Source organism: Toxorhynchites rutilus, chromosome 3 (assembly GCF_029784135.1).
Source record: "Toxorhynchites rutilus septentrionalis strain SRP chromosome 3, ASM2978413v1, whole genome shotgun sequence".
Lineage (NCBI taxonomy): Eukaryota > Metazoa > Arthropoda > Insecta > Diptera > Culicidae > Toxorhynchites > Toxorhynchites rutilus.
The window spans coordinates 176,552,278-176,696,456 of NC_073746.1; the positions used below are offsets into that span (position 1 = coordinate 176,552,278).

Genomic DNA, 144,179 nt, shown 5'->3' on the forward strand with positions numbered 1-144,179 from the left:
ACCGATTGGTGATTTTAATAGCCTGTTTTGAAAGCAATTTTAAGACTATTGAAACAAGTTTTTGGATGAAAAAAGTAACAAGTATATGACGCGTAGACATTTTATCTTTCGAATGAAGTGTTTATCATACCATTTCGTTCAGTTGTTTAAGAGCTATTAATGCTCAAAATCTCGGTCTCCGGCGTAACACTTTCGTTTTCGAAACTTTGATTTTACACCACGGTATAGAAATAAAAGACGTAGTCCTACGTCAAAACCAAACGACGATATCCAAGTTGGATTACCACTGGTGGGGTCCAAACTTAGATCGAAACGCAGCGAAAGCAAAGTGAACTAGATTGCTCAACAGTTTGATGCCGAGTGAAAGTTTGCCTCAGCGAGATCCACTGTTTATACTCTAGGCAAGTATTCCCCTTCATTCTTCTACTTTTCCTTTGTTCACGGAGACTTAAAATCCTATGATTTCCCCTCCGTTAGTCGTCGATAAGTTGGTCGTTATTGACAGCTCTGTTCGGGAAAGCACACAAATGGACAGAACAAATGTATGGGAAAATGGAAACACTTAAAGTTTTCATGAATTTTAACCATTTACAAACCAGGGGATTCTAATGTATACCATAATAAATATATCTTATGGAATATTCGATTCATTTAGTGTGTAAATCGTCAAAATCCGTGTATGTGAATGCTTCAATAGGAATTGCATGGAAGAATAATTGAGGCAACGTGACGTGACGGAACGTGAACGTGACGTGGATGTTGTATGTGAATCGCGCTTTATCCTTAGAGCTGCAATTTTCACTTCATTAATTGTGACACGCACCCATTCGCAAATTCACTTCGAATATTTGTTTCAGATGAATACGATGAATACGATGGAATTCATCAGATGATTCATATAAAATCGACGAATGAACATTGACAAATTCGGTGTAACTTTTGAAAAGGGCCTATCGTTTCTCTTCATTAACTTTCTCTTTCTCACGGACTTTCAGACAGATTTACACCAATTTGCCTTTTACACTCTTGATCTCCGAACACATCAAGAAATGCTTTTACCGTTGAGTTATCGGAGTTATCAACGAAATAAAATGTCGATGAATGAATCGATCAATGCAGATAGGTCCCTTTCAAAAGTTACGCGAAAAATCTCGTAACAATCAGCTGTCAGATACGTTTTGTTGCTGGACACGGGTGTTGCTGTTATATTATTATTTACATTCACTTTCCATCGAGTTGTGCATGAGTCAGTTGCTTGCGAAACTGTGGAATAGGTGAAATACAGTCCGTGAAACTATAATTTCGAATAGTTTTGCTGCATATCTCCGATACATCTACGTTTATTGCTCCTGAAAACAGCATTAAATTGTTTAATTTTATTTCTGTTAAAATACGTTAGTGGAATAGTAGCCAGTGGGAAATCTAGCAGCGAAGAAGCAATGTCGAAAGAATCAGCTTCAACATCAGTGCCATCATCTTCAAAAGGTCAACAGCCTGGAAAAGATGATAGAGCGCCTAGTGAAGGAACCGATGTTTGTTCCTGCGCCGGAACTAGCAGCGGCGATGATGATGATGTTGAGTACTGTGAGAACTCTCCATGGGTATTTATACCCGAGCCAGTGTTTGCAAAAATATTCTTTGGATTGGAACCAAAAGATATTTTGAATGCTGGTCAGACGTGCAAACGCTGGAATAAACTATCTCGAGATGACTACATTTGGCGGAAATATTTCCAACGGGAATTTAATGTGGATGTAAATATTAGCCTGAAGCCAGGTGGGTACTGTTTTGTTGCTTTTTCTGAATAATCGCTGCTCATTCGCTTATGCCATTATTACGTCTTACCATGCATGAATAACTTCATCGGCGTCAACTTGTTAATACATTGGATTAGTAGTGTAAACAAAACACCTCACCGAATTTGCAACGGCATACGAACATTGGGCTGCGCAGAAAAAAAAACGAAAGAGAAATGTTACTAATTTAATAATTCTAATATCTGTTAATCATATGTCATTTCAGGTGCGGAATCCTGGAGATGCGAGTATAAACGGCTCACTGATAATGTTCCGATGGTAATGACTGATGTATTGACGAATCATTCACATCAGGTGTTGCATGTTAGCTTCTCGCACAATGGGAAAATGTTTGCAACGTGTTCCAAAGATGGATTTGTCATTGTAAGTACTGATATGGCAAAGGTTGGATCATATATGTTTTGACGTAGGACTACGTCTAACCGTTAGATATGGGGAGTAAAATGAAAAACTAGACACTGAACAAGTAGGAAAAATGAAAGGTTCTGAACGCTTACATCTCGAGCATTACTTAATAGATTGCAAAGGTGTTAGCATCAATTGATAGGAAATATTTCTACGCAACTATCACAATTAATAACATTTCATTTTACTTGAGATAAACAATTGAATAATTATGAAATGTCGAGCATTGTCCAAACGCATTGAGTGCCTCGTTTTGATTGGTCCGATTTGTGCTTCGCAAATGCCTCCAACCAAAACGAGCAAACATAGTAATAGCGGAATATAATTTGGGTACAAATGAAGAATCATATTGTAAACACCCCCCCCCCCCCTACTTGTCATTCTACCGCAAATGGAATGATATAAATTTGACTGTTGCTTTCCGAAAACATCATTCGTGGAGCAGAAAGGATGTGCTAATCGTTTGAGTCGGCAGGAGCGTAGCGATGGCAACGGGTTTTAATTGTGTGGAGCTCATACTCTAAGGCGGCTCGCACACCGGAGCAATAAACAAATAATAAACAGCATTACGTTATATACATATTTTATTGTATTTCGCATACCAAAGCAATAAAAACGCCTGACGTTTGATGAACGAAGCTTTCCAAATTAAGGGCTATATGTTGCATATCTTTCGGCATCGTGAGAACGATACGAAATCTATTGGCGCTTTTCAGGGCCACCAAGTCATTTACTAAAGAGTTAAAATTTATTTACAAAATACGATGGCTTCTAAAATGATATCCGAATAAAAAAGCAAAATATATAAACTGATTTTTGTTTGCGAGAGCTTGTGTTTATTTAGACCTATGTGTATACGTTTTCGGCAACCCATTTATTCTTTTGTTTTAAGGTTTCGCTAGTATTTCAGGATTAGCCGAGAGGCATTGAAAAATATTTTGGATACCACCGTGTTTCAACCAACTTTCAGAAGCACTGATATTCCTGCAGCTTAAAAATTAGCGGTCGCTTTGAACCTTCTGACCAGTGGGTCGTACCAAATTAATATAGGTGGCAACTTTTCACTTGGTATGGCTCAACAAACGGTTTCATCAGCGTTCAATGAAATGATGCCACTTTTAGAAAAAAAATTATGCGAAAAATGGATCGAATTGGATACAATATCGACAAATTCAAGATTCAAGATAGTGATGGTACTCATGTACCCATTCTAAGGCCTACAGAAAATGAACACATGTATTTTTTTCCACTACGAAACTTCCCGAACCGGTGTCCCTCGCTTATTAGCTGCTTTCTTTAAATTGTCCCATAATTTGTGAGAAGTCCTCTTCGCATCAGGGATATTCCGCAAATTTCGAGCGAGATCCGAATGTTCCTTCATGAACTCCGTCAAACGTTCCTCTTGAGAATGTTTATTGTGCTTCTTTGTGGAATCAAAAACAAATAACAAATAAAAACAAAATAACAAATTATTAATTATGCAATATACCAAAATACTGTTTTTTTTTCTGTATTATAGTGACTTTCAACGCTTCTGGCTGGTTCGTCACTTTTACCTTCCATTTTGGAAGAATGTCGGGAGTGAGAATTGAACTCGTGATCTTGAGCGTGAGAAGTTTGGATGTTACCTCCACGCCAGATCGGCTCCACACCAAAATATTGTATTTATACTCACATACTGGTTCAAATAGACGTCAAAACCAAAGGAAATACAATTGAAATTTTATTTGGTGTAAGGTTTAGTATTAAAATCAACGTTTAACTAGCACATTCTCATACGAGCATCAATCATTTCCTGTTGAGACATTTGTTCTCGTTTCGAGTTAAAAAACTCTCGAACACAATGTTATGTAATGACAAACTATGCTCGAAACTATACTACAGCCTTATTCGTTTTACTCGTTTCGAACTCGCTTCGAGATCCATGATGACAGAAGTGGTCGAAACGAATAAAAATCACTCGTTTCGAAATGCGAAATGCCACCCCAGAATGAAGCTAAGGATAGCTCGACCGGAATACTCGTAAGTTCTTCTCAACAGATAATTATAACGAGATTTTTCTGCGTTGTTGCAGATCTCATTGCAGAATTCCAAGTTGAATGTAGGGCCTGAAGTATCGACTGGAATTAGGCTTAGGTTTGCTCAGCTGTCTGGTCTTGAAAATGATCGCATTAACAGGTTGTGTCGGGTATCTAGTAAAGCGGGAATTTCTTTGTAAATTCAAGGCTAATGCTGATTGGGTTCAATTCCTGATCGGCCAAGAATTTTTCCGGGTTGAAAATTTTCTTGACATGGCTTGAGATAAGTAGTGGACCTGAAGTATTGGCTAGAATTAGGCTTGGGTTTGCTCAGCCTTCCGTAAACTGCAGGAACCTTATTCCGTTTATGTTGCTGAATTGGCTGCAATCGACTTCGCATTGAGTATGATCTCCAAAAAGCCTACAGACCATTGCTTGAGGCACTCCAGTCGATGAAAACAAGTAGGGTCCCATCTTATTTCGTCACGAAAGTGAGGCAGCAGATGAGTGCACTGATCGAAAGCTAACCTTTGTATGGGTCTCCTCTCGTTGCTCAATTTGTGACATTGAGAAGGCGGACACTCTCGCATAGGTGGGTACCCAGGAAGGCGAATTGTTTGATATACAGATTCAATATGACGAATTTTTCCAATTATTGCCTCAGAGTTCTCTCTTGAGTAGTCGAATACCAAACCGATTGGGACACTGAAGGTTTGGTCGGAGGTTGCATTCTATTGTACAAAATGTTTCTCCGAGAGCGTGGTTCAAAGGTTTGGACGTAAGTCGTGACTTCATTCGTTTAACGAGAAGACTTATGTCCAACCACTACTCGCTAGATGTGCATCTCTACAGAATAAACCTTGTTCAAAGCAATGTCTAACGGTGTTATAACAGTTACGATGACATCTATCACGCAGTTTGCATCCAGATTGCATCTTTTGAATACACTTGAGGCCCAAGGAAGACAATCCTACATTCCTATCTGAGACATGTTTGGATTTCGCGGCTCGCGAGAAATTAATGCCTCTGTGTTCTTATTTTGTCATTTGTTTGTTTGTTTGTCGTATCCCCTCATCTCATCGTCGCCCACCTCCGACAGCCAGTAGAAAACCAGATGCTATCCCTAGTCATTAGCACAATGCTATAATGCGTGTGGACAGTGGGCGAGAACAGGTATCTGGTCGAAATCACTACAGACGAGGAACTTAGGCGTAAAATACCAACGCGATGCCAGCTGAGCGAAACACCGATGAACCGATGAGGCGTATGGTGGCACGCAAACGGCGCGATACGGCTTTCGACGGATGCAACCACTGAAATGGTAAAGAAGGCCAAGATTAAAGATAAATGGTCAGTGTGCTCGCTGAAAATCAAGCGGGTGATCAAGCGGATGGAGAGATGCTTCAAGTGAATGGGCTTTGGACATCAGGGAAGAGCCCGCATAGGCCCCGACAAATCTGATCTGGGCATGAAATACGGCGAGGAAGGGCACGAGAGACTGCACGAAGCAACCTAGATGGCTGCTCTGCAAATCAGAGGACGGTAGCGACCATGCGATAGGAGGCTTCAAGTGTCCCTCGTACAAGAAGGTGTTAGCAAACTTGCAGTAACGGAGGTAACCCAGATCAATCTGAAACATTACAACACAGCTCAACAACTGTTGTGACAGTCAACAACAGAATCAAGATGCGATATTGCAATCGTAGCTGAACCGTATCGAATACCTCGCAATAACGGAAATTGGGTGACGGACAGATCAGAAATGGCTATAACACAGGTGATGGTCAGATATCCTATCCAGGAAGTGGTTGAAGGCTCATATGAAGGTTTCGTTATTGAAGAAATTAATGGACTCTTCATCTGCAGTTGCTGTGCACCCCGAGCAGTTTCACCAAATGCTAGACGCAATGACCGCGGAATTAATCGGTAGGAAACCGATCGTTATTGGAGGTGACTTCAACGCGTGAGCGGTGGAGTGGGGAAGTAGATGTACCAAAGTAAGAGGGTACAGTCTACTGGAAGCTCTCGCAAAGCTGAAAGTGACGCTATTCAATGAAGGTACCATTAGCACCTTCCGGAAAGATGGCCGCGAAATCGAAATCATCGACGTCACCTTCTGCAATCTGCCGTGGGTGGCGAACACGGAGTGGAAAGTGTGCGGATCGTATACACATAGCGATCACCAGGCGATCCGGTATAGAATCGGTCAACGAAACCATGTGACAGTACGAAAGACAACAAGCGGTAAGCAGAATTGTAAGACGAATGTTTTCGAAAAGGACCTTTTCGTTGAAGTACTTTATCTAGATAGCGGAACTTCGGATTGGAACGCGGAAAACATGACTGATTTTCTGGTGATAGCATGCGATACTACCATGCCGACGAAAATATACATTAAGAATGAACGACGTCCAGCTTACTGGTGGAACGAAACACTCCGCAGTCTTCGCGCTAGTTGTCTTCGAACCAGACGAAGGGTTCAGCGAGAAAGTAATAGTGCTGACAGAGAGTAGCGTAGTACTGTGTACCGAGCAGCTAGAGCCGCTTTGAAACGGGAAATTAGACAGAGCAAATCGAACTGCTTTGGGGGCGAAGCTTATCATGTCGTGACGGCGAAGATCAGAGGTCCAGTGCCGCTGGCCGAATCGTATCCCAAGTATCTGAAGGTTTTAGTGGATGTGAGTACCACACGACGTCTGGATTAATCCGTCTTGGTAGAGCGTTCCTAAACTCTTTAAAGAAAAAAAATCGAGGTGTTGTATCCGAGAAAAAAGTTCCGGCGACCCTGAAAAGGTTTAATAGCCTGCGTGATTTTTTTAGAATAATTTCGAGAAGTAACAATTCTTTCTTGTCTTTGCGAGAACAATACACTAATTGATCATATGTCGCAATTTGTTTCTTTATATCAATGCAAGCATTGCACTGAGTATTTAACGAGAGGCATCTTCCGTGCATCGCCATTCAACAAGTATCAAACACGCGTCTAACAGATGCACACAGTTGCAGCGATAAAAAAGCTAGGTTTTCGCTATCCCCATTCGTTGTTTCTATTTTGGCGGCTGCATAAGTTGTCCGTTATTGACAGCTCTATTCGGGAAAGCACACAAATGGACAGAACAAATGTATGGGGAATTGGGAATGCTTCCAATTTTCATCAATTTAATCAATTTAAACCATATACAGACTATGGGATTGTAATGTAGAACACATCTTAGAAAATTTCCGATTCGATTGGTATGCGAATCGTTAAAATCCGTTCACAGCAAAAATAGTTATTAACGTTAACTTTATTCCATAAAAACGTAACCTGTTTTCTGATTCGCACCCTTAATGTAAGACGAAGTCTTACGTCAAAACAGTGCGTGTGGCAGCCTTCGGTTGAGACTAGATGTTAAAATTTTGTATAAACAAATTTTGAATCAGCGGCTCCGCGAAAATTATGCGATTGAATTGTTGTCCTACAAATAAATGAATTGGAAAAAAAACAGCAATGAAAATGTTAATCACAGAACTTAGAGATCCCTGATCAAATAGAATAAATATAGAATTAAATGATTTTAGAATTACGATGAAATGAATAACAACTATCTCACATATATACTCTCTGCCTTACAGGTTTGGAATTCTGCATATCCATCGACGATTCGAGATTCATATGACATGCGTAAATTAAGCTGGAAGTACACCCAATTTTCACAGTTCAATCAAAGTGATACGTTACTGTTGGTGTCTGGTGTCCACTTCGGATCTCCACACAGTACCTCCGGAGAGATTGCCGTATTCACGGTTCAAAGTATATATTGGCTAGCGTCGTGGTTTTCTTCCTAGCTAATTGTCTATTTTCTTTCTCTTCTCAGATGGATTTCGTTTGAAATGTCGCGTTACTAACCGACCTTATGACATCTTCGGTACATGGTTTAGCGATCAACATTTGCTGTCTGGCGATCTGAACTGGTTGGCGCATTTGGTTAGTACATCGATACTCTGGTTGAACAAGGCAAATCAGGAGGTTGATTCGGAACATACACCTATTCGTAACCAGATGTACAAGTTCTACAATAGAAATGCCAGCTCAATAAGGGCTATAATGGTGGCGAATTGTCCCTGGTTGAATGATGATATTGCGAGCAAGAATGAAGAAACCGGGACGGAAGGACCCAGTGGTTCCAGAGGCGCTGGCGATCGAAGCAGTAATGATGATGAGGAAGAAGATAAAAGAATAGGGAATCCGCTCTCGCATTATCAAATGAATCAAGATCAAGCGATGGAGGATGTCTATCGTGCTGGTAGAGGTTGGTATTGTTCTAATTGAATCGATGTAGTGTTATCCGCTTGCATAGTTTTTATTCCAGAAATCGATCTTGATTTTCCATATGTCCCTTTGGAGAATCACGACTATGCCAGTCCCATCCACTATTTGGATGAGTTTCGGCGAGAGTATGAAGATAGTTTCTACGAATCCTCTGACGACTGTTTGGATGATGACGACGATCAGGAAGACGACGATATGTCGGAAGTGGATGATTTGGATAACCTTTGTCCAAAATATTTGATATTCTCAACAGGGTCCAAAACGTACACACCTCACCAAATCGGGTTCAAACGAATAGGCAGTGTAAATTTTCCACGCCGATTGGATCCCGGACCTTCGTTGAAGGAGCGTATTGCCCTGCGGGAACGACAACGCGAGCTGGAGGTAATTATGCGAGAGATGTCACAAGAAGAAATCCGCCTCCAATATATATTACAGAACGAAACTCCTCCGGTAGAACCCAACTGGGCCAACTATGAGTCGGTGGCCGACCGTTTCGATGTAGTTGACAAGCTCATCGATCTACATGGGCATATAATTGGGATGGGTTTGAGTCCAGATCACCGGTATCTGTACGTTAACAGCCGGCCTTGGCCCAAGAATTACGTGATACGGAATCCACTGGAGCCACCTCCAATAGCACAAGAGATTGATATTCACGTGATCGATCTTATGACGCTGAAGAAGGTGGGCACAATGCTCAGAGCGCATAAAGCATATACACCCAATACAGAGTGCTTCTTCATCTTTCTGGACGTTTGCGATAGCTATGTTGCAAGGTAAGAATTTCATGTTTTGTGACGTAGTCTTACTTATAACATTTTGTAGCAGCAAAATCTCTTATAACATGACATCATTTACTAGGTTATTCCTGGTTTATTCCATAGACTGATCCCAACATGTTTTGCTAATTCTTTCGTTTGCAATAATTTCGTAGAACTAATCCATTGTTTGTTTTATTCTTTTTTAAGAGTGGTTTTCAGCCTCCTAGGCTGGTTCATTTCTGTAGCGGTAGTTAAAATTGTCGCGAAAAAAAATTTCAACATCAAATAATTTAACATTTAACATGAAGTACAGTAGAACCCCGATTATCCGTGGTATAGTCGGGCAAGCTCACCACGGATAACGAAGATCACAAATAACGTAATAAAGGACTAAAAATGAGGTGCAAACACGAAAAACGAAGATTCAGCATGAAAACTATGTTTTCTCAACACAGAAAGTATCCATTTTTATGGTCGTGTACACCAGTGGCCAAGTAATATAAAAGCCATGACAAAAAAAGAGCATGAGCCTATCACTCACTGACAAATTCCGGGGAGGCCTATGATTTTATAATAGAACTCGTTATCGCGAATAATCGATACTCCACTGTATTGTCACATACAATTGGCTCTTTTTTTTTTTTTCGGGGGTCTCAATGCTGTTTCTCGTACGAAGTGGTTCTTTTTAACCGCATCCCTGTCGGCATCTGAAGAGATATCCAGGTGGAGTCTTGAGGAGTTGAATACATCTTTTCTTCCGCAATAGACTCCATACGGTTGAGAATCTATACAGTTGTGGCTGGCGTGGTGGAAATACACAGCTATTCCATGCCAAACCGATATAGTGGTTCTCAGATTTCCATGAAAAGTGGTAGTTTTGTTCTTTACCGCAAAATATTAGACTCGTATTTTTTTTTTCGTTAGGGTGGCCATTTTTTATTTCAGGTTGGTCCGAAAAATCATTTTTTCCACTTTTTCCCAAAAATATTTTTTTTTCAAAAATTCAAAACTTTTGAACCACTGAACCGATTTAGATGATCAAATTCATATATACATACCAAATTGAAGCCAATGAGCTAGCCTTTTATTAAAAAATATTGAACTTACAAAAAAAAAACGAATTTTAATCGTTTAACTCAACTTAACTTCGAAAAATCAAATCTCAAAAATGAAAGAATAGCATCTCTGATATTGAAATATGTTATGTGAAAAACCCTTAGCTTTCAAGAAAAAATATAGCGCCCTCTATAAAGCCTATAAAGCCATGAAAACAATAAAAAATGATTACGATCAATAATTACGAAAATAAAGTCCATCTTTTTTACAAGTTCAATATTTTTTTAAAAAAGGCTAGCTCATTGGTTGATTTTACGGAGCACCATAACATGGAAATGGGTAGCCTAATAAAAAAAATAAAAATATGGGTCTAATGAAGTGTTTGCCGATTGATCCTTTCACTGAATAATTCGCTTTCATTCGTTTGTTCTAATTTGATCTTCCAGAAATCATTTCCCCCATCTTATGTTTTTACGTGTTACAAATCATGACACAAAAGACAACTCTGCATCGGTTTGCACTTCAAGATACACAATCAAGCAAACCAAAATCGTCATGAACGGTTTCGGTGCAGAAAGTTTATATTCTTCTTCGCCTCTAACTCATTACATGTCGAACCTCTCCATGCATCATGAAACAGCAGAATCATAAGGACTACGCAAAGTGAATGATTCATATTTACAATTACAGCAACAAATCCTGATCCAAAGTCTCAGCGATTGTAAACTATGTGAATATTGAGCTTTGTAGATGCTCAGGAAAGGTAGTTAGATTATATTTTTAAATTTTTCAACGCTGCTATCCCTTAATATATATATATATATATATATATATATATATATATATATATATATATATATATAATATATATATATATATATATATATATATATATATATATATATAAATATATATATATATATATATATATATATATATATATATATATATAGACCGCAAAATTTTACTAGCAACACTGCTTCATTGAGAAACAAAAACTCTCTCGTTTCCATTCGCCGCTCTCCGTAAATGGTGACCGAATGATGACGTAATTACCTTGAATCATTTGTCGCTCTGTACTTGTCTGTGCAGCGGTTTTCGCTATGACAGAACGGAACGATATATGTTACGACTGTGTCACCTTGACGCAACATCATTGCTCCAACTACACAGTCGTCGTACCTCTCTCCAATATTTTGGAAGAGGAACGATGGAAATGGAAAAGGACGATATGTCAAATAGTGGTAAACAAAAGGCATCAAAGTGAATTGCGTAAAGCTGGAAAGGGAAATTTGAAAAGAACCTTAAAAGAGAATTGGATTAGCTGAAATAAAAATATATATTGTGAATTCTGTAAAAAATACTAAACGTAAGTTAATGTGAAATTCAAAGATTTGTACTTACCTTGTTATTAATTGTTGCTTGTAGGAATTTTTTAACCGTTTAACATATTTGAAATAAAAGAGGTTAAAAAATTGGAAAAGGATTTATTGAATGTGAAGTGAATTCACCACATTAAAAAATTCGTTTATCCTGACTGGAAGACCGCCGGGAGTCTAACGCCATGCCACGACGCTACGAGCAACAACAGGAGGAGATCGCTGTCTTCGAAACGACCATGGACCGTCATTGCAAGGCCTGCACAAACTTGGACAACAGTCGTATGGTTCAGTGCGACAAATGCGACAACTGGTACCATTTCGCATGCGTGGGCGTCACCGAGAACGTCGTGAATCAGGATTTTTTCTGCTTCTCGTGTGAGGTAGCTACCGGATCCCCTTCGGGAGGAATCAAGAAGCAAAGTAAGACGTATCGAACTCCGCCAAATGCTCCGCCAGTAAGTACACTTGCAAATGTTTATGGATACATTCCGACATCGTCGCAAGCAACTCAATTAGTTGAGAACTTCGAGGCGGTAGTGCAAGATGACTTTGTGTCCGCCGTCATCACGACAACGGCTCAGCCACTTGCGCCCGTTGCGCAATCAATGCAGCATGTGTTAAATATACAAGTTCCACCCCCTATGTACGCCCCCACAGTTCCTCACGTTCCGTACGTTCCATTGACTACCACCGTTCCATCAACTACGATAGTGCCGTCTGGTACATTTGAACAATTTAATCAGATTTCAATGCCCAATCTGTCACTGCCTTTCGCCATGCCGCCGTCCACTTTGACACAGTCCTCTTATGTGATCTTTCCGCCGAGTTCGTGTGTATCAAGCTATTATCCAGGAGTGTTCACACAAGCTCAATGTTTTACAGTACCCTCCAGTGGTTCTCAGCCTATTTCTTCCCTGCAACATAGCACACCGCTTTCGTCACGGAATATGCCGGTCGCCAGCCAACCTGCGAGGACGACCAAAAGGATCGGATTCGCACCGCTAGGACAACAAGCTCCTGACAACAAGAAGCAAGGTCGGGACGAAGTCGCCAGTCAGCGTTCCGGAACAAATATTCGAGTATCCAGGAAGGAGAAAAGGTTGCAGTTGGAATTGCAGATTCTTGAAGATGAAAGGAGACTGGAGGAAGAGGAACAAGCAAAGAAACGGGAGTATCTCCGGAAGAAACACGAGTTGCTACGAGAAATGGCCGAAGACTCGAAGACGGACTAGGACGGCGAAGGCTCGAAGAAGATGATCAAGCACTGAACAACAAAGTGAATCAGTGGATGCGAGGAGTTCCAACATCTGAACCAGACCAAATTCCACAGAGAGGAGCTCAGCAACGTCAGGACTTACCACTTCAAATCACCGTTCAACAGAATCAGTTGCCGTCTCAACCCGTGGTGCGGCAGGAACAGCTACAACCGCACCCCCAGCAAAATCACTTGTTACCGCAACCCGTTGTGCAATCGAATCAGCTGCCGTGTCAAATAATTCCCGAATTAAGACAGATGAGAATAGATGTCAGTACCCAGCTTCCATCGCGGATCGAGAACCATGGAGGTCATAGCAGTGGATTTAATCCAGCACAACGATCTACCCCGAGACAAATGGCCGTGGAAGATGATGGACTCAACTTATCGCGTAGCCAAGTGGCCGCTCGCCAAGCAGTATCACGGGAACTTCCGTTGTTCAGTGGTACTCCCGAGGAGTGGCCATTATTTTATTCAAGCTTCATTACCACGACGAACATGTGTGGCTATACACCAGAAGAGAATCTGGTGCGCCTTCAGAAATGTTTGAAAGGGAAAGCATTCGAAGCAGTCAAGTGCAGATTGATGCATCCATCGAACGTGCCAGGAATTATCTCAACCTTGAAGCTGCTATATGGCAATCCCGAAGTCATCGTGCATAATTTGATTGCGATGATCAAGACCACTCCTCCTCCGAAGTCAGAAAGACTGGACACGCTTATTGAGTTTTCTGTGGCTGTCCAGAACCTGTGTGCAACGATCGAAGCCTGCCAGTTGGACGAATACTCCTACAACGTTGTGCTTCTACGTGAACTTGTTGACAAGCTACCTTCATCATTCAAAGTTGACTGGGCGAAATATCGACGAACTCTTTCGTGTGTAAATCTCACCACCTTCTCGGTATGGTTGAGCGATCTTGCTGAGACGGTTTGCCCGATTGCTGCGCTACCGAGATTTGATTCGAAAGCAGCCGTTGGCAAAAAGGATCAAGCATATTTGAACGCACACACGGAAGAGGAGGACACCGAGCGGAGCGAGACTAATCAATCCGTCAAGTCATCATCGTCTAATCCACGATCGCAAACCTGCCTTGTGTGTAAATTCTGTTGCCCCAGCGTCGATAAGTGTGCACGGTTCGCCGAACTTAGCTATAACTCCCGATGGGCAACAGTAAAGGAGCTTGGATTGTGCAGAAAATGCCTGAAGAAGCACAAAGCGTCGTGCAAATCTCATCAAGTTTGTGGAAAGAATGGATGTCAGTTCAAGCATCATCAGCTTCTCCACAACAACCATCGAGATAACTCTACGAATGCAAATGCTTCACGTCAGGAACCTTCACCGATAGCTACTGTGCAGAGTACCGCAGATAGAGAGTGCAACACACATCTGAAGTCCACGAATAAGACGCTATTCCGTGTCGTTCCCGTTATTCTATACGGTCCTGAAAGAACTGTGAAAACCTATGCATTCTTAGACGATGGATCGTCTCTTACGTTGATGGATTCCGATCTCGCGACAGAGCTAAGACTCAGTGGAAAGGCGGTACCTCTTTGTTTTCGTTGGACGAGCAACAAAAGCCGATTTGAGAACGATTCACTACAGCTGGACATTGAAATTTCTGGTATAGAGAAGAACCATAAAAAATACCGCCTGCAAGAGGTACATACAGTCTCCAATCTCGACCTGTTCCACCAGTCCGTAAACGTAAATGAGCTAGCGTACCAGTATCTCTATCTGCGTGGTATTCCGGTTGAATCATACCACGCATTCTAATTGGAATCGACAATGCTAACCTGACACTTCCGCTGAAAGGAAGGGAAGGAAAATTGTGCCAACCAATCGCCACAAAAACGCGACTGGGGTGGATTATACACGGTGGTACGGAGTCAAGCGAAGAGCTCGTAGGGTATCATAGTCTTCAAAGGTGTTCCTGCGATGGGACGAACGATGCGACACTCCAGAATGCGGTAATCGATTTTTTTTCCATCGAAATCTTAGGAATTGCCAAACCCAAACCCTCACTAGTATCAACCGAAGATCAACGGGCTGAAAACATCCTCAAAACAATAACACAGGACGAAAGTGGACACTACGTAACCAGATTGCTCTGGAAGTATGATGACTTCCGCCTTCCAAACAGCAAACCAATGGCACTGCAACGGCTGCGTTGCTTAGAATCCAGACTAAAGAAGGATCCTGAGGTAGCAGTAGTGGTCCGTAAGCAAATTGGTGAATATCTGGAGAAAGGATACATCCGCAAACTATCGAAGAAGGAGTTATCGGAGAAGAAGAAACGAGTATGGTACCTTCCGATCTTTCCTGTCCTCAACCCGAACAAACCGGGAAAAGTGCGCATCGTTTGGGACGCTGCAGCAAAAACCAACGGTGTATCCCTGAATTCGATGCTGCTAATTGGGCCGGATCAGATGACGTCCCTCGTATCCGTACTAATACAGTTTCGGGAGAACAAAGTGGCTATCTGCGGTGATCTGAGGGAGATGTTTCATCAAGTGAGAATTTCGATGGATGATCAAGACTGCCAGCGATTTCTATGGCGGTATAACTCGACGGACCTGGAACCGAGTACCTACGTCATGCAAGTGATGACGTTTGGTGCCTGTTGTTCACCAAGCTGTGCCCAGTACATAAAAAATATGAACGCGGAGAAACATGCAGGACAGTATCCCGCCGCAGCTAAAGCAATCATAAAGAATCACTATGTGGACGATATGTTAGCTAGTACGGAGACGGAAGACGAAGCGATTCAGCTGGCTCGAGATGTTCGGCACGTCCACGCGCAAGCCGGGTTCGAGATGCGTAATTGGATATCGAACTCTCCTGCTGTTCTTACTGCTTTGCATAACGAATCAATCGATGATCAAAGTCTGAATCTTGGGTCGGAACTAGCCACTGAGAAGATCCTTGGTATGTGGTGGTGCACTGCAATGGACATACTCACATTCAAGCTATCGCCGAAGCACGATAATGTCTTATTGTCAGGAAAACGACGACCAACTAAGAGAGAGGTGCTACGAACATTGATGGCCATCTTCGACCCTCTGGGATTTCTTTCACATTTGTTAATCTTCCTCAAAGTCCTGCTTCAGGAGATTTGGCGCTCGGGAATCAGTTGGGATCAGGAAATCCCAGAAAACATCAATGAGAAATGGGAGAGGTGGCTGAAGGACCTTCCATCGGTACGTGATGTCCGCATACCAAGATGCTACCGGTTACTCACGTCGATAGGTTTAAAAACTGATGTGCAGATACATACGTTCGTCGATGCCAGCGAGGACGGCTATGCAGCTGTTGTATATCTACGTTTTCAGCGAGGTTGCGTTGTGGAGTGTGCAATTGTAGTGGCAAAGTCCCGGGTCGCCCCATTGAAGTTCGTATCGATCCCTAGGCTCGAATTGCAAGCCGCAGTCGTCGGAGCACGATTAGCAAACACCGTGACTAGCAGTCTATCCTTCAAAGTAAACAAGAAGTTCTTCTGGACCGACTCTCGCGACGTACTGTGCTGGATACGATCGGACCATCGGCGCTACTCACAGTTCGTGGCCTTTCGGGTCAGTGACATCTTGGAGACCAGCGAGATCCCAGACTGGAAATGGGTCGGCACCAAGGATAATGTCGCGGATGAAGCTACCAAGTGGCAACGTTTGCCAGATCTGAGAAGCGAAAGTCGGTGGTTCAAGGGACCGGAGTTTCTATGGCAGAAGGACGACAATTGGCCGGTCGAGCCTTTCACAACAGGTTCAACCAAGCAGGAGATACGTGCTCACTTACTTCACCATGATACTGTTGTGGAATCGTTGATCAACGTGGAACATTTCAGTAATTGGAAACGACTGGTCCGCACGATAGCATTCGTATTTCGGTTCTTAAGGAACAGTCGAAGCAAGCGCTCGATGATCCAGCGTGAATGCGGTTCGTTGTCCAGCACAGAATTGCAGCAAGCTTCGAACTTTCTCTTCAAAGAAGCACAGAAAAAATCATTTCCTGAGGAAGTCAGCATTCTTTCGAGTAGCAACGGCACAATAAAGGCACTACCCATGCAGAGTACGATCTACCCGATGAACCCGTTTCTGGATGAGCAGCAGGTGATGCGGATGCGTGGCAGAATCAGCAGGAGCGAGCATACTACGATGGATACACAAAATCCAATCATCCTTCCGAGACAGCATCACATAACAAAACTAATTGAACAATTGAACTAATTGAATCATGAACGCTATCATCACCGTAACAACGAGACCGTGGTTAACGAGCTACGGCAAGTGTTCAGGATCCCGAAACTACGTGTGGTGTTCCGGAACGTAAAGGCAAGCTGCCAACTGTGCAAGAACCAGAGAGCAGTTCCCCAGGCGCCTTTAATGGGCGATCTTCCAGCAGCTAGATTGGCGGCGTACAGTAGACCATTTACTTTCGTGGGGATTGACTATTTCGGTCCGCTTATGGTGACGGTAGGGCGAAGATCGGAAAAACGGTGGGGCGTACTAGTGACATGCTTGACGACCCGGGCGGTATATATAGATGTAGCGCATTCACTTAATGCAGATTCATGCATCATGGTGATCCGGAACTTCATGGTGCGACGAGGCGTCCCGAAGCAGATATTCAGTGATCGCGGCACAAATTTCGTGGCCGCCAGCAAGGAACTCGAGGCGACATTGGCGGAGTTGGACCAGGAAAAGATCATTCAGGAGATCGTCAGCCCTAACACTGAATGGAGCTTTCTCGCTCCAGCGTCCCCCCACATGGGAGGATCCTGGGAAAGGCTGATCCAAACAACGAAACGGAACCTGCAGCAGATCCAACCACGCTGCCTACTCAGCGACGAAGTTCTTCGGAGTCTGTTGATTGAGATTGAGAGCATCATCAACTCACGTCCGTTGACGCATGTACCGGCTGACGATCCAGAGGCGCCTGTTCTTACTCCAAACCATTTTCTCTTGGGCTCGTCTAGTGGTCTCAAACCGGCGACATTACTGGATGACAGCGCAGTGGCGTTGAAACGGTCATGGCGTACTTCACAAGTGGAGGCGAACGTTTTTTGGCGGCGATTATCTCGCGATTATCTGCCGGATCTTACCATGCGCACAAAATGGTTAAGCGACGTCAAGGCAATAGAGGTGGGTGACATCGTGGTTATAGTCGACCCTGGACTTCCGAGAAACTGCTGGCCCAAAGGGCGTGTCATCTCCGTGAACAAAGGTAAAGACGGAAGGGTAAGATCTGCAGCAGTACAAACAGCAACAGGAGGGGTGTACGAGCGCCCAGTGGTTAAATTGGCGGTACTTGACGTTCGGCGCGTTAGAGAAGTAAACCAGGAGACAGGTCTACCCGGGGGGAGTGTTACGACTGTGTCACCTTGACGCAACATCATTGCTCCAACTACACAGTCGTCGCACCTCTCTCCAATATTTTGGAAGAGGAACCATGGAAATGGAAAAGGACGATATGTCAAATAGTGGTAAACAAAAGGCATCAAAGTGAATTGCGTAAAGCTGGAAAGGGAAATTTGAAAAGAACCTTAAAAGAGAATTGGATTAGCTGAAATAAAAATATATATTGTGAATTCTGTAAAAAATACTAAACGTAAGTTAATGTGAAATTCAAAGATTTGTACTTACCTTGTTATTAATTGTTGCTTGTAGGAATTTTTAACCGTCTGTACATATTTGAAATAAAAGAGGTTAAAAAATTGGAAAAGGATTTATTGAATGTGAAGTGAATTCACCACAATATACGAGGTATGGCTATTAAATACAGGGGTTAGACATCAATTGAATATAGGCTACCCAAAATCAAAATCAATATGGCGTCATTTGTTTACCAACATATCATTTGCGAGGATTGAAATCGTTGAAATCACGGAGATAGTAAAAATAAAGAAAAATGCGCTGCTTTATTTCTAACTGCATGAGCGATTTTCATATTTCGGTTGCACATGGAGGTGTTCACATTTAACATGGAGCTTAAAGTTAGCAACTATTCGACTATATAACCGGACCGAGCTGCAAACAACAGTAATTGACAGAACCAAAATGTCAGTGAACCGCAGCAATATTGGGTACACTGGCAATATGAGCGATTTGACGTTTTAGTCATACCCCTGATTAAATAACGAGACTGGTTACGAAAAAGGGTTATATTTTGAAAATTACGGTTTCCCCCCACCCCTCTAGGGCGCCTTCCAGTCGCGCAGTGTCGTTATTTAATAGCCATACCTCGAATGCGGTTATGGATGAAGTAATGAAGTACTACATCATTGGCTTACCAGGGATGCCAGATGATTTTTCAAATATCCATCCAATAGTTAGAAACAGTAATCAGATCTGAATTTGACAGATGATTGACCCGAAATCGACTTTTCTATTGGCAGTTTTCGTCTCAGGTTTTCAGTTGTATTTGTCATTACACAATTTTATCGCGAAATACACGCTGACCGTGTATAAAAATAATTTGTGCTGAATTTCTTCGAACTGAAGGTACTATCCGAAAAAGCAGAAAGGCAAGGGGATTCGGGCCAGGAATTGGATGCAAAGAAAAGGAGCAACAAATACAATATTGAAGGAACTCTACGATGATGATCCTCTAGAGTACCGAGCAGTGTTGAGAAAAACACCTGAATAAGTGGAAACACTGTTTCATTGGTCCAAAATACAACGTCAAGATACACTCATGAGGGATGCTATACCTGCAATAGTGAAATTAAAAAACTACTTTCTTCTGGATATCCTTCAGATTGTTGGAGATATTTTTTAGACTTCCAAAGCATCCATAGCTAAGATAATTCCGGAAGTATGTGATGCTATAAATCGCAGTCTAATTTTTTTTTTATTTTAATTATTTCGCCTTGCCAGCACCAATTGTGGAATGAAAATGATATTAGATTTACAGGTGGAATAAATACGCGTCAAAATAAAGTAATGAATGAAAAGGTACTTTTTTAAATCGGATATGCATTCTGTTTCTTAGAACAATACTTTTTTTTTGCATGTTGTGAGTGAATTTTGAATGAAAATTGTGTCCGATAATGATTCTATATTAGAGATTCTCAAGAAAACTATCTCAAACTGACAGCGTGCAAAACAAAATAACAACGATTTGTTATTCAAATTGTTTTTCCAATAATTTTCAAGCCTATAAATATCTTCGCATATTTTCAAATATCTTAAAAATAGAGACATTTCTTTACATTTGGCATCCCTGATTCGAACGCTAAAAAAAACGCTCGCTTCGTATAATCATTTGGTGCAACAAATGTGAGTACTGTCATTCGGTCAAGTATTTGAAACATCCATTCATGTTAAGTTATATATTCGTGAAAGGTTACTTGCATGACACATTGTGTATCATTCAATATTGATAGATATCCAAACACTGGTCTAATGTTTTGCGATAAAGTACAAATTTACCATTCTCAACGTAAATCTGAGAACCACTATTTCGGTTTGACATGGAATGGCTGTACACGTGTTTGTTGTAGGTGCATGCAGGAAAAAATGAAAGATTTCGAATGCTTATAACTCGAACATTCCTTACCGGATCGGAAAGATGTTTGCATCAATTGATAGGGAATTTTTCTACGCGTCTATCGCAATTAATAAAATGTTATTTTTCATCAGATAAACAATTGCATAACTGTAAAATGTTAAGCGTTATCTAAACGCCCTAACTGCCTCGTTTTGATTGGCCCGATATACGGTTTCCCCAACACAGCCAAAACCAAACAGCCTTGGGGAAATCGGCATTGCAAATACATGAAAGTAGGGGGACTTTTGTTCTCGTCGACAAACGTTCCCTAACACAGACTTCAAAGCCATGCAGCGTTGGAGAAACCGGCATTGCAAACAGATGAAAGTAGGGGGAGCTTTTGTTCCCACCGAAATGTTTTCCCTAACAGAGATTTCAAAACCAAGGTGCCTGGAGGAAATCGGCGTTGAAAATTCATGCAAGTCGGGGGTATTTTTGTTCCGGTTGAAATGTGTTTCCCCACCACAGACTTCAAATCTAAGTTTTTGGGGAAAATCGGCTTTGAAAATAAATGCAAACTGCGAAAACTTTTGTACTCGCTTGCCTTTGTGCAGACTGGAATATGTTTCCTTATCACGACCTTCTGAACTTAGGAACTAGGGAAAATCGTGCAGACACTAGAGGCGAATGAACTTTCAAGTTTCAAGCAAATTCGCGAATCGAGAAGTACGTACACTTGAGAGATGCAAACTTCAGAGGGAAATGTAAAATAAAATAATCGTTTGATAATTCTTCCGTTCACATATTTTGTCCTTGGCATCACGCCAAACATAAAAGAGGACTGTCATTAAATTTAATTGTAACGAAGAACATAATCTATCACAATGGATGCATTAACCTCACATGACATTTGTTCAATCTTTTTACACACAAAGCAAATATATTGAATTCAATTGAATTCGGAAACTGTTTCAATCAATCAAGAATTTAATCAATACAAACAAATGATTGCTCAGCTAAGGTAGTCTCACGTCAACCTTGCGGTTATATCATAGATATAATCCACTAATTTTTTTATTAGCGCGAAATATTTCATAGAACGAACATGAACTTTGTGAAACAGTTAGGCAAGCTATTTTCCGAACAAGAGCTTTTGTGTGACGCATATTGCTCAACTTACTAGCACATATTTCGCGATGTTCATTGAGCGACTTTCCCAATAGATTTGACTCGAAAAAATAACAGGAAAGTATTATCAGCATGTTCGAACCTAGATTCGAGACACAGAGGCTCGAGCTCACGTTCGAATTCTTCCTTGTATTTTCCATGGATTAGCCAATTGATGGATTTTCTTCGTTTTCGATCAATTTTATAACCATATTGCACTTCTCCGCAGAGCATTCAGGTATCCGGAAATCATATCTGAAGGTTGGTTGATCTTTCTGGTCAGTCTTCAGAAAACAAACACAGCGCTGCGCTTGAGTTGAATTTTCATCAGCGCGCGCTCAAAGGAAACTTGTATTCTCTCTTGGTGCGAAGAGCACAAAATTCATACGCACGACAGCGCAAAATGTACCCGGCACAGAACTCAGATACTAAACATTTCTTCTCACTTGTGTGATGCGCGTCTCATTCTATACACACATCCACACATACACATCAAATTCTAGCGCCCGCTTTGTCTTCGTTCGTTCTAAGTAAAGCATAAAAACCACAGCGCGCCTCCATTTGAACCGTATACGCTTGTGTGAAGAAAAATATCTCAACAGAGAGAGTAATCCAGATTCAAGCGCGCAGCACGACGCGTAAGCACGGCGCAAATTTCAGCGTAAAACTCAGCTTAAAACTGGGCTCGCCCCCACGCCGCTGACATCCAAACATTTTATCTGTGTTTCGGAGCATGCTCATTCGCCAGAGCGCATGTGTGCGCAAGGAGTGGAAGCTCAACTTGGTACAAAAATTTTGTTGCGCATCATCATTTGAAGTGTCTCTGTGAAACTTTTTGAATAATCAATCTGCTTCTATTGATATGTATCATAGCCATAACAGAAATTTCAAATTTTCTCCGTGTATATGGCTTTGACGCTAAAGGTAAATATTTCTATGTAAAGACACATGTTCGCATGTTATTAATACAGAGTGGCGCGTAATTTTTGTAACTATGTCGCTAAAATAATTATTTTTACAAAGCTCAATCTTGTCGATCCATATAAATCCTATGCAGTGATCTCTTTTGCCTGCCCAACAGATCACTAATACAAATGCACGCTGCAAGCGCCCTATTGGAACAACGCGACTTCCTTCGGGGTATTGACGTAGGACTACGTCTAACCGGAAGATATAGGATGTGAAATGGAAATCTAGGCACTGAACAAGTAGGAAAAAATGCAAGATTTGGAACGCTTATAACTCGAGCATTTCTCAATAGATCGCAAAGGTTTTTGCATCAATTGATAGGAAATATATCTACGCATCTATCATAACGAATAACATTTCATTTTTCTTGAGATAAATAATTGAATAATTGTGAAATATCAAGCATTGTCAAAATGCACTATGTGCCCATTTTTGATTGGTCCATTTTGTGCTCCTCAAATCGTACCGACCAAAACGGGCAACCAGAGCAGCAGCGAAATAGAATGAAGCACGATTGGAACAGAAAAAGAAAAAAATGAACGAAACATTGGTCGCAGTCTCACACATGCGTAATTTTCGAGCCAACCAGTCAGCTTAAAAATCCCCGCTCCGCTGCCGTAACGATAATTCTTTGTGTGGACACCGACTGGACAACATCGTTGCTGGACGGGCTGGACGGCGAGGGATCGAGTGCCTTTCTCAAGGCAAGAGGGCGGAGGTGGAAGCGCTGGAGTAGAGTAGAGTAGAGTTTTCAAAGGGCCTTTCTCAAGGCTAGAGACGAATGAACTGCAAAAGTTTAAAGTCTCTATAATACAATACCTTCCTTCCTTCCTTCCGTAACGATCATTCGCATTCAAACCGTACACCACATCGGTTTGGTGGCAAATCCAGAACAAGGCGAGGGCATTCGAAATGGTTTTTTTCAAAACCACGAGTACTAAGTTTTCTAAATTGGAACCATTCCATAAAACAAGGCGCTTTTCAGGGCCATTAAACCTTCCAAAAAAGAGTTTACGAAATACAGTTCAATGCTTTCTAAAACATTATCCAAAATAATAATAAAACACAAATTGATTTTTTCATAATTTGTTTGCCAGGATATGATGAGTATGTGAATTTGGCAGTTGTTCTGAGCTTATTGATAGTTGGGGACTTTCCTGATTATTCAATTTTCAGCAATTCTTAAATTGTTTCCAGATTGGAAGTACAGTAATTTACAATTAGTTCGACATTTAGCTAATTGGACGGACATGTAATGCGACTTATTTAGTTGGGCATTTTTGTAAACATAGAGATCCAAATTATGACCCCACATTGAAAGTCGACACTGTACCACTGTCATCGCAAATGTTCAATTACAGCTTAATATCGCCTCCAATCCGACACTGAGTGGCGCTTCGACACGTCGCATTGAATGTAATTTACTGTACAACATGTCACAAAGCTGGATGGGATGAAATTTTCCATCTGAAAGCTGTGGCGAGCGGCAAACGCAATCGCTAAACAGAAAGGTTTAGCCGAACAAGATGGGGATATCGAGTGATAACAAAACAATAAACTCTTTAGATTGAAGATAATTTTGTGATCCTGAAAAGGACACTTTTTATCCTGCATGTGAATCCAACGAGCGAACAAATCGTAATGAATGTAATTTTTTGCCATCGCTCCCATTTAACGCTCATTCGTTCGTCTCGTTGGACTCGCCCCTCTGGCTGAGTCTGCCGATTTGTCTCTATCCTGTGAGTGTGTACCGCTAGAGTATAAAACACGCGGACCCCAAAAAAATATCTTATTTTCTTTCAAACCGTAAACCCGTGTGGTTGTACGGCATCGGCATCGTGGACGTAACAAAGGAGGACAAGTTAAGGGAAAGGCAAAGTCTCACTCGAGCCGTGCAGGTCTCCAGTTCCCTGTTGGTCGCATTCACTGATTGCTCCGCAAGGGTAACTAGGCCGAACGGATTGGTGCCGGAGCACCAATATACCTAACAGCGATTATAGAGTTTCGGCCGTCGGAGTGCTCGAGTTGGCTTGCAAAGCTGCTCACGACAATCAGAAAACCCGCATCAAGAACAGAGCAGCTTCGGTTCGGCGCTCATCAAGGCAACAATTAGTTTCAGTGAGTGGCAAAGTGCTTCTCCGGCACGTCGCATTAAATGTAATTTACTGAACAACATGTTCAAGCTGGATGGGAAGAAATTTTCCAACTGTGAAAGCTGTTGCGAGTGGCAAACGCAATAGCTAAACAGGAAGGTTTAACCGAACAAGATGGGAATATCGAGTGATAACAAAAACACAACACCAAAGGTTCTTTTCAGAACCACCAACATGTTCATAAAGAGTAAACAGTAAACTGATCCATTTTTCAGGTAGATAGGTAGGTATTCACGTAGGAGAAGAAAATAAAACAATATATTTAATATATATATTCAACAAAAGCTGTCCCCTTTGTATAGTCCTACGTCACTCCGGTTATGTCCCCGACATTACCCACCCGTCTTTTTTTTTACCATCGACGCTTTACATTGCGATTAATAATGTCTCTTCATATTGAGCTCCATCAGCAATAGCAATAGCTTCGTTGCGAATCAAACGAACTAGTTTTCTGATAAATATGTACCTAAAAAGGAACATTCTGGAACACTTCTCTTTGAATACACGATCTTTGTTGATCACCGAACGTTTCTACTGGCGATGTGGATTCTGCTACACTTATCAGAAAAAGAAAATATTCATGGACCGACGGGCCGCAATGGTCATAACGGTCAGCTAGATGTGTACCACTGGTATAGAGTATACAGGGCTCAAACCTTCTGCACTTATCCAAGATTGACGAAACGTAGAACTTTCATTATCAAATTCATCTATAGATTCTTCCATGCACCAGAGTCGGCGGACCCTGCATATTGAACCGAAGAATTATTTGCAGGAACAACGTAGAGCGTCTTTTTCAAAATCATATTTTCCTTTCTCTTTTCTTCGTAACAGCGGCGCTGAAGATATGCACGCGTACTTGTGGGATCGATACTACGGAGTTTGCTTGGCTAAATATCAGCATGGAGATGTTGTCAACAGTGTAGCCTTCAATCCGCGAGACAACGAAATGCTCGTGACTACGAGCGATGATTATGAAATAAAGGTAGGTCGTATGGTAACTCATTTCCTTATTATTTCTTCCGCTGAACCGAACATTCGAATTCCGTTAGATCTGGAGATCGCTATCTCAAGCGAAAAAACTTGGCATACAACCCGTTGGCAAAGCGGTTGAATTCAGAAAAGTAAAAGCAAAATCAGCGGTTCCATAGAACGGAGCGGATTGCGCGGGTCGCGTTTTATCTCGTGTTAATGGATTTTCTTGTTAATATTGATAACATTGCAAATTTTCGATCGAAATCTAGTCGATAAAGCGTCATTGACAAGTGATATATTGAAGTCAATTGTGAATTGTTTGGTATTGAGGGATCCAAGATTACTGGTTATCGAAGAAGATCCCTGTCATACGCCGAAAAAGTGAATACTTAACCGATTCTGAATAGAGAATATTTCCGTTTTAATATTAGATTGTACATAAATATATATTGTTAGTGTTGATTCACCGCAAATGAAGTAGATTTGGATTGTTGTATTTCAACAAGTGCATCAAAATCGCGAAAGGCAAATTTTATTTACTGTAGATCACAAATGTATAAAACTGTATTTGAAAAGTTCAGAGTTTCTATTCTATTTTATTATTGTTTTAAATAAAAATCCGGGAAAAGTTCGGAGTTTTGTATTTTTATCCGAACAGATATTCTTCGCAATAAAAATTAAGCAAGATTATCAATTAACATATCACATCCTAGTATTATTGGGTTGGGACGCTTTGATGGTCTTTATCTTTTCTGCCTCTCTGTCACCATATAAATCCAATGTTCGGCCATACCACCACACCAGCACATCGAAGAAGACTCCGATAGCGGTCAAAGCTGTAAATGAGTATCACGATATGATCTTTCAAAATAAATTTAGTAAAACATGGAATTTACCTAGAGCGGTCAGATTGATTGAATATCGGAAAAGTCGTTGGTCGTAAAGTTGACAATTCCCACGTTTGCCACACTCTTCCGTCCACACCAAGCAGGTGCTGTCGATGATTCGTCCGTAAATAATTGGTCCCGGAATGAGCGCGAATAAACTGATCATCATCAATATCAATCCTTGCGTGAATGATTTGTCTTCCTTAGCAACGCATCTGAAAAAAGAATAAGCATTAAAGCACTCACATATTCAAGAAAACTCAAATTAGAGTATCATCCCGATTATATCGAAAAAATGCAATACTTTCTTTTGTGAATAACTTTTTTAATGCATCGGTAAAAATTGATTAAATTTAGAGTAAAACTAGTTTAGAGTGTGATGTTCACATGTGCATAATTTCGTCCCAGTCTGTTATGTGGGATTTTTTTTTTTCGTCAAAGCAACAAATTAGTCTTTTTTGCAGAATTTATTGGAGTTTTCAAAATTGACTTTCGATTTGTGGTGCGATCATTATTTATTGAATTACTAGCTGACCCGACGAACTTCGTCCCGTCCAAAATAGATTTTTTGATTTGAATACTTTCAAACATCCACGTTTTCTTACTAAGTGAACGTTAGTGAGTCCAATCACTGAACTCTTCATTGATTGACTACCCTTTGACCCTTTACAATTTCCCTTTACTATAAATTGTCTAGTACTTCTACAAAAATTCGTCCTTATAATATAAAATTATTTTCAGACACAATTCTCGTTCAAGATTCTTCAAGCATTTGGAAATAACATGTTTCTCCGTTGCATGGAATACATGTTTGATACAGAGAATATTACAAAATAAAGACAGAAAAAATCGGATCATTCCTTCCTCGGGTTTAGGGCACTCCAACACATTTGGCCTTCCATTTTTGTTTATATAGATAGAAGATATAGGAATGCGTTATTCCGTCTAAAAATCCTTTTCCACTTTCGAACAAAAATCAATTTCATAGCGCCAACATCAAATGGACTAACAACGCTTACCTAATTGTAGAACATATGGGAATTCAATTTTCCGAATTTTTCGATTTTTCTCTCCACTATATTGATCTACGGGAAGAGACGAATACAACGGAATATAGATGACTCAAATTGAACCATTCCTTCCTCGGGTTTTGCGCTTACCAACACATTTGGCCTTCCATTTTTATTTATAAATATAAGATATGCTGCCCATGTTTGCATAGGAGACGTAATCACCATAACCATTAGTGCTTGGAATACGCAATTTTGTTGTTTTTTTGCCTACAAGCGTAACCATGCAAATTTCCAATGAATTAATCTGAAGGATATTAATGACAAAAAGAGGGCCTAGAAGATTTTGCGGATTAAAACATATTTTTTCCATTTGGAAAACGCTTACATTAAGCGGACAATCAATCGCTTCAATGAACATTTGTTCGCATAGCTAGACGTAATCACCAGGTTGCTCTATAGCGTTAGTATTTACATTTCCGATAATAGTCAAAACGTTTCCGTCAGTAGTTTCAGTTGTTATCGGATAGAATCAAAAAGGTTTGGAAGAAATTTAGTTAAATATCTGGAAAAGGTGTTCTGGATTTGTTGCGACTCTAGAATAGTACTTTTTTCCTGAATACTCTGGAATTTGATAATAACAGCAAGTTCGTGTTTGAAAATTCAAATGCAGAAATTTATGTAATTATAACATTAAAAAGACCATTACTTCTCTTTGTTCATCGCAGTGCAGAGTACAAAAAATAGTAATTATATGAGCAGTGTTTCAATGGTTTCTTATATTCATCTATTAGGAAACACTAAGTAATAAGACACTATCGTGACAGGCATGTTTGGACTATACAAAGAATGTGATTCAAATGTAGATTTAGCTTATAACACATTATACTTATAATTGTTGATTTCCGAGTGATATATGAAAGCTGTATGAAACTACGTTTATTATGCGGACAAACAGTGATTTTTCGGAAACTTTTTTTCAAAACTGCTCAAATGTTTACGAGCAAAAAATGTTTGTTTGCATGTTGAGCTAATAAATTACATTATGTACATTTTGTCGTTTACGTCTCCTATACAAACATAGGCAGTATGGAAATGTGTTTTTTCGCCTGAAAATCCTTTTCCGCTTACGAACAAAGATCAATTTTGATAGCGCAAATATCGAGTGGACTAACAACGCTTATTATGATGTAATTTTTGAACATTTTGGGAATTCAAATTTATTGACATAGTGGCAAAAAAAGTGTGTTAGTCCACAAAATCTTTGAAAAAAACAGAAAGAAATTGATTTTTTTATTTCTTTTCGATATTATTATTCACTTCATCTACACTACATCGTTGGCAGAAAAAATACCATCTTCAGCAGAAAAAATATTTTTTCTTGTACTGAAAGGTGAAATGAACAAATAAAAGCATCTTTCGCAAGCGTTTTAAAATGTTTGTATGTATGACAGCAGACCTCTTTTTCTCTTAGATTGAACGTCAGCTTGGAATTGTACTAAAAAGTTCAAACGACACGAAGCAGGGGTCGAACCAAGACCGGATGGAAAGCAAAGCTATTTTACACGACTACGCTATCCACATGGCCACTGGTTCTGTTGTACAGATAAATGAGAATATTACGCCACATTATAAAATGAAGTTGGATCTCAAAATGCATGGAAAATGTTTTCTAAGAGTAAAAAGGAATGACTAAAGTGAATCTGTATCGTTTTCGGACGTGGGCAGTGTATGTGGCAAAATGCTTATTTGCAATGTATCTCTTGTTTCGCTCTCTCACATTGCTATGGCATACAAATGCTATCCTAGTATGGGAGGGTAGCACTTTTTTTTTGTTATTTTCAAGCTCATTTAATGTTATAAATCAAAATGTCAAAACATTTGCTCAAATTAGTTTTGGGTGTGCACTAGGGTGCCAATGAATGTATGGAAAATAATCGACCTCAAAATTTCAAAAAGTTACCCCATACAAAATGTTCACCACATTGATTAAGCAATATCCGAATTACGAAAACACTTGTAATACTAACCTCGAGCCAACCGCGAGTAATCGGTTACATATTACTAACAAAGTTGTAAGGCAAATATTGTCGAAATATTGAACTCCCGGTCTCGTCAGGTTGACGCCATATGAGCCTTAATAAAAATATATATTTTGGATAAAAAAAAAAATGTTCACCACCTCGAAAAAACACTATGTAAAATTTAAACTCAATCGGACTCAAGAGAAGGTGGTGCAAAGCAGTCAAAGTTTAAGTTTTTTGGAAATCGAAAAATCAAGATGTGACATTGTCACAATTTCATTGTGACATTTCATCGTGAAGTTGACATCGTTCATGTACAGCAGAAACAAAAAAGGCCCTAGATGACTACCCTGTGGAACACCAGACCAAACCGGAAACGGTGCTGAAACATGATCTCCAATTTCGACGGACATGCTACGACCAGTTAAATACGATTGGATTCATTTGGTTACTTATTCCAAGTTTGTCAAATTTAGCTACTGCTATTCGATGATTCGTCTTATCAAACGCTAGGTGTAGATAGCGTCTACTTGTACTATGAGCAGCTTTGCATTAACACATGAAGACCGATCAGCTCAAACAACTTGGAGATGGCACTCAATGCAGCTATACCTCGATAAGTCGAAACGGTCCCCTTGCAGCCTTTCTTACATACTGGAAAAACATACGACTGTTTCTACAATCTCGAAAAAACACCGGAAGATAAGGACAGATTTACGAGTGTAGCTAGAGGTGACACAATTGTGTACACAAAACCTTTCAAGACGAGTGATGGAATGCCGTCCGGACCACATCCTGTAGAGGTTTTCATGTTCTTAGCAATTACCATATCGTAGGTGATGACAAAATCCAGCTCAAAAGCAAGAAGTCGGGGTACATGTCAGGTAGAGGCAGTAACATCCTGCGAATCGAGGTGTTCATTAACAAATACATTACTAATTGAGGGCGGAACAGGTCAGCGATGTCGGTGGTCGTATCAGCTTCCAATAAACCGTTAGTCAACGTGGATGGTAAACCGGATTCGTTTCGTTGGTCTTTGACATAACGCCAAAGACTTTTTGGATTTACCTTAAGACGACTCTGCAGACGGTCTTGATAAGCACTGTAGAGACGATTATTAAGCTGTTTATACTCAGCATTCGTTTACAAATATTTCGCTTTTGTTGAATCCGTACGGTGCTTGCTAAACAGTCTGAGAGCATACTGCTTCGCTCTTTTAAGTTTCTTCAGGGCACCATTTGACCAGGCCGGCTTAGGATCCTCACGTCTCGTTTTCACTGGAACAAACTGATCGATTGCATATAGTAGAATACTGGTCATGGTCGATGCAGTGGGGTTGGCATCACAATCTTGAAAAACGTCTTTCCATTTAATTTGCACGAGGAAATTGTTCATCGCGTTAAAATCAGCTGGACTGAAATCATACGAAACACTTTCAGAAACATCGTGAAATTGTCGAAAAGGTTCCAATTTAAGATTCACTAGTATATCATCCTCATATACTAGTGAATCTTAAATTGCACTATTTTAACAAGTGGTGATGGTCCTTGCAAAACTGTACAGTGCTCACATTGTTCCTCGCTGACGAAGCACAGATCAAGTATGCGATCGTTTTCATTTCTAATTCCTATCATCTGCTTCAGTCCAGCGGTGCAATAGGAATCGAGCAGCTCTTGTGACGTCAGGCAGATCGAGATGATGGGCCTGATCACGAACGTCACTTCACGGTGAAAACGAAGTGAATTGTATACAACCTTTTTACGGCCGTCACCGTGTGTGTAGATTCCAGAAGAGTTCATCCGTCGTGACAACTTTGATGAACTCGGTGTTATTATACCACGATACTGTCATGTCACGGAGAAAAACAGGTATATTTGTCACTTGTGTTTTAGATGGTGAAAGCTAGTCACGCGGAATGGAGTAAGTTTAATTTCGTATTTATTTAGCTTTTTTGCTAACATTTATAATATTGTCTTGTCTCGTTTAAGAAACAAAAGATAAACAAACAGCAATTTACCTGCCTGGTGGTCTTTTTAGAGCGAAATTCTGACGTATCCAGAGGACATAAATTTGTTTATTTGGATTCGGCAAGTGCACTATGGGATGTAATTAAGGATCAAAAATGTAGCTCCTGTAGGCCCATTGAAACATGGCGAAGAAATTTTTTGTTTCTATTTTTAGGATTAGGCTAAGAGAGAGTTGCAATACCATAAAATGGCAATGGAGGCACTGTCCCAAATACGATCATTATGATTGATTATGTTTAATATTGATTTGTTGATATTTTGAATATAAAATAATAGCTGTGAAGTTTTTCCAACACTGCAGAGTTAGTTTTTGTAATTCAAACATTCACAATTGGCGGACCAGACCAGAATCAGGACGATAGTTATTACTTTTTACGTTATAGATATTTTCAACGGAATTGTTTTGAAGACATACTTTGAATGAAAGAATATTAAAAAAGTGCTGACCAGTTTCTGTTTAAATAATTAAACCAAACTTCATGTCCCGTATATCAAATTACACGAGAACGGGAGGATAAGAGGATGAAACTTCAGAATCCCATATGGGAGTAGCTCAGATTATACTGATCGTGAGGTGGATAAATTCGAATTTGTTCTGAGATATAGAAGATATTATTATTCATCAAAATTGTAGAAACGGTTCATAAAAAATGATTCTAAACATGTCTCACTATTCAAGACAGAGCTATGTACAAGAGTATGCGAGATTTCGATTATTAAACATAATAGTCAAGTTTTATCTCTATCGTAAAATTGCATTCCTATATGTTCAACAACTACATTATTCCCGAGCAACCAAGTATTCCTCCTCATCTTTGAGCCAGCATTTGATTCAGCAAACTAATCATCGAGGTATAATCGCAAACTTGTCATTCTAAAACATACGATTAATTAAATGGAATATTATCTCATACACTGTATTAATTTTACCTACATAACGTTCATACGTCTAAAATTATGCAATCGACATAACGTTCAAACACCCGACATTATGCAACCAACATGCCTCTTATAAAAGGGAATGAAAACTTTCACTTCACAGAGTTCATTTTTACACGCAACTGTCCGTGACAATGATGATAGACACAAAATGATTATGTGAAGTGTAAGTGACGTGAAAGCCTACGTGGCAGTGATGTTCGTGATCAGGCTCGATAATGCTGTCTCTCGGTCCTAGATGTGAAACCACCCAATTGAGAGAATCAAGATGTTGGTTGATCAAAGATTCGTCGTTTACTCTATCAGGAGGCATGTTAACTACGCACAGGTAAAGTGTAGCGTCCAAAGTTATTATAGCGATCCACAGATGCTCTACAGTCGAGTAACTCGGAGGATTGAGCGTACGGGATTTGATGCTTGAGCGAACAGCCAACAATACACCAGCTCCCGTGCGTTTGTTACTGTTCAATGGCGAACGATCCTGTCTGTAGTCGGAGTATGAGTTATCGAACAGTTGACTTAATGCAGTGTTTTCATTGAGCCAGGTTTTGGAAAAGGCGTAAATATCGTACGAGCCATCACTTAGAGCCAATTGGTACTCGGCGAGAGAGCTGTTGATACCACCTACGTTATGGTAGTAAATAAGGATATCCGAAGAATTTTGAGTGTCAATTTTCTGTTGTTGCACTTTCCTGTGGGGTGAACACACATCAGGACAAGGATTGCCGTTACTAATGGAGTACTTGCCGTGGGAGGCAGATCGAAGGACCCCTTCGTCAACACTATACTCAGGGCCGGGACGACTTGAAGGACAAGAGCGAAGATACTGTGGTTTGAAGGTAGTTGGCACGACTGAGCAGGGGGCTTCCTTACTGCTTTGTGTCGAGCGTCCAGGGTCGGATAACAGTGACCTTTCGGAATGATGAGGCGACGATACGTAGAAATTTAGTTGCTATGTAGAGTAATCAACCATCTTGTTACGTCTATCTCGCTGGATGATGTAAACCGGGCATTCGCTACTCCAGGCAGAATGCTCGACGTTGATATTTAGCTATCGTTCTACTCGTATTTATTGGCAGTTAGCACATTTTTCTATACGAGATTTACACTCTTTCACTGGATGGTTTCCACTGCAGATAGGGCAAGTCACAGTCTCTGCCTTGCAGTCAGCCATTGCCCCTAGTTGCTTATCAACGTTTTTTTTCAAGTAGCTTGATTGATGATCCATCCTCCATAGACATTATAACAGATCCATCTTTGCCACTTTTCACACGCCCAACGTTTAGATTTTTAATATCCATATTCTTCCTCAATTCGGCTCTAGCATCTTCTATTATTACTTAACTTCTTTCGGTTTAATAACGATAACTGCGTTTGGTTTGTTCCTCGGTTTCTTTTCACGTTCTATTTCAGTTACTTTTGGATTTTTTTTCAACACATTCGCGAAACTCGTTTTTGGGGTCTCGATCATATTTTCATTATCCACTACGGCTTCAATTCGCCTTTTCTTTGCAGCAGATCGTGTAACTACTCGACTGGTTACTTCATCGTTAATGTCAACAGCATTATTAGATATTTTCTTTACTCGCACTAATTCGTTTCTCACAATTTGTTTCACCTTGTCTTCGAATTTATTCGCAAATTCAATCACGCACAAACATTCATTCAATTTTTTGGCGATATCACCCAACACTTTCTCAATGTGCCTATCGTCGTAATATTCAGCGCTAAACACGCGTCGCATACAAACATCGCATTATGAAGCTTTTTTAAGGTGAAGGTGGAATCTAGCCATTGTAGTAACATAGGTAAACCTACGAGTAAAAATGGGGTAATAGTGCTGGTGAGAGAAGAGCAAAGCACACGTAAATAAATCAATTCACTTATCAGACTGTGTGGCGCTTCATTAACACGGGTCTTTGAATACATTTAAAAAAAAATAACAATTCAATACTAAAGTAAAATGTATGAACGATATGTTCCGATGAACAATTGCAAATATAAATATATATAGATGGTGCATTTGCATATGAAGTAAAATTCTGATTATAAGAAAATTATGATTGGGGCTCTTTTGGTATTAACAAGTTTTTCCGCATAGTAACTCGATGTTGATAATTCCCTAATATTTTCCTTCGTTGATCGTATTGTTTTCACATATTCACGTTGGAGAGCCTTAACCCTTCTCTTCGTTGGCCGAGGCATTTTGATTGAATGTAATACTTTTCCGTTTACTGTTTTTGAAAGCATAGGCAGCCGTGGCAGTGTTCCGAGCTCCTCAATACAATTTTCTTACCCAATTTCAAAGTTGCTAAAACATACATTATAGACCCATGAAACGTAAACATAATAATTGTATTGATACCAACACAATTTATTCTATTGATTTTCATGACATGAAACGCTATGACTCAGGAATAACATTTTATTGAGTGTATTTTATAGCTGTTTCGATGATGTTGTCTGGCATCAGTGTCGAAAAAATAACGATGCTTTCACCAATAAAACAAAACCATTGCCGAAGATTGAAAAACAAAAATTTAACTTTCAGAGCACTTGCTCGAGTTTTCCGACGTTTTTCACTATACGGTGCGACATCAGATGAAAATTTAACATCTTGTGAGTAATCGATTAGAATTTGGTTGATATTACTTGATGGGAAGTGTGCGAAAACGATCATTCACACTGTTTCGCAACATTATTGATTTTCGGGCGAGGGGTGAGGGAGGGAGATGAAAGAAATGAGCGCCATTGTGGCAGCCATTTGTGGCTAGCTTCCACCTTCACCTTAATACTTCTATATCCTCTGTTGTAGCACCGGGTAAGCAACTGACGTGAATAGAAAGCTTACACTTCCCAAAACACTCAACACACGCATCTTTTTCAGCTATAGCGCACGGCTGTGTGTAATATAATGCAAACGTTAATTCTCATACTTTGTTCAATAAATTAACAAAGAATTGAACTTTTTACATTATTTCTTATGTTTTGAAAAACGTGATACGAGGTACAGTGGAACCCCGATTATCCGCGGTGCGGATTATGCGCGACGGCGAGTTCCATAGTATATTCATAGGACTTCCCGGAATTTGTCAATGAGTGATGATAGGCTCATGAACTTTTGTTTTGATGATGGTTTTCACATTATACGACCTTCTAGATGGATAGTTTAATAATTTCTGTATTTATAAAACATATTTTTCACGCTGAAATATCTTTTTTTCGTGTTTGGAACTCATTTTTAGTCTTTTATTGCGTTATCCGCGATTTTCGTTATTCGCGGTGAGCTAGCCAGACTATTCCGCGGATAATCGGGGTTCTACTGTATGTTCAAAAAGTATCGCGAATTTTGAATTTCCGCGGGTTACATATATACGTATTTCGATTATTTAGTAGCGTTATGTTGGTACTCATGTCACTCATGCCGACAAGTTCAGTCATTTTGAATATTCAGTTAATTGTTAACAGCTGCTTTGCTTGCACGTGTTTTGGCTCAGCTCCGATTTTTACCTATTCAAAAAAATGGATCAAAGAAACTTTTTTCAAATTTTGTGTGAAAAACGAAATTAAGTGCGCGGATGTATTCCAAATGTTGACTGTGCCATGCGGAGAAGCTACCTTGGACCGAATCAACGTTTATCGGTGGTACAAAATGTTCTCAAAAGGCCGAGAAGATGTGAACGGCGAAGAGCGTGCCGGACGCCCGAGCACTTCAACAAAAAAAATTGATGAAATGAAGAAAATGGTATTAGCCAATCGTCGAATCACCGTTAGAGAAGTTTCTGAGGTCCTAGACATATTGATTGGCTCGTACTATTCGATTTTTATCAATAATTTGGGTATGAGACGGGTCGCCGCTAAATTCGAAATTCAATCATTTCAATGGAAGCTGTCGCACGAACCAAGACCGAAAAAAGCGCGCCAAGTTCGGTCGAATGTGAAAGTTTTGCTTACAGTTGTCTTCGATTGCAGGGGCGTGGTGCATCATGAGTTCTTGCCACAGGGTAGAACGGTCAATAAGGAATAATACCTGCAAGTTATGCGCAATTAGCGATCCGCCAGAAACGCCCGGATTAGTGGAAGGAAAAAATTGGCTTTTGCACCACGGTAACGCCCCTGCTTGCACATTGTTACTTGTGCGCGATTTTTTGGCTAAAAAGAACACACTGTACTCCCCAGATCCGACCCCCTGTGACTTTTTCTTGTTCCCGAAACTGAAGAGGCCCATGAAAGGACGACGCTACGCTACGATTGACGAGATAAAGATAAGAATAAGGGGCTGAGCAAGATAAAAAAAATGTTTTTTTGAAGTGCTTGGGGATTTCTTTGAAGGGGACAAAATAGATGAATGAATATATAAATAATTAAAAAAAAATTCGCGATACTTTTTGAACACACCTCGTATAAGCGAAACATTTTTAGTGATTCGAGAGTGATATAAACGCACAGTGATATAATCGAGTCGTCACTGTATCAACTCACCGGTAATTAACTAGTAAATTTCCTATGCGTCCGGACGCTCCGAAGAAATTGATAACACTTGATATGATGGAGAATAGGTAAAATCCTACTGCGCATCCCTTCAAACATGCGCCTGGCAATAACCTTGTGCTGAACGGACTCTCCGTAGTGGGCGGTACTGAGAAGAAGTCTCTTCTGTCAACTTCTCGGCGGTTTCTCTGTCGTTCGGTTCGATTTAGATCGGGTTCCTCACTTGTGGTATCATTCACGTTTCCATCTGAATTTGATTGATTTTCTTGGGAATGTGTAGTAGATGTGAGCTCTGATGTGTTGCTATTCTCCGTGTCACTCGCTACGGTCGAAATAATATCACTAGTCTGGCTGATACTCGTCCACGTTGTGGGTTGTTCTGTGATAGATAAAGTGGATGTTTTTCGAGGGGTAGTGCTGTAATCCGGAGTAATATCCCAAGGTTTCGTAATCGGCGAGTAATTTTCATTCTGACACGTACATTGATCATAATATTTGTCTTTGGCATTCCACGAATCACATCCGGCATGACAGGCGGAAAAGAAGGTAATGCCAGTTTCTTCGTGGCACACGGGACTGTACGGGACTCCATCACAATGACAACGACTATTGCATTTGGTTGTCAGGTTTAGACGACCCTGTACCAGTGGCATATTGCCATCAGGGCAGGTTTGGAATAAATAAGAAAATTGACCTAGCATATAGCCTATTCCAACGATAACGTTCCAAAACAGAAGCACTTTGGGTGATGGTTTTTTCTTTGTGATAATAATGCCTGAAATTAGGAAACCAGATACCATTCCGAACAGGGTAATGGGTCCGGTGATGACTGTGGCGTTGGCACTCGTCTTGTGAAACTGTACCTCGATATACTTGCTCAGAAACGTGATGTAGCCACTTGAGCCCAGAATATAGAAGATACCCGAGATTATATTGCACATCAGGAGTTTGTTCTTCAGGAGCCTCATCAATGCTGTAGGAAAATCTAAAATCAAAATTAATCATGTATTTTGACCTATTTTAAAGATAAATGTGAGTCTAGTTTGCTGTTAGCCAAACCTTTAAGTTTAGGGAACTCCACCAGCGATTCCGTTGTATTTTCTCCATTCGACGTTATTGCATTGTTGTTGTGTGATATTTTACTTAGGGGATTTTTCTCTTTCCCGAAAGCTTCTGCATCATTCAATAGTACAACCGGCATATTCGAAGAAGGTCTGAAAGATGCAATACAGATTATATTGTCGATGAGATCATGTAGCATTACACTGTACCTTTTGTTTTCAACTTTATTGGAGGGTAGTTCTTTCGGGAAAAGCCCGATAAGAGCTGCAAATATCAGCATGGCAATTCCTAGAATGATCCAGCCCAGCCACCAAGCACCCAACCACCGTGGGTCCGAACTGTCGATGACTGGTGTTTTTGTTGGGTCGATGTAAATTTTTAATGCAAAGTAGCCTGTAACGGGAGGATTGCTAGTCCAAAAGCATTAAGTTAACTGGTGATATTACCAAGTGCGAAACCAATCACAGGGCCAAGTGTTCGCAATGAGGAAGCATAAGCCAGCAGAAGTGGGGTATTTGTTTTCTTCGTGTTATCGTCCAGGTATGTCTGTCCGAGTGAGTAGTAGAGTGTATTTCCAATGCCCAGCACAAACTGGGACAAAAATATTAATATCAGTGGAACTATTGAGATTAGATCGTGACATTTTTTCGCGTTAAAGCTGCTCAGACAGAGACGATTCGTACTTTTCACAATCTCTGTCAGGTTATGGCTCATTAGAGCTGCTTCCCTTTCTTGATCGTTGATGAACTCCTTCGTGAGCTGCAGAGCGGATTCTCCTGCTCCATATATGAAATGGGGCGTCGCTAGGATGAAGCACGACAGTGCACAGAACACAACGCCCCACGCTATCCATCGAGGACGATTTCTGTGACCTCCGACGTATGATAAGATGAGTGACAGGAGGATTTGTGATATTTCGTTGCCGCTGAGAATGATACCTATAGGGAAGAGTAGAAAATGGATATGATACTCTATAAACTTATGTTTTCTCATACTATATTCGACAAATCATTTGCAACAATCATGCACAATCATGAAAATTATCTTAATATGGTTAATTTTGTGATAAACGTATAATTCGTGTTAAAAAATAAAATTTATTATGAAAAGCATTATTCGTACACAAACTTCATAAAATTCTTCGTGCATTGTTTGGCCTTCAATATTCCGTAGTGAATCATTTGTTTTCGTTTAGAGCTCAGTATCTTTGAGGCATATGCTGAATCAGGCTGTCAATAAATTTTCGGTACCCATGGATTCCGCATTTGCTCAAATATTTTTCCTCATTGCAAACATTGTCCCGATCTATTCGGCGATTCATTATACCTTACAACTTTACGACCGGGTGTTGATGCAGATATCGAAGTGTTCAGTTGTCCGCATGATAATTATCTTCAAACTATTGCTTGATCATTTCAGCGGTGTGATTGGAGTCGTTATCTCGTCAACCCTTTGCAGTCGTATTAAATTTGAGCATGGGTGTCTGACCAGTAGACTTATTTTTCTTTGAAAAAGCGGTGATACATGCGAGATTATGAAAAATAAACATTTTTATTTTTTTGTGAACTATATACAGACCCCGTTCGATTTTAGCAACACGCCCCAATATTTTGTGTTGCCAAAAACGAACGGTTTTTTTGTTTTTTTAGAACTTTTTAGTGGTTAAAATATTTAGGGATCAATAAAAAATAACATGACGCGAGTATTTTAGTTTTTGCTCTCCTCGAGTACACTATGGTAAACACTGAAGAGTCTACTGCTCCGGGGCTAAAAATGGTAAAATATAGGATAACCTTTATGCCATGCGCAAATGCTACGGGTACTCACAAATTGCCGATGTTTACAATTGGAAAAACTAAGAACCTATAGGGCTTTCAAATTTCTGTTGAATATGCCGTTTCGAAAAATGCATGGACGACTTGCGACATATTACACGAGTTTTTCGTACCAAATATTCGAAATATTTCAAATATTTCCAGTAGAGTGGGAATCGAACCAAAGGCCGTTCTCCTTCTTGACAATTGTACGGCCCATCATGTCCAACATAAGCTGATTTCGGATGACGGCTTGATAGAGGTAAAGTTTCTACCGCCAAACGTGAACCTTTTACTACAGCCCATGGACCAACAGGTCATTCAAATTATCAAAACAAGATACCGAGAAAAATTACATCTTGAAAATGCGAATAAGTCTGACTTTAAGCAGCGAATTAAGAAAATCAATCTTAAAGACGTTTCTTTTTTGCTGCATGAAGCATGGATGGATGTCTCCGAAACAGAGATTAAACGATCTTGGAAAAATATAGACTGGATAGTTGGAACCTAAGACAAGACGTGACAACTGGCTTCTTAGTCTTCTTTCTGCATTTTCGTCAACCATGTGCTAGATAACAGGGAGCCGAGCCACGCGAGATGTGAAGGTTGCCAAATGTTATAAAATTTCAGAAGATTATTTTCCCATAAGAGAAACATGTGTTCTTCGTATCATGTATTATTTGAGCTGTACAATTTTTCATATTAATTATAAAATCGGGTGTCATATTTAAAACAGTTAGTATTTTCCTGTTATTTTGGTATCCAAAACAAATTTAAATGCAGAGAAAGCAAAAAGAAATAGAAAACGTAGATTTGATAACAGGAGTATGATGAACTGAATGAAAATTAACTTCTCCGTATCGAATTAATGTTCAATGTGAATGGAAAACTTTGTTTTCTCCATATGGTAAAATAATCTCTTACAAAAATTGTATCTGAAGATAATTTTATATTATAATAAATTTTAATGAATATATCGGAAAATGTATAGAGAATGGGTTGAGTTATGGTAAGAAAGACGTGCTTCAAGTAAATAAACAACGCCAAGTAAAAATTTTCATTCAGATTTTGACAAATTCAAAACTGCCTTCGGACCGGCTAATCTGATGTGGTGAGAGTAGTAAGCTTTGTTAAAAACTAATTTTGTTTCCAGGTGTCAACATTGTATAGTTGTCATCGCGGATACACTTCATTTCGTTTTCACCGTGAAGTGTATACGGAAATAAGGCCTTATAATTCAACTCTGACATCGTTCAAAAACTAACAGTACTGTACAATGTTTCTGAACACTGAACACTGAACACAGGACGTAACAGAAACGAAAATATACAAAGAATCCATAATAGAAATGTTTGCTAAATTGAAATATGAATGCAACTATTAGTCAATTTTGAATATATTTGGCAACACTGTGAAAATGTTGGAAATCCCATTTTAGTATATTTATCTTTGTCAACAGTTTTCCTCATCAACCAATCAGGAGTCGAGTTGCAAGTGGTCCGAGTTTGACAGAAAAGGGGGCCGGAATCGGCCCCCTATTGTCATGTCTCGTCTCAGGTTGGAACTAGTGCTGAAAATGTTCACGTTCACGAAATTCAAATTCGGTGAATTTCTGCCTTCCTTGTATTGATAACCTACTGCTCAAGCGAGAGTCGATAAACATGAAACAACACTATCAATGAACCCCAGTGGGATGAACATCAACATCAGCTTGCCATGAAGTTCATTTTTCATTTGCATCTTCCTTTTCGTCATGGTATTCGAAAGGTCGAAAATGAAGATTATTGCGTGTTAGTGAAAATCAAAGAATAAAATTCAACGTCACCAATTGAGAGTGAAATCGATTAAACGATCTTGGAAAAATATAGGCTGGATAGTTGGAACCAGTGCTGAAAATATTCACGCTCACGAAATTCAAATTCGGTGAATTTCTGCCTTCCTTGTATTGATAACCTACTGCGCAAGCGAGAGTCGATAAACATGAAACAACACTATCAATGAACCCAATTGGATGTCAATTCATCAAACAAAATTCTTGGTTTTGGCAACTTCGGCAATGGAATGTATAGAATAACTTTCGCTACGTTTTATGAATCTACTCACGATTGCCCGGAAATGGCATACACCACCATTTATATGTGCAATGGGTGACACGTTTTCAATAAAAATTCACTGCAAGCGATGAAGATCAACTTAACGATCGTGATAATCACCTGAAATTATTGACAGTAATGAAAGTGCCTGAATGCAGGCTTTTCGAAATTCGTTCATGTTTCGATCAATATACCAGACAAAGTTCACGCGTCTCGACTCTTGTGTTATACTCATCATGACAGATATGGTGTTGAGTTTCAACAGAAGAGAATTCATTCTATGCTGGGAAAAATCTAATTCCTTCATTCGTGAATAAATTTTGATAATTTGTGGCACTGGTTGGAACTGCTACACAAAGATGACGTTCCTCTGCGTTTATTGTTCAATTCCCAGATGGACATCGACACAGTTGAAACAACGGAATACCCCGAGGAAGAGTTTTGCGTTGATGAATACTCAGACTGGTACTGAATAAGGACGACAAAAGCCGTCGCAAGAGGAAGAAGGAGATGACGTACATTTCTTTGATAAACAAGGAGACGAAGATTCGATTTTGGTGGACATCGTACTTCCAGGTCCAGCATTGACCCGAACCCATTAAGTCGCTTGAAATGATGAAATAAGAGAGAGAAAATTAATTTTTCAATAAATATTTCTTAGAGACAAAGTCATTGAAAACTTCAAATGGCTGCTTCTGAAGTTTTTACCATGCCATCTAGCATTTTTTGAGGCACACATCTCAACAAATTCAAACGTCTTATCCCTGAAATTGCTACTCATAACTTGGTGTAGTGTAACATGCATGAATTGACAATTAACAACGTTTGTATTTGTTGAGACGTGTACCTCAATAAATGCGGGGTGGCAGGATGAAAACCGCAGTGGCAGCACTTTGTGGTTGCCATTGCCCCCACCTTAAAGAAGTAACATTCCAATGATACCAAGGGGGAAAACAACGGATTACCAAGGGCAATGCAGATGAGGCCCGAAAAGTCGCATGCACCCATTATGCTCATCAATTGACTACTTGTTGGATTCCAAGTTGTTAGAGGTTCAATAATAGAATAGCCACCCGGGAGTATTCGGAACGCAACCGGAACAGGTTCGCAGCTGGCCTTTGACGACCTAGATATGACCACCAATGGACTAGTTTTTAATACCCGAGTAATTAGAGGTGTCACGTGATGGGCATAGTACGGTTCTAAGTACTGCTTAGATCATGCCCATTATATTACCGGAGCATGTTCATATTCCGCCATATTCCGGAACCAGTTGAACGATTTCAGCCATCTATATTGGCAACATAAACGATCATATTATATTTCTTTTGTTGAGCTTGAATTGGTTGAACGAATTACGAGAAAACTGAAAAACAGGATTTAAGAAAAACCGTTCGTTTTTGGCACATGTACCAAAATCGAACCGTGCCAAAAACGAAACGTATCAAAATCGAAGGGGGTCTGTATATGTATTAACTCAACTATGTATTGTAATGTGATGTTTTTATATAAAAAATATTTTGTCGCTTGAGACACTTATGCGATTATTCAAATAACATGAGACATTTATGCAAACAGTAGTTCTGATACTTATGAACAATTTTTTTTAATCACACCAAAGTGTTACAATGGCTAAATTCTGTTGTTAATGACTTTTCTCCCACTTTCCTATGCATTCAACGCACTGTGCGTTGTCTTGTGTGGGTGACTACTTTGTTTGATACTGAGTACCGTTATTTATTACTCACAGGAGCACCGTACTGATTCGTGAACAGGATTACTCGACATCAAGCTTCGTTTAGGAAAAGCATAAACTGATACTTGGTTGAGTAAAATATAAAAACAACCAAATTTCTTGCTGTGGTGGCTGAGAGCAGACAAGCGACCACAAAGAATTGAAATTAAATTTTGTTCACTCATTTCATTCCATATTTGTTTCATATTTTTCATTTCATTCAGAATAACCAAATTACCATTGTCCAGATTGTTACTACAATATACATCACAACCGTAATGTTGACGTAGGACTACCGTTGGTTTAGTGATCATTGGTTTGAAGTTGCATCTGAATCAATTCTCAAATATTTGGGAGGGGGAGGGGTGTGTTTTCGAAAACGAGAGCGGTACGTTAGAGGCACAGGGTTTTGAGCCTTCAGAGCAAGATTGTCGTTCGCTTTATGCACACAAAAAGTAGAGCAAAATTTATTCGCTTTCTCATGTTCATCTTATACATAATTCATAGCTTGTGACTAATTCTTGGATACCTTCCCCCCTTTGTGTGTGATAAAATTTGTATATTATTTCCAATACAGGCAAACCTGTTTTTGTGCGGTCCCTTTTTGTGTGATTCATCGTTTATGCGACTCTTTTTGTGCGATTTTAGTACGACATCGGGTCTTGAATCACACAAACTAATCGCACAAATAATAATATCGCACCTGAACAGTCACACAAATGAGAAATCGCACAGAAAGCAACCGCTAAAACAAAAACAAAACAGGTTTGCCTGTAGACAAAATATCTGTCGTTTCCAATCGGTCTATATAAATGTTGCACTCGCTCTTCCTTCCTCATAACACCCTTTTCTTGTTTGAGAATTTGTTGTGTAAACATCGTTTGTCGGCGAGTGTTGAGTGGGAATGAATTGTTTTCTCAAGATACATTGTATCCCTATTAAGTTTCCAGAAGACGTGATATTACGCTTATCGCAATTGATCGAAGAAATTACAAGAAGAATGTATTTGATCGCAGTATTTTATTAACTCTTTCACTTCAATGTTAGGCGAACCAGCCCAGGAGGCTGAAAACCTCTCAAATAAAGAATAAAAAAAAAAAATTTCACTTCAATGTAATATTTGGTTCTTAGAAGAGCTAGGTTTGATTAGTTGAAACCAAAATCCTTCGTATTGTGCGTGATGTGTGACGACTGTCCCTTTTTTCAGAACCGTTCTGCTTGCTGCCGGCTACCGGCTTCGGTGTGTTCGGCTTCAATGCAATGGTTTTCGATGGGTTAGTTGGCTTTTGGTTTCCCCACAGTTGTACCAATAGAAGCGGCTGCTGCTTTCTTCTCATCGGTCCCCTTGAATTCCTCTTTCGCCTTAGGAGGAATCTTTAACGAACCCGACACACCAATGTCGTTTGTTTGCACAAACTGTTGTGTTTCACCAGCGTCTTCTTTGCGATCATGTTCACCGGTGGATGATTGACTGCTTTTTTCGGCACTTCTGAGCTCCCTCGCGATTCGAAACATACTGAATGCTTCTCACCACTACCTACCTCCCTTGTTTGGTTTATAGAGGGTTTGCAGTTCATTCGTCTTTAGCCCTGAGAAGGGCCCTTGTGGAAAGAAAACTACTCCTTTCACCTGTCTTAAGAAAGACAATCCATTCCCGCTCGATGCTGCAAATATTGGTTTGTCGGTGAAGGAAAAATCGCCAAAAAACGAAGATGAACCAAAACACGTGGAAGTAAAGTAGTTGTCAAAAATTAACTGAACATTCAAAATAGCCATACTTGTCATCATACGTGAGAGACATGAGTACCAACATAATGTCACAAAAAAATCTAGAATCGAATATACGTAACCCGCATAAATTCGAAAGTTGCGATACTTTTTGAACAGATCTCGTAGTCACCGTTGAGCATTTCACGTGTCTTCCAACGTGTTTTTTTATACCATCATTCATCCGGCTTTTCTCGAATCCAGGACGCGATAGCTGCTATCACCTCATTGTTCGAGGTGTATTGATTATCCCTAAGGTCTCTCTCTCTAGTAGAGTAAAACAATCACAAGGTCAATAGAATACGGGGAATTGGTGAAATCGGTTCAAACTTCAGGTTTTTCAGAGCCTCTTCAGTTGGTCGCGAAGTGTGTGGACGAGCGTTGTCGTGTTGCAATATAATTGGCGCCAGGTTACCTCTAACAAGACAAACTCTACGTCGGAGGTGTTTCAGAGCCTGTATATACTGTATATTTGACGACTTTGCGACGATTATATTCTCTGAGGCAGTGATTGGACGCTTGCTACATGTTTTGTCAATAAGGCTGTTCCAGATTGTCAATCACGAAATGTCGAATTTAAATGGATACAATCTGCAAGCATCTCGCTATCGCATGATTTAGAGGTTCATGCGATAGCGAGATGCTTGACTATGACATTTTTTAAATTCCACTATTAATCGGGAAACGTAAGAAAATTGTTTAAAACCGCATTTTGTTTTTCAAACGGCCGCCATTTTGTCAAAAAATATGTTTTTGACTTGTCCGAGGTTCATGCGATAGTGGCATCTTAACTAATTCAGAATCTGTTCGATTTTTTTTTGTTTCAGATAACCAGAAGAGCTGGAATCATGTACGCCATGGCATAACATTTTTTTTCAACTCTCTCGTTTCATCAGCTCTTTACTATTCTAGTTATGAATATTTTCCCTCCGTCCATTTTTTGTTTTGATGTTGAAAGATAAATGAACAAATAATGATATAATGGATAGTAAAAATATTCTTCATTTAATTTTTACGGAACTCGAAAAAACGTCCGAAATTCGTGTCCCTACACTAAAATACTCCCCTAAAAATGTAGTTGGCTATTTTGTTACTTCGGCTATCTGGGATTTGTATTTTGCATGATATACGGTGTTCTACCAGTCAAGCCTTTCTTTTTGATACCCATATTGATGGGGTTTTGAAAAAAATATATATGGTGCCATTTTGGATTTGCATTTTTCATAAATAACTGTGTCAATCCCTTTCACTTAATACCCACTTTGATGGGGTTATGAAAAAAATATGTGGCGTCGAGTGAAGCTTTCACATCTGGTTCGGAATAGATGGTTTGCACAATCCATTGGCCGTTCGCGGATATTGCACAAACTTTTAAAAAACAAGATACCGCCACAGACACTTTATTCATTATGAATTATTACAAACAATTATAAGGGAACAAATGATGTGTGGATTTTTAAACGTTAAACGTCATTCTTCGATGTCGTGAGCTATACCAACAATTCATGGTCGACATATGTGCAAAGGTAGAGAGCGAATGATTGTGATTCATTCGACAGAACTAACAGAAGCGACGTGAAGAAGAATACATTCACTTGCGAGACGCTATCATGAGCTAAACCGACACAGCCTTTGCTATTGCCAGGCCAAAACGCATGCATTGTCATGACAATACAGCACGTGTATTCAAACAAAAAATTAAGTCTTTAATGAACTCCATTACCACATTACACGTAGTCGGTCCCAAACGTTGCTGGATTTATTCGGTTGAATGGCAAAAGCGAGGATTACCTCAAACGCACATTTTTACTTTGGTTAGTCGAAAAATACTTCTTTTTTTATTTTTCCCCAACGAGACAGCAGTTGAAAGATATTAACATGGATTTTCTTTAATGTTTTTTGGTTCACGACAAAAATATATATTTTTTTCAATTTACATTTACATTTTAAGAGATCAAACAAGTCAGTAATGGTAATGAAATCATGGCCCAAAATCTTCGAAGGTGAAAAATGAAGATCGACTCTACTCTCAGTAGCCTCGCTTCGACTAGAACTGCTTCGGCAGTCGCCCACAACAAAAAGTGACTTGATTAGACAATGAATTGACTAACGTTGACTAGCGAGGATGACTGGTGAACTAGTCCAGTCAGTGGTTATTTTAACTGACTCGATTAATGAAATCAAATCTACCTCTTCATTCAACTGACTTCAATCCACATTTCTACCCCCTACGAACGAAATTGTTACCCGCGTACGCAATCTTATTTTTACCTCCACATAAAGAGGAACGAAAACACGATTTCCAATAGAGGCGAATGAATTGCAAATTTTAAAGCCTCGCAAAACCATTCTTTGTTTTGGAATGGAATGATTTCTGATGCAAAAAAAGAAGTTACCTCATAAATGGACGGTTTATTGTCTACCCATCGTGAACTCAAACCAACGAACTTAAACATTCATCAAGTATTCTATAAAGGTTCTCGCGTTAGTATTAGTAAATATCGTGCAAAATAGCGCGCACACACACACTGCACGCTATTTTATACGTGTGAGTAATTTTCGTGTACGATACAAAAAAATCTAGAATCTAGAAACCTGTTGTGTATGTCAAACCACGTTGAACTCAAACATCGATGCATGCACACGTACATGGCAGAGAAAAAGAGGGGAACGAATTCGTTTTGGGGGAAGTCACTTCAAAATGCAACGAGGACAATTTGACTGGGAAGAATGAAATGATATAGTCGAGTCGGTAGAGGGAGATAGCGACTAAATGCCCGACTGACTGTTTAGTCGTTTTGGCGGAGAAACTGCGTGAAGAAGCCAAAAGTAATTACTAACTGAATACGGATATAGTCAGTTAGATAGTCAGTTGACATTGAATAAAGAAAAGTAATTGTTTGTTTTCTATTTTATTTTTTTGTCAGCGGTTATCGTCTTGGGGCTCCATTCCTCGGTATGTCAAATACAGCTACGAACACATAAGTCACGAACATTTCACTTTGTTTAACGAATGATGATGCGCACTTTCGGCAGCATAAACATCAAACACACTTCCGCTCAAATCGTTTCATTTGTTCTATTCTATCGATCACATTCGATCGATCGATTTTATAGATCTTTAAAACATTTAAACACACTATCAATATATTGATTACTTTTTATTTAACAAACAACATATCCACTAGCAATAATTGATATGACAGAACAACGTTTGCCGGATCAGTTAGTAAATAGATAAAATCCTAAGGTTGAAATAAAAAAAAATGTATGTCTAAAATTTTTCCAAAATTCTGAGGTTTGAACAATACCAAAGCTGAAGCTAAAAGCTATATACTTGGGTGTATATTTTGATTCTAAGTGTACCTTGGGAAGACACATTGCGTATTTGAAACAGAAATGCCAGCAAAGAATTAATTTTCTCCAAACAATTACCGGAACATGGTGGGGTGCCCATCCAGGAGACCTCATTCAGTTGTACAAAACAACGATATTATCAGTGTTAGAATATGGCAGTTTTTGTTTCCGATCAGCTGCCAGGATTCATATTCTCAAGCTGGAGAGAATACAATATCGTTGCTTGCGTATAGCCATGGGGTGTTTGCATTCGACACATACGATGAGTCTCGAAGTTTTGGCAGGAGTACCCCCGCTTACTCTTCGGTTCACAGAATTATCCTACAGATTTCTCATCCGTTGCAAGATCATGAATCCATTGGTGATTGATAACTTCGAAAATCTACTCCAACTGACTCCTCAGTCAAGTTTTATGTCTTTATACCATGAGTACCTTACCCACGACGTGCACCCTTCACCAGGCATCTCCAACCAAGTTTGCTTCCCATACTTCTGCAATTCCTCTGTCATTTTTTATCTGTCCATGCGACAAAAAAATCCATGGAATCCCAGATCACCTACGCTCCGATTCTATTCCGCCGATATTTTCGGCAGAATATGGGAAAGTTGGATCTGATAAAATGTTCTTTACTGACGGTTCATTCATAAACGGGTCCACTGGCTTCGGCATCTTCAATGAAAATTCCAGTGCCTCTTTTAAACTCAAAGATCCTTGTTCCGTGTATGTCGCTGAACTGGGTGCGATATATTACGCATTAGGGATCATTGAAACATTGCCCATCGACCACTATTTTATTTTTTCAGACAGTCTCAGCTCAATAGAGGCAATCCGCTCAATGAAAGTTGATAAATGCTCATCTTATTTCCTAACAAGAATAAGACAACTACTGAGTGTTTTGGTCGTTATTCAAGATTACCTTAGCATGGGTTCCCTCTCATTGCTCGATTCCGGGGAATGAGAAAGCGGACTCGCTAGCTAAGGTGGGCGCTTTAGAAGACACACTTTTTGAAAGGCAAATTGATTATAATGAATTTTTCCACATTCCTCGTCAGTATACGCTCGTAAGTTGGCAACGCATGTGGAGTGAAGATGAGTTCGGTCGTTGGTTACACAAGATTATCCCTAAGGTCTCGACGAGTGCATGGTTCAAGGGATTGAATGTAGGTCCTGATTTCATTCGCGTGATATCTCGGCTTATGTCCAATCACTACAACCTAAACGCGCATCTCTATCGCATTGGGCTCGCAGCAAACAATCTTTGTGATTGTGGCGATGGCTACGACGACATCGAGTATGTTGTCTGGTCGTGTATCCGGTTCCATGCTGCTCGCTCTCAGCTCTCTAGAGCACTGAGAGCACAAGACAGATAATCGGATATCCCCGTCCGGGATATCTTAGGTAGCCGGCATCCTGATCTTCTGTTTCATCTATACCTGTTCCTCAGAAACGCCGATGTCAACGTTTAATGATGTTTCCTTCGTTGTGTCCCCGTTTCATATCCCTCCTATCCGATCGATAAACTTTTACTTAGTCGCGGCAATACATACACACACTCTTTACAGATGCACGGGCCGAAGGTTGTGCAGTCCACTGATCATTCAACAAGAGCCAAAGGTTGTACCGCTCATGACAACTCTACACGAGCTGATGATTGCGCCGGCTAGTGACCATTCTATCCTGGATTCCTCGAGTCGAGAAAGACGCACCACGCTAGATATGAGGTACAGACTAGGGGGGCGTTGCTGATTAATGGTCAGCTGCATCCCAATAGGAAGTATCCCGTGTCGGGCACACGTACAGAGCATCGAAAACTGCGACATACCAATTATGAGAACACTTGTAATACTAACCTCGAGTCAACCGCGAGTAATCGGTTACATATTACTAACATAGTTGTAAGCAAACATTGTCAAAATATTGAACTCCCGGCCCCGTTAGGCTGACGCCATATGAGCCTTAATAAAATATATATTTTGGATAAAAAAAGCAATTTTTTTCGGTAGATCATTTTCTAATAAAATTTCTGGAATTACGATGATGGTGACCTTGTAGCATTGAAATAATTCACAACTGTTCTCATTAATATTTTGATGCATTCGATGAGCATCATCCACAGATTTCCCCATTTTTGGACGGAAATTCAAACTACCCGATGGTGATGGATACATGACTCCTGTATTTCTATATCTATAGAAAACTGTCAAGTAAAATTGTACACCTTATACATGGATTGAAATAAAATGGATGACTTATCATTTCCCACCACTCTCGATCTAAAAACATTATTTAATTCCGTGACCACTCACTCTATGGAAGTTGATCAAAACTGTCGGTCATTGGCTACTACTGATTAGCACCTGAGGCAGGAAGATCTATTGTTGAAATTTTTGTAAATATCACTCGAGCAACTTTATCTTACCTGTTGTGGACGAAGGAATTTTGAAGCGCTTCTCCAGCGTGGTCAGAGTGATTACAAAGTAAATGTAGGCCATCGCTTGGGTTGTTCCTAGTAAGCCATACACCAGAATGAAGGATCGTGACGTTGCGAAGCGTTGTAGCCATGCTGGATGCCAGAACGATATTCCACAGAAATAGTTGCTTTTCATGTTTCAAACTTTCTTCACTATGAACACTTAAAGGCAAATTTTCACACCTTTGCTCTACTGTTAGCGTCTTATCGACGGTTGATTTCTGACACTTCACTCTTAATTAGTGAGAAGTAACCTCATCAAGCGTCCTGAATTTGGGATTTTTTATACACTTTCCGTCCGGTAAGTCATTGTCACTGATGAACACTGAGTACACACGAATCTATAATTTTGATACACCATGAGAAAAGTCTGGTTTTTCTTAAACTTAGTGTCCTACTGTCGACATCTATCCATCCGCACACCATATGATGGACTAATGTTTAACAGTCGATAATGCACCGTCACCGAACTCAAGCCAGTCACATTGAAAGATTATCAACTTATCGGTTTCTAGATTTTTCAAGGGTTGCCGTTGTTTTTATCTGTTTCTTTGTTGTATCTCCTAGCCTGTATCAATATTTTATTGCTCTCTAGTCATAACATTTGGTCAGGTTACTAGGTATTTTTATCGCACAATGCCGTTTATTTTTGTTTGATTCTCTGGATGATAATGAATATTGTCTACCAATGTTTGTACATCAAATTAGATTGAATAGTAAGAAGGGCTGTTTTTTTCGTGCACCTGGTCTATGTGTGTATGTATACACAATATTTATGTGCTAAATGAAAAAATAATAATAGTTTTTCTATATAATTTCTATAATCAAATTTTTACAAAACTTTGTATAGCTTACATTCTAATAATAGTCCTTCATTTCTTCATTTCTTTTCGGTAGCGGAATACCCAAAATTGTTGTTTTTTTCGAAACAAACAGTTGCTGTCGGGATAACTTGCAATTTATACGTTAACACGTTTTTGCGACTTTATTTTTCATGTAACAAGCGTCCTCTGAATCTAGTGAAGCGGTCATCACGTGTGATGTTACGTCTAATCAGAAATAGAAACCAGGTGTGTGAAAAAATAATCGTTTGACAATCATATGCCCCGGAAGGTTTTCCTATCACAACTTCATTCATGAAAAGATAAAATATTCCTGCGGTTGACTAACCGCAAAATATTCCGAGCGCAAACATCGTATGCATACAAATGTTCAATTAATTTTAGTATTTCAAAATACTATTGGCTCGTGGTTTGAGAAGGCAAGATGTTCTGAAGTTTATTTTTCAAATACTGGTTGAAAAATCACATCAAGCCGGGTGGAAGAACTTAACGTATTTGTTTAACGTGGTGAGAAAATTCAAAAGCATGCATTACGTACAATACAATAGCAAACACCGGTAACGTCAAATTCGGTTTTCTCATCATAAGCTCCACGATGTCACGTTTTGCAATGACTGGACATTGGACTGCACTTTTTGTTGACTTTTTTCACACCTGATGAATTACCTAATCAACTTAACTATTCACACACATTAGCATTCTTAGTAAGACTCGCCGTAATTGATTGGCAACTAGACTTTTGATTATTGAAGTGAACTCATTTTTCACCGATGATTTTCTAACATTCTGTCTGCTAAACCTTTACCGGCGACTACGTATATCGGGGGCTGAGACGCAACTGATTAGCGTAGTTATTTTGCGCAGACATCTAGCAAATTGGGATCCACAATCAGCCGCCTTGATGAGTGCACAAAATACACCTGCAATTTTTACCCTACCAATGCTCTTCCCGAGTCCGCGCGACGCACTGACGGAAAGGTCGACACGGCGGCGCTTCGTTGGGTCGGCGGGTTTTGTTTTGAATTCGTCTCACGCTCGAAGGAAGCATGGCCAAATCTGCTTTATCGCGTCAGATGATGTACTGATTATTGAATTCTATTTATTTTTCAACAAAAGGAACAATGGCTCCACGAGAGATGGTGGCATATATGCCTCATTAGATCGGATTTACGTAAATAGTTTCGGCTGGCGGGTTTCTTGCGGATGTTGGCCAGATAAATGGAACATACAGATTGCTAGATATCGGTAAACTGAATTCACAAAATCAGCGTACCTTGAGTTTGGGTAAAGATACAACAAATATTTTTATATCAAAATGCATATAATTTATTCTTCTTTTCAGAAGTAATACAGAAAAAAATATTCCGTTACAGTTTTGATGAATTTTCGTACTTTTATTCGGATACCCTCCATCAAAGTTTGGACTCTTTGTTGATCAACCTCAGCGGCCATTTTATTCCTCGATATATAGTAATGCTTCGGAATCCGGACGCTTGAGCGCTTACGAATATAACTTCAACTACTAAAAAATATTGACATGTTCTAGCCTGGAAAATTAGCGTTCCTATAGAATTAAAAGGCCTTCTTCTAAGTTATGAGTCACAGAATTCCGCAAAATCATGTTATATTCGTTCAAAATTTAGAATTTCTTTCATCGTGTCGTGCTTTTAAATCCGGACACTTTTTTAATCATGATTTGAAATCCGGACACTTTTGCTTTTAAATCCGGACACGTGTTTTTTTGCAATTCTTTGAGAGAAATTATTTATCAATTATTGTAGAACTTATTAACGGGTGCGTCATAAGTAGCGGGATTAAACGGAAACACGTTTGGTACAAACGTTTTTTTTATTAATGCAATTATTTATTGTATTTTCACAAGATGATCAAATGAAAGCGCTTGACTAGTAGAAAACAATAATTTATGAAAAATGTAAATACAAGACGGCGGCCGTTACAAAATGGTGGATTACATATTTCCTCAAACCTCATTTCCTCAATCAGTATGAATACAAAATGAACTTAACTAGTAGTAGGCTTGACTAGTAGAACACGGTTATTTATGAAAAATGCATATCCAAAATTTTAAAGAAATCGGTTTTATTGTAGAGAAATATACTAATGATACGGATCATGTACTGAGAACTAAAAACTTGAATAAGTAAGTAACCCTTTTTAAGTTCAACGGTTTCATTGTGATTAAACGTAATAATAATACAGATGATGCACTAAAGGCTAGAAAATAATAAAGCAAGTAGCAGTTAGTAGTTACCACACCCTTTCTTCATTAATCTAGGGAATTGATGAGACTAAAATAAAATCGAGGGACATGCAATGAATCATCTATCTGTAGATAATGGAAAACTACCGTGGCTCATTTTGAATGTGTGTTCAAATAGTCAAGCCATTTCATTTGATACACATATTGATACAGTTTTGAAAAAAATATTTTCTGGAAACAAAACAACTGTGTTTTACTAGACAATCTCTTTCGTTTGATACCCGTATTGATGGGGTTATACGGGAGAAAATATGTTATCCACCATTACGTAGCGGCCGCCATCTTGGATTTACATTTTTCATCAATAATTGTATTCTACTTATCAAGTCCTTTCATTTGATACTCATATTGATGGGGTTCTGAGAAAATATGTTTCCACCATTTTGTAGCGACCGCCATCTTGGATTTACATTTTTTCCTTGTCAATAATTGTATTCTACTAATCAAGCCCTTTCATTTGATACCTATATTGATAAGGTTTGGAAAAAAATATATATGGCGCCATTTTGTGTTGGCGGCCATTTTGGATTTGAATTTTTCATAAATAACTGTGTTCTACTAGTCAAGCCATTTCATTTGATACCCATATTGATGAGGTTTAGAGAAAATATTAAATCCGCCATTTTACAGCGGCCGCCATTTTGGATTTTCAAGATCATGAAATACGCAGTTTCATAATAACTGCAGAGATGAAGATGTGTTTAAAATTTCAGATCAATCGGTCAACAGGAAGGGGGTTAAATTTCTATTAATGTGAGACAGTGCTACAGACAAAGCTACAAAATTACCTACGTACATACAAACGGGTCATATAATCGACCCCGTCCTGTATACCGAAGAGTTTTGCGGTTTCTCGGATCAAAAATCTTTGCTCTACACTCCATACTCCATACTAAGGCTTCTAACATACCCTTATGCAACTCCTTAAATGAGAAATTTAATCGTCAACTTTCGACCGTCCGGATTTAAAAGCATTTTCTGAACGTGCTTTTTATTCCGGACATGGGTTTGTGAAATTCACATTGATTTTTGATTTTTTACATTTTTTTTGTTAACAGCTAGGGACTATGTTTGACACTAAACTAAATTGACACAATAGTAACTATCAGTCACATTAATTCAACATGCAAAAACTGTCATGATTTAGGTATGATATTGAATGTAATGAAAAAGTGTCCGGATTAAAAAGCGTCCCGATTCAGAAGCATCACTGTATTCATGTTTGCAGCATCCCGAGTCACATTGGTACCTTTCTGCAATTTCCCTTTGACAATTGCCCAATATTTTTCGATTGGGCGGAATTGGGGGCAATTGAGGGGATTTGAGGTATATTTCAATGTAATTGACCCCATTGTCACAGTACCACTGAAGCACTGAAGCGATTGTATTGGTAGCTTGTCAAATTTTGCCAAAAATTCACCGGATCTTTGTGGGCCTTAATTAACGGAAGAGGAGGCTTCTGCAGGTCCGTTGTCTTGTTTGTGACGAGAACCTTGGTTTTCTGTCCACAGCTGCAAATCCCTTGCTAAATCAAGAGCTTCCTCACAAATTTACCAGCGATAACGAACTTAAATTTGCTGGGGACATCTTCTCTGGCAGTGGGCTTATTTAATTTCAGGCCTGGGAGCTGTCTAAAATTCATCTTCACGCACGTTGTGTCATTCATCAGCATGCATCCTTCGTGATTCGTAAAAACCTTGTTATACAACTTTTGGGTGTGTATTTTGGCCGCCAGATTTTGCTTCAGCGTCCTGTCTGGTTACTTGTAGGCATGGAAATTACGATAACCTTTTTCGCATATGGATTCTCCGGATGGTACTTTGGTTAGAGTTGTGTTTTTTGGCGATGTTGAGTCCGAGAGTCCCGGGTTTGCCTTAATTGTTCTCAATACCATCAACCTCAGTTTCCAATCGTAAGTTCTACTATGACGCGTCCTCTGATCCCACATTCATCAAACATGAAACTTGAAACATATTGAATTGTCCTGTAGACTAGAACAATACTATTGTAACCAAATCAACAATGAATTCATTTAGCTCAATCTGCTTTAACTGGCCTCATAGAACTAGTTTTCGTTAATTTGTGCTGTGTCCCGTTTAAATTTGATCAGTTTATTTTTTTATATTAAATTTTCTATATCAATCTTTTTCTATTCTATTGATAGATAGAATATCTCCTATGTTACATTCTTTTCGCTTGTCTTCATATCTTCTTCGGACAATGAGTACGTCTTACTGATGGCTGTTGTGTTGAGCAGTAAACACGTGTTCTCGTTTGCTCTTGTGTCTTGTGAAGAAAAGTAAAAGTAAAAGTAGAAGTGTTAGTTCTCTCGCGCTGGACGTCGACGTCCCCATGAACCAAGCCGCAGGCAATACGCGCTCTGGCGCAAGTGGTAGCAACAAAGCGAAGCGCTCCCGATCTATAAATGTCGCTGAACAATCGAAATCAAGCCAGTTCAAATTTATAAAATGAAGCGGCACCCCGTGACCAACTTTATCTCGTCCATTTCACCAAGAACTCGACATGCCTGAAGGACCTCCAGAATATCCGGAAACTGTTTCATATCGTGGTTGTGTGGGATCGCTACAGACCATTCCACAGAGACGTTACCCAATGCACGAATTGTTTCATGTTTGGGCATGGCACACGAAACTGCCACATGGCATTCCGCTGCGTTAACTGCGGCAAAACCCACGACGCTGATGCATGTGAACATATGGAAGACGGTGTCCCTGTCTGCGCGAATTGCGGGGCTGGTCACAATCCCAACAGCAGTGCAGCTCCAAATCTGCCCCCTCTTCCACTCAACAATGTACGAAACCGTGGTGAGCCGGCCGCCCCCACCGCAAGCAATCAAGTGGTCCTTAGCGGCTCTTCAGTGCAGCATCGGCTCATGGACGCAACGTCGCAGCAGAATCAATCCCCCCTCTCGGGTCTGTCGTACTCACGTGTAACATCCGGCACGACCGCCGAGGGCGCACCTTTGAATGATAAGAAGCTTGTTCTGCTAGTCTCTGAGGTCATTAGGATTCAACGCACATGCAAGACATTGAATGAACAGCTTGAGGCTGTTCTCGCCCTCGTCTCCATGTATGGACCGTAACATCTTACGTATAGCGAACTGGAACGCTTGTTCGCTCAAGAGCAAAGCCATTGAGCTCGTTGACTTTCTCAACGAGCATGAAACAGACGTATTTATTATCACGGAAACACACCTCAAACCCGATATAAATGTCTTTCTTCCTGGTTTCCGCCTCGTGAGGCTCGACAGAACAAGCTCTATGGGTGGTGACGTGGCCATCGCACTCAGAAGAAATATTTGCTGTCAGCTGCTTCCAAGCTTCGAGCTGAAGATCATCGAGGCCGTTGGGGTGGAAGCTTACTGCCCCAAACAAACAAACATACGGGACGGCTCGGCAGCATTTCTTCGAAACGACATCATTCAACTGACTCGGCGGCGGTAGCAGTTCATCATCGGTGGCGACCTAAATGCGAAGCATCAAGCGTGGGACAACACCCGCTGTAACCGAAACGGTATGATCCTGCACGATGATTTCCAAGAAGCAGAGTACACCATTCTAAGCCCAGATGGTCCCACCCGTTTAAGCCGATCCGGTATCCACGCGACCATCGACATATTTATCATATAACCATCGACATATAAAACACCACAAATATCTCGGAGCCTGTCGTCTACCAAGAGCTCAGCTCTGATCACTATCCGGTGGCAGATTGAAATGGGCTCCTCCGTCAACAGATTCCAGGCTTCGAGACGCAACTACCACCGCGTCGACTGGTCACAGTTTCAGCAGTGTGTCTACACCGTTATCCACTATGACATTGTACCCGAGTCAACCGACGACATCAACCGTTCCCTTCAGGCCATCGATGAGGCGATCTCCCGGGCCAGAGACCGACACGTTCCGGCTTCAAGAGTGGTGAGTAACTCCCTGCATCTAGACAGGTTAACTAAAAATCTAATTAGACTCCGCTACACTATCCGTCGCAAGTATCAACGTACTGGTCTCCTCCACCTGAAGGCTAATTGCAATCGTCTAAAGAAAATTATAAATGTCAGGATTGTGGATCTCAGGAATAAACAAACTTGGCATTGGAAAAATGCCAAGATCCTTAAAAATAAACCGCGACCTATTCCTCCGCTCAAATCACCGGATTCGTTTCCGTCTCTGCTAATTACATCTGCCGAAAAGGCGAATGCGCTTGGTCAACACTTCGTGGATTCTCACAATCTTGGTTGCTACATGGTGAGTCCCCACGAGCCTATCGTCGAGGAGGTTCTGGCAAGTGTCGCTGATACCCCCATCGTTCTACCAGAGGAATCGAGAATAACGGCTGGTGAGGCGATAGCTGCGATCCGTAGTACAAGAAATATGAAGGCCGCCGGGTTTGACGAAGTGCTCAATCTCGAGTTAAAAAACTTGAGCATTGGTTTCTTCGAGCACTTGGTATCGATTCTCAATGAGTGCTTGGAGCTTGGCTACTTCCCGTCTCGCTGGAGGCTAGCCAAAATAATACCAATCCACAAGCCTGGTAAAGACCCTACCAGTGCCAAAAGCTATCGCCCCATCAGCCGCTTGTCATCAATCTCAAAGCTGTTTGAAAAACTGGTTCTTAGTCGTTTACTAGAGTTTGCAAATCAGAATAACATCTTCCTCCGGGAGCAGTTTGGGTTCAGGAAAGGTCACTCCACTATCAGCCAGCTTGCGCGTGTCACGAACATCATTAGGCGGAATAAGTCCATGTCCAAAACATCTGCCATGGTATTGTTGGACGTCGAAAAGGCGTTCGACAATGTCTGGCACAATGGTCTTGTGCTCAAGCTACGACGTTTCAACTTCCCGATCTTCCTTATCAAGTTCATCGGGAACTATCTCTCGGACAGGACTTTCCAGGTCTCTCTAAACAACATGCTCTCCGATATGTTCAACGTCATAGCGGGAGTTCCGCAGGGTAGCCTCCTAGGTCCTATCCTGTTTAACATCTATATATATATATATATATATATATCTGATGTTCCTCCCCTACCTGGTGATGGCGTGTTGTCGATGTTCGCTGAGGATACCGCTATCATCTACAAGGGTCGAGTGATACGTCCGTTAACTAGAAATTTGCAGAGAGGCCTGGATGTTCTTTCTGACTACTTAAAATCATGGAAGATATGCATCAACGCGGCGAAAACACAAACCATAATATTTCCACACTCCAAATAACCAAGACTTGTTCCGCCTAATGACGTGAAAGTCCACCTCAACAGCACTCCCATAAATTGGTCGAGTGATGTAGTCTACCTGGGTCTCACCCTGGACAGGAATCTGAACTTGGCTTCCCATGTGAACAAAACATCCACGAAGTGTTCCAAGCTTATTAAGTCGCTTTACCCGCTCATCAATCGAAAGTCTACTTTAACGAGGAAAAACAAACTTGCGATATACAAGCAGATCGTTTCACCGGTGATTGAGTATGGTCTGCCAATCTGGGAGGGTTGCGCCAATAGCCACCGCCGTAAACTTCAGGTCATCCAAAACAAGATCCTTCGAATGATCCTGGACAGTCCACCTAGGACACGAAATTCCGAGATCCACCGGTTGTCTGGTCTTCAGGTGCTGGAAGAGCGAAAAAATCAAATCCTGACTAGATTCAGGGAGTCTTGCCAGCGGTCCCTGCACGCATTCATCCGGGAGCTAGTCCCATAGTTTATTTATTCTTGTAGTTAGGTAGGTTATCAAACTTTCCCAATTAAAAATTCTATATTTCTCTCCTTCCGGGTTCAAATGTAAATTAGACTACAAACGATACATTGTTATAAACATTAATAAAAACAAAATACAATCTGAACAAAGTTGCCGGGCCCCAAGGCTGATCAATTGACATGTAAACTAAAAAATTGTACTAGATTTAAGAAAACTTCAATAAATACCTTTAAGGCCTTGTTCTCACTGCAACGGAGCGTCAGCGTGGCTTGGGCGGGGCGTGTGATGCTTACGATTAATCGTGTGTGTTCTTACCGATGTGTTCACACCAGGCTGACGTGTCGTGAGTGTGTTTTTGGCGTGTGGCTGGCGTGCAAACGAGAACACTTCACGCCGGCGATATTTGTAGTTCTCCGCTTCTCTCTTGCATATGTTTGTTTGTAGTAGTGACATAATTTGAATTTTTCGCATTTTTTTAGTTTTTACGTTTTTCACCGTTCGATTTTTGTCCTGGTTCGTCCAACGATGTTGGAATATTTAAAAATAAACCAATTTTCATTCTTTCATTCAAAAATACACATTGACAATTTGTATAAAACACGCCGAAGACACGCCGCTGGCACGGTGCAATGTGAGTGAATTAAAATGTCGTTGGGAGAAGTGAACACGCCACGTTTACGCCCTGCTGCAGTGAGAACATGGCCTTAGTCAGTAGTCAGTACGTCTCATACCAGGGACAGCCATACAGTTGTACTTGCGTTGTAAGAGTACAGCGTTGTACAGGTACTATCGTACCATGACAGACATACTTTGGTTGTACATTGTACCGTATGTCAAACTGACAATCAGAATTTTTCCAATTTTCACCACATATTTCAATGAAAAAGGTTTTTATTTAGCGTCTAAACTATCAAACACAACAAGCAAATTTTCACTCTGAGTTATTAACTCAAGAGATAGTCAGTGAAAAGAATGTATACCAAATGTTTTGATTCGTTTTGTTCATGCTACCCACCACTAACCGTCTATGGCGCTGCGCACAGTACAACTGTAGCCATGTACAGCGGTAAATAGATCGGTACAGGTACAGCGATTGTACCGAGTTGCTTGCATGGTTCTAGCGCTGTACATGGTGACAGACATACAATTTTCGAAGTACAACGGTAGTACAGCTGTATGTCTGTCATAAGTATTACTGCAAGTGTAAAGGTGGGACCAGAATGCCGCACTATGCGTCGCGTTGCGGCAATTGTGCTTCGACACTCATTTTAAATATGTGTGTTTCCATTTATTCGAAAACAATAATGCGTTGCGTCATTAGCATCGTTGTACTGAACGTTAACATTTGTTCTAAACTGCTTGCGAAGAATTCGCGATGACAGTGGCATGGTGTCGACGTCTGGTGGCAACTTCAAATTAGGACCATAATTTGGGTCCTAAACTCGTTAGTGTAATCTATATCAGATTAGAAGACACAAAGCCGGATTTTAAATTCTAAAATTTGATTGAAAATTTTCACATTTTGTTATTTGATTACACGTGTTTCTGACATTCATTCAACCATGTGGCTAAACAATTCCAACATTGTTGCTGAATTTTTTCATCATAATCATAATCAGTTGTCTTCATAAACAATTTTCGCATGAGACTTTTTCACCACCTGCAAAAAAAATGTTTTTCATTTAAATACAATACTAGTTTGATATGGAAAAGCTAATTTACATTTATAATTTTAATTTTGAAAACGTGTTCATTCCGACTGAAAATAAGCTATTCTTTCACGCTCCCCTAAACTAGTAAACGAAGCTCAATATCGCCAGCACGGATATGTCAATGTGTTGTTTTTAAAAACATTTAACTGATCCGTGGACACCACAAGAACAAGATTTTCATACGAATTTTATTTTGTTTTTGTTTACATGAAAAGTGGTGACGCGAATGCTCGATTGTGACTGCAAATCAACAGACTGCGCCGGGCAATGAGTTTTCTTATGAGTTTTCAAATAAAATTTGACAGCGCTATCAGTTGAACTGCGAAACAGTAAAGCTGCGCTCCATGGTTTGTGCATTAGACGGTGCTACGCGATCGATTAAAACGGAATTAAACAGTGAAAGCTGTGTTCATCGGTTGAAAAGTGATGATGAGAATTCGTTCCGCTGCGATTGCTACAGAGCAATTCCTTCCAAATCATTCGAAGAACAGCAAATTTAGACGTGACCCTCTTCTATTTTATTGAAACTTGGTACACACGATGGAAGCTATTCAAAATCATAATTTTCATTATCATATGACTAAAGTGACCAGATGGTCAGAGGCCTAACGAGGGACACAAAAAACAAAACGTTATGTATATACGTTATGTGAACATAAGTCATAGTTTAGCGAGTCTAAACTAATCAGTATTATTTCTTTCTGAGTATCGGCACTCAGTTGTGATTTTTCGGTGGTTTAGATTTTGTTTACGCCCGAAAATCAAAAAAAATCCTAAAAATAGAAATTCAAAACCTAAAATTGTAAGCGTAAATTCTGAAAAAAAAAACAATTATTATCTAATACATGAAATAGAAAATAAAACACATTTCTCAATACCTAATCCATTGTAAATTTTTAAAAATTTCTTCATCTAAATCCTACAGATTTCAATAACCTAAAATCACTATTCGTAAGTTTAAAATCTCGATATCTTGAAAATAAATCTAAAATTCTAAACTTGTGGCTGAAAGAAACGAATTTTATTTGATGTAACACACATCACTACTGCGGAATTCGCTGTAAATAATATTATTATTAAAATAACTATTATTATATAATGGACAGTAATATTAATTATTAATAATTAAAATGTCATTGGTACTATTCAGGAAAAAAATAATAAGAACGACAAATTTGGCAAATTTGGCGATTAAATAGGGAAACTGAGAGCAACATTCTGAGAGAGCTGATATGGAAGCAATCGTGCCGTTAGTTTTCTAAAAGGAATAGAACTAAATAAAATATGTAATATAGGAGAAATGCATTAGCTGTGTGTGTAAGAGAGATTGATAGAGAAAGAGGGGGAGAATTCAAAACAAACAAAAAAATATCTCATGCTGAAGGCCGCTCAGCATAGCGCCATGCCGGCGATCTTGTACGGTGGCACTCGCACTTCGGCACACACACCTTGCACTTGCAAAGCGAAAACTGACCGCTAGAATCCTTCAAAGATCAATCGAGGTCACATCGATATCAGAGGAAGCCGAATCGTTTACAACAACCACAACGAAGAAAACGATCGAAAAAAAACGAAAAGTTTTCACTAACATACTCACAAGTGAAAAAAAAAGACTTCGTCCGTTTCATCACTTCACAAATCCATGTTTCCCAAGGAGCCCGATCACAAACGCCACATCACGGTGAAAAAGTAATGGAATTTACAAAACCTCAAATTTTTTCTTTAAATCTTACGTTTATTAAGTCTACAACCAAAACTATTCAAGGCTGTTGTTTCACAGCAGCAGCACTGTCAAGCAACTTGATGAATTTTCCATATTGTAAGCTCCACCCCACAGCGAAGGAGTTGGACATCCTGAGGCACTTTGTGTCCGCCAGATATAGCCGATCTGGTATTTACAATATCATCTCTAAGTCGCTCCTTAAGCCGGGAGATCGAAGCAACTGGCCAAACGGTGGAGAAGAATCTGGCCAAATGGACATTTTATGCGGAAGCGTCAGACGAGACCGGCCGTATCTGAGCAGCAGGCAATCACCCAGAAGGAGCAGTTTGAGGTGCTAGTGAAAAACTTCTTTCCGGCGAAAGAAGTGAAAAACTTCTCTTCGTACTCATAATGAAAGACGAGACGTACTTGATGGTAGAATTCAACGAATGGCAGGGGACCGGGTACTTTACGTTCCCCAGGTAAGCGATGACGTCGAATATATCATTCACATCAAGTTCAAGCTCAATCAAGCTCAATCAAGCTCTTTTTTTGAGTCATATGGTGAACGGGGTGATATATAGTACGAAGTGCTTGCCGGAGTTGGGAAGGTGATGTGATCTTTATGCCGAACCTGGGATCATCCCATTATGCAAAAGATCACTGGAGGATGGATCGGCTGGAAATAAACATTATCGCGAAGACCACCAACCTTCCCAACATTCCCCAGCTGCGCCCGATAGAAAACTTTTGGGCGAATGGCCAAAATAGAGAGACAGACGACCATCAAAGCCACGAAAAGGTAAAATAACACCCCGTTATACATCTTTTCATCGGCCATGGTTCAGGTTCCGGCCAACTTCCGTAAGACCGCCCAGCGCTTCATTTACGATACTTCACCAAACAATTCTGCCTCTTCCTGTCGAGTATACACTAGTTCTTCCGACTTATTTAAAACGTTAAGCCCTGATCGTGCTAGGGGACCAAAGATGAACTTTTCGTCTGACTCACGTTGGTCCCTGCGGATCAATAGGGGACTTTTATAAAAATCATTTTCCAATTTTGTTGCTGTCGCTTCCAGTTGACACTCTCTAAACATAAAGCCCAATGTCGGTGCGATGAAACCAACTCAACGTATTAATCTTTGGATGCATTAAAAGCGCTCTTGAACAGTCTGCCAAATAAAAGTTTTTTTTGAGGTTCATCCATTTAAGAAAATCAACATGATCAAATTGTGATATTGAAATATATTGATATCGCGGGATTTTTTCGTTTCTTTTGCCAAATGCGAAAGTGTTATGTGGTACATCGCTACAGACAACGTAACAAAGTTACAAAGTCATAAACATACAAACGGGTACAAGTTAGATAAAACCGTTTAATAAATTAGTGCAAATCATAATTATCTTACGTTTACCGAGCGAAAATTCGTTTTTTTAATGATTCGATTGTCCGTAGGATTCGATTATCCAGAGTGAGAAAAAATCGATACTCCGGATAATCGAGTCAGATCTATAGTAGTAGTAGTATACGTAAAAAAATGCGTAATTCCGAGGAATCGGGTTAAAAAAATCGCGTAAGTTCGAGAGAATCACGTCAAAATATTGCGTGAAATAAAATCACGGAAGAAAAATCACGTAATAAAGAATCTAGTGTAATCGATTTCGGATTTTTTGGTGCCACTCTGCGAAAGATGCTGTTGAGTCGACCAAAAGAACGAGCAGAGAAATATAATTCAAATAAATTACTACCACTACGAAAATAAACGTCCATATCATTCTATTCAAGCCAACGTGCTATTGTCTGCTATCTTTTTCGTTCCTAGTGCTGTTTGTACTTACGACAAATTTGATCAATACAATGGAAGCCATAAGAGAAGCGAAACATTGCATTGCAAGCTCCGACAATCTGGCGATTAATCGAGAGTAATAAGCGGGCTAATCGTATCAAACAGCTGAAAACTATTCCATTAGCTGACAAACAATAAATTTAAAAATTCGGGCAACACTTTTGGCATATAAAAATATTACCTCACCGACACTTTAGGTGTTCGTTTTAGCCGGCTCTTTATGGGAATTGGCACAGATTACTCGGTGGATTTTTGATTAAACATTTTTCTGGGGATTTTTCAATAGTTTAATTGTGTTTAAAAACATTATAATTCATTGTTCGCGACTAAAGCGCGAAGTTTGAGCAAGTGTTCCAAATTTTGATGTCCATCCCTATCCTTAGCGCTTTCCAAACCGTTCCCTTCCCTCAAAAATGCAATGTGTGACACGAATACGAACAGCATATCCCGATGAACAGTATAACAGGGTAGAACGCATAAAACCAAACATCATACGAATCGATCACTGCCAATGCATATTTACCATTCCAACCTTTAAATGTGCGAGATCGTGAATAAACCATCCGAGTGATTTAGAAGTTTCCAAATTGTTTTTTTCCAAAATTTTCCGTTCTCCAAACAAGCCACATACCAAATCCTGAGCTATCATCCAGGCCTCCTTCAGCCGAAGGTGTGACCCACCATTTATTGTTATAGATGCGTAGAAATATTTTTTGATCGATTGATGTGAAGAATTCGTACCAAGAAAAGGCCGAGTCCGGGGACATAACCCTAAGCTTTAGAAATAGTTCTTTTTCTCAATACGCTTTCAATTTTTAAGATTTTTATTTTCTACTCTATACTTACCTGTCAAACATAGTCCTACGGAAAATAATGACAATTCATTACAATCTAGCGTAAAAAGCCGATTTCTCAGTTACACTCTCAAATTTCCACAAACAATATCTAGGAAAACTACACCATTATTGATTCGTAGTGTAGAGTGATTATTCTCTTCTGTACTTCTACGGTATCGTAATTTGAATTTGTTGATATCATGGAATCGCAGGAGCGCATGTCCGGTCTGGAGTAGTCTGAATCCGTCGGGCGCAATCGTTGTCCATGTGGCCCGGCGCGGTCCCCACTGATAAGATTAGATATCGTTATCAACATTATGTGGGTTTCGCTCGCACAGGTTGTCTCACCGTACTTGAGTCATTAGTAAGCAGTGGGTTTCGACAGTGAAAGCGTTCGAGGTCGGTGTCGCGCTAAACTGCTTTCCAGCCCTTGTCTGATTAGCATAATTGCAATTGGAGAAAGTGAGTCATAATCATAAGTTCGCCAAATAAAAGTCTATGGCATGAACAGAGACAGTGCAATGATCAGACCAGCCTCATTGATTCGCGACGATGAAGACAGGCTGCCTCAATTTGAAGCCAACGCTCGAAACATAAGGGAAGGCAAGTGCGTATTACGATAGTAGTCGAGCTGTGATCTGATGACGATATCGTGCTTATCCTTTCAGATTCTATCGATTGTGGCGTAACGGCGTGTGGCTGTTGCAATGGGCCTGGCTGCCAGCGTTTGGGTACTTCGACATCGTTTCTTATCATTTTGTCCCTGGCTGGGTTTGTCCAAGGTGGAATTGAATCATATTTCAGAATATCTGCACAGCAGGCCGCCAATGAGCATGGTTTTGATCCGATTATTGTGGACTGGTTGTTGGTGACCAGCGGCATTGCGCAAGGCGTTTTTGCCATACTTGTTGTCTATTGGGGCAATCGACTGCATCGCATCTCATGGCTGGGAGAAATTTTTATGCTACAAGCCGTCGGATTGCTGCTGCTCGTCATTCCAACGCTGACTCACAAGTATGTTGCAATCTACATTTTTTTTTCGCGAATACGCTATACGAATACCAATAACTATCTGAATGTTTCCGACCTAATTAATGCTAATGTTAATACCAATTTCGCAGTTCTGCAGAGTCCCAAACTATTGACGCAGTCCCACTCGAAAATGTGTGCATTCTTGAGCAGTCAGCTGAACTACAGACGGAAAGACCTCACGGTATTACAACTTTAGTGTTGATGTTTATTGTGCAAGCTCTGGTCGGAATAACCAACACAGCTTTTTATTGTTTGGGTTTGAGCTACCTAGATGACAACTTAAAAGAGCATCAGAGCCCTGGCTACGTTGGTGAGCTATGGTATATTTATATTTTTCATTTTTATTCTGACCATCCTCATTCACATTCAGGTTGCGCAATCGCTGCTCGTATATGGGGACACCAGTTTGGAGTAGCTATTTCTCTGGCCGTTGGCGCTAGTACACTTGGCTGGTGGCTTGGATGGGTCATAATAGGGCCTATTATTTTCGTTTTGGGGTTTTTAGTTAGCCTGTTCCCTAAACGATTACTATCGACACTGGTGAGACAGGCAGCGGACGATATTATTGAAACGGCCACCAATAACAACAGCCAATCTTTTCCAACGCACAAATGGTTAGCGGATGTCAGTCTGTCGGCTTCCTTGCGACGGTTGTTCTCAAACAGCATCCTTATCTTCAACTTACTTGCGCTGGTTTTCATTCAAACCGGTGTTATCAATTTCAACGCACACGAGCAAAATTACCTGCAGTCAAGATTTTTACTGCCCACATCCGATGCGAATGGTCTGAACGATGAATGGACCTCGAGATTGATTACCAACTTGCTACGACCGCCACTCGTTGCATTGGCCGTCGTTGTGGCAGGATTGATAATTGCCAAAGCAAATCCAAGCCCAAGGTGAGTTAATGCTTTCTGTTATTGCGCTTTTAACATCTCATTAATTGAAAAAAGAATCGTAGTCAGGTTACGAAAGTATCATACTGCAGTATATCAGATGGAATTACACTCTACGCAAGTCTGGGTTTTTCTAGAGGCGAATGAACTGAAAAGTTTAAACCCTGTTAAAGCCAAAAAGAAGAAGAAGAAGCAAGTCTGGTTCATAGAATCATAGATGATGGAATGATAAATGATTCTAAAATAAGTGCTTGTCCCATGGTTATTGAAACAGAAAGTTCTATCAAATATTTTTTGAGCGAAACGCTCTGAAATGAACTGATAGGATTGATATCTCTTCTGTATATGAGGAATTGACAGAGTTTCACTTCCATAAACATAAACGAACTTTCTATTCCACATAATCGTGACACTATGAGAAGGAAACATTGCTACAAAGAAGTACAAATGCGAAGTTCAATTTTGGGATTGATTTGACGTAGAAAAAATATTCAGGTGTTTGATGTTTTTTTATGAACAAATATTAGAAAATAATTCCGGTGATCTGGCGTGCTGAATGGATTGTTGTTGGTTTGGACATCATCTGCAGTACGAACCAATCGTGTAACTTCAGAAAGGCAATAAAAGGGCTTGATCACGAACGCCACTTCACGCTGAAAACCGGAATGAAGTGCATATAGTGCTGCATACAATTTTTCGTTTTCGTCGTGAAGTGACGTTCGTGATCAGGCCCAAGGTTTTTTTAAACACTCGTTAATGTCAATTTCCTGGTTGAAGGTCCCGGTTGTAATGAATATGTCGCTTTTAAAGCTAGATATTTCATGAAGAACTTCGACAGTTTCATATGATAGAAACTGTCTGTCACTTTTCTCCTTCCGGTTGTATAAACCTCCCCATCAGGAAGTTTTTTTTTATCCCATGTGTTTATTTATTCAGTCTCATTTGTATTTTAGCTGTAACAGAGCCGGATTTTAATATTGTACATGTTACACCTTCTATCTCTAAATTGCACAGTAGCCAAGAGTATTCCTTCTATACTATTGCATGTGGTACATTACACAGTAGCCATTTAAGCGTAAGAGTATTCCTTCTGTTCTTCCATTGTCCATTTAAACCGGACAGCGGAGACAGTTGATATGGCCATTGCACAATGGGCCAGTAGATGCATTTAAGTGGAAATTAGCATTTAGAGCTCGACAGTTATACTCTAGACAAAAACTGTCTTCGACAAAATTGTTACATATGATAGAGCGCTCATTTTAATGATGCCAAAAATATGGTGACCAACATCTTCGATGAAATAAAAAATCTAACTTTCTTATCTCTATAGATAGAGGTAAACATAGTTCGACAATATTGTAGTCCTAGTTATTTGAGACATCTTTGTAGAACAAAGTTTTTTTTTCTATCTCTTGAAATAACCGATATGGCGCCTTTTTTCTAAGTTGCGTTAGGGTCACCATTAAAAAAAACTGTGCTTTTGTTCTGTTTTTTTGCTCCAACTTTTATATTTCAAATTTTACATACAAACTGTCTTCGAAAGACTTTTAAAACATACTGAAACAAACATTTTTCGATGCAGAACTTGGAAATGGTGACCCCAACGCAACTTAGGAAAAAGGCGCTATATCGATTATTTCAAGAGATAGAAAAAACTTTGTTCTACAAAGATGTCTCAAATAACTGGGGCTACAATATTGTCGAACTATGTTTACCTCTATCTATAGAGATAAGGAAGTTAGATTTTTTATTTCATCGAAAATGTTGGTCACCATATTTTTGGCAACATGAAAATGAGCGCTCTATCATATGTAACAACTTTGACGAAGACAGTTTTTGTCTAGAGAACAACTTTCGAGCTCTAAATGTTAATTTCCACTTAAATGCATCTCCTGGACCATTGTGCAGTGTTGTCACACGCACAGATTTATCTAGGAAGGTACAGATTTTTTCGTTATTTTGGTACAGATTCTGTACGGTACAGAGTACAGATTTTCGTCAAAAGTACAGATTGGTACAGACTTTTTCCGCGTGTTAAATTTCTTACATTCGAACAAATCAACAATAAGGTACATGACGACTTTTACGCCGCAGTATCGCTTGGAGCGATTTTTTTAAATTTTAATTCATGATAGTACGCAATCTACATTCGAAAAACTACACCCAAACTAGCGTTGGCAGAAAACATGCCATCTTTGGCAGTGTTGTTGAAGATTCGGATTCCCCGAAGCAAACTTGATTTTTGCTCAAAGTTAGCTCGAAGCTGTAAACATATTTATTGTAATTTATATGCTTACAGAACAATGGACAATTACTTACTTTTAATCTTCACAAATAACAATAAACAGCAACAAATACAATTTCACTTATTCTGCGTTTAGGAAACCTAGATTTTAACTTAATTTAGTATAAATAGGAATAAATTTAGATGTAATAGGTATATTGTAACGTTTTTCCGCTGTCAATATTAAAAAAAAGAATCATTGCCGAATATTTAAAAAAAAAAAAACAACAACAACGACATCTATTAGGGGTCCAGTTTTCCTCAGGTATCCATTATCGATAATGACTATCGATAAGGGAACGACGTACAGTTTCACGGCGAAATCGTTTGCAAGAAACTTTCGGGCGGAAATAAGTCGCCATTTGGCATGCTACGGCCTCGGCCTACTATTTTCAGGAACTCTCGGCCATTTCGTTTGCGGAGCGGTCGGAGAGTGGAACGATTTTTTCCTAAAGTGAAAGTACAAAAGGTACTTAGTGGAGATGTTGTTTCGATAGATAATAGAAACGGTAGTTTTCAAAGTACGTTTAGTTTATATAGATTTATTTTTTTTTGTTTCATTAGTGAACTGAAATTACAAAGAAAATATTATTGTGTTCCGCTTGAATTTTATTATACAAGGATAGCAGGTAATTCCGCTTCTCTCATTCCCATTCCCAAAATTATGAGTTTCCCTTACCGTTGAACAGAAAGCCTGTTCAACAGGCGGCATACGTGGGACGGAGATATTCCCCGATTCAATGAGCTCTTTCGGAGCACGATAGGTTTTTATTCCAACCGCAACGAAACGGATGTGTGACATTAAGGATCATCCGACCGGCATTCGACGAAGTCGCAGTGTCCCCCAGCGACCGCCATTACACGCTGGGCTTTTTGATTTGTGACCCGACCGCAATATACTGTGAGGTAGTTGCTGGAAGAAACGGTGGCATACCGACGATAAATCGGGCTTCATCTGTATCCAGCCTGTATCAGCGCACACAGCATAGCACGCAGCCAGTCAGCAACGTCCGGTAAAACCCTGCGCGCAGGTAGGTGCTAACTTTACGCATGGCCATGTCGTGAAACGTAACACGTTACACATTACGTTAATTTATGTTGAATTTCTTAACTTGGAGAAATTTGGGAAGAGAGAAGGATAAAAGGGAGAATTAGGGTAGGAAGAGAAGAAGGAGAGAGTAGGTAACAAGTAGAAAATAAAATTGTAAATAGGGTTCTAAACACTGTTTTCTTTCCTTCATTGAGATAACATTTCCTAATAGATTTTATTCATTTCTCGAAGATTGGTGATTGATTCGCTCTCCCAACGCTTTCATTCGGTTTGGTGAGATTTTTGAAAGTGTTTCTTTGTGCGTTCGTGAAATCCGCGCATTGGTCGGACATGATTTCTTGCAAGAGAGTTCACCTGTAACTACGTGACCTCTTACTGGAATCGTACGTGATCGTTCGAGGCTAACTTGACCCTGAGCTATTCTTGTAGTTAGTCGGGCATTAATTCAACACGACAGGTGGTCTCCCTACTGGGAGTGGCGCTAAAGCCACCGTGTTTCACTACACTCGCGTGTCGGGACTTCGAACGGTTACAATATTCTTACTTTGCATGCAAATTTTAGGGTATTATAATAACTTATGTGTTTACTCTGTGTATCCTATTGTTGTAATTGAACCTTTTTTTCTTTGTGTGGAATTCACTATTGTTTTGTATGTCTTGTGTGTAAATGTTGGCAATGCATCTGTTTGTCTTTGCTGTTAGTTGTAATCCTAACATTCCCCCCCTTGTGTCGCCAGAACTCCTGCTTCGGCGTCACATTCTGCCTCCACATCGAGAACAGCTAGTTTGATGACCGGTCGTGATATAATGCCGCCGGATGTCTGTACATCAGCTCTTCGTACTGTACCATCTTTACCTGGATATGTTCGTACCACCCGACCCCTTAGCCACCGATTCCTAACATTATTGTCGACTAATACAACTAGCTCACCCTCTCGTATAGGTCTGATATTTTCGAACCACTTAGTCCTTCGAGTAATGGTTGGGAGGTATTCGTTGACCCAATCATGTTCCAGCTGTTTTGGATTGCGGCTTTTTCGTCCACAGGAGTCTTGATCGGCTGTCGTACCCCTGATGAGCTGAGGAGGAGGAAGTGGTTTGGTGTGAGCGACTCGTGATCAGCGGTTTCCAGCGGGACGAAAGTGAGAGGTCTTGAGTTGACCATGAACTCCGCCTCAACGAGTACAGTTGCGAATGACTCCTCGTCGAGTGTGCGAACGGTTGGGAGAGCTCCCAAAGCGGCTTTTACTGAACGCACCATCCTTTCCCAGCATCCCCCCATGTGTGGTGCGGACGGCGGATTAAACCGCCACTGAGTCTGGGTGTCGGTGAACGTGCTGCTGATATCCTTATTGATAATTTTAATTTCCTTCACTAGCTCTCTACTCGCACCGACAAAATTTGTCCCGTTGTCCGAGTAGATTTCAAGTGGAGCACCTCTGCGGCCGATGAATCGACGAATCGCTTTCTTGCAGGAATCCGTCGATAAGTTGGCTGCAATCTCCAAGTGCACCGCCCTGGTTGTCAAGCAGGTGAACAAAACGACCCACCGTTTCAGGGAACTTCTTCCTGTCGGTGGTCGGATGATGTAAGGTCCAAAAAGATCAATTCCAACCATAGTGAACGGACGATGGAAAGGCATCAGTCTGGCTTTTGGAAGTGGTCCCATTCTGGGTGCAGCCGGGGCTGCCTTATACACTCGACACCACATACATCGCTTCGGTATGTAGAAACGCTGCCTGACTTCATTTACTACTGTTTCATCATTTGCATGCTGGAATTTTCGATGATACCAGTCCAGTAGGAGGTCGGTTACCGGATGTCCTCTAGGCAGGATGATTGGGTTTCTGGTGTCGTAGTCAACAAAATCTGCTTCCAGAATACGACCGTCAACACGAAGTACGTTGAACTCGTCGATTGCTGGAGTGAGTTTTTTCGATCCAGGGACTATTTCGATCCAGTTTACGACGATGTGTTGGGTCCGACTGAAGATTATGTTTGAACACTGCCACTTCATCCGGGAATTCATCGCTCTGAGCAATTCGCCATAGACACCGTTCGGCGTTCTGCAGCTCCTCCGTAGTTAACGCGTCCAACTGCAACGGTTTTTCTCTGATCAACCGGATTCCGTTGTCGATGAATCGCACGACGTAAGCCATGCTCCGTAGTAGTCGTTCCAACCGAGAAAATCGCTCTAACTTTACCACTTGCTCGATAACGTGATGTTTATGAACAAAAGCTGAACGAAGTTCCTCCACTGTAGTGCTATTTTCTTCTCTGCAATCCCTTGGCCATTCGTGTTCGCTGTCATACAGAAATTTAGGTCCACGATACCATCGGCTGTCTGGATCAAAAGATGGTCCTTTTCCCCACTTAGTGGCTTCGTCAGCAACGTTGAGTTTTGTGGGCACCCACCGCCACTCTTGAACGGATGACAGGCTGAGGATTTCATTAACTCGAAAGGCCACGAATTTTTTATAGCGACGAGCGTCCGATTTAATCCATGCGATGACTGTAGAGGAGTCGCTCCAGAAAAAGGTGCGTTGAATTTTGAGCGAATGCTTCTCCTCAATCGTCTTCCGCAAATGAGCCCCAAGTACTGCGGCTTGCAACTCCAATCTAGGTATGGAGAGGGGTTGGAGTGGAGCGACTTTCGTCTTCGAAGATACCAGAATACAACGAACACGAACATTGTCCACAACGCGAAAATAGGCTGCTGCAGCGTAGGCTTCCTCGCCAGCGTCTATGAAGACGTGCAGATTCTGGGAGTTATAGCAGTCAGGGTTGTACCCTGGGAAATAACAGCGATCGACTTTGACTGTATTCATCTTGCGGAGCACAGCAAGCCACTGTTTCCAACGGCAGAAGTTTTCCCAGGGAATTTTTTCATCCCAATCGATTTTGGACCTCCAGACATCTTGAACAAGAACCTTCCCGTGTATAACGAAGGCTGCCACGATACCTAGAGGATCAAAGATGCTCATTGTAACTTTTAGCATTTCCCGTTTAGTCGGAATTGTTTCTCCTGATACTATTTTCAGCAGGTCTTCCCGGAAACTGAGCGCAAACGAAAATACGTCTTCTTCCGGCAGCCAGATCATCCCAAGGAGTCTCTCTTTGTCCATTTCCTTGTCGGTAGTGAAGCATTTTACGGACTTAGGATTCACTTCGCCGATTTTTTCAAGCACCGTCTTCTTGTTCGACAACCAATTCCTGATTTCGAAGCCAGCCTTTGAGTGAACTTCCGCTACTTCCAATGCCAACTTAACAGCCTCCACGTCCGTATCGACACTATCCAAATAGTCGTCCATATAGTGATGGTGCTTGATTGCGATGGCTGCCCTTGGGTGGTCGACTTCGTTTTCCTCAGCGTTCAGGTTCATTGCAAATATAGCTTGTGTTGGGGAACACGACGCGCCGAAGATCGCAACATTCATCGCCATGACTTTGATTGGCATCTCTGGATAGTTTCTCCATAGGAACAGTAACGCGCAACGATCTTCCTCCCGGATAAGAAGTTGATGAAACATTTCTTTAAGATCTCCAGAAATTGCCACCTCACGTTCACGATACCCGAACAATACAGACAGAAGCGAAGTTAGAAGATCTGGGCCCTTTAGCAGCATCGAATTCAATGAAATACCTTCGACTTTGGCTGCAGCGTCCCAGATTACTCTCACCTTGTCCGGTTTTCTGGGATTGAGAACTATACCGATAGGGAGATACCATGTGCGACGTGGATCGAAGCGACTCAATTCCTCGACGGTTGCTTTGTGTGAATAGCCTTTCTCCAAGTAGTCTGACATTTGCTGACGAACTTTGCTGTACAGTACAGGATCCCTGGACAGCCGCTTCTTTAAGCACCTCAACCTCTTCTCCGCCAAAGGTCGACTATCAGGAAATTCTACTCCATCATACTTCCATTTCAGCCCTGTTTGAAGTCTTCCACTAGTCGTACGCACCGTGGTCTCTTCTAGGATTCTACGAGCTCGTTGTTCGTCGACTCCTTCCACCTGAGGGACAAGTGCTACTCCAAGGCTTTCAACGGAGAAAAAATTCTTCACGTAATCATGCAGATTTTCGTCGACTGTCTTCGCACAAATGTGTAATTGTCGATGCTGCATATTGCCTTCAGTTCCACGCTGACTTCCGTAAACTGACCAGCCAATACGCGTTTTCTTCGCTATCGGTTCATTTGGTCGACCTTCGCGAAGCTTGAGTGTAGACAACAAGTGTGTGTTATTTAAGCCAATTAGAACTCCCGGTGCTGCTGCGTCAAAACTCTGTACCCGCAAGCCTTCGAGGTGTTTGAATCGTGAAGACATGTCGCTGAAGTCCAAGGACTGTTCTGGGAGTCCAAGATCTTCCACAGTATACGCCTCACCAAGTTTGAAGCGCTTGTTGCTACCTACTGCGGAAATCTGGAGTTGTATTCGGTTTGTATCTGCAATTCGTTTCTTCACACCACCCGTTCACTGAATGCACAAAGATTCCGATGGGCCGTTCACTCCAAGTTCATTAACCAACGACTGTTCAACCAGAGTGATTGATGAGCCGTCATCGAGAAATGCCAATGTGTTAACCTGGCCATTTTTCCCATATAACGTCACCGGAAGAACTCGGAACAATGTAGATGAGCTGACTTGACGATTGATTAACAGTCGCGTTCGTTGACTTTTGGGTTGATGATGTTGCTGCTAACGGACAGTCCGAATGCAGAAGACGGTTATGTTTTTTCTGACAACCGTTGATCCCACAGGCTTCTCCTTTGCAAGGCCACCGAACGTGTGGCGTTAGACAGCGACGACAGAGTTTGTATTCTTTTACCAGTTTCCACCTATCGTCGAGAGAAAGTCTTTTGAAGGACAGACATCGCGCCACCTGATGAATTCCAACTCCACATGCCGGGCACATATTGTTTCCTGTTGTTTGTTTGTCTGAAAAATGATTGAATGCGTTCTCGTCACGTTCGCCTACTCGTTCATTTGAAGTCGTATGAGAGTTCACGTAAGCTTTCTCGTTGGATCGGGAATCCTTCGATGGTTTCTGCGAGAATGTGCTGAAACCGGTTACACTGCTAGTGGCTGATACAATCTTCCCCATGTATTCGCCGAACACACTGAGGTCGACCATCGGCACCTGCTCCTGGTGTAGCGCCCAACTAAGTTTAACATTAGCCGGCAGCTTATCGACCAATTCTTGCAACAGCATGGGGTTCGACAGGTGTTTCTCCAGCCGGATCGCCTTTAGATGTCCACACAGATTTTGCACCGCAAGACCGAAGCTCACAAGCGATTCGAGTCGGTCCGCCCTCGGTGCAGGGATTGCTCGCACTTTCGAAATCATGTTGTGGATGATATGTTCGGGTCTCCCAAACAGAGTTTGCAGCGTTGATATCACTTGAGGTATCGTTGTGGGATGAAGTAGAAAGCTGTTAACCGCCTCCCTGGCACGACCTTTGAGACTTCGTTGCAAACGAAGTAGATTCTCCGAATTTGAATAGCCGCATACCTGAGTCGAGTGTTGATAGCTACTGTAGAAGAGTGGCCAGTCCACTGGATCTCCGGAGAAAACAGGCAAGCCCTTCGACACGACTTCCCTGGCTACCAACTGCTGGGACGATGGGGCAACTTCTGCTGACAAAATTTCACTACTCGACATAGGTGGATTTATCACAAATGAACTCGGGACAGACCAATGGTTCAGTGGACCAGACGCAACATGGGGGGACGGCAATATTGGAGGAGTTTCTGTTATATTGTAACAGCTGCGATCACCCATAGGGGTACTGATCGGCGATGGGAAACCATTTTCAATAAAAGAATGACACAAATACGAGGGGCTAGTGTTTATTTGAGTGTGAGGTAAATTGTTTGGAATCAAATTCTGAACACTCACCGGTGGCATGTTGGTACGAAGGGGTAGAGGGGTGTTACCTACTGTAGCTGCTGGTCGGTTGTTCGCTACCGATGACTGCACATTTATCACTGATGCTGCTCGCTGATGAAACCTCGGACACAATCCATCTGGAACAAATTCAGTCCCACTTAAGTGGCCGTCAACCATCTGCTGCTGTCGATGAAAATAGTTCTGCTGCAGGAACCGCTGCTCGATTGTCCTCAGTCGCTTCAGTTCGTTCTGCACTGCTGCCATCTCGTTCTGCTTCCTCTCCTCAACGAGCGCCTGTTCACGTTCCCGCTGCTCTAATTTCGCTTTCAGGTCAGCCGCTTTCGCTCGTTGATCCTCCAGTTCTTCTCGCTTCTGAAGCTCCATCTACTTCATCTGTTCAATTAAATCCAATTCACGATTCCGTCGTATATAATTTTCCTTCTTGTGCTCTGCCTTTAAATCCTGAAGTCTCCGAATATTGTGAGTTTCAGACCGCCACTTTTCGTACAACGTCTCATTCTTGATCACCTTAGCAATGGCCCCCGTTGTAGGTTCCTCTAAGAACTCGTAGTAGGTTCGAACGTTTACCGGTGATAACGGAGGGTAGACAGGATCCTGGAGTAATTTACGTTCCACAGCGTGTGCACCTTCATCTCTTTGGCCAAGCGAGTCTTCCATAGTTATGCTACCAGTGGTCTCGACATCCATTACTGCGGCTAGCTGGTCCGCTAAGTTGAGTATACGAATATTTTGTCCACCAGTGGCTTCTTTTGGAGTGCGCGGAGTTGATTGTTTGAGGACCGCAGAAACTGCTTGTTCATTCAGCCAGTTCTGGATTTTACTATTGCGAAAACTACTACTACCACTCCTCAGATCGTCGTTATCTTCATCCCCTTGACTCAAGATCTCATATTTACGGGCAATGAATTGCCGTTGCCGATCAAGTGTTTCTCGTCTAGCCCTTTCTTGGAGCAATTTCTCCTGCTCGACTCGTTCCCGATGAATTTGTTCCTCCAATTGTCTCTCTTCCTTCAACCTCTCTAGCTCACGGGATATTCGTGTTTGTCGTACACTGTGGGTACTCAAGGCACTAGAAGAGGGACGAATTGGGGCAAAACGGATTGGTTGAATGCATGTTGCGCAGACGAATGGTTCCATATGAACTGTTGTTGAATTCACATTCGCACATGAATAGTGCCAATAGCGCTGACAATCTCGACATCGCACAATTGGTTCACTATTGTTCGGTCGCTGACATCCAGCACAATCGAACGCTTCTGCGCGTTCATTGTCGGAAGATAACTTAACGCGGGTGTTATCTTTAGCTGGATCACGCAATAGCGCTTGGTCGCTGCCAATGTGGAGGTTTGCTTGTCACTCTCGCAACGCCCTCGCTTGGGATCTCGTTTGACGAACGTTGGACCTCCGATGCATTATTTCTCGACTATAAAACTTCGAGATTTTGTTGCTGAAGATTCGGATTCCCCGAAGCAAACTTGATTTTTGCTCAAAGTTAGCTCGAAGCTGTAAACATATTTATTGTAATTTATATGCTTACAGAACAATGGACAATTACTTACTTTTAATCTTCACAAATAACAATAAACAGCAACAAATACAATTTCACTTATTCAGCGTTTAGGAAACCTAGATTTTAACTTAATTTAGTATAAATAGGAATAAATTTAGATGTAATAGGTATATTCTTACTTTGCATGCAAATTTTAGGGTATTATAATAACTTATGTGTTTACTCTGTGTATCCTATTGTTGTAATTGAACCTTTTTTTCTTTGTGTGGAATTCACTATTGTTTTGTATGTCTTGTGTGTAAATGTTGGCAATGCATGCGTTAGGCGAACGGTCGAGGGGTCTTTGCTGTTAGTTGTAATCCTAACAGGCAGAAAAGATGCCATTTCCTCAAAGAGAGAAAAATGCGCAAATAATGAGCTATTTTGAAGCTTAAGGGGGTATTCTAGTGTAGAGACACGAATTTCGGACGTTTTTTCGAACTCCGTAAAAATAAAACAAAGAATATTTTTACTATCCATTATATCATTATTCGTTTATCTATCTTTCAACAATAAAACAAAAATAGGACGGAAAAAAAATATTCATAATTAGAATAGTTACATGCTGGTGAAGTGAGGGTGTTCAAAAAAAAGTTGTCCCATGGCGTACACGATTCCAGTCCTTCTGGTTATCTGAAACAAAAAAATCGAACAGATTCTGAATCAGTAAAGATGTCGCTATGGCATGAACCTCGGACAAGTCAAAAACATGGGTTTTAACAAAATGGCGGCCGTTTGAAAACAAAAATGCTGTTTAAAACGTTTTTTTTTGCGTTTACCGATTTTTTAAAAATAGTAAAATTAAAAAGTTATAATTTTTTATTGGTTCATGCGATAGAGAGATGTATGCAGATTATTTTCATATAAATTTGACATAAATCGGTTCAGTAGAACTTGAGATATCGTGTACGCCAGTTAGAAAAAAACTAGTTCCGAGAGAAACGCGTTTGAAGTTCATTGTGATGGCCGTAACAGGTTAGATACCACATCACTAAGATGGCTCTAACTAGGTAAATAATAGGATTTTCGATAAGTCCTTTCTAGAGTATATTCTTGAATGCCTAAACTACAGAAATATGGTAAAAAAAAAATTTCGATTTTTTCAGATTTCTAGACTAGAATACCCCCTTAAAAATGGTTTGTATGTATGTGAGCAGACATCTCTTTCTGTTTTCTTCTCTCTTTTCATTTGGGATTGTGCAAAAAAAAGTCCATACGACGTCAATGGGGATCGAACCAAGTTAACACGTAGCGAAGTTACTTTACACGACCACGCTATCCATAAAGCTGCCAGCGCTATTATAAAGGAGCGTGATAATATTACACCTCATCATAAAATGAAGTTGGAAGGTGTTTTATAAGCCGATAAAGAAGAACATGAACGAGAATATATCTTTCTCTGTCTGGGCCGTGTATTTGGCAAACTATACGAAAAGCTTTCATTCAAATGTGTCTCCTGTTTCGCTCCCTCATATTGGCTCTTGCATATATATTATACAAATGATATACATGTATTGAGGAGTAGAACATTTTATGTTATCTTTCAGCTCATTTAATGTAATAAATCGGGATGCCAGAAAATGTGCTAAAAATTAACTTTGGGTGTATGTATAAGCATTACAAAACACACGAAGGACTTGCAAATGTAAATGTAGTATTTGTAGTAAACAAATGATTATTTTTTCATGCTAAATTTCTTCAACGAATATTTTTGATGGTACAGATTCTTGGTACAGCAATCTTATAAAGACATCATATAAAGGGGAACCAAAACTTGATTTCTGATGCATAAACCTCACCGTGAACTGAGACATCGATACATGCATACACCCAAAGTTAATTTTTAGCACATTTTTTTGGCATCCCGATTTATCACATTAACAAGTTGAGCCCCAAATTTTTCTTACTCCCCTTCCATTCAGCCCGCATCGAGGGCGTTTGCACAATATCAGTGTCGTTCTCACATCCTGAAGATACTTATGGTATAAATGAAAAATAGTCAAAAATTCGAATAGAAATTAGTCATTTTTTTATCTGTATTATAGTGACTTTCAACTCATTTGGCTGGTTCGTCACTTTTACTTCCATTTTTTGAAGAATGTCGGGAGTGAGAATTGAACTTGTGACCTTTAGCGTGAGAGGCATGTATGTTACCACTACGTCAGATCGCCTCCACAGAAATTAGTTACATTTTGTAATACATCCGAAATCAAACCATATACGAGGTATGGCTATTAAATAACGAGACTGGTTACGAAAAAGACCCCTTCAATATACTCCCCTTGGCTCCTCACAAACCTTTCCATACCTTTTTTCCCTTGTTCGAAGCAGTACTGAAACTCTTCTTTTGTGATGGCGTTCAAAAGCCGTGTCGCTTTTTCCTTCACCTCTTCTACAAACTGAAATCGGGTACCTTTCAACACGGATTTGATCTTGGGGAATAGAAAATGTCGCATGGGGCTAGACCTGGTGAGTACGGGGCATGTTCGAGCACTGGAATGCCCTTACCGGCTAAAAATTGCTTCACCGACAGCGCGTTATGGACTACTATAGTGACAAAAACGTGTTTTCGTACGTTTATAGCAGACACTTCAAACTACCGAACGTACTATTCGTTTTTCCCCCCACCCCTCTAGGGCGCACTCCCGGCGCGCAGTCTCGTTATTTAATAGCCATACCCCGTATATTTTTCAGTCAGTCAGCGCTTTCCTACCAAAAATCTCAATGTCGGCCCCTAGGGACCGACGCGTGGCTCAACGTGTTAAATGAGCCGAAAAATAACAGAAAATGCTCTGCTCTGCTGTTTATCATTTGTATAATATATATGCTAGAGCCAATATGAGCGAGCGAATCAAGAAACACATTGAAATAAAAGCATATGAAAGCTTTTCGTATAGTTTGCCAAACACACGGCCCAGACAGAGAAAGAAATATATTATCGTTTATCCTCTTCTTTTTTCTCTTAGAAAACACTTTCCCACTTCATTTTATAAGGTGTAAGGTGTAATGAGGTGTAATATTATCACGCTTTTATACAACAGCATTAGTAGATATGTGGACAGCGTGGTCGTGTGAATCAGCTTTGCATTCCAGCTGGCCTTGGTTCGATCCCCATTGATATCTGTTAAGGCGAATTTCGAGTTCACAAATGAACAAATGAAACACAAATTTCTGCATTACTCGAGAATTGATCAAGCAAATGGAACGAAATGTGACATGTGCAATAAATAGGGTGCAATAAATGATTCTATGGTGGATAGAGACTCCTCCCCTTTCTTAGGGGGGGGCTGCTATACAAATGAAACATTTCCGTATAATTCAAAAACTATTCAAGCAAACGGAACCAAATTTTGAAAGGAGAGGGGGTCCCATGAAAATAATGCACATATTTCAACCAAACATCACAATTGAAAATTTTCGGAAAACTCTGAAGGAAATTGGAAAATTCGAAAAATTCAATTCGCATGTGTTCTACAACTACATATTGACAAGCGTTGTTAGTCCATTTGATGTTTGCGGTAACGAAATTGATCTTCGTTCGAAAATGAAAATGGCTTTTAATGAGATAAATTGCACTCCTATATCGTCTTCTATCTAAATGAATAAAAATGGACCGCCGAATGTGTTAATAAGAGCAAAACTCGAGAAAGGAATTGTCCGGTTTAGGACTGTTTCATTCTATCATATTTTCTGTATCAAACATTTATTCCATGTAACGGAGAAACATGTTATTTGCAAGTGGATGAAAAATCTTGAACGAGAAATGTGTCTGAAAATAATCTGATATTATAATTTCGAGTTTTGGTAGAAGTACTGACATTTTATAATAAAAATAATTTTAAGGGTAGATTAGAAGATCAATCAATGAACAGTTCTGCGATTGAACCCATGAACGTGCGCTGAGTAAGAAGACGTGGATGAGATAACGAAAAATAAATTTTGGGCGTGACGAAGTTTGCTGGATCAGCTAGTATACAATAAAAAATAAGCTCAAAAAGAACTATTCATTCTTCGTGAGGACACCGACTGGACAACACCGTTGCTCTGCGAGCTGAACGGCGAGAGATCGAATGCCTTTCTCCAGACAATGTGGAGCGGAGGAGTAATATGAGGGAAGAGTAGAGTTTTTAAAGGGCCTTTTTGAAGGTTAGAGACGAATGAGCTGAAGAAGTTTAAAGTCTCTTCAATCTATATATATATATATATATATATATATATATATATATATATATATATATATATATATATATATATATATATATATATATATATATATATATATATATATATATATATATATATATATATATATATATATATATATATATATATATATATATATATATATATATATATATATATATATATATATATATATATATATATAAATGGATTTTTGTCTGTCTGTCTGATTCTTATCGACTCGGAAACTACTGAACCGATCAACATGAAAATTATGTAGGGGTATGTAGGGGTTTTTGGGGCCGGGGAAGGTTTTCGTGATAGTTTGAGACCCCTCCCCCCTATCTAAGGGGGGCTACCATACAAATTAAACACAAATTTCTACATTACTTGGGAATTAATCAAACAAATGAAAAGAAATTTGGCATATGGAGGTTTTAGGGTGCGATAAATGATTCTATGGAGTTTAGACTCTCCACCCCCTCTCTAGGGAGGCTGCCATACAAATGAAACACAAGTTTCTGCATTACTCGAGAATTAATCAAGCAAGTTAAACCAAATTAGGCATATGGAGGTTTTAGATTGCAATAAATGTTTCTATGGTGGCTAGACTCTCCACCCGTTTCTCTAAGGGAGGGATGTCATACAAATGAAACTCAAATTTCTGCATTACTCGATAAATCATCAAGCAAATGGAACCAAATTTTACATGTAGAGGTTTTAGGGTGCAATGAATGATTCTATGGTGGTTAGATACTCCCCCCACTCACAAGTGGAGCTGCCATAAAAATCAAATACAAATTTCTGCATAACACGAGCATTAATGAAGCAAATGAAACCAAATTTGGCATGTGGAGGTTTTAGGGTGCAATAAATGTTTTTACGGTGGTTAGACACTCCACCCCCTCTCTAAGGAGGAGCTGCCATATAAATGAAAGACAAATTTCTGCATAATTCGAAAACTAATCAAGCAAATGGAGCCAAATTTGTCATGCGAATGTTTTAAGGGACACGCAACGTTTCCATAGTGAATAGACACTCCTCCCCTCTCTCTGAGGGGGCCCTCTACGCAATTTGGGATGTGAGGGTTTTTGGGTATGAGGAATGTTTCTATGATGGTGGTGGAGGCGATCCATGCCTCTCACGCTAATGGTCACTAGTTCAATTCTCACTCCCGACATTCTTCCAAAAATGAAAGTAAAAGTGACGAACCAGCCAAATGAGTTGAAAGTCACTATAATACAGATAAAAAAAAATTCTAAAGTGTGTGTCACATCAAATTGCATCACGGAAAAAACGCTGTAGAAATTTAATTTATAGGAATTATATCTTCAGCTTTCGCTTATAATCAGATAAGAGTGTATAGATCACGTTGGCCATGCTTCACTTACAATTTTTCGTAAATTTAGAAAAATGTCGTCGAACGAAAAAGAGCGTCGTGAATTAATCCTGTGCACTCATTTCGAGAATCCGGAGTTGTCACATCGGGACATCGGTAAGATGCTAGGAATCGTCCAATCCACGGTCAGCAGAGTACAAAAACGATACTTCGAGAACCTAACCATCGACCGGAAGGTGAAGAACGGCAAAAATGGATGCTCCGTCAGTGAAAAAGATCAAAAGCGCGTAGTTAAGCAGTTTAGACGTGATCCGAGAAGTTCGGTCCGAGATGTCGCCAATAAGCTGAATTTGTCAAGTTCATTCGTCCAGCGGATCAAGCAGCGGGAGGGCCTGCGTACATACAAGGTTCAGAAGGCTCCTAACCGCGACGAAAGGCAAAACATGGTGGGGAAGACGCGAGCCCGGAAGCTGTACACCGAAATGCTGACGAAGCCGTATTGCCTGGTAATGGACGACGAAACCTACGTCAAAGCGGAATTTCGTCAGCTGCCGGGCCTGTTGTTCTTCTCCGCAGAGGACAAATTCAGCGTTCCGTAGGAGATTCGCAAGCAGAAACTATCCAAGTTTGCCAAAAAGTACATGGTGTGGCAAGCGATCTGCTCTTGCGGAAAGCGGAGCGCCCCCTTCGTGATGACCGGCACGGTAAACGGGCAGGTTTACCTTAAGGAGTGCCTACAGAAGCGCTTACTACCACTATTGAAGCAGCACGAGGGCCCGACCATCTTCTGGCCGGATCTCGCTTCGTGCCACTATTCAAAGGACGTGTTGGAGTGGTACGAACGGGGTCACCTTCGTGCCAAAGGAAATGAACCCGCCCAACGCGCCGGAGCTTCGCCCAATAGAGAAATATTGGGCGATTATGAAGCAGGCCCTCCGGAAGAACCCAAAAGTTGTCAAATCTGAGGCGGACTTCAAGAGAAAATGGATTTCTGTTCAAAAAAAAACTACAACCTGACGTTGTACAGAACCTTATGGAAGGGGTCAAGAGGAAGGTGCGAGCATACGGGCTTGGGCTCGAAGTATGAATAAAAAGAAAATGCCAAAAGTTGTTTAATAGTTTTTATTTTACTGTCTAAAATTTTCAAAAGGATCGGTCTACTGGGCGAACTTCTACAGCGTTTTTTCCGTGATGCAATTTGATGTGACACACCCTTTATGATGGTATGACACCCCTCCCTACTCTGGAATGGAGAGGGGGTCCCATAAAAATATTACACATATTTCAACCAAAAATTTCCCAACCAAACATGACAATTGCAAATTTTCGGAAAACTCTGAAGGGAAAAAGGAAAATTCGGAAAATTAAATTTCCATATGTTCTACGCACAATGAAACGCACTCCTATATCTTCTTCCATCTATACGAATAAAAAAGTATCGCCGAATGTGTTGATAGGAGCAGAACTCGAGGAAGTAATTGTCCGATTTGGGGCTGTTTTTATTCTATCATATTTTCTGTATAAAACATTTATTCCATGTAACAAAGAAACATGTTATTTGCAAGTAGTTGAAAAATCTTGAACGAGAATTGTGTCTGGAAAAAAATCTGATATTATAATGATGAGTTTTGTTAGAAATACTAGGAATTTTATAGAAAAAGGTAAATTGAATGGGGTCGTTTAGAAGATCAATCCATGAATCGCAGAACTGGATTGGACCCATGAACTTGCTCATAGTAAGAAAACGTGAATAACAAAAAACAAATTTAGGGCGGGACGAAGTTTGCCGGGTCAGCTAGTTCAATAATGAAAGAATAGCAGAGATGAACCAGCCGTCTGCTGAAAATCTCTTTAACAAAGAAAGAAAAAAAAAGGAAAAAGGGAACTATTCGATTGCCTAAGCGTCATGTACTCATTCGTTATATAGTTTGACTTCGCTGGGAAGTATAGTAACTAAACTTTTGACCCTATCGAGACTAAACATGTGAATCAATCCATTATATGCCGCGAAAATATAGTACTGAATAATACTGTCAATAACTAATAACTAATCCAAAGTAGCCAACAGATAGCAGACGTGCAGGAGAGATTGAAATTTCCAATCCTTATCTTGTTATTCGATCAATATAGAGGCGAATGAACTTTTTAGTTTATAACCTCTGTAAAATAAACGAAGAAGAGGTTTGATTTTGAATAATAATATTGCACATGGTTTCCCAGAAACTGTAGTTCAATGTGAGTGATTTTCTTGTCAATGTATGTTATGTTTTATGTTCCGAACATCCTAATCACAATAAAAAAGTTGCTCATTTGGTAGCAAAAAAATATTATCATCTTACTATTCCATCCACGAACTTAACTACATAGTGATCGATCTGTGACAAACCGGGATTATGATTTCAAAAATGTTGTGCCTTCCCATGAGAAATGAATGAAAGCGAGACCAAAGAATTTCAGCAAAAGAAAAATAATGATTCAAATTGTGATTGGCGACCGATTGAATCCACTTTTTGCAATCAATCGATACCAAAAAGCACCGAAATCTGTATAACGGCTGCAGACAGGAAAAAATAGATCACGGTGCAAAAATTTAACTGAAATGTAATCGAAGATCTCCACGGATCTTTCGCCGAATAATTACCATGTTTTAATGTACCTGTGTAACGTTAGCGTTGAATATGTTTTTCCAAACAGGAAATAACTCTCTATTCGTGATTGAATCAAGAACATCAAATATTAACGTAGATAATATAAAAACGACTAATTACACGTGGGCAAAGATGAACCGAGTCGAACGGGGCTTATTTGATTAAATCAGGGAAGTATCACTAGAAGGTATGTTGTAGTTAATGTAACGAAACGTTCAGAACTTTTATTCCAACCCAATACATCCAATCGTACAAAGGCATGTAAAAACTATCACTCTGTCTAGCTTGGGAACGTGTTTTATATTTTAATGACGAACATAAATATAATTAGCTATTGTTTTGCTTCCATGTTGATCATAGATTGATCTACAAATGATCAATAGTTCTCGAGTAGTTGTGGATATCGTGATTCTTTGGACCCCACACACGCTTATGCATAGTTATGTGCGACATATATGACTGTTATTGAATTTCACAGAACACCTCAAATAAAAAAACGCTAATTTCTTTTATTGAATTGATCATCATTGCGGAGAACCTGTTCGGCAACGATTACAAAACCGTATGGGGACTTCCCAGAATTTGAGATGTTGATGACCGTTTTTGTCGCATTCACTATTTTCAATCGGAATGATTGGCACTTTTTTCCGTTTTTGTTTATACGTCATTTAGCACTACTGATTTTGTTACACATGTACGATAGGCGATCATCGTCGGAAACACATAATTATTTATGATGAATCTAATGATTTGCTGTTATCGTTATTATCCGATGATGTTGATAAATATTGCCACCAGAGAATGACCGTCGAGGATGAAATGATTATATTTTCGATTGCATGCTCCGAAGCGCAACGGTGACAATCGGCGAGGCGCTATACCTGAGTTCACTTGTGATAGCACTCTGTTTACAAACACTAGCGTTTGCAATGCGTTTCAATGAAATTGAGATCTCGCGGTACAGAAAAGTTGTTTCAGTTGTTTCATATCAAGTATCCTTTTCAGAACAAGTACGCGATTTTTTGTTGTCCGAAACGAATACTTTGGTGACGACGACGCGACGACGAACCGCGACACGCTGACCACACCGAGTCTAATCGTTAACTAACCGGACTAACGGCGCGATATGCCAACATGTGGCAGAAGCTTTACAAACGCAAACCCGTGTTGATTAGGAGGACGTGAGACGGATGAGAAAGCTGCCCAACGGCTGCTATTAAAATGAGCAAGTTGATTCGCGGACACGCAAACGGGAATCGGATTGGAAAGAGCAATTTGAGTGTATTGTACAATTGTACACATCTCTGTGCAAATCTCCGTCGTCATCAGGCGTGTTTCATCAGTTGATCTCGTATTATTAGTCGGCGCATCACTCGGAATGGAAGTCAATTCCATGCGATTTAATGCTTGTTAGAACTTATTTCGACGCCGAGTCACGTGACATGGCGTTCGAGAAAGCCAAAGCCGCCGTTTGTTTAGCGTATTTGTTGTGATTCGTTTGCCATTTATTCGATTGCGGTTGGCGTTCAAGGCGGCTTTGTTTGTAACTCCGTGATGTTCTCGAATGTTTCGTGTGGCGGGGATGGTTTTTCTACGAACTGCCGTTCATCTGTGATATAACACATTTTTAGTAATTGGAAACTAGAGGATTTAGCGAGTATACAATAATTTTCCAATAAGTGCACCTGTCGTTCACCGCGTGATTCCTAGAACTTTTCACACGTTCGATTTGTGTTTAATATAACGCTGTAAGATGTGAAAGTTCATAGCTTGAACATTTCAAAGCTAGCATATGGAACGTGGAAATGTTTTAACTAGGACTCTACAGTTGTTTCCAAATATCAAAAAAACTACCACAGAGCTTTTCGGAATGATACAACGTCTTGACGAAGGACACCTTCCAGAAAGGGTGTCAAATGAGAAAACAGAGCACGTTTTGACGTAGAACTACGTCTTTCAAGAAGGGTGCCAAATCAGAAAACAGGTCACGTTTTTATGGAATAAAGTTAACGTTAATAACTATTTTCACTGTGAACGAATTCTCATGATTTGTATATCAATCGAATCTGAAATTCTCTAAGATTTGTTTGATATGCTATACATTACAATTTGCTAATCTCTAAACGGTTTAAATTCATGAATACTGGAAGATCTTCCTTTTTTTTCCCATACATATCCTCTGCCGATTTGTGTGCTAACCCTACCCATATTTCGAATGCTTATAACTTGAACATTTCTTTACAGATCGGAAAGATGTTTGCATCAATTGATAGGAAATATTTCTACGCGTCTATCACAATAAATATTATTTTTCATGAGATAAACAATCGAATAACTGTAAAATGTCAAGCGTTATCTATACGCCCTAACTGCCAAGTTTTGATTGGCCCGATTTACGGTTTCCCCAACACAGACTTCAAAATCGATGTACCTGTGGAAATCCGCTCTGCAAATATACATGCAAGTTGGGGGTATTTTTGTTCCCACCGAACTGTGTTTCCCTAACACGGACTTCAAAATCAATGTGCCTGGGGAAATCCGCTTTGAAAAAACATGCAAGTCGGGGGTATTTTTTGGTGTTAAGTACTTTTGTACTCGCTTGTCGTTGTGCAGACCGGAATATGTTTCCCTAAAACGTACTTTTAAACTGAGAAGCCTGGGAAAATCGTCATCATATCAAACGTAAAAGGACGTTCATCAAATTTATTTGTAACGAAGAGCATAATCTATTACCACAATTTCGATGCATTCTAAAATAATATTCGAAGTGGTAAACAAGTGGATTGCATAATATAATTGCGTAATTCTACGTCGAAATTATGCGGTCGTGCCCTAGATACAACCAGGGCTAGTTATTTTCGAAGCTAATAAATGTGATTGAATTTTATTCATACAACTCTCACTTCCACTACAGTCATTTTCGGTGGATTAATTTCAGTGTATCGGGGTGAAGTGGAAACGAAATATTCTCTACGCATACAGTAACATTGATTCTTTTGTTTCGTTCCTTTCATATTTCGTTCTCTTACACGTATAAAAGCAGAAGCTTTCACTGACGATTAAAACTGCTTGAACGGGTTATATTTATTTTCATTTCGCATGTTAGAGGATGCTTGCTGCTTTCAAACGTAAATTTTATTTTACCAAAATGGATCGTCGCGGACCGTGTTCAAAATTCTTCAATCACTTGTAAATAACATGTTTCTCTGTTATTTGGAATACATGTTTGTTACAGAAAATATAATAAAATGAAAGACGACACAGATCGAACTATTCCTTTCTCAAGTTTTTCACCCTCTCTAAGGGTGAAAAGAATAGTCCGATTTGAGCTGTCTTCATTTTATTATATTTCCTGTATCAAACATGTATTCCATGTTACGAAGAAGCATGTTATTTGCAAGTACGCTGGAATCTTTTTTATGCGTTTTTTGCATGATATTTTTTACGCTATTCGCTCAAAATTACGCGATTTTTTTATGCGATTTGCTTGAAATTACGCGATTTTTTTTACACGATTTGCTCGAAATTACGCGATTTTCGACTAGGTCTGCGCTTTCAGCGTACCCACGCAGAATTGTGAGCGCACGCACAAACGCATACACAACGCCGGAAGCACGCGCACGCACATACCATTGGGGGCACAAACACGCACACACATGCGTAAACATGCACAAACATGTGCACAAAAACGCGAGCGCACACAAACATACAAATGGACGCACAGGTGCGCACAAACGCACATACACGCGCACAAACGTGCACACGCCCAGACGCACGCGCGGAAAGAATCGAGCACGCACGTGCACACACGCACACAAATACGCACAAATACGTGCACGCGTACGCACACACACCCACACATGCCCATGCACAAAAATACGCGCACACCTGCACACAAGCAAGAAAAAAACACGCGTAAACGCACGTACACACGCGCACACAAACACGCACAAATGCGCGCAAACACGCCTACACATGCCCGCGCATAAAAAAAGCGCACACCTGCATGCAAGCAAAAAAACACGCCCAAACGCACGCGCACACACGCACACAAACACCTAAAAAACGCAAACAAGCACAAACACAAACATCGGGCTGTCGAATACTCGGCTATCCGGACTCGAAGCTGATCGGTATCCAGTATCCGACCAAACCACTATCCGTTTCATCACTAATTTCACACTGACAACTAGCGCCGGTAAATAATTACTCCTGCAGGCATACTACACAACACTCACTGCACCGTTTTCATTAGTTTCAGTGAATAAGTTTCGAATGCAACAAGGAAACATTCATTTCTATACAAACTGCCAGAATACATGGATGCTTCAAATTAATTTATAAGTGACGATTTCTAACGTCGCTTTTGTTTGCAGAATGAAAGGAATCAACGTGAAATGAAAGGAATATGTACGAAAGAGACGAGATATTTTTCTTATTGTGCGTGAAAAGAGAATAGATATATTTATAGCTTGCATGGTTCTGGTTCTGTTCTGAGAAGCGATAGACACATTATTGAGTGACGATGTGCTAATTGAAGTGAAATTGTCAGGCCCTGGATACAACCCCTTACTATTTTTTTATGGAAATAGAAATAGCAAATGCAACGTTCGTTCTACGGACAATGTGGATAGAGAAAATATTGCAATTTGAGCCCCGCCAATTTTCAATTTATGGAGAGTTCTTGTTTTTACACATAGCATTGCGTTTTGGATTCAAGGTTTGGGGCGTTAATATCTCTTTGCCGGGTGAACGAAGGGATATAAAAGGTGTATGAGTGATATTTGTTACTTATTGATCAAAAAACAGGTAGTGGGTTATATCTGTGGTAGAACCGCAAGAGTGACGTGGGACTATCGCTGCTTTAGTGATCATTTGTTTTTAGTTGCATCTGAATCAATTCCGAATAAAGGGTGTGTCACATCAAATTGCATCACGGAAAAAACGCTGTAGAAATTTAATTTTTAGGAATTATATCTTCAGCTTTCGCTTATAATCAGATAAGAGTGTATAGATCACGTTGGCCATGCTTCACTGTCAATTTTTCGTAAATTTGGAAAAATGTCGTCGAACGAAAAAGAGCGTCGTGAATTAATCCTGTGCACTCATTTCGAGAATCCGGAGTTGTCACATCGGGACATCGGTAAGATGCTGGGAATCGTCCAATCCACGGTCAGCAGAGTACTAAAACGATACTTCCTAACCATCGACCGGAAGGTGAAGAACGGCAAAAATGGATGCTCCGTCAGTGAAAAAGATCACAAGCGCGTAGTTAAGCAGTTTAGACGTGATCCGAGAAGTTCGGTCCGGGATGTCGCCAATAAGCTGAATTTGTCAAGTTCATTCGTCCAACAGACCAAGCAGCGGGAGGGCCTGCGTACATACAAGGTTCAGAAGGCTCCTAACCGCGACGAAAGGCAAAACATGGTGGGGAAGACGCAAGCCCGGAAACTGTACACCGACATTCTGACGAAGCCGCATTGCCTGGTAATGGACGATGAAACCTACGTCAAAGCGGACTTTCGTCAGCTGCCGGGCCTGTTGTTCTTCTCCGCAGAGGACAAATTCAGCGTTCCGGAGGAGATTCGCAAGCAGAAACTATCCAAGTTTGCCAAAAAATACATGGTGTGGCAAGCGATCTGCTCTTGCGGAAAGCGGAGCGCCCCCTTCGTGATGACCGGCACGATAAACGGGCAGGTTTACCTTAAGGAGTACCTACAGAAGCGCTTACTACCACTATTGAAGCAGCACGAGGGCTCGACCATCTTCTAGCCGGATCTCGCTTCGTGCCACTATTCAAAGGACGTGTTGGAGTGGTACGAAGCCAACGGGGTCACCTTCGTGCCAAAGGAAATGAACCCGCCCAACGCGCCGGAGCTTCGCCCAATAGAGAAATATTGGGCGATTATGAAGCAGGCCCTCCGGAAGAACCCAAAAGTTGTCAAATCGGAGGCGGACTTCAAGAGTAAATGGATTTCTGTTAAAAAAAAACTACAACCTGACGTTGTACAGAACCTTATGGACGGGGTAAAGAGGAAGGTGCGAGCATACGGGCTTGGGCTCGAAGTATGAATAAAAAGAAAATGCCAAAAGTTGTTTAATAGTTTTTATTTTACTGTCTAAAATTTTCAAAAGGATCGGTCTACTGGGCGAATTTCTACAGCGTTTTTCCCGTGATGCAATTTGATGTGACACACCCTTTAAATGAACAAATGAATTTGGGGGACTTCGAAAACGAGAGCGTTACGTTGGAGGCACAATATTCAGCAAAAGAAGCAGTCACACAAAAGTTGTATATAACATAATACATTGCTATGATTTGTATTCCATTTCCAAAAAGACAAAATATCTGTTGCATCAAATCAATCTACATAATTTTTGCGTTCGCTCATCCTTTCTAATAACACCCATTTCTCGTTTGAGAAATTGTTGAGTAAACATCGTTTGCCAGTGCGCGTAGAGCGGGAATTCCTTCTTAATGGTAATGGTATTGTATTATAGAGACTTTAAACTTTTTCAGTTCATTCGTCTCTAGCCTTGAGAAAGGCCCTTTGAAAACACTACTCTATTTCACTCCAGCGCTACCACCTCCGCCCTCTTGCCTTGAGAAAGGCACACGATCCCTCGCCGTCCAGCCCGTCCAGCAACGATGTTGTCCAGTCGGTGTCCACACAAAGAATGTCTTCTTAAGATTCATTGCACCTCTAATAAATTGCCGAAAGACGTAGCCTTACGTTGATCACACTTGATTGAAAAATCACAAAACCAAATGTATTTGGTCGCATTGTTATATGGATAGAAAACATTAAAGTAAGCTCTTTCTCTTGAATGTATTTTTCAATCCCAAGGGAAACTGGCAGATTATTTTTCAGCAACGATAACATCTTTCAAGATTCTTCTCGATACTCGAAGCCCACCAGTGGTTAATGCTACCTCGATAACCACCTGTTGATTGCACTTGATTGAAAAACCACAAAACCAAATGTATTTGGTCGCAGTATTATATGGATAGAAAATATTAAAATAAACTCTTCCGCTTGAATGTAATTTTCAATTCCAAGGGGAACTGTCAGATTATTTTTCAGCAACGATGGTATCTTTCCGGAATCTTCTCGATGCTGAACAGCAACCAAATGAAAAGAATTCCACGCGTGTATGTTTTTTTTTGCATTAAAATTTTTTTTATTCAGAAATCTTAGAGCTAAGCTAGTAAGCAGTCCTCTCGAAATTTATTTAATTGTCCAGTGTTTCAATCCCTGCCAGATCATGGACCTCTGCTATGTTTGTCCAGCGGGAAAGATTGAGGATCATTCTGAGGATTTTATTTTGTATTCGCTGGAGTTTGAGCCGATGCGTCTGAGCACAGTTACTCCAAATAGGCAAGCCATACTCAATCACCGGAAAGATGATTTGTTTGTAGACAGCAAGTTTGTTACTCAGACACAGAGAAGGCTTTCTATTTATGAGTGGGTACAATGAACTGATCATTATATCACACTTAGTCATTATTTTATCAATGTGTTGTCCGATTAACAGCTTGCTGTCTAAGGTGAGCCCAAGATATGTTACCTCATTGGACCAGTCTAAGGCATTATTTCCCAAGCTGGCGGTTTTCAGGCGGAACAAGTCGCGGGGATTTCTAATATGGAAAGAAGATGGTCCGAGTTTTCGTCGCATTCACGCGATTCTTCCAGATGTCTGAATATTTGACAGCACATCAAGACCCCGCTGGAGCTCCCTGTCAGAGCACGTGTTATTCGTCCCTTATAGATAATGGCCGTATCATCTGCGAACAGAGATAACTGACCATCATCTGGTAAGGGAGTGAATATCCGATTGAATAGCAAGGGTCCCAGGATGCCTTGGGGCACCCCTGCAATGATGTTTAGTTCCTCTGAACAGATATTAATCAGCGAGACCCTGAATGTTCTGTCTGAAAGGTAATTTCTGATAATTTTAATCAGAAACACTGGAAAATGACGCTGATGCAACTTATACACCAGACCATCATGCCCGACATTATCGAATGCCTTTTCGACTTTCCAATAATGCCTATGCAGTTGTTTTGGCGACAGTTTTGTTCCGCCAAAAGTTGTTCGTTACCCTGACGAGCTGATGGATTGTTGATTGACCTCTCTTGAATCCAAACTGCTTATCTGGGAGAACATATTATCCATGGCGAAAACCGTGAGCCTGGAGCTGATCAGTTTCCTAAAAATTTTGGAGAGAGCAGACAGTAAGCTGACTGGACGATAGTTTCCGGCTAAGGATGCTTCATTTCCCGGCTTTAGGATGCTCCCGAGGACTGAGCATGGCTTGCCCAAGGCTGTGTGAATTACAAAAGTGATGGCCCAACGCATCAGCTTTCTCAGCAGGAGTTATTGAAACATCAGGATCAGGAGAATAGGGAATTAAAGGAGGGATAGGTTTGGGTTTGGTTTTCAGTATTTTTGACAGTTTCCAGAAGGGATGGGAATGGGATGGGAGCTGGCTCAATTTTTTAGAAAAAAAATTGTTTTTGAGATCCAAGATTCTGGATTGGACCACTCTGGAAAGCTGATTCACCGACACCTTCTTTTCTAGAAGGCGAGTTCGCTGAAACTGCCTTCGATAGATGTTTCGTAATCTGATAAGTTTTTTGGTTAGATAATACATTTCGAGAAAGCTACTTACACTCGGAACTTTCTGGATATGCTGCTCGCGAGTTACACATAGTGCCTCTTCTACGCCACTCAGCGCACTATCGATGTCTTCCTTGGTATGCAGCGAATGGTCAAAACTCACGCCAGCGTCGACCAGTTGCTGGAAAGCTGGCCAGTTGACTCGATGGTAATTCCTGCGCTGCAACCTCCTGGTCTCCACCTGTTCACCAAGAACTATCATCACCGGGTAGTGGTCACTACTTAGCTCGTGCACCACCGTTGGCTGCTGGACGTTGGTCAAATTTGTGACAGAAATGTCGAGAGTTGATGGAACCCCAGCCGATGAAAAGTATGTTGCCTCCTCGGGGCACAGGATGTTGTAGTGCCCGCAAGGAAGATCACTAAAGAGAACTCTGCCATTCATGTTTCGTCGAAGATTCCCCCAGGCTTCATGCTTGGCATTCAAATCTCCAGCTAGGATAAATTTGCCACGATTCCGGGTAAGTGCGATGAGGTCTCTGCGTAACAGCAGACTGGAGCCGTCTATTTCCTTCACTTGGTAGTGGCAGTACGCTGCGATAATGTTGATTGGCCCTGTTGTTGTTATAAGTTCGATGCCGATCGCCTCCTCAGGGCGCTCATTTGCTCACCGGTATACAGATCCTCTGAATCTGCTGCTGTCGATTGAGTAGCGCCAGCTACTACCAGCAAGTATGGAAAAGTTCATTCGCTCATTTCTCCACATCTGATTATAAATCACTCTTATATCTGCTTGGAAGAATCATGGCGAAAAGAATACAGCAAACAATCGTGAGATTGCACGAAACAAAATAACAAGTGAGTCAAAATAGATTGAATCTGCGTGTATGTATGATTTTATTTTCCCTTGTACTCTTTTCCTTGTCAGCATTCAAGTGCACATGAAATCCACCTTCCCGCTCATCAATAACTTGCGTTAATATGGTCTTTTGCATTTGCTTAGCGTTAATATGGTCTTAGCATTTGCTTGCGTTAATATGGTCTTTTGCATTTGCTTTGTTTCTAGTTTCATACTAGAAACAAAAAAAAAAGTCAATGCAATAGTGCACATGAAACAACTCGATTTCAACTATCTACCTATATTTTACAGTCGTGATCGAGGCTCGATGATTGTTATTTGAATGAAAAACGAATGATTTTACAGAGACACTCGCTGACTGAAGCAAAAGTTTCCAGTTTGATGCTATCACCCTCATTCCGAGAGGCAAATGAGGGAATGCAAAAATTTCTGAGAATAGAAGAGTGGAATCGAGACAGTCAGCCCTATTCAGTATTCCGACGGATTTCCATTTCGTTCGAAATCGTTGTTTCGTTCGAGCTATAATTGTGCTTCACCTATTTCGAACGTTTTGCCCCTATAATGTTCTAAGAGAAACAGATCGAACGAAATGCAAAAACAACTCGAACGGAATACAGAATGGAGTTTAATCAAGTAATTCGAAATATTTCGAATCGATCGAAATACAGAATAGGGGTGAGTATTTTTCCGTTCTAATCGAGAATGAACTTTGCGAAGAGGATAGGTGAATGTTTTCTGCCTCAAATAAAGTGAGGCACAAACGGAGAATAGAAGGGTGAGTTTTATCTGTGAATAAGTGTTGTTGAACGAATTTCGATGCGATTTTGCCCTCACAGTATTATCTCGATCAGGTCGAGTGATCGTTCGAGAAATGCACTGAATTACCAATCAATGCAGTGATCGACGAGTTAGTGAATCAAAAATGGGCCGTACAAGCACCGCAGATGCACCTCGCTCTGGAAGGCCAAAAGAGGCTGCGAATCAAGAAATCGTACAACAAGTGCATCGACTCGTTTTTAACGATCGTAAAGTGAAGTTACGCGAATTAGCTTAGGCCGTAGGCATTTCAATAGAACGAGTGGAATAGATTTTGCACAACATTTTGGACATGAAAAAGCTATACACGCGACCGTCGACCAAAAACAGCGGCGTGTTGATGGTTCAACAGCCGGTTGGTGTTGTTGAAGCGTAATCGAGTGGACTAATTTCGACGTTTCGTGACAATGGATGAAACGTGGATCCATTACCACACTCCTGAGTCCTATTGGCAGTCTCCAGAGGGGCACTGAGGCATATTCGAAGACTTAGACGTTTCGTTCTACAAAAAAGAAAGCGAAATGTTGGAAACTCGCTATTCCAGGTGTATTGCCTTCGAAGTAAACCATATTGAGGAATAAATACAGCTTTGCCCAAAAAACGACTGTTTTCGCTAAAAATCCCGAGATTATTCAGCCTAGTAGTAGATTTGAACCAAGCGATTTTTATTGATATCGGAATTATGGCGCTGAGCGCCGACCAGTAAGCGTTATTTCACGTGAGAAAATTAAATGAAATGCTGGGAAAAGCAGAAGCATTTCAGTTGCCCTGAAGGAATCATGTTTATTTTTCAGTCACCAAATGGGAGTGGATGTTCATCCAAGCTGGGATCAATACTCCTGTGTTTATTCCTCATCAGTAGCAGGAGTTCTTCCTTCACCTGCTTGATCTTAGGAACCATTTTATGGTTACCGATATCTTTCGTCTGGCTTTTGAATTGGCAAAAACCTTGAAACCCCCTTTCATTACAAAAAACATTGCTAGCTGTGATTTCTAGACCGCAATTTGAACCATATATTCCGCAAACTGAGGCTACATCAGCAGCGATAAGCAGGTTTCAATAATGCATCAGTGGAAAGCTTTTATATGCAATAGAAATACATTAATTTGTTTGTTTTTATTTATGATTCAAATTATGTGTCATTTGCAACTATCCCCCCTTTTCAAGTGCGCAAATAATATTTGAATAACCTCTTCATATTTTAAAATTATAGTAACAGAACGAATGAAAAGTTTTTCTCAAGGTGTCGGTTTTACCCGCACTCCCATTTATTTCGCCCAAAAACACCAATTTCTGTACTCCATATAAATTCGATTTCTATCTAATAAATAATCTAGATATTTTTTAGAATGGTTCATGTAGAGTTTAAGAGAAGTTTTGAAACAAAAATCAAGTCACAGACACATGAAAATATGTGGAAATTTTTAAGGTGCCGGTTGGACCCTGATTTCCCCTATATATTCGAGGAAAATGCTTTCTGAGATCTGTAGATTTCATGCCAAGGTTACACTTTTTTTTTAAACTATCGAGAAAACAAAATTCGGATAGATCAGGTTAATAATGATTTGATATAACTAATTCATTAATTGACTGCTTTTAAGACGTCTCGAGAGCAACTAAATGAATGATTCTATCGTTACTGAATTATTCATAAATTCCTGAAATATTGTTAGTCTCCTTTGATGCTTCAAATGATTCTGCATACGAACAATCCATATTCCTTTTTACTGATTGACTTTGCCCTACATTTATTGTATGCAGATCGCAATCTCTCACATATTGCATTCTAATTAATCATCTTGCCTTTTGTCTCCATAGGAAACTTGCCGCTTGGAATATTTTCGTTGGTTTAGTAGCTGTTGGTACGTTTATCGGCAAGTATCCATATTAATTTATTCGTTGAACTGTTTTACACTAGGTGCATAACAAATATATATCGTAGGATTCATATTTGTTACATGCGAGAATGAACGAATTGCCGGCGCTTATCGGGGAAAACTGACGAAACCGTTCTGTGCCTCTAATTGCATTTGTCCGGAAAATGTACTCTTCTCACCGGTCTGTCCGCAGGACAGCGTGTTTACGTACTTTTCTCCTTGCCACGCCGGATGCCAAACTCGGACCGAGCTAAACGATGTGGTCGTTTACACCAATTGTTCCTGTGGTGTCGATACGGAGCTGATACTGCGCGAAAGTGGGATCGCTACGGAAGGAGCCTGCGGCATGGCGGACTGTCAAAAGTATTGGATCATCTTCCAGGTGTTGACGGTTGTGGTGGCGGCCCTGCTGGCATCTGGACTTATTGGAAAATTTATAATATCCATACGGGCGGTCTTGCCACAGGACAAAGCACTTGCCCTTTCGGTGGAGCTAACGTTGGTTGGGTTGGTCGTGTATCTTCCTGGAATGGTCGCATATCAGGCAATCGCTGGTAAGCATGCGAATAACTTTAGTTTTTCGCATGAAAAATAGTTTTTTTTTACATATTCTAGCCAGTGCTTGTCAATTATGGTCATCTGATCAACAGAGGTGCTTCATCCATGAAATGCCGTTCTATGGAACAAGTTTGAATGTTCTGACAGCTGCCCTTATTACAATTGGAATCATTTTTGACATATTAGTATTTTACCTCGTACGGGATTTGCCTCTCTATGGAGATGACCCAGAAGACGCCTACAGGTTTGATCGCCCATAACAAAAGACCCTTCTACACGAGGATTGTAAAACATTACTTTTGCAGGCCAGTCGAAATGCGTCTCATCACACAACAGATTCGCAACGATGCCAGACAAACAACTTCACCAGAGATGGAAAGCCAACCACTCGCCACTCTGCAGCCACAAGAACTGGATGCGACCTCAACTGCGAACAGCTTCGTCCAAGCCTCAACGATTGCAGCTAACGATTCACCAGTTATCCAATCCATCCAAAATACCCAAGCTAGATACCCTCGCATTGTCCGTTCCATATCCCCCGCAGCTGGAACTGCCGACGCATACTCTCAAGTAATTCGACAGTTGCCTACTCGGCCGGCCTACAGTGACAGTGACGATCTTTCGGAGTTCAGATCGCTGAGTCGCAATGATGACGACGAGGATGGCGAGAGCAAGCAGTTGGGGCATTCCAACGGGCCACTAACGCATAACTTACGAGATTATTCCAGTGTGAACCCATCAGCGTCCGGGATCGCAGCTGGAGTGAGCACACCGGAATCCCCGTACTCTAGTTCTGTTAGCAGCCCGGATGGAACAGTTGGAAACACACGAACGAAGGGTCGAGAGGCTCGACCTCTTAGCCCAGAAACCGATTTCTAGTGGTATCATTCCGACATCGATAATAAGGATTCTTAGGAGTAAGAAAAGCAATAACGTTCGTGAAGTATTCGACCGATTTATCTTTTCAGTATGACGTTTTATTTTTATGTTTATGTTCCTTACACTTGTGCATTTGTTGTTAAATATGAGATATAAAAGATTTAAATATAAAACACAATTTTGACGTAGGACTACTTATCTGATTTCTATATAGGGGGGTCACTCTACGAAAAATGTAACGTTTATTAAGAGTTTTCAAATGCATATTACGCAGAATCGTTCTTACGATATATGTTATAATTCATACCATTAGACGGTAATTATATCCAGACTTTTTTTCGCCTGAGACATCAATAGTGGAAATAATAAAACAAGTGAGCAATTTAACAAACAAAAGATGTATGTTTTGCGAGCGGATGCGAAGGTAAATCATGTATTATGCATTCTTTCTTCCAATTTCGTTCCCATGAATGTTGTATGTAACACAAAATTGCGTGCAATAATTCGTTTTATCTAACAAATTAGCAAGATGTTAAAGTAATCAGATGCAAGATTTCATGCATCATTCAAACTTCATGCAAGATTTCATCAAATCAACGAAACAAGTGGCACCCATACAGTGATCGTTCATTAATTAGGAGGAGGCAGCGATTATCATGCGAGGACTTATTGAGATCGGCATTACATCGCATCATAAAAATGAAACGAAATGAAATATTAAACTTCATGACTCATATTCATTTCATAATGACTCAATTCCTTCTTAATAGAAGCAGTAGAACCAATGCGACTTGATGGTGATAGTCTGCAAACGAACATTATTTCACCGAAAATGCTACTGCACTCGATGCCCAATAATAAGAATAAGACAATGGAAAGAAATCACAATACCATAGCTATTCATTAAAAATGAAGCAACTTCATGATTTCATGTGTATTTTACCTCAAAATATCACGAAATCGTTAGTGTTTTCAACTTTTTTTTCCTTTTTTCTCCATAAATTTCATATTCAATGTAATCAAAGACGATATAATTTTTTTTTGTTTACCCATTCACATATACTTCATCTACCATTTAACCCTGTTATGTGTCCTACTGATATTCATTAATCATTTTTAGATAGACAGTTAAACTTCCTGCCAGAAGCTTATTGTCTTTCTTTGTTCGTTACAAACAGTTTGAAGGTTATGAGTACATACAACAAACGGCCCTTTCCAGGGCTAATATTTAGAGTTTGAAAAGAGTTAAAATAACAGATTTCTGAACAATGAAAAGAATTACATTCAAAACAATCAAGTGTTCTGAACGGTCACAGTCCTACGTCAAACTTCCGTCCGTGCTCCTAAGCTCAGATCCTTCTACTTTTATTTGAGTAAGATTATTACACAGTGCATTTGATTTTCCAAAACTTTGAACTGGTAAGTTTCTTCTTTTTTTTAAAAAAAAATTAATGCGTTATTCTGCAAAAAAGGTTACAAATTTATTATTCAAAGTATTGCCCATCGCTAGTTCCAACTTTTTGCCATCTTTCTGGCAATTCACGGATCCCTTTGTGGAAATAATAGGCCGGTTTGTCGGCTAACCATGAATCGATCCAATTTTTGACTTCATCAAAATTGGAGAAGCGCTCCGCGAAGTCAACTGGTCAACCAGGCTATGTTGCATTGATCGAAAAAGGTAGTAATCGGACAGAGCAATGAGAATACGGCGGGTGAGATAGGACCTCCCATTTCAGTGTTTCCAAGTATGTTTTGATCGGTTTCGCGACATACGGCTGAGCATTGTCATGCTGCAAAATAACTTTCTCGTCTCTTTGCTCGTATTGTTACCGTTTTCGAACGCCTTAATTGTCATCGGTAGAAGTCCCCCGTAATGGTTTCTTTCGGTTTCAGCAGTTCATAGTACAACACACCCAGCTGGTCCCATCAAATAGACAGCTTAACCTTCTGGCCGTGAATATTCCGCGCGGCCGTCGATGTTGATGCATGGCCGGGGTATTCATAGGTTGCCCGACGTTTAGGATTGTCGTAATGGACCCACTTTCCATCGCCAGTAACGATTCAATGCAAAAACACCTTTTTAATGCCGTTGGAGCAGTTGTTCGCACCTGAAAAAACGGCGTTCGACGTCTCGTGGCTTCAATTCATACGGCACCCAATGTCCTATCTATCGGATCATTCCCATTGCTTTGGAACGATCGGATATTGTTTTCTGAGCTACTCCAAGTGTATCTCCAAGTTCTTGTTGCGTTTGTGACGGATCTTGATCGAGTAAAGCCTCCAATTCTTCATCTTCAAACTTTTTTGGCGGTCCGGAACGTTCTTTGTCTTCCAAGTCAAAATTACCACTTTTAAACCGTGCAAACCGCGTCTGACTGGTACGAAATCCAACATATTCGAAGTGGCAAAAACTATGTTGTTTACGCTTCAACTTTTTGACATATACTGTGAAAGACGCGCAATGACAGTAGCTTTCCAACGAATGTCTGGAAATTTGATTCACTGGAATAATAATCAAGCCATCTGTTGTAAAACCGAAGAAACTTACCGGTACACCTATTAAAATTTTAATCAGGCAACTGGATTTCAAATTGTGATTTTTTGAACAAAATGTTCAATGTTATCGTATACGCCCTTATAAAAAGTCAGCCGTAATTAAAATTGCTCATATGATAATGAAAATTGTGATTTAGAGTAGTTGCCACCAGAGATGCCAACTTTCCTATTTTTCAGGATTTCCCAGACTTTTTGGCACGTTTTCTGATATCCTGACAAACATTGACAATTCTCCTGATTTTTATACTTTTCACTTTATTAGAATGAAAATTATTTGTAAAAAATATACAAGGATCCCTGTCAAAGTTGACCTGGTTGGAAATTATAATGGTCATCATAGCTGTTCGGTCCGCACAAGTATGATGCTTGCACTTAATAAAATTCTCCCGATATAAAGCTGTAGCAAACATTTTTTGTCAATATGTAAGGAGTGTATTGAAAAGTTATTACACTCAAACGGGTGAACTTTTTTTTGTCGTGTAATCAAAGCACGCTTTGTTTACATGTCAAAAATCGAAATAAAAGTCATTTAGTCGCGGTCAAGATGCTAAACTATAGGTGTTTCGTTCTTGACACTTTCATGACAATACGTGAGACGAGTTGCGAGACGTAGCTTTCTGCATTGTTTACTTTTTGTTTGGTTGTGTCGTTATGGTTTCATATCAACTCGCTGAGGAAAACAACTGAAGAAAGAAATAAGCAAATATATATTCGTGAAAAATAGTGTACTAGAGCTGCAATAAGGTATTTATATTACATATTACTCAATAGTTTTGGGGGACAGTGAGGATTTGAAGAGCTTGTGAGTGTGATTAAAGTGCTATAAGTCTAAGAAATCTGTTGTCCAACTCCTCCACAGATAATCGTTCATCTCGCGGTTCTCTATCATGCCAAAATTATATTGTGAATATCTTATTTTCTTCAGATGCCGTATTATTGTGCAGTAAAAGGATGCGGAAACAAGATCCGCATAACGAAAAACAACCCGGACATTGTTTACCACACTTTCCCCCGAGATGGAGATAGACTTCATAAATGGATACTTTTCTGTGGCCAATCGAAGGATTGGAAGCCTCAGAAAAATCAAGGTATATGCTCACGTCATTTCCATAGCAGCAGCTACGATGACCGACATCAAATGCGCCATGAACTTAATGGTACGAGAAAATATAGGATGTTGAATTCCAAAGGTAAACCTTTTTTCTGTAGATTGCCTCATATGTATCAGTCATTGCATGTCGAACCGATATAGTGGTTCTCCGATTTTCGTGGAAAGTGGTAGATTTGTTCTTTATTGTAAAATATTAGACCCGTATTTTCTTGTTTTTTGATTAGGGCTGTATGGTATACGTTGCAAATCGTGAATATTGTCACTGGATTAAGGACATCGTTAAACTTTTGACTAGTCTCTAATCGATCCTGCGTCGCAATAATAAGAAATTTCTCACTGTGCAATTTTTCGAAATGACTGGTATACTCATACTCATCATCAGTGCGGAAATACTCTCGGCATACAAAGCAGCAGCGCAAAGAGGGGTCCAAATTATGTTTCAGCGTATGTTCCACCGTAGTCACATAACGAATTTCCGATAGAGGTCGATTCGCCACTACCATCTCTTTAATTTCCTTCAAAACTTTGTCGTTTGGTAAAATTGCATCCTGCATACGCAGGAACTTGTTTTGCTTTTTGGAAGTCAACTCTGAAAAATCAACAAATATAATCATTCTTCAGCGGAATAAACATATCAAACCGACCGAACGATTCTATTTCATGCTTTTGCCCTGGTGATAAAACAAGAAAAAAATTAACACTCTTTTATATGCTCAATAAAACCACATACGATTAAAACGCTGCTGCATAAATTTATTACTAGTGTGCTCCATCTTCATTATTTGAGGCAACTAACTTTCAGTACTACTCGACCGATTCAGATGATCAACATATCAGATTAAAGCCAATTAGCTTTTCCTTCGAAAAAAAGTGCGTTTGCAAATAGTTTGGATTTTGTTATCGTAATTGTTGATTATATTTGATATTTTTTTCATAGCTTCGGACTAGAGGGCGCTATATTTTTTTTATATTTTTTCTTGAAAGCTTTTTTACATAATATATCCTAAAATCGAAGATGTGATTTTTTTCGGGTCTGATTCTCGAATACACTACGAATACACTTCACGGTGGAAACGGAATGAAACGTATTCGCGATGACAACGGTATGGTGTCGACATCTGGATACGAGATTAGTTTCCCACTAAACTTATCATTATAATATCAAATTATCTTCAGATGAAATTTTTGTATGAGATTATTATACCACATGAAGAAAACAAAGTTTTCCACTCACATTAAACACCAGTTTGATACGAAGAAGTTAATTTTCATTAATGATTTTTTATTTGAAAAGTGCTCATTCTGCCTGAAAATTCATCACTATCTTCAACACTTCACTAACTCGTAAAACGTAGTTCAATGGCGTGCCGTTTATTTCGTTTCCACCGTGAAGTGTATTCGAGAATCAGGTCCTTCGTTTTTGAGTTAAAATTTTTCAAACTTAACCGAAGGTTAGAAAAAATCGAATTTTTCCCCCTTTTCTCCACTGCAAAAAATCATAACTTTTGAGCTACTGGACCGATTCAGATGATCGACATATCTAATTAAAGCCAATGACCTAGGTCATCTGAATCGGTCCTGTAGTTCAAAAGTTATGATATTTTGAAAAAAGTTTTTTTTTATATCTGTATTATAGTGATTTTCAACTCATTGGGCTGGTTCGTCACTTTTACTCCCATTTTTGGAAGAATGTCGGGAGTGAGAATTGAACCCGTGACCTTCAGCGTGAGAGGCATAGATGTTACCACTACGCCAGATCGCCTCCACATTTGAAAAAAGTCATTTTTGGAAATAAGACGAAAACGTTATTTTTTCGGACCACCCTAAAATGGAAATGAGCACCCTAATGAAAAAATAAAAAATACTGATCAAATATTCTGCGATAACAATACAGCCACTTTTCGCGAGAATCTGATAACCACTATATCGGTTTGACATGGAATAGTGGTTCTCAGATTTTCGTGAAAAGTGGTAGATTTGTTCTTTATCGCAAACTATTAGACCCACATTTTTTATTTTTTCATTACGGCATTTCCATTTTAGGGTCCTTTTTTCATGTATTTTTCTTTGTGTCTTTTTTCATTTTCGAGTTATGATTTTGCGACACTGAGTGGTGCCTCGACATGTCGCATTAAATGTAAATTACTGCATATTGAGCTTATAATTACACTATTTTAGCTATTCCTACAATGCAATCTTCGAATTCGTTCGCAACCCTGGATGATGTGTCTATTGAAGAACAAGATGTAATCGCGCTTGACACTTGTGAGTATATCACGCGTAAATGAAAGCATTATTTATTATAGAAAAGTACTCATGCTCAACATTTTTTATACTAGGTCTACAACAATCTAGATTTGAAGAAAATGGTTTGAAGAGTACCAATATGCTTTATTTGGAACTCAACGAAGCTTTGAGTACAATCGACGAACTCAAAAAGAACATAAAGATACTAGACGAGTATAAGCAGCAAGCAGTAGCACACATCACGGAATTGCAGAATACATTACAAGAAGAACGCCAGCTCGCTCAAAGAAATGAAGAGCAAATTGAAACATTGAAAAATGCGAATATGATTTTGTCGTCAACAATGGAAAAACAACGCAAATCATTCAGCAAGCATTTGATGGAACTTGAAAAGAAAAAGAAAATTTGTGAAACAGAACATATCGATAAAACTGACATTATTGAACGGTTATATGAAATGTTGAACGGTGTATTGTCGAAGAATCAGTTGGATGTTATACTTGGACGAAAGCAAAGACCACGTTGGACTTCCAATGAAATCTCAACAGCATTCGCCATTCGCTATATGAGCAAGCGGTGTTATACGTTTATTCGTAAAGATTTGCATATTCCGCTTCCGGGACTAACCACACTCAATACCTACGCTAACCAATTGGATCTTCGTAGTGGCATACTTTCCGATATTCTACGTTACATGTATGTTGTCGGCTCGGACATGCAGGAAAGACAATTGGCATGTATTATTACATATGACGAGATGAGCGTGCGTCAACTCATAGAATATGATCAAAGGGCTGATGAGGTTATTGGGCCATATAAATACGTCCAAGTATTGATGGTACGTGGTTTATTCGCTAGCTGGAAGCAAATTTTGTTTGTTGCGTTCAATCAACCGATGACGACTCAAATCCTTCAGAAAGTAATATGTGAGCTCCACGCTATTCGTTATAATGTGGTGGGGATAAATTCAGATAACGGACCCGGAAACACTATATTGTGAAAAAATCTTGGAGTATCTATCGATAAAACGTATTTTGAACACCCAGTCACAAAAGAAAACATCTATGTCTTCGGAGATAGTCTACATAATTTAAAATTATTAAGGAATTGGTTTGTTGGCGAAGGAATTATCTGGAAAGACAAAATAATTAATTCACGATTAGTGAGGATTCTCATTCAAGAGAGATGTATTTGTGAGCTAACACCTATTTTCTCATTGAATACTGGACACATCGATCTGACTGCTGTCGAAAAACAGAACGTAGCAAAGGCCGCGCAACTTCTATCGCACTACAGCAACAGTTTTGAAACAGCGTTTCATGCAAACGAGTGAGGAAGAAGAAGCTGCTCTCGTTGCAGATTTCATTGAAATATGTAACAGCTGGTTCGATATTTTCAATTCGCGCAGTCCTTTCGCTGCAATAGAATTGAAAAGATCATACTCCGCAACTGATAACCAAATCGAAGCTTTGGACCGAATGCTACAAATGCTACAAAATTGTCAGCCGATTAAAAAAAGTGGTACAGTTTGTACGTCATTAACAACGTTTCAACAATCAATAATTATTTCAATAAAATCATTAAAATGTTTGTTCACGGATATGCAGCGAAAATATGATATTAAATTCATATCAACATTTAAGGTAAACTGAACTCTATATAAACTCTATATAAATCCGAGAATTATATGAAGCCTTTTTCTGAACTGTATTTATTTTCAGTTGAATCAAGATTTGCTCGAGAATTTATTCTCTCAGATACGTTCCAGAGGAGGACTCAACGACAGACCAGCACCGCTAGACGTTTTACAGCGGCTGCGCCTCATCATTCTAGGGAAAACCCCCGGAATAACTCAAAAAAACGTCAATACTTATGACAAAAAACATGGTTCACACACAGAAGTAGAAGATGAATACATCACCACGATGTTGTTCCAGAGGGCACAAGTAGATATATCAGAAAATTCGGATCTACCTGTCTCGGAGGATATTTCAAATCAGCCATCTGATGAATGTAATGAATCAGTGATTAATTCTAATAACTCTTTTAAACAAATATGTTATATCCTACAGTTTCCATTATAACATTCGATAACACGTCGAGGGAGCAAGAGAACAGCGATATGTCTCCACCAGTTTCGTTTATGGAAATAGACCAAGAAAAAGATGGTTTCGTATATCTCCTAGGTTGGGTCGCACACAAATTAAAAAAAATACACCAAGATCTTGGAGACAAAACTGCCAATCTATCGAGCCGTCATGTACCATCTTATTTGGCTGATTTATCATACGGTGGATTGACAGCCCCCTCTAGCATATTCCAGGTAGTAGGTATAGAAATGGAAAAAATATTTGTTTCTAGCCTGGGTAGTAATGGTTTCAGATTTAAAGAAAATGTACTGTCAACAATTGTTGAACGGATTATCGAAGCTTATCCGAATTTCGATATCACTGTGATTAGAACATATATTAAAATTAGAATAATTGCCAGAATACGTTATTGTAATCTTCAATTACAAGGATTAACAGAACCTGGTCGCAAACGAAGAAATGAGATCGAAACGAGGAAAGCATCAAAGAAATATAGAAGAATGAATGCACTGTAAAGAGATCCCTATATATTTACTAGACATAAAACACATTACTAAACCTAGGGAGAAAAAAAAACATTATTTTGTATAACAGGGTGTTGAATCAAAATCCGAAAAAAAAAATCCCTGATATTCCTTGATTTTCCAGTAATTTTTCAGAAAAATTCCTGATGTAGACTAGTAACCAAATTCTCTACTAATATTCTAGCTGTAGTTCCTGAAACATTCAGTTAGCCTAAACAATGAAATTTAAGAACGTCTATCGATATCTGCCAATAAATATATTGTTTATTGTTTTTAACTGAGTTAAATGACGACTGAGAAGATTCGTATAGGATTTAAAAAATGGATAATACAGTTCAAAGTTATCTTGAAGAAGTCTTAAACACTAGTACAGATTGAGTCATTTTCATTTTTAATCGGATCAATTTCATAAAACTGTTACGATTTTAACGAAATGCTTTATCTTGCAATCTTTCGACTCCTTTCCGTGCGTTTTTGAAAATTTCCTTCGCTATACCTCTAGAGATTTCGCTTCTGCTTTTCGTAGCCGTTTCAATAACGTTGATTTTTATGACGATAAAGGAAATGAGAATTTCTAACTAGTTGAATTGACTAGCTCAACTTTTTATTAATGCTGTCCTTCCAAAGTGAAGTATAGCATCATAAACATGTCGCATAGCACAACTCTTTCCTCCCACATGTTTTCATAAAAAACATTCGCTATTAATGGAAAAGCCCTCGCAACGATAGGGTTTCCACACGAGAGACAGAAGACCATTTTTTGGAAAAAATTTCCGTAAACCTATCCTTTCCAAAAATGCTCCAGTCGTTCATTTATCAGATCATAGTGAGCAAACTTGTTTTTGTTGCTAGCAATCATAAATCTGCTGGAGCTTCTCTGATACGTTCAAAATCCGTCAAATATCAATAGTCAAAAACTTCTCGAGTCGTTTTCCCTCCAATTTTATATCGGAATCGATGACGGAAAGATAAAAAATACATTAACGCTTCATAAGCGTATCATTATATTTCTAATTATAGCTATAATCAAAATTCAAATTCGCGGAATTTGATTTTTTCCAGATTGGTGACGAAATTTCCTGACATTGTTTGAATTCCCTAATTTTCAAGGTTTTTCAAGGTCGTCGACGCCCTCTATAAGTTCATTGATTCGGAAAATCTGAAGTAAATCAAAACCTTTGCCTTTGTACGATTATATGTACCTAATGACTAATTTCTACTCTAGATTTTTTATCATGTCCTAATACACGTTGAAGTAAATGAAATTAAATAATCCAGTATATCCCGCTTACTGTCTTCTGAAGTGAAGACAGTGACTGTGAAGATTGCTTTTGATTACACTTTTCAGTAGTTCTGCTTTTTTATTCAACATTGTTTAAGAAGCCATACCAGCTGCTACTGATTATTTTCCTGTAATATATGGAAAATTAGCAACACAAAAGTAAAATTAATTCAAAAAGTAAACACGAACCTGTTGCAATCATCGTCAACCTCCTTGTGCTCTAGCATTTGAGCAAAACCAATTACTTTCAACAACTCTTTCCGGATCTTCTGGCGTGATCGATAGTCGTGATTCCAACAGTTTATTTCACCTGTAATATATTAGCAACACAAAAGTCCACTAATTTGAAAAATAAACACGAACCTGTTGCAATCATTGTCAACCTCCTTTTGCTCTAGCAAAACCAATTACTTGTAACAGCCCTTCCGGATCTTCTGGATCTGGTAATCTCGCAATCAGCGCTATTTCTTGTCACCGTCGCCGTAAGTACTTTTTTCCCCGCCGATAGGATCCAAACAGAAGTACATCTTGCTTGGAAAAAAAGCATTGATTGCGCGGCTAGAAGCTAAAACATACTCAAAACATCTGTTTTTGCACTGTTTTTAATTCGACCGCTGATTGTAGATATCTGAAAAAGTAGAAGCAATTATGAGAAATTGTTATACGAAAAAATCCAGAAAATTACCTACCTACAGTAAAGCGCGAGCAGCTATTTTGCCGACGAATGCATTTGTCACCAAAAGATATGATATGTTTTGTAAACAAATTTGTTTTTTCACGAGCAATAGCCGAACAGCAATTTTGACATTGCGGTCCACCTATAGTATAGCAAGATGCTAAACTATAGGTGTTTCGTTCTTGACACTTTCATGACAATACCTGAGACGAGTAGCGAGACGTAGCTTTCTGAATTATTTACTTTTTGTTTGGTTGTGTGGTTATGGTTTCATATCAACTCGCTGAGGAAAACAACTGAAGGAAGAAATAAACAAATATATATTCGTGAAAAATAGTGTACTATAGCTGCAATAAGGTATTTATATTATATATTATAACCGCTCCATGTAATGTAATTAAACATACACATACTCTTTACAGATACACAGGTCGAAGGCCACTGATCATTTAACAAGAGCCAAAGGTTGTACCGCTCATGGCAACTCTACACGAGTTGAAGATTGTACCGTCCAGTGACCATTCTACCCTGGATTCCTCGAGTCAAGAGAGACGCACCACGATTGATATGAGGTACAGACTAGGGGGGCGTCGCTGATCAATGGTCAGTTATACTCCAATAGGAAGTATCCCGTGTCGGCCACACATACATAGTACTGGAGACTGCAACATCCCAATTATGAGATCTATGTAATACTAACCTCGAGCCAACCGCGAGTAATCGGTTACATATTACTAAAACAGTTGTAAGACAAAAATTGTTAAAATATTGGACTCCCGGCCCCGTCAAGCTACGTGCCTTAATAAAATATATATTTTGGGGAAAAAAAATTATATATTCAATATTTTTGGGGGACAGTGAGGATTTGATGAGCTTGTGAATGTGATATTATAGCATGTGATATTATAGAATGTGTCTAAGAAATCTGGTGTCCAACTCCTCCACAGATAATCGTTCATCTCGCGGTTCTCTATCATGCCAAAATTATATTGTGAATATTTTATTTACTTCAGATGCCGTATTATTGTGCAGTAAAAGGATGTGGAAACAAGGTTCTCATAACGAAAAATAACCCGGACATTGTTTACCACACTTTTCTCCGAGATGGAGATAAAAATCAAAAATAAAAATCATATGCTCACGTCATTTCCATAGAAGCAGTTACGATGACCGACATCAAATGCGCCATGAACTTAATGGTACGAGGAAATATAGGATGTTGAATTCCAAAGTTAAACCTTTTTTCTGCCTTATATGTATCAGCCATTCCATGTCTAACCGATATAGTGGTTCTCCGATTTTCGTGGAAAGTGGTAGATTTGTTCTTTATTGTAAAATATTAGACCCGTCTTTTCTTGTTTTTTTTCATTAGGGCTGTGTGGTATACGTTGCAAATCGTGAATATTGTCACCGGATTAAGGGGATTGTAGTGATGTAGAACGTTGAACTTTTGACTAGTCTGAAATCGATCCACCGCCGCAACAATAAGAAATTTCTCACCGTGCAATTTTTCGAAATGACTGGTATACTCATCGGCAGTGCGGAAATACTCTCGGCATACAAAGCAGCAGCGCAAAGAGGGGTCCAAATTGTGTTTCAGCATACGTTCCACCGTAGTCACATAACGAATTTCCGATAGAAGTCGATTCGCCACTACCATCTCTTTAATTTCCTTCAAAACTTTGTCGTTTTGTAAAATTGCATCCAGCATACGCAGGAATTTGTTTTGCTTTTTGGAAGTTAACTCTGAAAAATCAACAAATATAATCATTCTTTAGCGGAATAAATATATCAAACCGACCTACCAGCGTGATTGTTCTGTTCTTGCTGCTCCAGTAGGTTTCGCAACCGCTCCATGTTCAATTTAAAATGATTTGGTCGATTACCATTGGCATGCTGTTGGATTGGCTCATTACGTGTTATCAAATTGTGGTTCATCAGCACCCAGCCCAACTCGTCCATTTTGACACGAGTGTTGCGGCGCAGTTTTATTTTTCGCGTAGTTTCCGTTTGATGATGCCTCCGTCCTTGATCAGATTGTGCCGATAAATTCGTACCACGTACGATTCTATTTCATGCTTTTGCCCTGGTGATAAAACAAAAAAAAATTAACACTCTTTTAAATGCTCAATAAAACCACATACGAAAAACGCTGCTTGCTTGGAAAGAAAAGCATTGATTGCGCGGCTAGAAGGTAAAATATACTCAAAACATCCTTCTGCACTGTTTTTAATTCGACCGCTGATTGTAGATATCTGAAAAAGTAGAAGCAATTATGAGAAGTTGTTATACGAAAAAATCCAGAAAATTACCTGCCTACAGTGAAGCGCGAGCAGCTATTTTGCCTACGAATGCATTTGTCACCAAAAGATATGATTTGCTTTGTAAACAAATTTGTTTTTTCACGAGCAATGGCCGAACAGCAATTTTGACATTGCGGTCCACCTATAGTATAACGCCTTGTAGTATAGCACCTTGGTCGCGGTCATAAAGTTGTTTTCGAAATGTCGCGGATTGATTTGGAAACTAAAAAGAAAATTCTGCACAATTGGTCTACCGTAAAGGGTGTCCACAACCACAACCACAAAATAGCAAAAAATTTATATGTCTGGGCCTAGGGGCACAGACGGGATCTTGACATAGGACTGTGATTGTGTGTAATAATTGCGTTTTTTCATTGTTCATAATCTGTATTTTTTTCTTTTTTGATAAATAAAATTGAAGCCCTGAAAAATATGCGTGAGTATACCCTTTCGAACTTTTAAATCAGCAGCCAGTTAAATTCATTAATTACATTTTTTACATAACCAAACAACATGCTCGATATAATGTCATCCTTTACCACAATTACATAAATTGTTAGTAGCTAGACCTACACGATAATACGTGAATTGAGCACGACTTGATTGGACAACAACAATCAAATAAAATCTCTATCAACGTTTAACATTTTTAGCCAGGTTCTCGTCAAATATTTGGGGACTACAGAGTGAAATCATCCAATATCATCTTCAAGATAATTCCTAGATCATCCCTCCATTGATTCTAACAGCTGATAAATGCCTATTATCGGCAAATCGAGAATAATTCATAATACGCACCCAGGACCAGGATTATTAGGTGGAGTAGATGGCAGAATTTGTGAGCGTAGTGTGCGTGATAGCATGCACTGCCATAGCTACTTTTCACATTGTGAGGTCAATATTTGTGTTCACATTCAATTGCCTTCCACATCCATGTGAGAACGCTTTTTTTCGGCAAGTTTTTTATCAATTAAAAACAGATCTTTTCTTGGAGTTCCCACTGAATATGCGTATAATGTGACAGTGTGCAGTGGATATTTGTGAAAAGGTGTCGGAAAAGATGAATAAAAGTGTTATTTTGTGTGTCATTCTCACTCTCTCATCTTCATAGAAAAAAACTAATTTTCGTTATTTTCGCGATGATATGATGATAATTTGAAGGCTCCCAGTACCGGTGCATGTTATTTGAGAAAAATAGTTTATAATTAAGTAACATTTCATTGAAAATTCTGCTATTTCCGACGATTAAGAATACGACTGTTCTCTGGTCGTTTATGATCCTTAAATGATGCAAGTAACTCGCAATACAATGATCATCTATTAAAAAACAATCAGTTATAAGATTTCATGGACATTTTGGCTCATGACATCATCAGATTGTGAGTTACTTAAACATTTTATTGTTTTTTCCATATATATTCCATATTGAATACAAATAATGACGACTCCATATTTTGTTTACCAATACAAATATACTCTGCCTACTGCTCGCATCTACGCATCTAATCAAATTGTGAGCTAACGCCGAAATGTAGGCATAAAGAATGCACGTTGCGTTGTAAGGAAAACGTGAAAACTAGAATAATCGAAAAAAACATTCCCATTTCACTCGTCAAATCGTTAACTTACTGTTCATGTCTTAAGCAAAAAAATGCTGGATGAATTTTCTGTCTTATGGTATACAAAATAACATGTGTCGCAATAACGATTTTGAGTAATATGCGTTTGAAAACTCTTAATGAATCGTTACATTTTTTCGTGGAACTACTAAATCTCTATTAGGGAACACATTTCGGTGGGAACAAAAGCTCCCCCTACTTTCGTGTGTTCTTTTTCTTCTTTTTGGCTTTAAGAGGGTTTAAACTTTTCAGTTTACTCGCCTCTAGGCTCTTTCGTGTGTTTGCAATGCCGATTTCGCTGCTTGGTTTTAAAGTCTGTGTTAGGGAACATTTTTCGATGAGAACAAAAATCCCCCTACTTTCATGTATTTACAATGCCGATTTCCCCAAGGCTGCTTGGTTTTGATGGCTGTGTTAGGGAAACCGTAAATCGGGCCAATCAAAACGATGCAGTTAGGGCGTTTAGATAACGCCTAATATTTTACAGTTATTCAATTGTTTATCTAATGAAAAACAACATTTTGTTAGTTGCGATAGATGCGTAGAAATATTCCCTATCAAGTGATGCAAACATCTCTCCTATCCAGTACGAAATGTTCGAGCTATAAGCATTCGAAATCTTTCATTTTTTCCTGCATGTTCTGTGTTTAAGTTTTCATTTTACCCTCCATATATTCCGGTTAGATGTAGTCCCACGTCAAAAATTCAAAGTTTGTCCAGAGAGTGTTAAATGAATCGTCGCAAAGTTCGGTAATGAGTGTTCTTTCGAGGATCTCAGCAGAAGTGAACGAAAACCCGGACCAAGTAATCCCGAGTTGGACCGGAAAGTTGTAAATTATATTCAGAAGAACTGGCCTGCATCTATTCGTGATTTAGTCAAGAAGTTCAAAACCAGTGTTGGGATGATCCAGCGGATTAAACAGAGAAATGGTCTAAAGACCTATAAAAAGCAAAAAGCGGTCAAACAAACACCGGATCAGCAAGATCGCACTAAAACACGAGCTCGCTAAAACAATGAGCGTATTTTGAACAATCTCAACCAGTGCATTCTCATGGATGACGAAACATACGTCAAAGAAGATTTCAGAACGCTGCCGGAACCTAAATTTTATACCGAATCGATTGGAGAGAGCGTACCATTAGCGGATACGTCTGTTGTGATGGAAAAATTATAGGAGGTTGTGTCCAAGATATGACCGCATTGTTGACGTAGAACTACGCTGTTATTTTATATAGGTCGCTTGTTTATACCTTCGGATATTATTCTATAATGCTGTGAAATTTTCGAAACAACTGTTAGTAGAATAATCTTTGAAATGGTTTTTTATCGTAAAATCAGTTGACGTAAAATCAGTTGAGAATAGCGCAAAATGATGAGAAGTGTTTATATTCCTAGTAGTTTCAAGCCAATGGCTTTGTATGCATGCTATGGCGAACGCTTGCTTGGCGCTTGGTTTACGTTGTACGAACGATGCCTGCGATTCCACTGAGGCAATACTAAATAACATGTAGCATGATATTTGATACTTGCAAGTGTTGTCATTGTTGTTGTTTCCATGCGGTGCCAAAGATATATTGATGTGGTTATGAGATGTGGAATAATAGTGCTGGTGCAACATGTATATAATCGACTATAGCCGAGTCTATGTCAATGGTAAATTTTCAATGCATTGACATGAAATAAATTGCGACATACGATCAGCTAGTGTATTGTTTTGCGAGGGCAAGAATGAATCATCAATCAATTATCGTCAACTGTTTCTACAATGAAAAAGCCATTTCAGAGATTATTCTACTAAATAGTTGTTTCTAAAATTTCACAGCCTTATAGAATAATATCCGAAGGTATAAACAAGCGACCTATAAGAAATAACGTAGTTCTACGTCAACAATGCGGTCGTAACTTGGACACAACCTCCTATATATTTTTACTCACTGAGCAAATATATTGAATTCAATTGAATTCGGAAATTGTTTCATTCAAACAAGAATTTAATCAATACAAACAAACAATTGCTAAGCTAAGGTCCCACGTCAACATTGCGGTTATATCATAGATATAACCCACCCATTTTTTCACAAAAGGAACTATAAATGCTCAAATTTATGTGGAAGAATGCTTGAAGAAGAGATTGCTTCTACTTTATAGAAAGCACTAGGTTCCCCTTCTATTCTGGTCGGTTTAGGCATCGACATATTATGCCAAATCTACTCTACAATGGTTTTCGGAAAACAACATCATGTTCGTCGAGAAAGACCTCACCCCACCTGCGGCCAATTGAACGTTACTGGGCATTTGTCAAGGCCAAGTTCAAGAAGGAAGGTACAGTGTCTAAAAATATGTCAGAGTTCAAGAAGAATTGGTCTGCAACATCCAGAAAGTGCACAGAGACTACTGTGCAGAATTTGATGAGTGGAGTTAAATCTAAGGTTCGATCATTTTTTAGAAATCTTTCTGAACGTTTTCCATTTTATTTTGATGTTTGAATGTTTAAGACTAATTCAAAGTCAATATGAAGGGATTTTCTTTCGCTCTCGTGGCCAAGTGGTTAGCGTCACACCTAACATGCCGGGGGTTCGGGTCGATTCCCATTCTAGTTGGGGGAATTTGTCACTCAGAATGCATTCAACACATGTTATTCGGCATATAAATCTCAACTAATTACTAATAAAAATGACGCAAGTAATACTACGTGGAGAGAGCGTAGTTCCTCGAGGAACGTTAGTGCCATTCAAGAAGAAGAAGAAGAAAATGGGATTTTCTATAACATTTGCTCGTCAGATTCAAAGTAAAATCTGTTTCAAGGGTGATACTATAGGAAATATAGGAATCAAAAAACATCAAAATTTAAAAAAAAAACATTCAACAATTCATCCTGATATGCTTACCTCATCTTCATTCCAAAGTGTGGACGATGAATTCGAAGAAATTTTGAATATTGATTTTTCTGCAATTCAATGTATTGATGCTACAGGTTTTTGGGAAAAAGATAAAAACGATTGAAAGATCCTTGCAAAATTCGCTAAATGGTAAGAACTTGAATTCTATGGTCTGCATAAAAAAATACGAGAACACAAACATGTTCTGAAAGGATAGAATTTTTAAGCAGTGTGGAAGAAGGCGAGATATTGTAGAATAGAATTTAATATGCCTATAAAAATTACGCTTTTGTTATACCAAAAATCTGCACGAACTTTCCGGACAACCCAATATGAACTATGCTGATTTCTGCCTGATTTTTATTTACATTCTTCCTGATTTTCTAAAATAATAGTGGCCAACTCTGGTTGCCACCATATGGGGCTGTCCACATATCACGTGGACAGAAAAAGCACCATTTAAGACACACCCTCCCTCTTCGTGGACAAGCGTGGACATTTCCTATACCCCTCCCCCTGTTGACAACGTGGACATTCCACCAAATTCCAAATTGCACCCAAATTCCATTTTAAACTTCATTCTATTTTCTGTCCTATATTTTTATTGATTAAAATATTAATTTTATTAATAGAAGTGGTTTGTTTTCACATTCTATTTTTATCCAGGAAGGTTATTTTTATCGCTCTTTAGATTTTTCCGAGTAAGCTGGGCTATTATGTAGTATTGATGTTTTCCCGCTAGAATCTATATCAAAACATCACTTGTGAATCTAATTTCGATGTTATTATAAACCAACATGAGATGACTGAGTTGTGTGAGCTTTCATTGAATTGAAGGGCTTCGCTAAAAACAGCTATTAAAAGTTATCCAAGAAAAGTTTTCACAGAGCACATAACTTGGTAGGGGTTGGGTCTAGCGGATGCAATAACCTAGTCGAAATAAATGCAATATCATCTCGTGCAATATCATCTCGTGAAAATGGAATAAAATCTCGTGATTGATGGTTTCATCTACTAATGATTCCTATACAACTTTATGAATCTTTGAAAATATTGGATTGCATGGAAAATTTGGGCCGATTTGAAGGCCGAAACAAAAAATTTTTTTATAGACATTCTTATACGCTTTGTTTTACAATCATCTGTTTCCTTCCATAACTTTCTCGGTTTCTCGTCAACATGCTCTGGTCGCACCTGGTCTGATTTGGTCTGAACAAGTGATGATCGGAAGATGCAATATTTGATGAGTACGACGAGTAGAGTAGCATATCCCAGAGAAATTCCAGGAAACAATGGCCGGGTCGTCAAGGAGACATGAGGTTTGGCATTATCCCAGTAGAACACAACGTCTATCATATTCCTGTAAACAGTACGCGCAATGCCATCTGCTCGTATTCCTGCAAAAAAAGACTTCCGGAAACCTAACGAAATGACGGATGCCGATACAAACGCAGACACACTAGCAAGTTCTGTTAAGTTATTTGCAGAATTCTTCAACAACGTGCACAATGATGACTCATTCCGTTTCCTCGCCATTGATATGTTGTAATAAACGATGGGTTACGGCCTCAATAAAAGTTGTCAATTCGAAAGGTGCTCCGTCATTTCTAAGGACTGTGGATGCCTTGAAGATTCTGATCAGGCTTATTTACACGCGATCTCTTCGTGAGAGCACGTTTCCTGAGGTATGCAAAACGGCGTCAGTCGTGTGTCACTCATGTTTACACAATCAACTCCAAAGCCATCGAGCGTGCCGATTTTATCCGGGATATCGATGTTCTCATGGACAGCAAACTGAAATCTACTGAGCATATCAACACTGTTATCGTAAAAATATTTTCAGGATTGGGATTCTTCCGGCAGGACTCCCTACCATTCCGGAATGTCTCTGTACTGCTTATTGGTATGAATTGTATTGGATTATATGCCACATGCATGTGGTCTATTTATCACACAACTCATAATACTCGAATAGAAAAGATGCAACGTTATTTCATCCGATATGTTCTGAGACTACTGTCAAAGAAACGATTGTAACCCACGACGCTGATGAAAGCGCGCGAGCCAGTCGCTACCGGGGTTTTGCGCAGATTAGCGGTTGATTTAAGCGCCACTCCCGCGAGGGAGACCAACCGCCGTGTTCTTAGTTGTTGCCCGACTATTGAGACGCCCAGCACCTTAGGGCGGGTTTGTCCTTCAATCTCGAAAACCCGGTTTGTTGCGCGACTGTTACTGCGCTCCGAAAGACCCGCGACACCTTTTGTCCGCGTTACAAAAGACAGCACAGAAGAGCACCTCAACTGGCTCCAAAGAATGCTGCTTATACTGGAAATATCATTACAGGCCCTACTCGATATAATTTTTATCCACCTTGAAGCTTCAGAGGGCGGGGAGCGGGAGTTGATGAACGAACTTCAAAAAATAGGAACAGAGTCACAACCCTAGACTCGTTCCTGAACCTGTCGGTTCAGCAATGGTTTGTCGGTAATTAGGCTACCACTAGCCAGTAAAAGCGTTGGATCTCTTCTCTACTGTTACTTCAGATACTTCTTCTTCTTCTTTGTTTTTAAGAGGCTTTAAACTTTGCAGTTCATTCAGATACATTTATTGTTCATAGAATCCAAAAAAAAAATCAATTTTGCTTCTAGCGATACATAGAATTATTTAATTTATAAAAAAAATCAATTTATAATCACGTTTTCCAAAATTCAAACACCCTATCATTACAAAATTTTATTTCATCATTTTACAAGTTTCGAACCTCGAATCATCGAGTTCGGAACCAGACGCGTCTTCTCACTGACCTAATCCTCCATTCGTATATGCATTCGTTTTATTCTGATGAACTTATCATCATCACTGTGCTATTTTAGCACGCTTCAAAATCTGTGGCTTTGTGCGTGTGGCATTGTTAGTAGGGTGGCATTTAGTTCTCTATTGTTTTCTTATTTTTGGATATATCCCTACATGCGCATGTGTTAATGGGTATATATTTAGAACGGTACTCACGACCTTTTACTTGGTGAATTTTCCGCCGGCGGCTTTTCCCCACTCATGGGGTGGTTGACGATGAACGCAGGTGGTGAATGCTGGCGGCGAATCCTGAAGCTTTCCACCGCACAAGCAATCGTCGTGCGGAGTTCGTCTCAAGCGAGGCGTTTCGCTTATGCAGCTGTATACGCGGCCACCTTTATCGCCGGTGACGACTAGATGATCCCAAATGTTGGTGATGCAGGTGATGATGAACCGATGGTGTTAAGGCGTGATCACCACCGCACACGTGTTCTTCGTGCGGTCTCTCTTCCGGGAGCAAGTTCGCGCCAAAGTGTCCTTGCGCGGCCTCGTTTTTGGATGTAGGCGGCGATGGAATCCCAAAAGCTGATCGTGGGGTCAGAAGCAGCTTGCCCTAAATGCACACACCACAAAGAACGGAGAAAAAAACCACACGTATGCCACATTGGTTATTTTATCTAGCCACATGTCGTAAATGCCATTGAAGCTTACCTCTACATTCTTCGACGGATGCACAGGAGGGCACTAATTATAATATTGTCTCTAACTTGCTAATGCCTAACTAAGAGCTAATAAAAAAAATGGGTGGGTTAAATCTATGATATAACCGCAAGATTGACGTGGGACTATTGATTTGTATTCATTAAATTTTTGATTGAAGCAATTTTCGAATTCAATTGAATTCAATATATTTGCTTTGTGAGTAAAGAGATTAATAAATGCCATGTAAAGTCAATTTATGCATTGTGATAGATTATGTTCTTCGTTACAAGTAAATTTAAAGACAGTCCTTTTACGTTTTACGTTACGTTTTACGTCAAACGATTATTTTATTTTACATTTCCCTCTGAAGTCTGCATCTCTCAATTGTACGTACTTCGCGAATATGCTTGATTTGATGAACTTCAGGCACTCAGTTTCGATTTTGACATGTACCTTGAACGCATATTGTTTAATCTATAGGCGTTATCGCAGCAAATGGTTATCAACATTTTGCCTAATCATCAAATGGTATGCGTAGAAATTCAATGAGCAGAAGATATGAAGGCATATCCTTCAATGCAATCTTGAATAAGCGAGCCAAAGCGTTGTGTTCGTACCCGTTTTTTGTAATCCGTGTTAGGAAAACACTTTTCGGTGTGCAAAAAAAACATGCGTGTGCAGAAGTACCCCCGGCATGCATGAATCAACTACATCAACTTCTACTTTTTATACTATAGAGGATTTGAACTTGAAAGTTTATTCGCCCATAATGTCTGCACGATTTTCCCACATTCCTAAGTTTAGAAGACCGTGTTAAGGAAACATATTTTAGTCTGCACAAAGGCAAGTGAGTACAATAGTGCTCTAAGTTTGCATTTATTTGCAAAGCCGATTTCCCCACACACCTTTGTTTAGAAGTCTGTATTAGGTAAACACATTTCAGTCGTAACAAAAATACTCCCGACTTGCATGAAGTTGCAATGTCAATTTTCCCACGCTCCATGGATTTGAAGTCTGTGTTAGGGAAACACATTTCAGTCGGAATAAAAATACCGCTGACTTTCATGTATTTTCAATGCCGATTCCTCCAAAACTGCTTGATTTTGAAGTCTGTGTTAGGGAACACATTTCGGTGAGAACAAAAGTCCCCATACTTTCATGTATTTGCAATGCCGATTTCCCCACGGCTGCTTGGTTATGATGGCTGTGTTGGGGAAACCGTAAATCGGGCCAATAATAACGAGGGAGTTAGGGCGTTTAGATAACGCTTCACATTTTACAGTTATTCAATTGTTTATCTAATAAAAAATAACATTTCATTAAATGCGATAGATGCGTAGAAATATTCCTCATCAATTGATGCAAACATCTTTCCGATCCAGTAAGAAATGTTCGAGTTAAAAGCATTCGGAATCTTTCATTTTTTCCAACATGTTCTGTGTTTAGGTTTTCATTTTACCCCCCATATACTCCGGTTAGACGTAGTCCCACGTCAAAAAAACCATTAGCACACCAACCACGAGGTAACTATTACCGACTACCTTTCCGTCTACTTTGCGCGATATAGTAAAATATATCCGCTCCTGTCCTCTTCCACGGTCACGATTGGAATGAAAGATTATAAATTTCGGTCCTCAGATCAGCGGGACATTCTTCGAAACCGGAACTACGTAATTATTAGCGAACAATTCCGTAGTTATTCCGAAGTTCTTCTGTGCTAGCTTCTATCTCGCTTTTAAACATTCTCGGGCTATATTGTCTTTAACTCCCGAGCACAGTTGAAGTCGATTCGCTTCCCGGGTTTTGAGACAAAAAAACCCACCGAGAGATTTGCGGAAAAGTGTTCATAACGAAAATGAACAAGGTGTATTTGATGATTTCGGGTTTCAATTAGCGTCCTGGCTTAATTGAGCCGCCGAGTCACATCTGACACTCAAAATGGTTAGCCGCCCAGATGTAAAAAAAGAGTGGCACTCGCATTACCGTCCATCCAAGACACAAACTTCTGAACAGAAGAACTCAGACTTACACAACTGAGTTGTGTTGAATGTGGATTTCAAATATAAGAAACGAGGGGATCTACAATGTTGTAATATGTGGTACCATGCTACACGATGAACCTTATCTACCCGAATATGAATATTATTGAAGTCTAGTTAAAAGTTATTGAAGAAAAATGAAAGTTAAAGACTAGTTAAATTGGAAACGCTATTAGCAAGTCGAACTGTTGTCTGGCGAAGTGAGGCTGAGGCTGAGTTCCAAGTCGAAGTCAATAAATGAACAAAATATTGGCTAATTTCAGACGATTGTGCTGGATTGCTGATCCTTTCAGTTGCGAAGAATATTTGTTAGGATTTATCGACTGGTTGCTTGGTAGAAGCTAATAATATTAAATTTATTTCCAATGCCACCATACATAGAGTATGACTTTTTTGTGTGACAACCGACTTCAAGACTTCAAGATATTTTTCGCTCAAAATTACTGTAAATGATCAAATTTTTCATCATCCGCTACAATTTGCTACATTTACGGTGTGTTTTCGTTGCGTTTATGACACGAGTCGCCAATGGAGATGCGATCCTTGAATGTTCTTGGGCCAAATAGTGTGGGACCCATTACAGCGTTTTAGCAGGCTTAACCAAGTGCATATGAAAAGTGGTCTTGGATATTTGTAATGAGCCTCTCATTCAGATCAACGCTTTTATTGATAAATACGGAATTAGAATTGATAAAGTTCAAAAATATTGCAAAATGTAGAGCAGGTTTCATATATTTTTGATTAAAGATGTGAGCATATATTTCTATACTATTTATTAGCGCGTCCACGTGGACATTATCTAAACCCCCACCCCCCTCATCGTGGACAATCGTGGACAAAAAACAGGAAGTGGGTTATATCTATGGTATAACCGCAAGGGTGACGTAGGACTATCGTTGATTTAGAGATCATTTGTATGAAGTTGAATCTGAATTCATTCTGAATGAATGAATATTTGGAGAACTTCGAAAACGAGAGCGTTACGTTGGAGGCACAAGGTTTTATGCATCCAATATTGGATACGGAAATATCCTACTGATGGGGAAGAATAATCTTCAGAAGCTATCCTGTTGATTGCGATTGATTGATAAATCACAAAACCTAATGTATTTGGTCACAGTGTTACATGGATTGAAAACATTCAATTAAACTCATTCACATGAATATATTTTGAAAATTCCCAGAGGAACTGGCAGATTATTTTCAGTAACGATTAGTTATTTCCACATTTTCCTCGATACTGGAAGCCCACCAGTGGTTAATACCAACTCGATAACCACCTGTTAATAGCATTTGATTGAAACATATTTGGTCACAGTGTTACATGGATAGAAAACATTCAATTAAACTCTTTCACATGAATATATTTTGAAAATTCCCAAAGGAACTGGCAGATTATTTTCCAGCAATGATTAGATCTTTCCGGAACTTTCTCGATGCTGAATGGCATCCTAACGGAAAGAGTTCTGCGCGTGTATGTGTCGATCCTTCGCCGTCCACCTCCTCCAGCACGTTAGGCAACGATGTTGTCTTGTCGATGTCCTCGCGAAAAATGAATGTGTCTCACCACCAGAATATCGCTTAAGTATGCTTTTTGTGTGTGATTGAATCGAGAGAAGGTGTGGTTTACGATGGCAATTTGGAAGGCAAACTAGAGGGGAATGAACTCTCTGAGCTCGGAACTTTCGGCGACTGAGCAATAATCGATTGCGGGCGCATACAATATTGGATACGGAAATATCCTACTGATGGGGAAGAATAATCTTCTGAAGCTATCCTGTTAATTGCGATTGATTGAAAAACCACAAAACCAAATGTATTTGGTCACAGTGTTACATGGATAGAAAACATTCAATTAAACTCTTTCACATGAATATATTTTGAAAATTCCCAAAGGAACTGGCAGATTATTTTCAGTAACGATTAGATATTTCCACATTTTCCTCGATACTGGAAGCCCACCAGTGGTTAATACCAACTCGATAACCACCTGTTAATAGCACTTGATTGAAACATATTTGGTCACAGTGTTACATGGATAGAAAACATTCAATTAAACTCTTTCACATGAATATATTTTGAAAATTCCCAGAGGAACTGGCAGATTATTTTCAGTAACGATTAGATATTTCCACATTTTCCTCGATACTGGAAGCCCATCAGTGGTTAATGCCAACTCGATAACCACCTGTTAATAGCCGCGCGTGTATGTGTGTGTAGCGATGTCTTCCCAGGGAACCGTTTGTGGCATCACTCTCCTCCTGATAGATCCCCTTCTGGCCTAGGGTGCACAAACAGGCTCTTGGTGACACCGTTCATCCGCGCTTTCATGATAAATAAAGAGCTTCACCGCAACAGCGACAACATGCTCCAATCGCTGTTCAATTAGAACTGAGTGGATTTCCGAGCGGCGCTCGCTTATATACCGATTGGTGATTTCAATAGCCTGTTTTGAAAGCGATTTTAAGACTATTGAAACAAGTTTTTGGATCAAAAAGTAACAAGTATATAACGCGTAGACATTTTATCTTTCGAATGAAGTGTTTATCATACCATTTCGTTCAGTTGTTTAGGAGCTATTAACGCTCAAAATCTCGGTCTCCGGCGTAACGCTTTCGTTTTCGAAACTTTGATTTTACACCCCGGTATAGAAATGAAAGACGTAGTCCTACGTCAAAATTGGAGAGGGTCAACTTATTGCTTGCTGATTTGGCATGGAATTGCTCTAAAGCAGGGGTTCTCAAACTATTTTGAGCAATAAACTCCTTTCCCAGAATGAAGTTATACCTCAAACCCCTATAGCCAATTTTTGACGTAGGACTACGTCTTTCATTCCTATACCGGGGTGTAAAATCAAAGATTCGAAAACGAAAGCGTTACGCCGGAGACCGAGATTTTGAGCGTTAATAGCTCCTAAACAACTGAACGAAATGGTATGATAAACACTTCATTCGAAAGATAAAATGTCTACGCGTTATATACTTGTTACTTTTTGATCCAAAAACTTGTTTCAATAGTCTTAAAATCGCTTTCAAAACAGGCTATTGAAATCACCAATCGGTATATAAGCGAGCGGCGCTCGGAAATCCACTCAGTTCTAATTGAACAGCGATTGGAGCATGTTGTCGCTGTTGCGGTGAAGCTCTTTATTTATCATGAAAGCGCGGATGAACGGTGTCACCAAGAGCCTGTTTGTGCACCCTAGGCCAGAAGGGGATCTATCAGGAGGAGAGTGATGCCACAAACGGTTCCCTGGGAAGACATCGCTACACACACATACACGCGCGGCTATTAACAGGTGGTTATCGAGTTGGCATTAACCACTGATGGGCTTCCAGTATCGAGGAAAATGTGGAAATATCTAATCGTTACTGAAAATAATCTGCCAGTTCCTTTGGGAATTTTCAAAATATATTCATGTGAAAGAGTTTAATTGAATGTTTTCTATCCATGTAATACTGTGACCAAATACATTTGGTTTTGTGGTTTTTCAATCAATCGCAATTAACAGGATAGCTTCAGAAGATTATTCTTCCCCATCAGTAGGATATTTCCGTATCCAATATTGTATGCGCCCGCAATCGATTATTGCTCAGTCGCCGAAAGTTCCGAGCTCAGAGAGTTCATTCCCCTCTAGTTTGCCTTCCAAATTGCCATCGTAAACCACGCCTTCTCTCGATTCAATCACGCACAAAAAGCATACTTAAGCGATATTCTGGTGATGAGACACAATCGATATCACTCTCTGCTGTTGTGTTGAGCAGTAACGACGTGTTTTAGCTTGCTCGTGTGTCTAGTAAAAAAAAAAAAGTAAAAGTGTTAGTTCCCTCGCGCTGGACGTCGACGTCCCCATGAATCAAGCCGCAGGCAAAACGCGCGCTGGCGCAAGTGGTAGCAGCAACGGGCAGCGCTCCCGGTCTACAAACGTCGCCGAACTATCGGAGGAATCTCCTGATCCGTCGGCTAAGAAGCTGCTGGCGAACAATCGATATGCTGTTCTCGAGAATGGTGACGAACCGAAATTGGAAAAAAAGGAGAAACTGCCGCCGATCTATGTGAAAGACTTCCCGGAGGGGCTTCATGCTCGAATTGCCTTTTTCATCGAGAAGGGTTTGAGGTGCACCATCCGCCGTAACACGGAGGGCTTCAAGTTGATGGTCCCTGGCATGAGTCACTACAAGGCCGTGCTGGAGATACAGAAACAGCGGAATTGTGAATATTTCTCTCACGACATCGAGGCTGAGAAACCGCTCAAGGTGGTGCTCCGCGGTCTCCACGATATGGACTCCAAGGAATTATCGGCTGAACTCGAGAGAAACGGGCTCAAGCCAGTTCAGATTTTTAAAATGAAGCGGCACGACCAGACCCGGACGTACCGTGACCAATTTTATCTCGTTCATTTCGCCAAGAACTCGTCATGCCTGAAGGACCTCCAGAATATTCGGGAGCTCTTCTATATCGCAGTTGTGTGGGATCGCTACAAACCGGTCCACAGAGACGTTACCCAATGCTCGAATTGTTTCATGTTTGGGCATGGCACACGAAACTGCCACATGGCATCCCGCTGCATTAATTGCGGCAAAACCCACGATGCTGATGCTTGTCAACACATGAAGGACGGTGTCCCTGTCTGCGCGAACTGCGGAGCCGGTTACAAACCCACCAGCAGTACGTGTCCGAAGAGGGCGGAGTATATTGAGATCCGAAAGCGTGCCTCCGTCAATAACCAACCAGGACGAAAGCACAACCCACGTCCACCAGCAGCCAACGATGCGCAATTTCCCGCACTTCAACAACGCCGTGCAGCTCCAAATCTGCCCCCTCTTCCACTCAACAATGTTCGGAACCGTAGCGAGCCCACCGCCCCCACCGCAAGCAACCAAGTGGTTCCTAGCGGCTCCTCAGTGCAGCATCGGCTCATGGACGCAGCATCTCAGCAGAATCAAACCCCCCTCCCGGGTCTGTCGTACTCGCGTGTTACATCCGGCACGACCGCTGAGGACGCACCTTTGAATGATAAGGAGCTTGTTCTGCTAGTCTCCGAGGTCATCAGGATTCAACGCACATGCAAGACTTTGAATGAACAGCTTGAGGCTGTTCTTGCCCTCGTCTCCAAGTATGGACCGTAACATCCTACGTATAGCTAACTGGAACGCTTGCTCGCTCAAGAGCAAAGCCATTGAGCTCGTTGACTTTCTCAACGAGCACAAGATAGACGTTATAATTATCACGGAAACGCACCTTAAGCCCGGTATAAACGTCTTCCTACCAGATTTCCGGCTCGTGAGGCTTGATAGGACCAGCTCCAGGGGTGGTGGCGTGGCCATCGCACTAAGGCGAAATATTTGCTGTCAGCTGCTTCCAACCTTTGAGCTGAAAATCATCGAGGCCGTAGGGGTGGAAGTCTCTATCCCCGTCGGTCCCCTAACCATAGTAGCAGCTTACTGCCCCAGACAATCAAATGCACGGGACGGCTCGGCAGCAATTCTTCGAAGTGACATCATCAAACTGACCCGGCGGCGACAGCAGTTCATCAACGGTGGCGACTTAAATGCGAAGCATCATGCGTGGGGCAACAGTCGTAGTAACCAGAACGGTTTGATCCTGCACAACGATCTACAAGAAGCACAGTACACCATTCTGAGTCCGGACGGTCCCACCCGGCTGAGCCGGTCCGGTGTTCATGCGACCATTGACATATTCATCACAAACACGATTAACATCTCGGAGCCTGTCGTCCATCAAGAACTCAGTTCTGACCACTACCCGGTGGTGATTGAAGTGGGCTCCTCCGCCAACAGATTCCAGGTTTCGCGACGCAACTACCACCGAGTCGACTGGTCACAGTTCCAGCAGTGCGTGGACATCGAGATCGACTACGACTTCGTACCTGAGTCAACCGACGACATCGATCAGTGTCTTCAGACCATCGACGTGGCAATCTCCAGGGCTAGAGACCGGCACGTTCCGACTTTAAGACTGGTGAGTAATCCTCTGAACCTTGACAGGATAACTAAAAATTTAATTAGACTCCGCAACACCATCAGACGCCAGTACCAACGTACTGGCCTTCCCCACCTGAAGACCAACTGCAACCGTCTCAAGAAAATCATCCATGCCAGGATGGTTGATCTCAAAAACGAACATTTCTCAAATCATCTTCGCTCCCTCCCAGATTACGCTAAACTTTTTTGGAAAACTGCCAAGATCCTAAAAAACAAACCGCGACCCGTTCCTCCACTCAGATCATCGGATTCGTTTTCATCTCTGCTTATTACATCTGCCGAAAAGGCGAATGCGCTTGGTCAACACTTCGTGGAATCTCATAATATTGGTCGCTCCATGGTGAGTCCCCACGAGCCTATCGTCGAGGAGGTTGTGGCTAGTGTCGCTGAAATCCCCATCGTTCTACCCGAGGAATCGAGAATAACGGCTGATGAGGCGATAGCTGCGGTACGTAACACGAGAAATATGAAGGCTGCCGGGTTTGACAGTGCGCTCAACCTCGAGTTGAAAAACTTGAGCGTTCGCTTCTTTGCGCACTTGGCTACGATTTTTAACAAATGCTTTGAACTTGGTTACTTCCCTTCTCGCTGGAAGTTGGCCAAAGTAATTTCCATACATAAGCCTGATAAAGACCCTACCAGCGCCAAAAGCTATCGCCCCTTCAGCCTCTTGTCGTCCATCTCGAAGTTATTTGAAAAGCTGATTCTCAGTCGTTTGCTGGATTTCGCAAACCAGAACAACATCTTCCTCCGTGAACAGTTTGGTTTTAGGAAAGGTTATTCCACACTCCACCAGCTTGCACGAGTCACGAACATCATCAGGCGGAACAAGTCCGTATCCAAAACATCTGCCATGGCATTGTTGGACGTCGAAAAGGCGTTTGACAATGTCTGGCACAATGGTCTTGTGTTCAAGCTACACCGTTTCAACTTTCCGATCTTTCTAGTCAAGATAATCGGTAACTATCTTTCGGATAGAACTTTTCAGGTCTCTCTGAACAACGCGCTCTCCGATACGTTCAACGTTATCGCGGGAGTTCCTCAGGGTAGCCTCCTCCTATCCTGTTCAATGTCTTCACTTCGGATGTTCCTCCCCTACCTGATGATGGTGTGCTGTCGATGTTCGCTGATGACACCGCCATCATCTACAGGGGTCGGGTGATACGTCCGCTAGTCAGGAGATTACAGAGAGGCCTGGATGTCCTGTCCGACTACTTAACATCCTGGAAGATTCGCATCAACGCGGCGAAAACACAGACCATTATATTTCCGCACTCAAAATCACCACGACTTGTTCCACCTGATGATGTGAACGTCCACCTCAGCAACACTCCCATTAATTGGTCGAGTGAGGTTGTCTACCTTGGTCTCACCCTGGACAGGAATTTGAACTTTGCATCCCATGTGAAAAAAATATCCACGAAGTGTTCCAAACTCATTAAGTCGCTATACCCGCTCATCACGCGAAAATCCACTCTGTCGCAAAGAAACAAGCTTGCGATACATAAACAGATCATTCTACCGGCGATCGAATATGGTTTGCCAATCTGGGAGGGATGTGCAAATTGCCATCATCAGAAGCTGCAGATCATCCAGAACAAGATCCTTCGGATGATCCTGGATAGTCCACCAAGGACCCGAAATACTGAGATCCACCGTCTGTCTGGTCTTCAGGTGCTGGAAGAACGAAAATCTCAAATCCTGTCTAGGTTCAGGGGGTCTTGCCAGCAGTCTCCGCACGCAATCATCCGGGAACTGGTCCCATAGTTTTCAAATTTTCAATTAGATTTTAGTTAGGTAGGTTATCAAATTTTTCAAATTAATAATTAATACATCCCTCTTTACGGGAACATATGTAAACTAGGCTCACAACCAAAAATTTCAAACAATCAGTAAATCCAAAATGTACCAAAGATGCCGGGCCCCTAAGGCTGAGAAATTGATCTGTAAACCTAACTTTGTAATTTTAAAAAATCCTCAAATAAATGAACTTTAAACTAAAAAAAAAAGTGAGACACATTCATTTTTCGTGAGGACATCGACAAGACAACATCGTTGCCTAACGTGCTGGAGGAGGTGGACGGCGAAGGATCGACACATACACGCGCAGAACTCTTTCCGTTAGAATGCCATTCAGCATCGAGAAAGTTCCGGAAAGATCTAATCATTGCTGGAAAATAATCTGCCAGTTCCTTTGGGAATTTTCAAAATATATTCATGTTTTCTATCCATGTAACACTGTGACCAAATATATTTCAATCAAGTGCTATTAACAGGTGGTTATCGAGTTGGCATTAACCACTGGTGGGCTTCCAGTATCGAGGAAAATGTGGAAATATCTAATCGTTACTGAAAATAATCTGCCAGTTCCTCTGGGAATTTAAAATTACATTCATATGAAAGAGTTTATTTTAATGTTTTCTATCCATGTAACACTTTGACCAAATACATTAGGTTTTGTGATTTTTCAATCAATCGCAATCAACAGGATAGCTTCTGAAGATTATTCTTCCCCATCAGTAGGATATTTCCGTATCCAATATTGGATGCATAAAACCTTGTGCCTCCAACGTAACGCTCTCGTTTTCGAAGTTCTCCAAATATTCATTCATTCAGAATGAATTCAGATTCAACTTCATACAAATGATCTCTAAATCAACGATAGTCCTACGTCACCCTTGCGGTTATACCATAGATATAACCCACTTCCTGTTTTTTTTAAATCCTATCTTCAGTTTTTTTCTTACTAAATAATTATCAATTTAGAAACATTGAAGTTAGTTCAATGAGTAAACTTGACATTATTTTCTAATCATATTCAGTAAAATAAATAGACATAGATTCTTTGTTGCTTAGTAAAAAATAAAGTTTTCTGATACATAGAATTTAGAAAATATCAAGTGTAATTAATAATTATTAATACAAATTACTCACAAACTATAAAAATATTCAAATCCAATCTATCCGCAACTACTAAAATATCATAATAAGGTTCAATATTGGTTAGTTACAGCCTTAAATCTCCGTGTTCGTTGATATTCAAATGATTTCTTCGGTTTCGGGTTGTTTGTAACCACACTGAAGCCTTTTTCGACAAGGTATCATGATGGAAAAACGAGAAGATATTTTACACCAATGTCCCACAACGCAGGATACTGTGATACAGGATGTTGCGATGTAAACAGAACTTATGACAGCCTTGGTTGTACTCCTGCTTGAACTTCTCATCTGTGCTGATGATAATCATCTTTTCTTGCATTATCACCTTGGCTAATTCCACGGCTGTGATATAGTACGGATTTATTATCCATTGAGGAATTTGAAAATTTTTGAAAAAACCTAAAATATCTTAATAAAATCTTTGTGTAATGAGCCCATATGACATATGATAATATAACATGATCTTGCTTTTGTGATAGTTTTGACAAATGCGGATACTGTGAATGTTTTTCTCATATAGCTGAGCAAATAATCGAGAGTTCGAAGAATTGCTTCAACGCATAAAATATTGTAAAGACTGATGCGGTTAATTGTCTGCATCGGATGATTGTCAGAATTTGGGAAACAGAACAACTACTGAATGAGTGGAAAGATGAGGTTATTTGCCCTATCTTCAAGAAAAACGACAAACTAGACTGTGAGAAGTTTCGTGCGATCACCGTCCTGAATGCCGCGTACACAGTGCATTCCCAAATAATATTCCGTCGTCTATCGCCACTTACAAACAGATTCGAGAGGGAGGCCGGCTTCATCGAAAGTCGGTCAACTACTGACCAGATCTTCACCTTGCGGTGGGCCTCTCTTTCCAGCTGTTCCACATTGCGCTAGAAGTGTTATGAGACGAACGGCGTTGGCCTTGCGTGGTACGATCTTCAATAGATCCAATCAATTCATCTGCTTCGCTGATGGCGTAGACATTGTCGACAGAACATTTGAGACGGTAGCTGAACTTCGTGCTAAAGTCTGATGAAATGACTTAAATCTCTCTTCGTGTTATATTACGAATCTGTTCACGTTATTTTAACTGGCAAATTTTTCATCTCGTACTTTTGTATTTTTCTTTTCATCTTGCGCACTCGCTCATCGTCTCGCTGAATTTTTAAAATGAACAGTAATAATATTTTCTGTTAACATATTAGTCATTTTTATATTAAGGTGGTTCACACAACTTATGCAGCATCTTGAAAGTTACAAATAATAATTTGTGTTATTTAATAGGAGTCGATTGTCAGACCTCGTCGAGCCCCGAAATCAATTTTTGTTCTCGTCGACCCCTTGGAAACCGATATCGACCACTTTGAGAAACCCTGCTCTACAGCTATACTATTATACAACCAAGTGACCACTTTACCCTACTGCAGTTTTATGAAATATCCGAGCGTTGAAATACCAAACGCCTTAAGTTTGGCAAACCAATGATACGAAAGTTCGATTGCAAGCAATGTTATGCTCTAGTTTTCAAAATTGACTGTCAAGTTGTATAAATCTAGGCGAATAAACAAACGCAAACTAGCATTAAACATGAACAATTTTGTATGGCGTGTGAATGTAAGCCAGGGCGGAGTAGTAGGCGAAGTTTATTTGTAGTGATAAGAAATGGTGTCGTCATTAATTACATTGAATATGAAGATTATTTGGAAGAAAGAAATGCTGAGAATAATCGTGGTTTATGATATTTTGAGTCAAAATTCTCCTAAAATTATGAAACTAAAGGATTTTTGAAGGATGACAATTGTGTTGTAACTTATTTTCATTATGCAAGTAGCCAAGAGGGTCAAAGAGCAGTTTTATTACTGACCGAGCATTTGTCGGCATTCCAACTCATCTGATTAGTTGAGCACCATTCGGATAAAATGTCAAGTTCTTGTTGAAAAAAAAGTGCGTCATCTGGACAGGTTATTACTAGTAATGAAATGGATAGTTGTTCGGTCGGATACCGGATATCCGGCCAGCAAATACAAAATCAAGAGAATCGGCATATGCCATGGTGCAAATAAAGCGTTAAATGTAAGAAACAAATAAACACATTTTAAAATGAAAATTTTGAACGAATATGAAATTTTTCGTTTAGAATAAATATCCTATTTAGCTTTGCGCAGTGGCGATATTGTAACCAATGAGGTTTTACCAAGGTGCGATTATTGCTAGTTTGAAAAAAGTCCTATTTAATAGAGTATCATGTTTTCTACATCTACAAGAAATTTGGAACAGTTTTTTTTTCTGATAATGGTTTCTATTACATTAAGTGGATTTTTATAAGTGTATTGAGATTATTTTAATACTGGCCGAGTAATAGTAAGAGTTACATGCAATCAGCAATCAGCAATCAATTATTTTCATTGAGATTGAGAAAAAACATAGGACTTTCTTCAGGGATGGACTAAATTGAAGACTCAACAACTGTTAGGCTTGGTAGAGAAATGCGTTGGGTTTTTCTATATTCGAGGTATTTTCACTTGTTGCTGCAAAAAAAGTATTTGGATAATGTCGAGATTACACAAAGAACACCGAACTTACTTCGTATGAGAACATCTTGAAACACGGGAGAGATCGTTTCAACTAGATCAAAATTATCTGATTGTAACCTTTTTAGAATCGAGGTTCAGGTCAGGCCATTTAGGAGTTCTCGAAACGTAAACAGACAGATAAAAAATCATCAAAATCAAAATCATCATACAAAAATATGTAGAAACGAATTTTCTGAGAATAACAGCTTATTGCCGTCTTCAATAGCGATGAAGCGATGAAGCTGAATAAAATGATGATGATATGAGTTGGTAATAATTCAATTTTAAAAATGTTAATATGAAATGTTAATGTTCAATTTTTTTTTCAAATATCCTGTACTTGGCCGGGTAGTGAGAGACTATAATTCCTCACTACCCGACAGAAACGTAGCTCAAACAGTTATGCATGAGAAAGTCCAAAACAGGAAGCTCGAATAGCTTTGACGTAGCACACAGAGTAGCGATTGCTCTATAGTTGTAAATCTCTTTTTTTTTAACAGATTAATTATAATTTTATTCAGTTCTATAGTGTTATACATATGTTTTCATTTTCAAGAGATACAATTTTCAATTTTTCAACCTTTACAACCTTTTACATTATTATTATGTTTGTTTTTTAAATTTTTGTTTTGTAAATTTATTTTTAGATTTGATGAATCTTCATCATATATTGATTTTAATTTTATAACCTACTTAACCTAAATTTTCATAATTTCCTAATTTGTTAGCTCACGAATGAGACGATGTTCAGACGATGCAGCGCTCGCTGTTAACCACTCGTAGGACTCGTCTATACGTTGCTGAATGGTTTTGCACCCGGAAATACTATGCAGGTCTCTAATTCTAGTTCGAGGTGGTGCATCAAGGATCATCCTCAAGAGTTTGTTCTGCACTATTTGCAGTTTTTTCTTGTGCATCTCAGCACAGGAACCCCATACCGGCATAGCGTAATTAACAACAGGAGCAATAATCATTTTGAATACTGCTAATTTATTTTCCAAATGAAGCTTGAATCTTCGATTTATCAGTGGGTATAGGGACTGCAATAGACCAATACATTTACGCCTGATTTCATCCGTGTGTGCACGGTACAGTAATTTATCGTCCATAATAACTCCGAGGTACTTTACTTCGTTGGTCCAATTCACGCGGCTGCCGTTTACACTGATGTAGCAGTTTGGTGGAGGGGATAACTTCGGCGAAGGGCGATGCTTAAACAGAATAGCTTGACTTTTTCCCTCATTTACTTTAATCTTCCAACTATGAAGGTATTCCACATAACTCGTTACTCCTCGTTGAAGTCTTGATCTATAATGTACTGGTATCCTGCCATTCGCAATGATGGCGCTGTCATCTGCGTATAATGCAAGACTGCAACCAGCTGGTAGTTGGGGAACGGCGGAGGTGTATACCACACATAGAATGGGGCCCAAAAGACTGCCTTGAGGTACACCCGCCGAAATAGCACATAGTTCAGAGCAGGAACCAGTAATATGCACACGAAATTTTCTCGTCTTCAAATAACTTCGCACCATTTTTACTAGGTACAGTGGGAAATTTGCTCCTACTAATTTATGGATTAGGCCATCGTGCCAAACGTTATCGAAGGCCTTCTCCACGTCTAGTAGCACCATAGCACAGTTGTTAGATAAAGCCTTGTTCCTCTTGATGATTTTTTCCACTGTGGAATGACGTTTGCGAAATCCAAACTGCTCCGGAATAATGATTTGTTGTTGATCGATATGTATCATCAGCCGCTGGAGGATTATACGTTCAAAAATTTTGCTCACCGCAGACAGAAGCGTGATTGGCCTGTAACTCGCTGGAAGCGTAGGATCTTTCCCTGGTTTGTGTATCGGAATGACTTTACCTGTTTTCCATCTGGTAGGAAAATATTCCAATTGGAAACACCTGGTGAAGATAGCGGCCAAGAAGTTGTAGGTTCTGTTATTTATTTTTTTCAGTACTAAGTTGAAAATAGCATCGGTTCCCGGGGCCTTCATATTCTTCCCGAGTTTCACAGCCATGTTAACGTCGGCTGCCGTTACATTAACAGCAACTGGGTTTTCATTTCGCATGTTTAGTTGTATAATTGATTGTTCAACTGCAGCTTCGTTTGAACTTACGATGTTTCCTCCTAGGTTATGGGCCTCAACTAATTTTTTCGCGATAGCATTCGCCTTCTCCGACGGTGATACCAGTATTCCACCTAAATCATCCTTTAGTGGAGGTAAAGATTTCGGTTTCCGTTTTAGTATTTTCGTAAATTTCCAAAAAGGGTTTTAATGTATTCCTAGACGCTCTATCTCACTAGCAAACTTCTGGTTTCTAATATACCCCATCCGATCAGCAATGAGATGACTGAGAAAGCGGGTTTCTTGTTTCTTGATTAGGCAACCCGTTCGTTGAAACTGTCTTCGTACGGCGTTTCTCTGCTGAATTAGACGTTTTGTATATGAATCGATTGCGATGTATGTCTCTCTAACAGGTACCCATTGGACGCAAGTGTCCTCTGCAACGTGGATTGCATGTTCAAAAATGCCCAAGTGGTTTTCGATCGCTTCTGTACTTGATAGTATCGGATCATCAGGAAGATGTGTATCAACTATTCGGTTGAAGGCCACCCAATCAACTCCATGATAATCTCTTCGCTTCATAGTTGGAACTGAAGTTGGGGAGCATTCCAATTCGCACACCACCGGATAGTGATCGGAACTTAACCCATAGTGTGTAATCGGTTTCGATAATGGCAAATCTGATAGAAACAAATCTATCGTGGAAGTTGATCCCGATGGTGATAAAAATGTTGGTTCATCCGAGAAGTGGATGGAACAGGTTCCAGAACAGAGATGATCGGCTAATAGTTTGCCATTTTTATTACAAATTTGATTCAGCCACAAGCCATGACGAGCGTTAAGATCGCCTGCAATCACGAACCTTGATCTATTATTAGTAAGTTTCTCCAAGTCCTCTACAAAGATATTTGACGAACCGTTTCTATCCACGCACTGTCTTGGTGTATAAACAGCAAAAAACGTAATGTGACCACGAAAACTATGAATTTTCACGCCTACTGCCTCGATGATTTTTGTCTTTGGTTGAGAAATTATTTCGAACTTGATGCCACGCCTGATTATGATTGCCACACCGACACCACTTTGATTGGAACGATCTAGCCGGGTTATAATGTAATTTGGAAGCGAGAAATTAATAGAAGGGTTTAGCCGGGTTTCTGTGATAATGCCCACGTCGATATTTTGTTGGGTCAAAAAGTTGCACAATTCAATCTTCTTCGGTCGAACAGAGCGAGCGTTCCAATTTGCAATTCTGATTTTGCGGGGCTCAATTGACCCCATATCTGAACATCATATCGTTAAGAACCTGCATTTGGTCCACGCGAGTTTTGCACAGTTTTATACGTTCACAGAGCTCGTTGAAAATTGCCCACAATTCAGAGGAACTGTATAAGGCTTGATCGCTTTCCGTTGGGCTGGGATTTACAGCTTGTTCTTGCATTTTAGCTCTGATGCGAGGATCAAGACAACGAGAGTAGCTTCCGGCGTAGCTTGGAATCTGAGAGCTTACTGAATTTGAAGGTCGTATTGGTTCCACAGAGTTTGGCATAGGAGGAAACTCTTTTTCATTGAATTCTGGCACAGGTGGTCTTTTGGTTGATGTTCTACTTGTTCGATTTGAATGTGTTGTTTGTTGCCGGATACGTATATAGTCGGCGCGTTTAGGACAACTACGATCTGTTGCCGGATGTGACCCTGCACAATTTGCACATCTTTTGGCTGGTTCAGTTTTCGTTGGACAGCTTTCCGTAGCATGAGCAGCTCCACAATTGTTACACCTGCCCTTCAGGTGGCAGTTCCGAGTTCCATGACCGTGGTACAGGCAATTCATACACTGAGTTACGTCAGCACGCTTATTACGATAGACCTGCCAACGGATAAAGAAATTCGCAACATATTTGACCTCAAGCAGCTTCTTAAGGGTAGTGTACCCTTTTTGGAATTGAACAAGATATATTGCATCATCTTGATTCACAGACTCGAGTTTTCGTTTGATGATGTGTACGGCATTGCATTCAAGTTTGCATTCGCTTTGTAACAGTGATTGAAGCTCCTTAGGGTCGACCAATGGAAGACCACGAAGAACAACTCGATAGGGTCTTTCTCCAGGTTTGTCGTGTGTGTAGTATTCATACTCGCATTTCTGTATATATTTTTCCACTTTGTTGAATTACTCAGGTGAGTCGCAAATAATTTTTGTTCCGAACCGAGTGATTATAAACATCGGATTCACACCACATTTTGGAATTGATTCGACGAGGGTTTTTATTTCCACATTTTTAACAACCAGTGGAGGTTGTTTCTTCTTATGAGTTGATTTTTTCGGTTGAACTTCTGCTGGGCCATCTGGCTCTGTTTGCATACAGTCCGACAGTGATGAGAACGGGTTCCTGTTAAGAAGCTGATTTTCCATGCCATCTGCTGAATGACCACGTGTTTTCCTTTTAGATTTGTGATCCACTGAACTCTGGTTTACATCCGTCGAAGTTTTCATATTAAAAGCACACTGAACTGGAAAAGGGCAAAATGCCTTGAGAAAGGCAGTATTTTCACCACTTAGACAGTATTTTCAACACTTTACTAGGTACCGAAAGACACTTCTTAACGCGACGACGGTTGATCACGAATGAATGAGTTGTAAATCTCACGTGTATCACCTTTTTTATACATTGGGAAAACGAAAGATCTCTTTCACATACTCGGGAATGATCCTGATAACAAAGAGCGATTGAAAATAGTTGTCAGGGGTAGTGAAGTTGCAGAGCTACATCTTTTTAAAACGATTGATGGTATACCATCTGGACCGGGTTAGTTGAACATTCTAAACGAACGCAATTGGAATCAACACTGTTAAGCGAGATCTGTGGATGTGGGCCGTTGGCTGGGCGATAGCTTACATTTGTTGCCGCTTCAGACACCTGTTGGGGATCAAGCGTTTCATTTGTGAACACAGCTGAGAATTGTTCCCTGAAGAGGTCGCCAATAGATGGGAGAGAAGAGGCATCCTTTCTGCCCAGGTTCATCGTCGCAGGAAGACCTACCTCTTTCCGTTTTTGTCGATGGAAGACCAGAATTTCTGAAAGTTGAGTGTTAGACTCTGTTGGAGATCATTTATCAGGAGCGATGATATCTTTTCGGTTTCTTCTCCTGGACACTCGACGCCCGCCGATAATCAATGCTGAGTCGATGACCACCAAACGAAAAGAGTTGCGCGCGTGTGTACGTGTGGCGGCTAGTGCTTTGGTAGTCGCCTTCTTGGTGGTACCATTCTTCTCTGCGGTGGTTTCCATTTTGGCCTTAGATAAACTGGCCAGACGTCTCGCGTTACGCGGGACAGTCCCGCATTTCAACAAAATTTCCCGCGTAAGATTCCGTCCCGCGAAACGTCCCGCATTTGGTAAAAGAAACGAAAATGTCCCGAGATATCAATATATTTCAATATCACAATTTGATCATGTTGGTTTTCTTAACTGGATGAATCTCGGAAAAAAAAGACGGGTGGGTAATGTCGGGGACATAACCGGAGTGACGTAGGACTATACAAAGGGGACAGCTTTTGTTAAATATATATTTTTTATATATTGTTTTATTTTCTTCTCCTACGTGAATACCTACTTATCTACCTGAAAAATGGATTAGTTTACTGTTTACTCTTTATGAACATGTTGATGGTTCTGAAAAGGACCTTTGGTGTTGTGTTTTTGTTATCACTCGATATCCACATCTTGTTCGGTTAAACCTTCCTGTTTAGCTATTGCGTTTGCCACTCGCCACAGCTTTCACAGTTGGAAAATTTCTTCCCATCCAGCTTGTGACATGTTGTTCAGTAAATTACATTTTATGCGACGTGCCGAAACACTCAGTGTCGCATTGGAGGCGATTTTAACCTGTGTTTTAACCATAATTTGGACCCCGAACTCTATGTTTACAAAAATGTCGCATTACATGTCCGTCCAATTAGCTAAATGTCGAACTAATTGTAAATTACTGTACTTTCAATCTTTCAACAATTTGAGAATTGGTGAAAATTGAATAATCAGGAAAGTCCCCAACTATCAATAAGCTCAGAACAACTGCCAAATTCACATACTCATCAGATCCTGGCAAACAAATTATGAAAAAATCAATTTGTGTTTTATTATAATTTTGGATATTATTTTAGAATGCATTGAACTGTATTTCGTAAACTCTTTTTTGAAAGGTTTAATGGCTCTGATAAGCGCCGTGTTTTATGGAATGGTTCCAATTTAGAAAACTTAGTACTCGTGGTTTTAAAAAAACCATTTCGAACGCCCTCGATGTCGCCTTGTTCTGGTTTTGCCACCAAAGCAGATTGTATAAAGAACAAACTTTTTTCTTCCACTACCTGCTGTCGTTTTGCGATTGCGTTTGCCACTCGCTGCAACTGCCTGTTGTTGTCTTGATGTCCACCGAACCGAATGTGTTCTGTTCTGAATGCGGGTTTTCTTATCGTCGCGAGCAGCTTTTCCACTTCGGCGGCCGAAACTATATAACGCCGGCTAGGTGGACTGATGCACTGGTACTAACGCGCTCGGCCTAGCTACCCTTGCGGGGAACTCCAGACTAACACGGTTCGAGCGGGATTTTGCCTTTCCCTTCACTTTTCCTCCTTTGCCATATCCAACCATGGCTGCTTGTGTTGGTTTGTTGATGTGATGTGATGCGAAACGATGTGATGTGGTGTATGGTTTCGATGAGAATGATCGTTACGGCAGCGGAGCGGGGATTTTTAAGCTGACTGGCTGGCTCGAGAATTACGCATGTGTGAGACTGCGACCAATGTTTCGTTCATATTTTTTCTTTTTCCTTTCCAATCGTGCTTCATTCTATTTCGCTGCTGCTCTGGTTGCCCGTTTTGGTCGGTACGATTTGAGGAGCACAAAATGGACCAATCAAAAATGGGCACATATGCATTTGGACAATGCTTAATATTTCACAATTATTCAATTATTTATCTCAAGAAAAATGAAATGTTATTCGTTATGATAGATGCGTAGATATATTTCCTATCAATTGATGCAAAAACCTTTGCGATCTATTGAGAAATGCTCGAGTTATAAGCGTTCCAAATCTTGCATTTTTTCCTACTTGTTCAGTGCCTAGATTTCCATTTCACCCCCTATATCTTCCGGTTAGACGTAGTCCTACGTCAAAAATTTATTTGGCGGACTGTTCAAGAGCGCTTCTAATGCATCCAAAGATTAATACGTTGAGCTGCAGTTTGAATAATTCTATAGCCATGAAGTAGAATTCTGTACATAGCAGTAGTAATATAGTATCAAGAGTACACATCAACGTACCGTTTTATTGTGTCGATAGTTATCGTTAATTTTTTCTGTATTCATCTGCTCGGATCATGAAATTTCTATAAAAATATTTCGGAGTCGTTTAATCAATCGGAACTTATTTTGGGCTCGCGGAAAAACCTACGGGTGGTATTGCCATCATTGCTGTTGCCAGAACCTCCAGGCTTTGGTTTTTCAATGACGAGACCCATTCTAGTTTTGAAGCCTAAATTGAAGTCCTAAATGTGAAAATTTCATTGATTGGTATTGCTGGGCTGAAATATCGATTTGTTTTTGCCTAATTTTTTTTGTGGCAAGACATGTGTTTCGAACTCGGATTTTGCCAGCGCTTGAATCCTAGCCGATATGAAATATGCATCATGCCTTCAAAGCAACGTATCCAACCATGTAAAACTCCGATATTGCAAATTTACAAGCAGAGCAGCGTTGCGCAAAAATTGGTTAATTATTATGGTTTTGATTCAATAATATTCGAAGTAGTGCCTATTGCTAGTCACAACATTTTCCCATCTTTATGGTAATTCACGGATCCCTTTGCGGAAATAATCGACCGGTTTGTCGGCTAACCACGAATCGATCCAATTTTTGACTTCATCAAAATTGGAGAAGTGCTGGTCAACCAGGCCATGTTGCATCGATCGAAAAAGGTAGTAATCGGACGGAGCAATGTCTGGAGATTACGGCGTGTGGGATAGGTCCTCCCATTTCAGGGTTCCAAGTATGTTTTGACCGGTTTCGAACCATGCGGCCGAGCATTGTCGTGCTGCAAAATAACTTTATCGTTTGCTCGTATTGTGAGCGTTTTTCCTTCAGTGCACGGCTCAAACACATCAATTGTCGTCGGTAGAGGTCTCCCGTTATGGTTTCATTCGGTTTTAGCAGCTCATATTACACCACACCCAGTTGGTCCCACCAAATAGACAGCATAACCTTCTGGCCGTGAATATTCCGCGCGGCCGTCGATGTTGATGCATGGCCGGGGTATCCATACGTTTTCCGACGTTTAGGATTGTCGTAATGGACCCACTTTTCATCGCCAGTAACGATTCGATGCAAAAAATCCTTTTTTTTATGCCGTTGGAGCATTTGTTCGCACTTTAAAAAACGGCGTTCGACGTCTCGTGGCTTCAATTCATACGGCACCCAGTGTCCTATCTTTCGGATCATTCCCATTGCTTTTAAACGATCGGATATGGTTTGCTGAACTACTCCAAGTGTATCTGCAAGTTCTTGTTGCGTTTGTGACGGATCTTGATCGAGTAAAGCCTACAATTCTTCATCTTCAAACTTTTTTGGCGGTCCGGAACGCTCTGCGTCTTCCAAGTCAAAATTACCACTTGTAAACCGTGCACCCGCGGTCGAGTGGTTAGCGTCTCACATTATCATGCCGGGTGTTCGGGTTCGATTCCCGTTCTGGCCGAGGATTTTTTCGTCAAAGAAATTTACTTCGACTTGCACTGTGGTCACGTATATTCTAAAGCTTGCCCCTCGGAATACATTCAAGGCGTGTTATTTGGCTTAAGAAATCTCAACTAAGTATTAATAAATGACGCTAGTTAATGCATACGTTGAGACG

The 144,179-nt window shown here is 40.1% G+C and overlaps 4 protein-coding genes and 1 pseudogene across 10 annotated transcripts; 3 read left to right on the top strand and 2 right to left on the bottom strand.

Moving 5' to 3' along the window:
- Positions 1–1,182: 1,182 nt before the first annotated feature.
- On the top strand, positions 1,183–26,386 carry LOC129780224 (F-box/WD repeat-containing protein 5). Of its 3 annotated transcripts, XM_055788263.1 has the most exons (8): positions 1,186–1,776; positions 2,023–2,180; positions 7,856–8,033; positions 8,098–8,532; positions 8,581–8,936; positions 8,991–9,331; positions 25,615–25,765; positions 25,833–26,386. In XM_055788263.1, the coding sequence occupies exons 1-8, from the start codon at positions 1,440–1,442 to the stop codon at positions 25,929–25,931; spliced, it is 2,055 nt and encodes a 684-aa protein (XP_055644238.1). In that variant the 5' UTR covers positions 1,186–1,439; the 3' UTR covers positions 25,932–26,386. The 3 variants fall into 3 exon arrangements, with proteins under 3 accessions (XP_055644237.1, XP_055644236.1, XP_055644238.1); XM_055788262.1 differs by having other exon boundaries at positions 1,183–1,776; positions 8,593–9,331; XM_055788261.1 differs by having other exon boundaries at positions 1,184–1,776; positions 8,581–9,331.
- On the bottom strand, positions 26,262–88,474 carry LOC129780223 (solute carrier organic anion transporter family member 74D). 5 transcript variants are annotated; one of them, XM_055788259.1, is made up of 8 exons: positions 88,138–88,474; positions 51,382–51,757; positions 38,642–39,133; positions 38,405–38,588; positions 38,193–38,347; positions 37,125–38,118; positions 26,652–26,857; positions 26,262–26,591 (listed from the first exon to the last, which is right to left on the bottom strand). In XM_055788259.1, the coding sequence occupies exons 2-8, from the start codon at positions 51,566–51,568 to the stop codon at positions 26,458–26,460; spliced, it is 2,352 nt and encodes a 783-aa protein (XP_055644234.1). In that variant the 5' UTR covers positions 51,569–51,757; positions 88,138–88,474; the 3' UTR covers positions 26,262–26,457. The 5 variants fall into 5 exon arrangements, with proteins under 5 accessions (XP_055644234.1, XP_055644231.1, XP_055644233.1 ...); XM_055788256.1 differs by having other exon boundaries at positions 51,382–51,773; XM_055788258.1 differs by lacking the exon at positions 88,138–88,474 and adding an exon at positions 60,582–61,120 and having other exon boundaries at positions 51,382–51,773.
- Positions 66,710–101,055, top strand: LOC129780222 (solute carrier organic anion transporter family member 74D). The gene is made up of 8 exons (XM_055788255.1): positions 66,710–66,968; positions 67,034–67,379; positions 67,487–67,707; positions 67,768–68,296; positions 99,372–99,427; positions 99,496–99,984; positions 100,046–100,232; positions 100,294–101,055. The coding sequence occupies exons 1-8, from the start codon at positions 66,869–66,871 to the stop codon at positions 100,865–100,867; spliced, it is 2,502 nt and encodes an 833-aa protein (XP_055644230.1). The 5' UTR covers positions 66,710–66,868; the 3' UTR covers positions 100,868–101,055.
- Positions 101,056–112,269: 11,214 nt separating this feature from the next.
- LOC129779981 (uncharacterized) lies at positions 112,270–113,797 on the bottom strand. Its single transcript, XM_055787802.1, has 4 exons — positions 113,666–113,797; positions 113,498–113,608; positions 113,159–113,439; positions 112,270–113,099 (listed from the first exon to the last, which is right to left on the bottom strand). Exons 3-4 carry the CDS (start codon positions 113,313–113,315, stop codon positions 112,693–112,695), a joined length of 564 nt encoding a protein of 187 aa, XP_055643777.1. The 5' UTR covers positions 113,316–113,439; positions 113,498–113,608; positions 113,666–113,797; the 3' UTR covers positions 112,270–112,692.
- A 20,984-nt stretch (positions 113,798–134,781) lies between these two features.
- On the top strand, positions 134,782–134,933 carry LOC129780754 (U4 spliceosomal RNA; annotated as a pseudogene).
- Positions 134,934–144,179: the final 9,246 nt, after the last annotated feature.

What these genes read in the sequence shown, in the direction of transcription:
- LOC129780224 (XM_055788261.1), top strand. Translation starts at nt 1,440, where the DNA reads ATGTCGAAAGAATCAGCTTCAACATCAGTGCCATCATCTTCAAAAGGT. An exon ending in CCAAAGATGGATTTGTCATT is followed by an intron (nt 2,181 to 7,855) that starts GTAAGTACTGAT and finishes TCTGCCTTACAG; the next exon opens with GTTTGGAATTCTGCATATCC. An exon ending in GCGATGATTATGAAATAAAG is followed by an intron (nt 25,766 to 25,832) that starts GTAGGTCGTATG and finishes GAATTCCGTTAG; the next exon opens with ATCTGGAGATCGCTATCTCA.
- LOC129780223 (XM_055788259.1), bottom strand. Translation starts at nt 51,568, where the DNA reads ATGAAAAGCAACTATTTCTGTGGAATATCGTTCTGGCATCCAGCATGG. An exon ending in TGTGATTGGTTTCGCACTTG is followed by an intron (nt 38,589 to 38,641) that starts GTAATATCACCA and finishes CTCCCGTTACAG; the next exon opens with GCTACTTTGCATTAAAAATT. An exon ending in AATCAATCTGACCGCTCTAG is followed by an intron (nt 26,592 to 26,651) that starts GTAAATTCCATG and finishes ACTCATTTACAG; the next exon opens with CTTTGACCGCTATCGGAGTC.
- LOC129780222 (XM_055788255.1), top strand. Translation starts at nt 66,869, where the DNA reads ATGAACAGAGACAGTGCAATGATCAGACCAGCCTCATTGATTCGCGAC. An exon ending in AAAGCAAATCCAAGCCCAAG is followed by an intron (nt 68,297 to 99,371) that starts GTGAGTTAATGC and finishes TTGTCTCCATAG; the next exon opens with GAAACTTGCCGCTTGGAATA. An exon ending in CGCATATCAGGCAATCGCTG is followed by an intron (nt 99,985 to 100,045) that starts GTAAGCATGCGA and finishes TACATATTCTAG; the next exon opens with CCAGTGCTTGTCAATTATGG.
- LOC129779981 (XM_055787802.1), bottom strand. Translation starts at nt 113,315, where the DNA reads ATGGACGAGTTGGGCTGGGTGCTGATGAACCACAATTTGATAACACGT. An exon ending in AGAACAGAACAATCACGCTG is followed by an intron (nt 113,100 to 113,158) that starts GTAGGTCGGTTT and finishes TTGATTTTTCAG; the next exon opens with AGTTAACTTCCAAAAAGCAA.